Raw genomic sequence first — 139126 nt, 5'->3', positions numbered from 1 at the left:
TGGTAGAGCTGCCCAAGGTCCATGTGATTACCTCTGTTCCCATGGGGGTCAAACATTGCTTCTTCAAAGCCTGTGAATTTGCGCAGGGAATCTATACTTTGAACAGTCCTGCTGTCCTCACCCTGATGATCAAGGGGAATGTCCTCTCTATGTCGAATCATGATCTTCTTCCATGTCAGAACCTTCACTCTGTGAAATGGGAAAAAGTTTAGAAAAATAACAAATGTGGCACCTCCTCAGGCTGGCTCTGACATCAGCTCCTAAAAAAACAACACTCAAGGTACCTGGACCAGAAGTCCTCGCAGGCAGGTTGAGAACCTTCAACACACACAATGCCAGGCTTCCCAGGCATGCTAAATCCTGACAGGCCCAGCTCCTTAGACCACTCCAAGATGTTCTTTCTCTTTGTCTTGTTGTAGATGTGATGACTGTAGATCCACAGTCGAGTAAACACTTCCTGTGGCCGTAAAGAGGCAGATTCTTTCTTAGGAGCCGGTGCTGCTGATAAGCTCCTATTAATGAAGAGCTCCAGATTGTCTTTCACCCAATTCACAGCAGGGAGCACACATACTTCCCCCTGGCAGTTTTCTATGAGGTATGCATTGAGATCTGCGTGTAGCTGTGTCTGATGAGCTCTGCTGAGATTGGCACACCTATAGCAACAATAAACATATTGTAAAAAGTAATTAGAGAGGATTTGAGGCTGGTTTGTACCTGGAAGTTTGAGTGCAAAATCTTATAATGGGGAATCTTTAAGAAGCTAACATTTGCACTATGACAAAGCACAAAACAACTGTAATAGGCTCACTAAAAACATGAACGATGACTCCTAATTCAATATTTTTTACTATTGCTTTGCATTGTGATATATGCACCATCTTATCTCTGCAAAATCTTTTCTCATAAAAATGAACAATGTGAGGGGAGTGGTTTCTGACAGTTAGTGGGCACCTTATTAAAGTGGACAGGGTGAGGAATTACTCATCCTCCTCCAAAGCTGCCACTGTCACCAGTCATCAATAGAGGCTGACACATGTCATCCTTACCCCTTTAGAATTACATTACATAGAAAAGCTCCTTATTGCTTGTCACTTTATGGATTCAATGCGATCCACTGGCTGTGGCCCAGGGGTCACCAGCCCTGGTCCTCTAGAGCTACTGTCCTGTACTGGTTTTCCAGATATCCCTGCCCTACCCACTGCTGATTACCTGGATCAGGTGTGTTCAGCCAATCAGACTGGAACTGGAAGGGCAGGGCTAGTTGGAAGACCAGCAGGACAATTGCTCTGGAGGATCAGGGTTGGGGACCCATGTGAGTGTGACCAATCCCAGGTGACACTGGTCCACCGTAGGGCTGACACACAGACAGATAACCATCCACACCTACGAGCAATTTATAGCGCCCGACTAACGTCACCTGCGTGTGATTGGCCAAACCCAGGCTGATACGTGGGGATCAGGCAAACTCCACACACAGTGGTCCAGTGTCAAAAATTGGCACATTTTAAATGTTTGCGCTTGAATTTGAACGTGTTGTCGATTATATAGGTTTGATAACTTGAAATTGAACACCAAGGGGAGTGTGGCTTACCGGACTGTTATCTCTGGCAACACGCTGGGATATTCAGAAGGATACGCACAGGACAGAATGACACCTGGCTGGGTCGAGCAATCAAAGAAAGACACAAAGTAATAATGTTTTACGACGTATTTCAATCACAGTGACATACTATGACAGTCTTTTCGGTTACCCTCTCCATGCTTGCCGCGTCCAGCTTCTGTTTGATGAGAAACTGGGGCCTGGAGGAAGGAGGGCTGCCAGTCAGTCCTGAACCCTCCACGTAGGCTCTGAGCTCCGCTAGTGCCAGCTGGTCTGTGATCTCCAGCTCCTCCTGGCTGGGAAACATGCTGGTGAGCAGCTCTACCTCCGCAAGCTGAGACTCGGCCCACTCCAAGTAAGACATGCTGATAAACTAAACCTTGACTCGACCTTTAATTCTGCTAGTTACACATAGACAGCTTTATGTGACAGGTCTCGTCGGACCTATAAAAATAATGGTGTTCTAGCAATTCGCCCGGTTTAACACCTGGACAACTTCACTAGTCATTACACTAGTAGGCTACCCTAGTTAGAAATTGAAGTTTGTTTCTACTCGGACTGTTTCAAGAGACGCACACAGGAAAGGCACTACCGAGCAGTAAAAACAGTAGCACCATCCAGTTTTGGACCCTCTGTTTGTCTGCATGTGACAGATGTTTGTCTTTTTTTTTTTTTTTTGCCAAAATCAGCGGTGTGGTTTTTGCGAATTTGAAAAAAATCTTTCCTATCCCAGGTTTTTACGTTTTACGGCTGCAGTCGGTAAACCGAGTTAAATATGTCCCGAGTAGAGATTCAATCCAGACAAAATAAGGGAAACTGAAAGGTGTGAAGGTTTTAGGCTCCGTTTGTCACCGTAAGTTGACGAATCCATGAGGATGGTAATGGAGATTAACGTGGAATTACTTGATGTTCTCTGTCACTCTGTCTACTGGCAATAATTTCATTAGAAGCAGCTGTGTGATCTATGAGCCAAAGCTGGCTGCTGTGTCTGATTTCTATTATTTGTGCTTAGGTGAAAATGGGGAAGAAAAGGGGCAAGGACAAGACCACCAGAGAGGACAATGACATCGACTTGACAGGTCAAACATATATATAAAGTTTGTCACATGACAAACTCTGGAAAGCCTAGGTTGCGTTTCTTTCATTGTGTTTTATTACTGTTTTGTCTTCATAGGCCCATCTTGCAGGCATATTAAAAAGGGAACAGACCAAACTTTATTAAAGAAACTTCATGGGAATTCTGATTGGATGAATTGCCAAGATTGTAAGCATGAAGAAAATAAAGAAAATATCAGCACTACCCTGCTAGAAGACTCTGAAAACCATCAGGAGACAGCAGCTGTATGGATGTGCTTAAAATGTGGCCATAGAGTGAGTATATTCATTTCAATTTTGACAGCATTTAAAGTGATTTTTTTTTTTTGCTTAATGATGATGGGTTGTTTTTCTACAAGGGATGCGGGCGAAATTCAGAGAATAAACATGCCATCAAACATTATGAGACTCCTCGTTCAGATCCACATTGCCTGGTGGTCAGTTTGGATAGCTGGAGTGTATGGTAAGTATTTTGCTGTGGTGCGTTAATCCCTCAGCCATATGCTGTGGTAGAAATGAGAAGTGCTTGTTCTTCATTTAATGTGTTGTCAACTCTGCAGGTGTTATATATGTGATGATGAAGTGCAGTACTCCGAAACCGGACATTTGGCTCAGCTGGTGGCCAACCTAAAAAAGCAAACGTCTACAGATGCCATAAAGAGACCACAGAAAAGTAAGTACTATTGTTGAATTGTGTTGGCATTGTGAATCTGTGTATTGTTTTTCAATTTAATTAGAATTTATTTATGGACATTACATGGTTCTCTAATGATGTTATGTTTGGTTACTTATGAGTGAAAGAAGAAGACAGCTTGTTGGAAGTCGAGCAGAAGACAGAGACTGAAAAAGTGGATGAAAATGAAGAGAAGGAAAACAAGGACCGCCATAAGAAAAATGTCAAGAAAGAGGGCGTTGGGAAATTACAAAAATCCAGCACAAATGAAGACAAAAGTGGGATTTCAGTTAAGGGGCTGAGCAACCTGGGGAACACGTGTTTCTTTAATGCAGTCATTCAGGTAAGTGTGCACCTTATGGGATGTCAGAATTGAGTTGAAGTGGGAGAAGTTGTGAATTATAGGCTCATGATTAATTGTTGCAATTGTTTTTTCCAGAGTCTCTCTCAAACACAGCTCTTAAGACAGACTCTCAATACAGTCACAGAAGAGAAAGTGCTTAACATTACACCTGCTGCCTCCTCAGACCTGGTGTGTTGCCAATACTCTTTTTTTTTTTTCTTGTAACGATCCACGTAAATACAGTACATAAGTACAGTAATATTTTTTTTAAGATTTGTTATGGTTGCAGGAGCCTATTGTGGTCCAGTTAGAGCAGCCTGGATCCCTGAGTTTGGCTATGTGTCAACTACTCAATGAGATCCAGGAATCCAAAAGGGGTGTTGTGACACCAAGGGAGTTGTTTACCCAAGTTTGTAAAAAGTGAGTGTGAATAAAGAGTAAGTTGGGAATCAGCCTCAAGATGTCCTTATAATGTACTTCATAGTATCTTTGCATTGTCTCATCTCTACACTGCAGGGCTGCCAGATTCAAAGGATTTCAACAGCAGGATAGCCAGGAGCTGCTGCGCTATCTTCTGGATGGAATGCGAGCTGAAGAGATCAAAGTATGCATTCAGTTTAAAACAAATCTCTTTATATAACACAAGGGGCTATATTATTGGTTTTATAGCTGAACAGTTCTGCAGGGATTCATTTGTTGTAAGTCAGCTGTCATGTAGTGTGCACTTTAGATTTCTTATTCAGGCTCATTGGTCCCAAGTCATTCACATTCTAAATCTGGTCACAAACGGAGGATATGTGATCCATTAAATTCAAATAATTCCTACTAAATAGATGTTTATTCTTTTTACTGTCCACGAAAGTTGCTCCAGTAGGCCATTTAACCTAGCTGATGTTTAAGAGTACAATTAGACCACTGAAATAATTGAGATCCTTTGAATTGGCTGTACATTTCATATCAATTACAATTAAAAATTGTGTGTTTTTACAGAGAGTAAGTTCTGGGATCATGGAAGTATTGAAACAATCTAGAAAAAGCACAGATGGAGAGCAACTGAAAACACTGGTTAAAGGTGAGTCACTTGGATACAAATGAAACACATTATAGAATCTTGGTATTAATAGTGATACCTGATAAAGTTGTGATTACAGAGTATGAGAAAAATGGATTTCCAAAAAACTTTGTGGACCAAGTTTTTGGTGGGGAAATGACGAGCACTATAATGTGTCAGCAGTGTAAAACGGTATGTAATGTGGGCAAAAATTCAAACTAACCTGTCAGTATCAGATAAGTTTCAGGCTAAATCACCACTACATTACATTTACAGGTGTCTGTTGTCACAGAAATGTTTTTGGATCTTTCCCTTCCTGTTTCTGAAGAGGTAAGGCCCTTTGGAGTGTCCCCCCCCCCCCTTTTTTTCCTGTTTTTTGCGAGTTACACACATGCCCACTTATACTGATATTGTATAGGCATATAGAAAGAAAAACCTGAAAAAAGGTGTTCAAAGGAGCAGTGAATTGAGCCCGGACGGCAGACACAGCCCTGCTCTCACCAACGGAAATGACATTCCCACTGGGGCTGGTAGTAAATACCAGCAGAAGAAAGCCAAGAAGCAGGCAAAGAAGCAAGCAAAGGTAAATTGAAAATATATACAATACAGTATTTCTTTTGCATTTAATTTGTATTTGATGGATGACGATTAAGCCATTTTTGCTGAATAAACTGGCGTGTATTGTTTCCTTGTTTTTGCCTGCAGCATCAAAAGAGGCAGCAGAAGTTTGAGGGCAGAGTCATTTTAAATGGTCTCAGATCACCAAGCTCCACAGAGGGTGGAGAGATTGATCCTAATGCAGATACAAATAATGGGGAAAATGCAGGCAGCAACACACAAGAAGCAGCCCCACTGAGTGAAGAAAATCCTCCACAAATCATTGCTGCTGAGAAGGAAAAGGAAGATGATGATTCTGTGATTGACTGCGAGTCATCAGCTACATCTTCAGTCAGCAACCGTTTTGCCATCTTATCAGAGGAGCAGCACTCAAAGGGCAGCATCTTAAACAATGACAAACTGCCTGACATGGAAGAGGAAGGAGAAGAGGACACACAGCTGGTGAGTGAAATGGAGAAAGTAAATCTAGATGATGCTTTCATAGAAGACCTTGATGCCATGGAACAAAGCATAGAGATCAAAGATGAGCCACTGGAGGCTAAAGAGTACACTGTAGTAAATCAAGACCCAGAGCTGGCCTTCCACACACTGGCTACCAGGATGCCCCCTGAGAACCAAGAGTGTTCAGTGCAATCTTGCCTGTTTCATTTCACACAAGTAGAAATCCTCACACAGACCAATAGCCTGCTGTGTGTCACCTGCACTAAACAACAACCAAATAAAGGCAAAGCTGCTGGTATGTGGAATTTTTCTTCATAATCATATTTGACCAAATGTTAATATGCATTTCTTCTTGGTGCTGTACACACAGAGCATGTAATTCCCTAAAGCCAATTAAATTGTTTTTTTTTTTCTTAATTAATAAAAATACTTTTCCATTTGCTGATGAATAAAGTTCAGTTTTTATTTGTGCTGTTTTTAGAATCCAAGAAAATCTACACTGATGCCTTGAAGCAAATGCTCATCTCCTCTCCCCCACCAGTGCTGACTCTCCATCTGAAGAGATTTCAACAGGTGAGCAATTGTCAGCAATTTTTTTTTTTTTTTTTTTCTTCTTCTTTTTTATACCTTCAATACAGTTGACTGTCAGTCAGGTTGTTTTTAGTCACATAATTGTGAACCAGATTTTGAAGAGCATAATATTGTTGTTTTGGGTTGACCATTTTTTGGCACTAGAAATGCATTCTTCCTGTTATACTGAAACAACTTGTTTTTTGATTTGTAGAATGGATACAGTATTTGTAAGGTGAACAGACATGTCCAGTTCCCACTCATACTGGATCTAGCTCCGTTTTGTACTGTTAGATGCAAGGTAAATATCAGAATCATTTATTACACACAAAAGACTTAAGCTCACTTTAAATGTTCGTTTTATTCAGTCACACATATTATAATTAGTCAACACATAAACTGCAACAAAACAGTACTCAATCCATTGTGACTGAAAAGGCTCAGGCAGAAGCATGTGGGCCTGTTTTATTCCAATCTCAATACATGCAAAATTTTGTTTCCTGACAGAATGTGGCAGAGGCAGATTCTCAGATTTTGTACAGTTTGTATGGTATCGTGGAGCACAGTGGAACAATGAGGTCGGGCCATTACACAGCCTACGTAAAAGTACAACCTGAGTACCCTAAATCCTCATCCAACGGACTTTCGGCAGAAGGTAGGTATACGCAGGTATGAGAAACAATAGAAATAACTCTTACTTTTTAAATATCCCCACTAATTAATCACTTCTCTTCAGGAGATGCAGAGCCAAGAGGATCCTGGTTCCATATCAGTGACACAAACGTTCAGCCTGTGAGTGAGAGCAAAGTCCAGAGTTGCCAAGCCTACCTCCTCTTCTATGAAAGGATCCTTTAAGTAAACAAGGCCTCACTACTCAGGAAACTCAAACAAGCCAACCAACCAGCTGCTGCTTTGAGCTCCACATTATGACTGATAAACATTTGACCAACTTTGGCCTGTTTAGTCAGTGACTCAGGCTGGGCTTGTAAGGAAGTGATATCGATTATACTAGATGGACCTTTCACAGTGCTGATATTTTCATTACAGTGTGGTGTTGTAGCGCTGTGATATTGAACGGTATGTTTCACCAGAGAATATGGCCAGGTGTGAAATGAAAGTCAATATGGAGTGGGTTTGTCAATCAGTATGGCAATATGAATAAAAGCAGGGAAGGGGATAATTAGTTGAATGTTTTTATATGTGTATTTTTATCAATGAAAAGCTTCAAAATGACACGTTTGTACTGTCTTGTGTTGGCATGCTGACTATTGAACTGAGCATGCGCCGTAAGCACCATCAGCTTTTCCTGGGTGTCACATGACGTGAGGGAAGTCTGACTCCGAATGGCCACGACCGTCTTTAACCAAATTTTACCAATGGCAGTGTTATCCAGCTGACATGGCAGGTCAGTGAACATTTGCCTTTTAAAAATATGTACGAAATTACCTTTTTGGTTTTTGTGTTTTGTTTTTTTTTTTTCCGAATTACAAGATGAGGTGTTCGCTCGTTTTAGTTAGCTAACGGTTTGGCCTTAGTGTGACGCTTCTCCTTTTGGACAAGGTTACTGATCATTACCGTAATATTTTTAGTGGAAATGTTCTCTTGGTGCTGATAACATCTTTAATGAATAATTGTGGACAATTTTGTTATGCCTGTCCAGCAGGCCCACTTGGTGAACTTGGCTAAACATGAGTCAGCATTTTAAACTTGCTGCTCAAGTTAAAAGACTGAAATTAAATCCTGCAGTAAATGAAGTTATCTCACTGATTATCTGCTAACTGAGATCCCAGTCTGCGTAATTTTCTGACTTTAGCAAGTACACTGAAGCATGTTGTCACTAGTAATTAAACGTTGCTAATGATTGTAATAACATTGTGATATAACTACTTGAATTGTATTCATTTAGCTAACTTGTGTACAGTTTGAGTGTCACAGGTTAATTTCAGTCTTTTGACATTTGTGCTGCCCATCACTTAAGGGGCTAAGGTATGACATTACATTACAGAAAGGTTTTGGTGAAAAAACATATTTGCAGTGTTTTATAAAATCGTTAAACTCTCTTTTCAGATATATATTTGAGGTTTATCATTTCAGATTTATTTGAAATATTCCTCCAGACGTCAAGAGATCATTCTTGAAATGAAAGTGTACACTGCGCCCTCTGTTAAAGAGATAATCCAGTAGGGCTGCAATGAATTCATTGGTTCATCTTTAGGTCTGTAAAACATCAGCATATTGTTAAAAATGGCCACCACAAGTCCAGGGTGGCTTCATCATCATGAGTATTCTTTCAGTGAACAGTCTTAAAATATGCAGTTTTCTAAATGTGTTGTCACCGAGCGAAGAAAACCAGGTAGTATTCATACAGTCTTGTGAACCAGTTATCAACAGTGCTTGCAGATTTTTTTTTTTTTTTTTTTACTACAAAATCTACACTGTGGTCTATTTTGAGAGATAGTGTGATCATCATCATCATTTTTTTGACCCTCCCTGCTCTCTCCGGCCCAGGTTGAGCATATACAAACCATGTCACTCCAAGCTCCTCGTATGTCAGTGTTCACCTTTCAGTCTGCAGTGCACAGTGCCCATGTTCTCCAGTGTCTGAATGAGCAGAGGCAGCGGGATGTCCTGTGTGATGTGACGGTGGTGGTGGAAAACGAGAGTTTTCGGGCCCACTGCTCTGTGTTGGCGTCCTGCAGTGAATACTTTAACAGTAGGGTTACTGGTATCACCAGACAAAACCCCATCATCACGTTGCCTGATGAGGTCAGTATGCTGCTGTTCAGCTGAAGGATTTTGGGAAAAAATTGAAACTGCACATTTTTAGGTCTGTGCATTGATGTGTTGTTGGTTATAGTTTATGAATGTGTTGAATTCAGTTGCTCTGATTCAAACGATTGGTCAGGTTTTGTAGAGCAGGAGCAGACATAACTTGATCCCAAATGTTAAATTACGCTTAACAGCCTGCAATATCTGTACCTGTAGGTTACACAACAACCACCAAAAAGTTTCTGAACAGGACTACAATCATTTATCATATGGCTGAAGTTTTTTTGCACCAGTTACCAGAAAACAAACACATATAGCAAACACTGCTGTATTTGTTGTGAGATGTCACTGTTGATACAGTATATGGCCCTTGCATCGTGACTCTTGCACATGCGTTCTTTATTATGTGTGCATATATCAGCCCTGTACAGAATAATATATCATTTAATTTCTGATAGCACCATATGTTTGCTTGTTTCCTTGATGCTCAAGGTTATGTTGTGTAAAGGCTGTAGCTGTTTTTTAAAAAATTTAAATAAATGGATAGTCTCTTCTACTTTTCATTGTATTATTATTATTAGTAGTAGTAGTAGTAGTAGTAGTATTTTTAGGGTTTTATTTATTTAGTTTGAATAAGCTTAAGTTGTAATATGGCTTAACTATATTTGTATGTCTTCCCCGCCCCACAGGTGACTGTGGAGGGGTTTGAACCTTTGCTTCAATTTGCGTACACATCAAAGCTGCTCTTCACCAAAGAAAACATTCACGCCATTCACAACAGTGCTGAGTTTTTAGGATTTCACAACTTGGAGTCAGCATGCTTTGATTTCCTCATCCCAAAGTTTTCTGAAGGCAAAAGAACCTCAGAGAAGGTCAGGCACAGAGTCTGCTGTCAGAACCGGGATCCCAGTGGCAGTTTTAGCTCCAGCATAGAGAATAGCCAACCAAAATTATTTGAGTCACACAGCTCATTGCCTTTAGCAGATGATGAACAAACCGACTTCCCATCACCTTGTCCTCAGAGTGTGCAGGCTCAGGTGAACAGCGGGGAAGAACACTTCTGTTTGGAGAATTGTGGGCCACAAATGGCTCCCTTATCTCTGGAGTTAACAGAAAATGGTGTGTGCCCTATGTTGTCTTTGCCATGCCCTGACTCTGCTAAAGCAGATCACCCCTCTCAGTTTTGTGACGGAGACATTTTAGAAATAGATGTGTGCAATCAAAGTGACTTGAGTTTGGCAGATTGTAGCTTACCCTGTGAGCTGTCAACCCCAGGGGATGGAAATCAAACAGAGCTCACTGAGCTAGCAGGTAGAGATGTTAAACAAACTGTTGAGACTCTTGGTGCTGAAACCAACTGTAACCCCAGTTCTCAACCACTCAACACATCAGGAAGAGATGCCTGCATTGAGTTATTACAGCAGAGTGAGGCTGGCCTTGAACAGAGAATGGCAGGTGATCTCTCAGGCCAGACACTGACTACTTTAAGCCACGAGGAGGGATTTGACAAGAGGAGCAGCGTGGAGAGGGAGGTGGCTGAACATTTGGCAAAGGGATTTTGGTCTGACCTATGCCCATCTCAGAATCAACCCCTCCCCCTGGACCATACAGACCAAACCAATCTGACAAAAGCATCAGACTTTCATTGGCTGAAACAACTGGACCTGAGTTCCAGTGCAGGAGACTGCCCCTTCCTCAGGGACCTTGGGACTGGTGACGACCCAACTCCACACAATGACAGCCTGTCCCATTCAGAGAAGAGCTCCTACATGTCCTCCTCATTCAACTCTGGGGATGACTCAGACCTGGACACAGATGGAGATACAGAGGCCAACAATAAAAGAGCAGCAGAGGTCATTGTAATACTTGGTTATTCATAGGGGTGTAACAATGAGTCCAGGCTCTAAATTCTGTTTGTACATGATTCAGGGCTTATGGTTTGATACATTCATGATATCCAGTAATTAACACAGTAAAAGCAAATGTCACAGTTGTAATGTGGTCTGTAAGAGTTGTGAACATCTGGGTCTACCATGAGCTCCAACCATGTGTAGTTTGCATAACTCTCCGCAGTTTTAACAGCTTCTTTCACTTTTACATTCACATCCTCATATATGACAGGAACTACTGATTTGCTGAAGTGTGTGCAGGAGTCAATTTGATATTTGAGCATCAGAGTGTTTTTGAAATCCTTTATCCTCAACCACTGAAAACTGCCTCCTGTCATTAAAAATACAATGCATTGTGTTATCTCTTGTACACTGAGGAGCCAGGAGTGGCAGCCAAATATCTCAAGATTTGGTAGGCGTTAGCTAATTGAATTTTACCTATGATGCTTATGTAAAAGTTGTAAGCATGTTAGTGGCGTTAGCCGCCCAGAATGCCATAGTGCATCGACTGTAAAGTGTTACAGTCCAGTCCAGAACTGTGGCTAAATCAAAATGCTGCCCAATAGCTGATTAATTTCAGGTCAGTCAAGAAAACACATCTGGCCTTTGGTATTGCACTATCTTGCAGTAGCAGAAGTCATTTGCATGATCATTTTTTTCTGCTGTCATAATAAAGTTTACTTGATATCGCAATCCATTTTTTCTGATGCCGCAAAGATCATGGAGCATTGTTACACCCGTAGTTACTGACAGGTGACAGTATTAAATGAAGTAATTATAACTCCAAAACCCTGTACTCGACAGATTCAGCTCCCATTCCCAGTGGAGCAGATCTCAGTGCTCAGCCGTAGTGCCTTCCAGCAGCTTCTCAGACACCAACAGCTGACTCAGGATCAGTTGGAGTTTGTCCATGATGTTCGTCGACGCAGCAAAAACCGTGTGGCTGCACAGCGCTGTCGAAAGCGGAAACTAGAGGGCATACACCAGCTAGAATGTGAAATCAAAAAATTAGTAAGTTGCCTTTAAAGTGGTTGTTATAAATATCTTATCAAATATTAAACTACTGAATGTACTTGCAACTAGTACTGTATGTACGACAGCCTTGATTAGTTTGGCAGCGTGGCAGTGACTGTTTCATAGTTTGAGGTTAGATATAAATTAGATCCTGGGCCACAGATGCAATAACCCAGGCATTAGCAATGAGGAGGATTCATGGTAGTTAGTCTGCTTTATTGTTATTCTCTCTACAGAAAAGTGAGAAAGAGCAGCTGCTGCAGGAGCGAGGTGTGCTGGAGAAAAACCTGGAGGAGACGCGACAAAATCTGTTTGGGTTATGTAAAAGTGTCAGCATTGAGTCTGGATCTGATCAGGACCACTTGCAGCCTCTTGCCAAGTTCTCAGCACCAGACTTTCCCATTTCCTCACATAGCCTTGTGGGTAAAGATGAAGAGTCCCAGATCACTATTGAAATGGTAAGTTGTTCTTCAGAATGTGACCCAAGTAGGCAACCTGCTGTAGGCAAACTGCTCTCTGTGTGCCAGCCTTCTGTACCAGAGACTGGCATGCAGACTGAGGAGGCAGGCTCTCCACAGGGCTGCCCTGTTCCTGCATCCCTGCTCAATGCCTGCCTGGACATGAACAACAGCTTTTAATTGGACTCAAATTCCACTTGTTACTTCTAACTCTACAGGACACACAGCAGGGGGGACTTTGTGCATATACTGTAATGCCCTTTTGGATTAGACAAGCCTTTCACTGTATTTTACTGGATGATGTTTTGTCTAATACTTACCCAAAGTAACTTGTAAAAATGTCAGATTTCCTTTGTTGCATTCACTGTAGTAAACACAGAAACAGAATTGGTGCAGACAATTTTCAGGTAATTCCCTAATGTTTCCGTTTCCATAAGGATTCATCTTAAAATGAAGTTAATTTTTCTCAGGGAATTTCATAACCTGACTGTGTATTGATTGCTAAACTGTTTCTTGCACACCCACCACACTCTCCTCTAGGACACAGACTCACAGTTTTGATAACAAAATATTACTTTCGTTTTACACTAACTAGTCGATCATTATTACCTTGACTTGTACTGTATTATTCCATCAGAATGCTGTTTCTTTGATTGAATATGCACAGCACTAACAAAATCTTTTACAGTCAATTTTAAAGAATTGTTGCAACATCAGCATTATTTCAATGTCAATACAGTTTGAATTAACTGTTGGCTTATGATATTTGGGCAATGCTTCTAATGTTACAGGAATATAAGAAATAGTCATGTTATAATGTGCCTTATGCAGTAGTATAGTGTGAATATAGAAAGATAAAGGCATTCTTTGAATATTGTATGAAGCACTATTGCACATTAACCAGAGCTCATTTTGATGGTATTCTTACATTTAATGCTGACTGCATCTTTAGTATTTTTAGTAAATGTTTTCACAGATTACAGGTTTAAATAAACATCTTTTTGTTACCATTCAGTGTTTCCCTTCAACTTGCAGTAAAATCAGAATATTTTCCACTTTATTGATGTGCACTACTCCAGTTTGTCCAGCAGATGGAAGTACAACTCTATTTACGTTTAGTTCTGTTAATTCATAATTAATTGGCTAGAATATTAAAACAGTATGATCTGCTCCTTTTGCAATTTCTCTGTAAAAGACTGAGATTTCATTTTGAGAGAAACTTGAGAAGTATTGTAAATTTTGATCCATACCCTTCAGTGAAAAAAAAAAAATCACCTCAAGTAACATAGTATTACTGATGTTAGACAATCAACATTTGTGGATATGACAATCAATAGACCGTAAAAATAAAAAGTTGACATCCAGAAAGAACGTTGTTTCGGGATTGCTTGCTAATATTAACAAAATGACTGTCATGCAAAAGTCAAACGTTTATTGCACATAAGAGTGATTAAGCAAAACCTCCAGCATTACATGATACTGAAATTATCATCTGAAACTGAATCGCTGTCTGTATATTTCAGTTCTAAAGAGAATTATTGGGCCGACTACAGATGAGAGTAAATAAGGGTTGAAATGAAAATTCAGATGAGAGTGATAACCAAAGCTATGAAAAGAGTGAAGACGCCCAGAGGTTTTGCAGACAGGAAATTGGGAAAAGTATTGTATGACAGGCATCCCTTTAATTCAGGAGTGAAAACTGTTGAAAGACTCATCATGCTGTATTTGCAAGGATAAAGCTCTGCCAAACTAGTGAAATCAGCTGTCATACAGTAGAAGTAAAATTAATTCTGACTAGCTAGGGACTTAGTCTTAAACCATAAATACTTAGGACTGACATTTAAACAAACCTGTCTTTGAAGCCATCCATGTTGCTTTAATTTTAGCGAGGGACCCCATGGAATTGACTTGTTTATGCAAGAATGAACACATTCATGTTTAGCAGACTGAAGAATGGGCACAAGGGAGAAGTTTTTCAGTCATGATTGAACTTAAACCACACATAGCAAACACTGCCACATACAGGAAAGTAAATTAAGCCACACAAGGCAAGGTCACCTCTGGAAAAGAGATTACTAACCTTAATGGGATTTTTACTTAGTAAAATGAATTGAATGGATTTCCCCACACATAACAGAAAGAAGAAACCCCTTAAACAGCTCTACATTTGCAAGTCCACATGTTGCTGCACTTAGTTTTGGCACCAATAGATGGTGAATGATTAACTTGCTATCAAGTTCAACGGTAACAGTAACATATTGTCATTTAGGAAATGTAGCTCTCTCTTGTTTTGGCATTTCTGTGCAAACCACATTAAAGATCTGGTTGAAAAATCTGGTTTTTAAAGTGCCCATAGTCAGACTGCCCCAGGCAATATGGCAGTGGGTGAAGGGCATCTTAGAAGCCCCCATGCAGCATCTATGTGTATTTATCCATGGGTCTGAAGAGTGCTTTCCCTGTTTTGTGTCCCTTGAAACTACAACTGTAGCACTTGGGTATAATGAAAGATAAAGCAACCTCATTGTGGTTTTCTCAGAACACAGTTCTCAAAGTTAAAGTGATAGTTGCACTGGTAACCCTCCACACATTTTGGCATATAAAAGTACAACTCTAAACTTGACAAGCAGTGTTGTTTTGAAAAGTCAAATATATATATATATTTATGTGTGTGTGTGTGTGTGTATAAATATATATATATATATACTTATATATATTATATATTATAAAAATCCGCTGTTATTGGTTGTCCAAACTGGAGTCACCTTGAAATGTCAAAGCACTCCCAAGTATTAAGAATTGGGCCTATCTTTGAATTCCTCCTGCAAAAATTAGAAATTTTCTCCAGTGTTTGTCCCTTTTCTGCACAGTTTAAATTTTAGAGCATTGTAGCACAAAAAGTACGATTATCCTCTTTTGCAAGATACACAGAACGAGAGACTTGATTTGAGGAGAAAGCAGCTGTGTGGCATGGCAAGGTCAGAGGCTCATAATCCGCGGCCTCATTCATGCGAGATTAAAAACCTGCTCTGAGTTCTGATTAAGAACGCAGGGTTAGAAGATTAAAGACCAGCAAACAAAATGAAAGCAGTTTAAGCCCAATCCTGGAATTCATCAGAATACCAAAACCTTAAACTGTCATTACAACGTGAGATTAATGCAAAGCTCTCTTGAACTCTGTATCTATCTTGATATATCTTCTGTATCAGAGTCTACATTTCTTTTTCCCCATAAAAATCTGGTGATGATCTCCCACCTTGTTCTATATGATTTCTCTACACATCTCTCTTTGGAGAAATTTTTCCCTCACTGAAATATATTTTGTATATAATTACTAGTGCATTTCTTTTTTTTTTTTTTAAATTTTGACACATAAGACATTATTTCATTTTCATAAAGGGCTCATGTATGTCCCCTTTTCCTACTTTTTACAATGATTGCATTCATTATCTTCTGACAGACAGATTCCACAATAGTTAGGTAACATGGATTAAGAAACGGGATGAGGCGGGAAAAGGGATTAGAAATGACAACATCTGGAAGTTAGCTTGCAAATAGGGTGAACATATATGCTGATAAACTTGACAAACACCATTCTATGTGGCCTACTTGCTAACGTTGACTTCAGTGTCACACATACAAATGTTACCTCGTAGGTCGTGTTAAACAAGCAGCAACATTGTGAAATAGATTACCAGATTGTGATTGCTAAAACAACTTTTTATATCCACTTTCACTGACAAACATGACATTGAAAACACACACAATCCTGGAACATCAGAACAAATGTATACCAAAACCCTTGATATATTGGTCTTTGTCTCAGTAAACACCAGACTGTATGGTGATATGCCAGTTAGCTTTCCAAATCCTTCCTTCTGCAAAAATGCAATTTATGTAAAATTAAGTTTGTAATGACATTAACATAGCAGGAGTGCATGTGCATATACTACTGAAATTCTCTAACAGGTAAAAATTGTAGCAAAAGACACACTTCTTATAGAATATATCCTTGTTAATGTACTGTATCCTGATTACATGCTGCCATCACTATGAACCTTATTTTGGGGGGTAAAGAAGGGGGCTGTATCCTATTGACAGGATTATATGAATGAGGACCATAACACTGTAATCTCTCAGAGAAATGAGAGAAACCAGGGGAGATGCCAGAGCTAGCTAGCACCCTGGTCTGCAACCATCAGATTAACAAACAGCTGGTTGTCCAGTGACAGATTACATTCACACTTGTTTTCTTTTCTTAACAGTCCTCACTGTATTTCATTTATAACACCAGCAGCACAAGGAAACGTGTCAAAGAAACCATACTGTAACCAACTATATATGACTGTTTCACCAGACATGGGGAAGTTGTCAGAATTTATCAGTGTTAAGAACCAAATAGAAAAGTAAAAACGATGTCTGCAATTCTGCTAAGTACATTGGTTTTTAATTAACTTTACTGTTGTGAGAGTTAGACTTAGCAGTGAGTCATTTTTCAGCTTAGCAGTGCAGAAAGAATCCACAGGGTTTAAGGGAAGCCATCATCCTTTGAACAAAGTTACTGTACATCCAGTGTACAGGCTCTGGATCTACAAAAATCATTGAATTGTCATGAAAAATTTGGGCTTTCACTTCCAAATTGTGATTAATTTGAAGCAACAATGACCTGTATAATGAAGGAAATATTATTGTGTCTCAAAAATTATCCATCCACCCTTCCCTTAGCTACTGTACTCTGTTTACTGGAGCCAATCAGCTGATACTGGGATAGAGGACGAGTACACCTTGCACATTCATACTCATACTGACCCTACAGGTAGTTTATGTCCACTTACCCTAACCTGCATGTCTTTGGACTGTGGGAGGAAGCTGAAGTAAATATGCAGGAAATATGCAGGCACAGGGATAACATGCAACTCATCACCGAAAGGCCCCAGATGGGTGGCAATTTCCAACCCTAAACCTTCTTCTTATGATGCAATGCTAACCACTGCAACATTGTGCTGTCATCCCACCAATCATCTGGATAATAAAGATAATCACCTTTTCCAGTTGCTGATAAATTTACAGTAGGCATTCATGATGTGTCAGTGGACAAACATATCTTTAAAAAAACATGATTATGAATTGAGGTAATGACTGTTGTTCATGAATCCCAGTCAACTGTCTTTGTTCATAGACATCATTTTTCAAACTTGAAATTCTGTCATATCAGGCTGGCTGTGACACAAGTGATGTAATGCAGAGAAAAATCAAGCAAAGCTCAGTACACATTTTTTTAAAAAGAATTTCTATACATCTGCAGGATTTTCTCTGTGACCAGGCCCATGCATTTTAAAAGCAGAAGAGTACAATATGTGTTTATAACCCACTCCCCTAATGAGGATGTTATTTCCTAGAGGTCTAATCATAGTAAAAAATGAGAAGGGTCATTCAGCGATGCTAAAAACCTTTGCTGAACCTATTGCATATGTCATCAGCCAGCATGATAACGAAAGTGACCACCCACTTTAACATTGAATCTAGAGGCCATCTCTTCATATTGTAACTGATCTGGGATTGGTTGCTTTACTTTCTGTATGTTGGTTAACCACTTTAACTGATGCTTTTAAAAGCTTTCCTGAGTACACTGCTATACATCAATGGTAAATGAATGTGGACAAAGTGATTAGCAATTACATAATAATCAGTTGATTGAAAATATTTTAAAATGTGACCATATGGATGGTAAAAGTAAGATCTTCTTATACACTATTGTATGGGGCAGAAAGGATAACGTGTTCTGTGACAATGTGAGCGAAGTGTCCCTTGAAAACTGTTCCCCCGAAGGTCCAGACGAGATGTTTAAAAGGAAACTTAAATCACCATAATCAAATATGCAGAATCAGAAAGCCACTATTTTAAAGACGTATTAGTTTTTCCAGACCTTGGATACCATTAATGTAACCCAAATGTTTCGTGGGTAAAATCAAGAAGCTAGTGATAACATTACCATCCATTAACTGAAAAGAAATGGAGCAATTAAAAACAAACCAACCCAAAATAATAGGATTAAGGATGTAATGTTCTCACATAACTTTAGTCATTCTGAAACATTTCCAAAATGAGAAAACTTATACAGTACATGCATGTCCACATGCTTAATACGATACAAAAAAAAAGAAGTTTTCTGTAAGTTTCACCTTACAGTATTGACATTAATCAACTTGATGATTAAAATCGTTAGGGAGCATTCATTCATAAGCAAACTGGAAACAACCAGCGCTGAATAAATCAAAAGATTTTTGAAAGATATGAGTACATACATACAAAAGTGGTAAGAAACTCTGTGTTAAAAAGTTATGTATTGATTGTAACAATGCAGTTCAACACATTCAGACTTCAAATTTTTGTTGGCCTGGTGAATACTGTAGCCTTCCAAAGACAACAATGACAACACAAATGTGTAGCAGGTTCACAACAGTCTTAGATCAAATCCCCCAGTTAATACTTGTTGTGCCATTCACACTGACTGACACTCACCTCTTCAATGTCCAAGTTTTTTCTGGATTTGTAAATAAATTCCCCAATTGCTACAAAAACAGAGAGGACCAGTCCAGCTGCCAGCACAATAAAGATTCCCCCTATGTTCTCCACACCCAGGGCACTGGCCTCTTTGCTGTCCTCCTCTGGGCATCCGTTCCCCCTCCACCATTTCTCTTTCATCATGTGTAGCTTTCCTTCCTCCTGAAGCTGCAAGATGGCAATAGTGACCTTGTCTCTGTAAGGAGAGCCTAGAATGGGGAATGCCAGCAGGAACAAAAACCATTATTACTGTCTTCACCAGTGTTTGTTGTTTTGTAGCAGGTAGGTTGGTTATTGTGCTTGTTACGTTTCTCTTACCAATTGGGGTTCCAACACCATAGCCCTTTGAATCTATCAAGCCTCCAATCTGTGTGAGGTTGCAGTTGCGCTGGCTGATGTATTCGATGCTGGTCGACTCCATCAGAAGAGCATAATCAGTGGTGAGGACCCTCTGAATCCCCTCCTCGTTGTTTTTCACCAGGGCTGTGTTTTTCCTGCTACTCATGAATGCCCACATCTTCTCATATGTTGAGATCTTAGATTTCTGTTGAACCAAAATTAAGATTTATAGGAATTTGAAGTGATGTGTCTTGATGGTGAGCACAGTAAACCAAACACAGAGGTTTGGTTAATAGTGACACATAGTCAACCACTGATGTTTACTGAAGTTCATTCAGTTTTTTCAATGCTTTCATATAAACTGGTTACTGTGCTACAGGCAGAAGGTCATGTTACTGTAATGACTCAAGGGTAAAACTTTTCAGGCTAAATAAAATCAGGAGCCCTCCACCAATCATTGTAGAGATACTTTCCCATCTAGTACAATGGAAAGAAGGTTACCTTAAAAAAGGTCATGGTGGAGCCATCTCTTACAGCACCATACTCTATTTTGGTTTGCTTGGCCAAGTCATCTGCAGAGTCAATTGGTGAGTCCATCCTCTCCACGGTGAGGAATGCAGCCAGGTTGGCAGTGTATGAGGAGATTATGATCAATGTGAAGAACCACCATATTCCACCAACAATTCTTGTAGAAAGGGCTTTAGGCATTAGCTCAGATCCTGTAAGATAACAACACAAGGTATGACTTCTACAAACAAACACATTAACAGATGATGATAAATTCAATATGCAAAAGTGACGTATTTGATTTAATTCCACAGAAACCATTGCATGTAGGGAGATGATGCTTTAAAGTGCTAAATAGATTCTTCTGCTAGCTATAACGACAACATAAAAACAGTAAGTATACCTTGCTGCATAAGTGCTCCAACTCCAAACCAGACACTGTTTATTAAAGTGAAGTTGTTTTCAACCACATCTGAGTCTGGGTTGCAGGGATGAGGGTTGTACCACTCATAGGGAGTGAACCTGAAGGTGAATAAATTAGACAGTTGACAGTTAATTAAAAACATGGATGACTTGATGATGACAAGGGCTGAAGGAACAACTTAGATTTATTTCTTCCTACTTGTATTTAGCCTATTTTTTCAGCCTTTGTTAATAATATAATGAAAACAAGGAAAAGTCATTTTCACTCAATTTAGACCAACTGAGCATAAAATTAATGGATGACTACTCATAAACTGCTTTTTGCTGCTGAGTTAAATAAATACTATAACACGTATTTATAGCAAAGCATTTAACGTGTCTGATCCATATGATTTTGTTTCACTTTTTCCCATGTAGTGGTTTACCTGGCAATGACAAACAGCACACAGCTGACACCAAGGCATGCCAGCAACACATACATCCAGATATCAGGAGACAGTGGGTTGAGGAAGGAGAACACTCCTGGATTGGTTCCATTGGGTTTGTGATAGAGGATGCTGATCCCCAGTGTCATGAATGGCTTAGAGAAATCTATTACCTTTTCTCTCACATATGTGATAGTGAGAGGGGCCACAGCAAGGTCAGCCACCTGATATGGAGCAAAAGAGTCATAATCAGAGGCAGATAATACTGCTGATCACTTAGATATTCTCTCACTTATAATACTGATTGACACTTACATGGTCAATGAGTTCTCTCACCATGCCGTTCCACTCCCCTTTGTCATTCTGAGCTCCATATTTGCCATCGGACACCAGCTTTACCTCATAGGAGAAGCCCAAAATGTTGGAGAGCTCTTTGAGCAGGTCCAGGCAGTAACCCTCAAAGCGGTCATTTCCATACAGAGGCTTATCAGATTTTTTGTACATGACATATGGATTTTCCTGGAACCAGACACAGTATAGACTTCATCACCTTTGCTAAGCCATGCCTGGCCTAAAGCTGCTTCATAATAATTTTCCTCCATTCATACCAAAATAGTAGTGACAATGAGTGTCCTGTTGGCCATTGAGTCAGTGACATTTGTGGGTGAGTCCTTGTTGCTTTCTGTTAAGTTAAGGCCTGTTTGGGAGTTCCACACACCAATCTGTAAAGAATTATATATTCAAATAATCACACTGACTGGAAGTCAAAGATCCTTTGTCCCCTAAGTTGTCTTCACATGATCAAGGTAAATAATTCAAAGGAAAAACAAACAACAAGAACAAGGAGGCCAAAATACAACAGAGGAACAAACAAGGATGAGAGTGAGGGAGGGAAAAAGGAAAGAAACACAAAATGCAATATCTTATAAAACTATGATCAAATCCAGTGCAAAATAGTTCAATATGTATTCCCCAAGAGAACCTATAATGTATTTATATGACTAGGGAAGACATCACGGAGAGCAGGTAGAGGAAATTTGGTAAACAGTGTCAATTTTCCTTTAGCCTGTTGGGGCAGCTAAAGTACAGACCTTTTTCCACACTTTATTCAGGCGGTTGTTGCTCGTGATTGTCTTGCAGAAATAACAAATAACAAAGAGAAAGCATTTAAATCACAGGAGCCTAAACTGAAGGAAAAGTGCAACAATGATGGCGAATAAAGAACTCCTGTTGTTATAGCTGTCATTTTGTTTTTATTTCAGTCTTTCCTTGTGACTGTCTTAACACAAGTTCAACTTCTTAGTACTGAGGAGATCTGTAATTAACACATAAAGAAGCCTGCTAATGACCTGCCAAAATTAGGAGCAGCACTGTCAATGCGATTAAAGATCTACCAACATCTGAGCTGTATATGACAGCTACAACTACATGCAAGAGTTCAATGTCAAAACTGTTCAGAAAGTTCCTTTTTTGAAGTATAATTATGACACCATATTTCAAGATTTCTGTATTTTGCAGTGAATCATAATGCATATTATGAGTCAAGACTTAAACTGAAACTTTACAAAAAAAAGGGAAAGTTACAGCTTTTTTTGTCTATATTCTGCTTTGTTCAGCTCCTTTTTAATGTCTACAGTAATAGCCTGTACTGACAGTAGAGACACGGGTCAGAAAGTTCACCTTCTCCAAGCCGTCCTCTTTTAGGCTGATGACATCTAAATCAAATTCCTTCCGCAGGCCGTCTGTCTTGTTTATAAATATTTGTCCAGTCAAGCCGTTCCATTGTGCCTGTGGTGAAAAGAGGGCAGAAAACAAAAAACAATGAATCTTTCAGTTTTATTGTCAAATAGTTCAGCAAAATGAAAACAAATGTAAAAAATGAATAATTGATGAGTTGGCCATTAAGCAGAGAACATTAACAAAGGCTAACTGCATCTTAATGGACATTTTAGCATTGTCTCTATCCTCTGAGCATGTAGCATGGTGGACGGTGATGTAAATGGAGCAGGCAGGCATGGCCTCTGTTTGAGAGCAGAGCAGCGGGTGGGCAACACAGCTCGGAGATATTTGAATGCAGCTGATAATGAAGTGAGCTCAGTTGAATAACAGTCAGGTTCAATTTCTATTACAGAGGGTTTAGAGAAATGAGCTGCATCTTATTTCATTTATGCTGTCAGAGAACACTGCAGTGGAACACTGCACTTACAGTTTGTTTTTATTGGAAGATGACATATCTATGAATGAGGTGTACATTTGTCTTTATGCATCAACTCTTCTTCTTCCTTCTAATTACTCACTGATAAGGTTTTAGTTGTGGAAACAAAACCTTACTGCATACATTTGCATTCATCATTAAAGACAATGTTACTTACGACAATCTAGTGTAAACCAGTTATTCCTACTGCAAAAACATGGCTGGCTTCATTTAGAATGAGGCCGTTTTCACTGAAACTGATCACAATGTTACAGCTATTGTAAATAACTCTAACAGTAATGAACTGTGTGTTTGAAAAGGTGTCTTCTAGAAATTATTGGCACTATTGCTGAAGAACCAAGTGCCAAGGACCATGTGGTACTGGCAGAGGCTCTAGGTCAAGTAACAACAAAAGTCCTTGAATGAGGACCCCCTTGAAAACGAGATGATTCATCTCAAGGGGTTTATCACAATTATAAAATAAATGTAGAAATGCAGAAATAGATTTTAAGGTAAGAGAAATGGTTTTACTAGGTTTTAGGGTAAATTGTCACTGGAAATTAACTTCTACTAAATAGCCACAGCTCAATATCTAACATCAAGTTAGTGTCCATGCACAAATGCAATATTCAAGAAAAAAAAGAGACATCACAAAAAATGTTGTGCATTGCATAATGTTTCTGATGTCCCTTTTTAATGAAATAGTCTATAGGTAGTATTCAGTAAACTTGCTTTGTCATTAGACAGCCTTACAGGCATATCACACACATCTACTACTTGACCCTTAAGTCCAGACTAAATAATCACCCATCAAAAGTGTCTCTCTCTCTGACTATGTCTTTATGTTTGTACTGTGCATATAGTGATAATAGAAAGGATAAGAATGAGATTCCAACACAGAACCTCAATGAACATCATTAAACAAGATAAAGAGCAAGAAATGGTGTGGAAAATTAATGTGTTTTCCCTTCCACCTTCAAGCATCTCCATTTAAAAAAAACATGGCGCCTAAACCTCAACTATGAGCTCTTCCAGCAAAACTTAACTTTTAGTACTAAATATGTGACAGAGCACTGCAGAGAAATGTATCTTTTACCAGCAGTGCAAAGTGTATTATAAACTAGTCCACTGTAATAAAACCAATGCTTAAGAAACAAGATATAGAATGTCATGTTTATTGCATATAAGACACAATTCACTGTTAATCAAAAGTTAACAAGAAGCTCAGTGTGTATATGTAAAAATGCTGACCACAAATCTAATTACAGGCAATATTTGGTGCGATGCTGCTCTCTGGGAGTCCTTCAATATTATGTCCCCACTCACATTTAAAAAGCTCATTTATCAGAGAAGCATCTAATCAGAGAGTGCAGTATAACAAGAGAGTCTATTAAATTCAAATGAATACATCTGAGAAAGTCCACTTTCCACAATCAAACTGGGATAATTACCACTAGACAAACAGCAGGTTTTTCAAACTATCACTGTTTGCTTTGAAGTGCTTCGGTCTCATTGTGCACCTTTCTCATCTGCTGTTAGATCAGTTGGTTATGTACAAATTAAGGCTTTTTTTATTTCCAACAAGCTAAGAGCCACATTATATACATACTATGGCATCTTCCAAACCTAAACAGGCTCTAGATTGAAATTTTAAACTAATATTTTAAAATTAGTAGTAAAATTTGTTTATCTTTCATTGTTTAAAATTCTCTTTTGTATTTTATGCAGTTTGGATTAAACATTCATCTACAAAGTTGCCAATGAACAGCTCTTTATCAGCAGCCATTTGACAACCCACTAATCTAACAAACCTCCAACATGCAGAACATGACGTCAATCTCTGTCTCCTGAGAAAAATTATTTTGAATGTGATCACCACACATGTTCACCACATCTGATCTTCTAACTCTATTGTTTCTGCTCCTGCACCCAAGGAAATGAAATAGAGGCAGCAGGCTGTGAAACGGATGGATGGATGGACAAAGATGGGGCGGATTGTCACATATTCATAAAGCAAACTCACATCTTTGAGCATGTTCATGAAGCGTGATCCAAAGCGCCAGGGTTTGTGTCTGTGGCACTGAAGGGAGCTGACAGTTATCTGGGAGGCGCGTTGCAAGGCAGCAGCCACCATGTAGACGGCATCGTACATCAGAGCTGCTTCAGTCTAAAAGAGAAACATGGCTGTTACAATCCCTCACAAATCAAATGCTCTTCCTGTGTCATATCAGGACTATTGATGTATAACACTGCGTGGCTTCTCAATACAGACCCAAAAAATAGAACACTACTTTTTCAAATACATCAACAACAAACAGACAGGCAGCCGCAATCAACCAAAGTACCTCACTGATTGTACACAATCAGTAAGCAACATGGTGGATTGATGTATTCTGACTTAAGGGTGGGTGATGACTACATGTTAATACATTTACACAGAAAATCTCTCTCTGATTAAGTCTGCGTTTTGAGAATGACCTTATTTGATATTTGAGCACCGTATAACCAGAAAAAATGTCACATTTAATTTGGGTTTGAGTTACCTTATTACCTCACTGTAAGATGTTTTTGGAACAAAATTATGTTTATTCCTTTCTTTTTCAGCAAGGGTAAAGAACTATGAAAACTTAATGACTATAATCAAATCGTCTGAGCTTGTCACATACACATTGTTCTTGATCAAATCAAAAGGAAAACAAGGAAGTTAGAAATCAGGCAGAATCAGAATCAGACTGATTTCTGTGAGCTGTAACCAGCTTTTCTTGGCTGTTCATATATCTTCTACTGCAGGTGTCACCACCCTGGTCCTTGAGAGCTACTGTCCTGCTGGTTTTCCAATTATCCCTGGCCTTCTATTTTTTGATTGCCTGAACACATCTAATCCAGGTAATCAGCAGTGGGTAGGACAGGGATATCTGGAAAGTAAGCAGGCCCTTGAGGACCACGGTTGGTGACCTCTGTTCTAGTGTCTAGCTTTATACAGAATAAATGGCTTTTCTGTTGAATATGTTGCTTACAGTATGTAATCACCTAGGAAGATGAAAAAAAAACTCACTGTCATCATCCCCTCCATCATTCCAGTCTCCGCTTTGGAGGGAGCCTGCAGTCTCTCCATGGCCCACCTCTCTACCACTGAGGCCACCTGAGGGCTGTCTATATTGAGCAGTCTGAACCCTGTCATGTTGACCCCACTGTAGCGGTATGGCTCCAGGTCAAGGGCAAACAGGTCCTACAGAGGAACAGCATCATCACCATCACTGCAGAATCAAAGGCATTTTTGATGTTTTAAAAGATGCACAAGAAGGTGTTTTACTCAGGAAGGATAAAGGGACACTTGCCTAAAACAGTGGAACAATATACAGTTTAAATACCACAGAATTATGCCAAGGGCCCTGAAAACATCCAGCAATCTTATTATAAAACAAACCACAGATACCTGAGTTTGTCTGCATAATTCTAACACCGTACCCTAGGTGGATACACACATATGAACCTGTGTAGAATAAAAGGATCCTGCATATAAATTTGATTTTTCAGCCAGTATCAAATTTCCCTTTGAAAGTCAGTGTCTTTCATGCCTTTCATTCTTCATGTGTTCTTTAAGAGTAGATAACTGTACCAAGGTCTCGGGGGGAGGTTTTAAAGACCTTTTCTTTTTTCAAATCAATCACAATTTCACATTTTACATAAAAAAACGGCTTTGCATTTTCATTTTACATTTCTTACCAATGTAGTGAAGAAGAAGTGGTAATATTCAGTCATCATCCCCATGGACATGATCTAAACAGGATGAAAGGACTGGTTCAGTAATTCACACCAGAGTTTTTTCTGTCTCTTGCTCTTCTTCCCCTGATATTATCCAGTCACATTTATGTCAATACCATTGAACGCTCTCAAATCCACTTTCTGAATTGTCTCATTTGTCTCTCATGTTTTGCAAGTATTCAAGCAAATATGTGTCACAATTTGTTCATGTTAGCATAGTGTTTCCAATTAATCCTCTGTGCAGCTTTTGGTTCTAGATGTGTATGTCTAGCTCAGGCTCTTCTTCGATTTGGAAATGAACACAGGATTTCTGAGGCAGATAGAATTTGTCTAATCATACACATAGTGAATATTAAACTAAAAGCACAAGCATAAAAATTGCAAAGGGAGTATTCTCCATTGGAAAATACAAATTGGATGTCTGACAAAACATTGCATTGTACGTGTGAACTTATGAACTAAACCCTGAGGACAATGGTGTGTGCCCAGTGCAGACTACCGGCTGGTAAATGTTTGTGCTATTCACCTGCTTGAGAACATCAACTGATGTTTGGTAAGAGCAGTCAAAAATGACGTTGAACTCTTTCCCTTTTTTCATCTCTTTTAGCAGAGGACGGGCGTCTTTACTTCCTGTTGGCAGCTGACGGATCTTGATTTTGATGCTGTATCTGGATGGAGCTTTGATCAACTCTTGCAAGCGAATCAGTCCTTAAATTAAGGAGGAATTAGACATTTAGACTCAATAGTCACATATTTATAGTAAACCCATGCTCTGTAAGTATTTAGATATAAAATATTAAAATTAAAAGTGGGTCCAAGAAAAATACATGTTCCTTCCTTCCTCTGCTGTCTGGTGCAGTTTGGAGACTGGGTATTTGCATAGGTTGTGATGTTTGTGTCTAAATTATTTATTGCTAAGATGGAATTGTTGATGTTGATGTTGATGATGACGATCATGATGATGATGAGGATGATGATGTGAGCGCAGCAGTTGTTGAGAAACCAGGTTATCTTACTGTAACTACACAACAGAAGTTGTATTTTATTGGATGATTGTTGTAGCTTTTCTTTGACCTTTAGGCTAAACACATATCTACAGTATCATTAGTCACATCCTGCTGTTTTATGTCTGTATGCAGTTGCATTTGAATGTTACATCTTATTATTTATTGTTTTACCTCATTATTTATTGCAAGCCACAGTACATGAGTAGGAAACCAGCAAATGTATGTATTACTCTATAATCTATGGTGTGACAGCTGTCACTATAGGTTCCAGTAGGTGAGTACAACTCTACTGAGCTATAACTATAGTCTGCAGGTAAGCCCAAACAGGCTATTGAATAGCATGACAACATTCCCACTGTGTGACACAATACAGTGAACGTTATCATTTATTGTATGAAATGGCTGCAACATTTTTTTCATGTTACTTTTCCTATGAATATATTAGTCATGTTTGTGGATACTGAAAACTGCTTCTCGCTGACCCCAGTGTAACATCAGATTGTTTGTTTTGTCTGAACAACAGTCAAGTCTGACAAATGGCAATTAATCAGTTGTTGAGGATTGTCTCCTCCTTTACTAGCTCTGTGGTTAATCAGTCAATCAAGTGTTACAGCATTTCATTAGTAGAACACCAGTAAAGCTGTGTGCTCATTCTTATTATTGTGGGTAAGTGTAGGTGGGAATGTGAGTGTGACTCGTCTCTTTCTATGTGTCAGCCCTGTGATCTGTCCAGGGGTGTACCCCACCACCCAGCCAAGTCGGCTTGGATTGGCACCAACCTCCCCTGTGGATAAGCAGTATGAGGATGTTGTATTAGATTGTTTTAGTCTAGACTAAGGGTAGGATTTATTATAGAGCTGTTGTGTTAGACTGTATCAGCGTAGACTGGGCTACTTCATAAACTGGCAACATAGTACACAATATGCAAACAAACATACACGTCATTATGTTTATACATTTAGTCATATGACTATGTTTGAAAAACGTCAGACAGTAAAGCTGTCCTTCCTGTTGTGTTTTAGTTTCAGCACACACACTGCCAATGTTTTTATAGTTTACTGCTGTTTTGATAACTGAATTTCTCTCTGGGATTTACACGATATATGTTCTGTCCTCTTGACTCACCAGTGGCATCCTCATAGACCACAGTGACTGTCTTCCACTTGTAGAACTGCACTATGTCCAACACAGCTCGGCTTATGGAGGCATACTCAGGGTAGAGGTTGATGTAGAAGCTGTCTTTGTTGTCCACTGAGGGGTGTTTCCAGCGTGTCTGGATGTGAGGGACTTCCAGAGCATTACAAATAGACTGGACCGCACTGACAGATGAGCTATGAGAGGGGCCAAAAACAGCCCCAACACCTAATGCCAACTGGTCACAGGCTGTAGTAATGTAATGAAAACAGACAGTAGAGAGAGAAAAAACCAAATGATCAAAAGAAGAGACACAACATCTCTCAGTGCAAAGTGCTTTCAGAATTAATTGACATGATCTTACCTCTTCTTGAGGCCTCAAAGCTGTCAAACAAGTTTATTCTCTGGATGTCATAGGTCAATGTGGTGTTTGGCATTAAGGTCCGGTTCCTGTTTATGTTGGTTACAGCAAATTTAAAGGCCAGTTCTTCAACACTAATGGGCTCATTCTCAAGTGTTTCAAAGATGCCCCCTGTAGGAAGAAAAGAAACAGTGTGGTGAAAGTATTAGGTAACACAAATTATTGAGTCTAATCACTTCACACAGCAATTTTTTTGAAGTTTGTAAGTTGCCATAATTGAATTCTCACAGTTACATAATGTGGACCTATTTTACCTGCACTTCTATCACATAATGTTTCTAAAGGATCTAGTTGAGATGACAGAAGTTAATCTCATTCAGAGATCAGCTTGACTTTCACAAACTTCACCCTATTTACATGACCTAAATTTCCTAAGCTAACACAGTAGCCTCTAAAACATGTGGGATGATATAGACATATACTTCATTATAGGACAGATCCACAGCTAATACATCCTGAGAGCTAACATATCCAGTATTTACATTGCGATGGTAAACATTTAAACATCCCATCTCATCTGTTTGCTCAGCTTTTCACTTTAAACCTGTAATCTACTCCAGCTCCAGATGAACAGCTGCATTCATTCACCTTTCACAGTCACATCTGGAATCTTTTTCAATTTACTGTTTATCACAACAGTCAGCAGATCACATGTAATTTACTATAAAAGGGGTAAGGGCTAAAAGACTCAAGGTTTTGACACTTTTTTTTGTTGTTGTCTGCCTTGATTGCTAGATTGATGTGACCAAAGAATATTTTTAGTATCACATTTGCTGGTCATTTTGTGCTAATTTAACATTGCAGTACATTGCAAGAATTGCAGCAGCTTTAAAAGAGCCATTAAAATTACAATGAAAATGTTAGAAGTGTCATTGTTATATATCCGCTTCATTGTCCCTGCACTGGAAGAGACAAAAGAAAGACCGGGGTCAGAACATTTTTTAAATGTCTCAAAAATGCCCACCACATTATTCAGTTTAGGAGAAAGACAGAGAAACTAGGCCAAGGACTTTCTTAATAAACTTGTAAGTCTGGCTGCACACTAGATGATTTCCAAATCTTATGCAGTTTTTAAAATGTGGTAAATCATATACCTAAGGACACTTTAAGGACAACCAAGTATTAACATAAACGTCTGAGCACACACTGGATGATTCGACTGCATCATGCTATTTGTAGCAGTTATTTCCTAGATGCAATCTCACAGAAACCTGTGTGATCAAACATGGATTTGTGACCCATGTCTTTCCCTTGTTGGCTCTATTGTGGTGGGTCTTGCATGAGACATTATGAAGGCATTTGTGTTTTGCCCATATTTCTACAAGCCGGTCTTCGTTTTCTGTATTCTATTTCGCTCTGGTTGTGTGGTTTGTGAGTTGTAAAAGTGCATAACATCCAGTTGGTGATGCTTCCCTGCCTGCTGGATCTCATTGGCTATTGAGGGTATTCTGTCACAGGAAGCCAAATCTTCAACTCAGTGATGAATAGTAAAATAATTGCATTGACACCACACACTTGAGGATTACTTTAACAAATACTTGGTTGTGAAAGGCCTTGAGGCAAACCAAGCCCAAAGTCTGACATAAAATTGTCTAGTGTGTAACCAGCCTGAGATGGAAACCATCTTGTAACACAGAAGTGTCTGTTGACTTTTCTGCCTTAAGTAGGTGCCATCTGACAAAAGTATTTCACACATCCCCTGCTGTAGGGCAAAGTTATAAACACTGACCAGTGCATTCCAAATGAGCTGAGACCACAACTGTAAAATTTAATTTCAAGATAAATTTCTCTTTTATACACAATCACTTTTTGGCTGTATATGTGCCAGAGCCACAGGCGGGGCGGGGGGTTGTTTCTGTGTTGAGGAGATCATTTTGAAAACCATCCAACTGTTAATCCGAGTGTAACATGCCACATTCAGCAATATGGCCAGGGGCAACTGCTCCATACAGTGTTTTACATCGCAGTTACATAAGGCACAGCATGAGAAAGGAGGAAGTCCAGAAAAATGCTGGGTTATCACTGGATTCTCATCACATACATAAAATTACAGGCAGAGTTGTCTGAAATTCAGTTTTCCTGTCCCTGCTGAAAATGATTTTTCTAATTGTTGATTTCAATTTCATTAAATCTTTTAAATGTAAATCATTTAAAACATCTCAGTCTTCAGAAACAGTATTTCTGAAATCCTATGTTTAAAAAAGTCAAATCTTCTTGCACTGTGATTCACATGTACAATGCAAAGTCAGTTCTGAAGAGTTGGAATAATGCGCTTTGTTCCAAAACTAATGTGAAATAAACAGGTTTCTGGTTTTTGAGCCACTTTCACTATTTATCCTATAACAGGACTAAAAGAAGCTAATGACTGATAATATTAGCCATGGACTAAAATCATAATGGTGCAATTTTGAAGCTGTAGTAATTTTCAAATGACCTCACTTCAACACAAGCTACAGATGGCAGTAGGTCACTGCACCCTCTAACAGTCTTTGAAGGATTGCCTGTGAAATTGTGATTGATTTGGAAGAAGAAAGGGCCTTTAAAACCTCCCCCCGAGACCTTGATTGTGAATGACCTTTTTCTTTGGTGTCGCATAGCCTCAAACCCCAAACTGAGAGAGCCTTGTCTGGTCACTAAAAGCATGCTTGAAAGTGCCAATCCTAATTATGGTTACCAAGCCTCAGTGAGCAGCTGCTGGGACCTGTTAGTCCTTAATTCTCTCCCTTGGAATATGGACATATTCTCAGACAAAAATACAGTAACCCTCTCCCAAATTTGCCAAGGAAATATATTCTATCACTGCAACTTTGATGTGACTTTTTCCTTCAAGGTGTTTTTTTTTTTTTTATTTAAATGTGAAAATAAACATGAGCTCTGACCAGCCGGTCTTGATGTTTGTTTACTTCAAGTGCAGAGGCTGCAGCAAATGTCAAATGCCTTATTAAAGATTCAACAACAAAATAATCCAAGTGGCATCACTGCATCATTTCCAATCAGTAGTTGTTTTCCTATTTTAACAGGGCTGTGTGAAGTAGATGCCCCCCTTTGTACAAGAGGCAAAAATAGCTGATGCTATTTAGATTTTCAGATTTACATGTTTTTGTAGTTGACCTCTAATCACATGCATAATCATACTTCCATTCAATACGAGAGTTTGAAATGCAACCAGATGTACCGTATATGTTTCAGATAATACAACTTAATAAATAATGAGCAATGAATAAAACATAATTTAAGAAGCTCCATATTACTCTGTCAAATAACATAAAGTTGTCCTCTAAATGCAGCATTTATTAGTAGCTTTTAACAATATATTGATACACTATTTCAGTTCAGTTCATTTAATTTACTGCATCTTCCAATAAGGAAGGAATAATAATCCCATTGATCCTAAAATAGGTTTATCTAAAGAGAAACAGACATATTAGCAGCTGTCAGACAGTGGGAACATCCAGTCACATCTCAATAGGAGCACTGTATTGACAGACATGTACAACTTCTATTGTCAGCAAAGGTAAAGCTCTAGGCTATTGCGCTATTCTTTTATTCATTTCCTCTTTGAATTTTGCTAGAAAGGCCCATCACAGTGAAAGGAGCACATTATCTTTCCTAATTTCCACCTGAGATAAGGTCTTAAATGTTCAATGTTTAAAGTGCAGTGACTCAAGGGGCTCGGTGTGGTGGCTCTTTGTAAGCAGCATGAGAAGCGCTGGTCCATTTTGGCAAAACACCACTGGAAATATTTATGTTGTTTAAAGTAGCTAAACTCTTATTAAGAACATCTTCAACAACCATTATTATACCTGAGTTGGTTATACGTTGTATCAGGGAATGACTGATCCATCTGTTACTTTGGTTATTGTGCAACAGAGGACTAAGGTCTGCTATAATCACTCAGTTATTATCATACCCATGAACGCCATCAACAATCCAGACATCTGGAGTGAAGCGCCAACAGTACCCACTTCATTTTTGGAAATGTGTGTTCAGATTGGCTCATGATGTTTCAAACTGAGGCAGGAAATCAAACTCTTATCTCCACTGACATTTTCAAATAAAAGACCTCACAAAACATTATGCACATATCACCAGGAAAATAATTAAATTTGTCTCTAAGCAAGGCTCTAACAATTATGGTCCAATGAGTCAACATTGACTTCCAGTGCTGTAGCCTGTTTAATGGCTTTCTTTGCTTTCCAAGCTGTCATTTTTAAATTGAACAAACACTACTTGATTTGTCTAAGATACCTAGAAATTAGCCAGCATTGATTGCAGCTTAGTACAATCTTTCATCTCTATATTTGTTTGATGGAACCATTCGTCACCACTGAAGATCCACACAGGCACAAATATTCAGGTCATAAGATCCTCAGTGCTATAAATTGGAGCCTGGTTGATATTTGAGTGTAAAGAATCCAATTTATTATCTGATATTCATTGTGTTACACAAATATATAACAAAAACATTTCTGTGAATCCCTTAAATTTGGTAGAATTGTGATCAAAATATGAACTGAGCTGGGCTACTTTACAGTTAAATAAACTTCTGGTTTGTGATTGACAAACAATTTTCTGAAATGCAATTTCTGGTTATATCATAAATGGATATCTTTGAGGAAAATTGATACTGTGTGGCTTCAGCAATATGATGCTATCGCCTGTAAACAAAACAGCCTAAACACAAGCCCTGCTGCTGTCCAACTCCGCTCTGTGAATCTTGAATTCTGCACTTCAGCATTTCCTGAAGTAAAACAAACCAGCGCTGTAAAGGGGATCTGTTTTCAATACTGATACAGATAAAATAAGCATCTCTCACTTTCTGTTTGCAGATGACACATGAATCAATGCACACACTCAATAGGCTATTAGCAAGTAAATGAACAAATGGACAAGAATGACAGAGCTGCCTTGGATAATTAATATTTCAGTAATTATATGTTTGAAGCAAAAGGTGCAGGTGAAACTTGTTAGAGCATAAATTGCAGAGCGTTTTTGAGTCACTTTACTGTGTATTGTAAATACCCAGGACACAGGACTCTCTATATTTAGTCTGCATTAAATAAATAAATGTTACTGAAGCTCTGAACTACCACAACTTTATGATTAATGCAATTTACAGGAGAGGGCAAATGAAAATTCTTGCTATAACTACCAGTAATTACTTTCCAATATGATTTTCAGGATCACTGATCTTCCATCTCATCTTTATTAGTCCAGACAATGCTGTGGGGTGATGCATGCTAGGAGGTCACAAGATTCTGCTCATGCTGCAGGCAAATGCTGATAAACCCTCACATTTCTGTTCCTCCCATCATCCAAGAAAAATAAGTGTTCAGGTTTAGACAGCTGGGTGGACCATTTTTAATCCATGAGGTCAAAGTTAGAGGTTAACATTAAGAAACCAATCCCTAGATCCTGATGCTAATCGGTGATTTTGTGATTCTTTGCAATTATCACATGAAGAAAACACTTTTAAAGCAGAGGGACACAATGACGTAGTGTTTTTCTTTCTCCCCTCTCCCCATCCTGGGCCAGTTCCCAGTGAGATCCCTCACCCCCACCTCAACAACACCACCAACACCACTCCAACCTGGGCCCATGCCACTGTGAATGAATGAGGAGGTCCTAACCAGTCTACTATCTTCGTTTGATGTAGCACAGAGGGTTCTCTGTTTATTGGATATCTGCTTGCATCCTACCACCAAAACATTTAGGGAGATGGATTACATCAAATGATATTTCACTGGCCAATAGTAGCTAATCACACAGTTCACATGAGGTGAATCAGAGATAAACACATCAGATATCCCAATTTATAAAGTAAGCAAGCAAGAGGAAACAGGAATTTAACAGAAAAGTGGAGTGGAGGCAAAGCCACAAGCTGTTGCCTCTGTGCTTTTTGCAATGATAAGATTTGGTTGCTGCCTAAGTACCATATTTGGAGAAGAGACTTTGTCCATAAAGCAGATTAGTGTTAGTTGTTTAAGGGCTTGGAGGAGAAGATTTACCATTATTACCAACCACAGTGTAAAGAGTGGGAGCCAGTCACAAGCTGATGCCAACACGTGCCAAGACAGAGCAATGTTAATTGAACCAAGCCACACACCATATGGGAAAGATTATGATGTGTGGGTCATGAGGGGAATGACAAAGACCACATGACCTCAGACAGTGACTATCGATTGAGAGAGTTCAACAATAGAGAGCAGAGATTGGGACCATTGGAACAGAGAGGTGGCACCAGCCTGTTAGCCTGTAATGTTATGCAACACCAGAGGTCTGATTGTTAGTCTTTTGAAGCAGAGCAAATTAAAAAAAAAAAAAAAGTTACATAAGAAATCAAAGCAGATAGTTGGAGCAAGAGCCCTTTTTGTCTAAGAAGTGTAAAGTGAAGTTAACAGCAGAGTTCTTGTCTACTCCCAGAGGCTCTACAGACAACAGTGGACTCTGATCCACACGCACAGATGTCACTGGCCATCAGCATGCATATGCACCCAGAGTCCAAATAACTTTTGAGGCTCTTAGGTAAAAGAGAAGTCAAATATAAAGGTGTCTCAAAGACAACTGAGGCTTCATTGTTTAGATTTGCATCCATTTCATATTCTTCTGTGCCAAAAATGTCATCATGCTAACAATGCACACTCAGTATGCTTCAGTAGGTCAATTTAATCATTGTCTCTGTCCTGCACTGTCAACATGGAGGAACAGAGAGAAAAATTCACTCTCTCTTGGCCAACCAAAGTGGATTAACATGATGTTGATGAAAAACAATAGAATTGTTTCATGTAATCAGAAAGCATTATGTTTTATATGACAAATTAAAACACAATCACATGATGAAATGTATAACTTTACTGTAGAAACATCATAACAACATTAAAAAAAAAATCTCATACGTCCATTTAAAACCTTGCATTTTATGTAAGCTCAGTTGAATAACATGGGCACTGAACATTCCTTAGGGATGAGAGAGAATACTGATGATATGATGATAAAATAACAGGACTGCAGTAGTGAAGCAACAACAGAGCACTTAAAAAAAAACAAATGTTCAGAGTAGCATAGAGACAGTATGACTTGCTATAGGAATTAAATTTAATTATATGTTTTGGTTTGGTGCCAGTAGTTAAAGGTTATCCTGCAACTGCTGACTTATACATATGGCAACTGAGCTCCATGATTCCTGTCAGTGGCATGACCTGCATGACATCCATATCTCGTGTCTAAAATGACTAAAAAATTGTCATCTTTAGAAAGAACTGAAACTACGTGCGGGGTTAAATATGTCTTACATGAAAATAAAAAGTTTTTTTTTAATTTAAATTACACGTACAGTATGTTATTAATCCCAATAGGAAGTGAGCTTCAATCCAGTAATGCAATCATAATATCAAAATAGGTGGTGAGTGTATATTGGCAGTCAGACAGCAAAAAAAAAAAAAAGAAAGAATCTTATGACTTACCAATTCTCAGGACTTGCTGCGAAGTGAGCCAAAACTCTGCCATGAAGTACAGCAGTGAAAATAACAGTCCCTTCCTTTTCGCCATGGTCCTCCCTCCTTATTCGAATTTAACATTGATGTCAGTTTTTCTGCCCGTGGTAATTCATGCTGATAATAAGCCAGTCCTTGTGTCCATAATAAAAAGAAAGTGGCTTCCGACCCACATCCATCCTTCACGCATTGTGATGAGTAAAATCAACACCAAACATACACACTCCACTTGTAGTTGTCTGATCAGAAAAACTCCAGTTTTCCCATTCTATGATCCTTAATGTGCAGGTAGTTTCTGCTCCCCATATTCAGTGCCCAGACATCCCTCTCACCATGGTTTTTCCCGGTGCACACTTGAATTGTAGGCTGCAGCTGAGGAGGACAGTGTCCTGAGCTCCTGTAGTCAAGCTTGCAAGAAGAGCAAACTGCACTTCTGTTTACAACTTTCAAAATAAAATAGGCAACCACGTGGCAAAAAGTAAGAATAACCTACTAACTATAGTGTTTGTTGATAATTTCCCAATATTATTTCGCTATTGCAATGACTTCTGATTAGCATTTGTTCTAGTCCCAGGTTTGTTTTTAAATCTCATTTTGAGTACAAGCAACCTTTTCCACGTATAAAACTTTGTTTTTTACTTACGATTGTGACTGTTACATCTCTGCATTTCTAGTCATTATTCTATTTACATTTACTGGTTTCTATTTTACCCCTGACTTAAGTGCTTTTATTGCGTACTCCACCTGGCCTCCTTTCCGGCCTAACCCTCACTGTCTTTGGCTGACTTGACCCAGGCGAGCATCCCTCCCTTGGAGGCGCTCAATTGAGGGCACGGCCAAGCCGCTGATCCGTAAACATGGATACGTCCTGAAGATTAACTTCAAATCTCACAACATTCGACCTCGACAACATCTTTGCTTTGGTACACCGAGGAATGATTAAATCTTTGCTCCAGTCCTAATGGAAATGCAAATCTAATCTTCAAACTGGTTGGTGACGCTCCCGTGAAGATTAACTACCTCAAACTGTTTATCTGACACAGTCACATATAAAACAAATGTCCATGTCACCCTAACCCACTTCGTATATTCTGAAGTTTGAAAGTTCCCTTTTTGCAGCTGCACTGATCGGCACCTGATGGTGATGAGGATGACATGGAAGAAGCGCTGGGGGTGTTTGATAGTTTACTTGGCAGTGTAATCTCACCCCTATTTAAACTCACAGAAATTAGCAATTCGAATGACTGATTTTAATAATGCGCTCACTCCACCACGTATATGATGTGTCTGTATAGTCTGTGGCTTAAATGCGGTTTCTCTAATTGAAGTTTCTGCTAATGAAATGAAGCAGAAAGAAAGCATTATTCCTCGGACACCTGCAGTGTCAGTAGAGAAACTGATGTCTGTGCATTGTCATTGTGTTCTCTGGCGTCATCTAGTGTCGAAAAATAATATTGTCTAGGATTGCTTTTGTTTATTCAAAGCATATTTATCTTTTCAAACCTACTTCAATAGCTTTTAAACTGTCCCTATGAAGACCTTTCCAATCAGTTAATATATAGTGATTAAAACTGATCGCTATCACACCAAGAAAATACTTTAAAACAAGGTTTTTATTACTAAGCATTACTAAGTGTATAGTTTGCTAATACAGACTATAACAAATAACAAATATACTTGACTGTATATAGCTTTGCTAAGTATGTTGATTTCTCTTTCATGTGACTGTAAAACCAGATAGTAAAAAAGACATGAAAAAAACAGGCTGAATGATGTACCACAACAAATTTAAAAATAAAATGACCAGATGTTACAAGGATGTGAAAATTTGGGTTGAAACTCTATTTTGGGGAAATGGGTCCATATCAGGGAATTATTAAAAAAGTACAGTGACATTTTTATTTACACTAAAAACAACAGTTATGTTCAGCATGATCACATAATCCATATATGTTTGCACAATAGTAATGATAAAGTATATTTATAAGTATAAAACGTTCTACTTGCTATTTAGTCTTGGCATTATGATAATCCTAATACAAGCAGACATCATTTACCGTCATTTACTTGCCAGATTACATTAGCTTGATGACAGAGTATAAAAGCATAGTGTGTGTAAAGTTTTTTCAGCTACAGAAACCCACTCACAATTGTGCTTTATATGTATACACCATTACTGCTGCCCTTGCCTGACTTTTGAATTCTTGATTCTTTATATTGTATGAAAAGAGGAGTGTGTGGAACTGGATGAAAACTGGAAAGGGTTGTGGAGTTATCCGTATTTGTCAGTAAATATGGCGTGGTGTTCTGGCTCATGTACAATGAGTTCTCTGGTGTGTACAGGCTTCCAACGTCATTAGCATTCTGCATAGAGGAATGGTAAGTCATGCTACCTTGATGCAACAGTGGTGCATTCACAGGCAGACTCAGATTATAAACAACAGGAGGGTTGATTAATGCTCCATCATGTGTCATTAATCGAGGGGCATTTTGGAGTGCCAGAGCTTGTTGTCCAACAGAGCCACTGTTCTGCAGAGAAGGCTGGTATGCAGTCGATCGGAGACTAGAAACCCTGGAGATGGGATATGTCAGTGGACAACCGTGCAAATTGGCTGGGTAGTAGACATCAAATGAGCCTTTGTCTGACGGCAAATGGCGGCAAACAAACAACATAGCAGAGGCAAAAAGTAAGGCGCCGCTCACCCAGCCAATGTAGAGAGCTTCTCCCAGTTCCCTCCTCTGAGCATCAATCAGCAAAGGATTGTAAAAATCTCTAATGATGATATGGCCTGTCCATGATACAGGGATAAAGACACAGATGCATGCCATAAGCTGCAAACCACCTGCAACCATCAGGATTACTGTCTTTACCCGGTGACCACCTTGAAAACAGGAACTACACCGCATTCCTGCCAGACCCACAAGGAACCCCAGCCCTGACAAGGCCAGAGAACAGCACATAAGACCCCTGGCTGCTTGTAATTCAGGTGGCAGGATCAGCAATGAGTCATACACCTTACACTGCATCCTGATGTTGGCTTGTCTGTAGCAGTTCATCCACAAGCCCTCCCAGAGAGTTTCCATCACAATTATGTTTGGTCCAATGAAAGCTGTCACCTTCCACATAGGCATGCCGGTAGTAACTGCTGCCCCCGTCAGCCCGATCAGGCCAACACACAATGCGGCTATCTCAGAAACACCGTGAACCATCGTGCAGTGTACAAGAGTCTGGTTGCGTCCAATTTAGAAACAATGAAAGCTCAGCTAGTATGCTGTAAGAGATGGTTTGTTATGGGAAAATGCTTTGCCGCCACCTGGTTGGCCGACATTGATAGGGGTAAAGACGATCTCTACTTGTTTGGTGTTTATGGTTGCCCTGGCTCTACTGCTGTGTCTGGGCGGACAACTTCTCCAGCAGTAAACACTAACAGGACAATACCGGAAAAAGTTCACAGTGTCAGAAAGTTTGGTCTCTTGTTACGTTTTTATTCCCCATAGTTAAATGAGATAAAAACTAAGAAGCAAACAAATATACAATGTAGTAAATAAGCTCCTGCACTGCTCCTGTTGTCCACAGGAGAGCAGAGATCACTTTCAAGGTGAGAAGGAGAAAGTGAGCTTACATCACACAGTTCAAATTGATTGTTGAGTCTAAGGTATATATTTTTATAAATCACAAGTCAACATAACATACAACATGTTGATATATATTCCACATTTGTGTAATTTCAGGGCTGGTTAGTAGGCATGACATGTCATGTGTATTGCTGTTTAGTGTAACCTTAAGCAACAACAAATATACCACTAAATACTTCCAGTATGATACAGCAATGACATATTGCATCCAATGTGATTTGGAGATTCTATAACTCAAATTGCAATGCAATTGAAATACAATTTACCTTTAAGCTCAAAGTGAAATGAGGTGACCTGGTAATTTCACATATAATGTTTTATACTGAACAGAAATATAAATGTTCTCTTATTGTTCAAACATATGTTGCTAGAAACAACCAAGAAATCAACTACACAAGAAGTAGAAACAAAGGTTTCTGTTTCCGTACACAACATGACTGTTAAATTCTTGATCTCACATGATCATTATGTCAGGTGGACTGAACAACACCAAACATTCTCTCAGGTTAATTTGCCTGTGAGTCTACATCTTTAACAAACAGTCTCAACCCTGCATGTCATGTTTACTCAACCCATAAGTTAATTTCCAAGTACTCCAGGGAGGGAACATAAAAACTCACAGTTGTGGTTAAATGGGCATATACACAACATTTTGAGTTTCAGACACCTGTGCCATCCTCACACACCCACTCACCACCAGTATGGCTTTTATTCTTCTAATCATAGCACACCTGCTTTGGTTTTGCCATTTTGCTACAAGTGTGCCACTCTATAAAACTAGCTGAAGCTGGTAAATTTTGAGGATTCAATAAAGCCTTTGTACATGACGGTGTTTTTTGTTTGGATTTTTTTGCTTTTTGTTTTTGTGTTCAGGGGTGCAGGGTTAATATAAGTAATGCTAGAGGTTGAAAGATATTAGGTTACACAGCTCAGTTGTGCCGTTTTAGCAGTAAACACAGAATTGTGCCACATTACTCGGAGATAAAGGTGGAATAAATTGTTACATTCAACATACACATACAAAAATTTTACCCTAGTATACAAAAATTAATAATAATGTTATACAACACGCATAAAAGTAATGTATTGGTTTACATAGGTATGTTGTGATGTCATAGCTTGATATCAAGTAACCAGTAACTAGTGCTCTTTAACAAGATCTTTAACAAGCTAATATTAAGTACTTGGGTTCTAAATGTATAAACAACGTATCAAATATAGGATTTAAAATGGACATATGAATCAGACTGGTTTGTATTCACAGTAAATGTATTCATTGAAATGTATATTTTTAAACCTCTAATACAGTTATTTGATGTGTCCATAGTTCCAAGAAAATCCACATCAAAAAGGAAATTTTTTTGACCATGATTGTTCATCATTACCTCAGTCAGTGTTCAGAGATAAGCTACGCTGCTGCGTACGGAGGGGTGTCTGGAGTAGTAGCTGTAGTTAGATGATGGGTGCCTTGACAGCACTGGTTGAGCTTGGGGAAGTAGCACCAGCTGCTGAGGCTGTAGAGGCTGTGGAGGATACGGCATGTAGGTACTGGGCCTGGAGTATATGTACCTTTCTGAACCTTTGCCTTCAGACTGAAAATTGCAAAAAGCAAGTATGCATCCTCCAGCCAACAAGAAAGCGGAGGCCACCCAGCCAATGTACAGAGCCTCTCCAAGCTCCCTGCGCTGGGCGTCGATCAACAAAGGGTTGTAGAAATCCCTGATGATGGCATGTCCTGTCCATGACACAGGAATAATAACACAAAGGCAAGCCATTATGACCAGGCTTCCTGCAATGATGAGGACCATACGCTTAGCTCTGTTGTTTCCGATACATGATGTGCACTGCATCCCCATCAAACTAATCAGCAGACCAAGGCCAGCCAGTGCCAGGGCGCAGCACATGAGCCCTCTTGCTGCTTGGAGGTCAGGGGTTAGGGCCAGAAGAGAGTCATACACCTTACACTGCATCCTGATGTTGGCCTGCTGAAAGCAATTCATCCATAGACCCTCGTAGCGAGTTTCAAACACAATGATGTTTTCTCCAATGAAGGCTGTCACTCGCCACATCGGCATCCCAGTGCTGGCCGCCGCTCCTATCAGCCCAATCACAGTCAACACCAGACCAACTATCTCGAGTGCTGAGTTGGCCATCCTGTTTAACTCTTACTCTTACAAGGACATATGTACTACACAGTCCAGACACAGTGCGACTGTAATAGGAAGCAGTAGCATGGAGTGGCTTTGCATCCCAGTGGAGGAGGAGGAGCAGGATGATATTAACTGCACTGTCTCCTCCCTGTTGACAGAACAGTAGAATGGGAGGGGTGGGAATAACAAGCTGTTGCTAAGAAACAGAATCCCCCAGGACTTTTTTTCTTTGTACACCTAACCTGGCAGCTTGCTCTAAGCTGCCATTTTGTTTATTCATAAGTTTCAATTTACATTCTCGGATCCCACTTTACGAGGAAGCTTAAAAGAAAAAGGGTATTTATTAACAAGGAAGAAATTTTAAACACTCACCAAGTCTGATATAAATAAGTTATGTTATTAAAATAGTAAAATAGGTGTAACAGCTACAGGTTCATAAGCATAATCAGGTCTGGGGCTTAATCTGGTCTCTGTCTAATTTGAACTAAAATTATAGAGGATACAAGGAGTGTAACTTAATTAATGATAAGTCTAAAGACACACAATATTAGCAAAACGTTTTTCAGAGTTCTTTTGGATTTAGGTTTTTTAGGCCTCTAGTGTCAATGTCAGTATTGGATTTCATGTCTGGATTTCTTGTGTGTCTCTTGTATCTTAGAAAAAGCGCAGCAGGTCTTTCATTGTTGATAGAACTGAGTTAACCATCTGGTTTTACCAGTTTAGGCACATTTCCTCTGACAATAGAAACAACAGTAGGTGGTTTTGAAATCCAGGCAATCAAAAAAAAAAAAAAGCTTTTGCAGGAAGTGAGACAATTGCCTCAGCAATAATTTATCCTTAAATCTTGACCAGATTTGTCACGTAATCACGAAACAGAAATAAAAACAAAAGTCTGTTTTTCCCCTCGACATATCCCTTTATTAGAAACTCAGGTGACCTTACATTAAGGTCAGCATTTAGAAAATGTATGTACATTAACAACAAAATCTCAACAGCAAACATAAATCATCAGGAGGTATTTTATTTCGAAAATACCTAGTGCATAATTTGTTCTCAAAGAGCATATCAACAGAGGCTGTTAAGACAGACATCAACACATAAACTAACACAGACTAAAAATTCTGAATGAGTGACCTAAGAGTGTGAGATAAGCATATGAATATAAACAAATAATACAGTGATTCAGTACAGTTAATGATCAGTTCAGTTCCAGGATGAATTTCAATCTCCTCTGAAAAAATAATGAAACTTTTGCCATTTCCAGTGACAACCTTTGGTCATATTTGGCAATAGACTCTCCTCTTTAAAATATGCCAAATCTTGGCGAGTCTGAAATTTTAATTATTTGATTTCTCTCACTAGTACTGACTTGGTGCATATACCACAGATCCTGGTGGGGGTACAGAGTAAGCAGGCTGGTAGGTGTAGGCTGGCTGGTATTGGTATGCAGGTTGATAGATATTTGCCCCTCTGTTGTACACAATCCTCTCTTCTGGGTCCTGAGTGTGGGGAGCATGACGGCACAGCAGGATCACTCCAGCACTGAAAAGCAAGGCTGCAGTCACCCAGCCAATGTAAAGAGCCTCCCCAAGCTCATTACGCTGGGCATCGATCAGCAGAGGGTTGTAGAAATCCCGGATGATGACATGGGCAGTCCAGGACACTGGGATCAGGGTAGTGACACAGGCCATGAGAAACAGACAGCCTCCAGCTACAAGAACAACATGCTTGGTGCGTGCCCGATGGTCCACCACTTTGGTACACTTCATCCCCACTGCTGAAACGATGAGGGCAAACACAGCCAGCGCAACTGAGCTGCACATTAGACCCCTAGATGCCTGGAGCTCTGGGGGTAGAAACAGCAGTGAATCATAAACCTTGCACTGCATCCTGATGTTGGCTTGTCTGTAGCAGTTCATCCACAAACCCTCCCAGCGGGTCTCCATGACAATGATGTTTGCCTCGATGAAGGCTGTTACTTTCCACATCGGCAGGCCTGTCACACATGCCACTCCGATCAGTCCAACAAAACCAATGATGAGGGCCACTACCTCACAACAGATGGCGTTACGACGTTTCCTCTTTTCGATTCTCTTTTTTTCTTCATAAACGGAGTCTTGATAATCCGAATAGGCCTTGGCTTGCTTCTCGTCATAGTAAGAGCCTGCGTAAGATTGAGGTGGCTTGGTGTAGCCACTGTAAGTAGTGTAGGTGGCCATAGCGGCTATGACACCAACAGCCAAAGGTGAATCTTTTAACTGCACTCCCACAGTTCAAGAAACAATTCTGAGTAGAAGAGCAAGTCAAGGAACTTATACACTCGCAAGAAATGCTAATGATGCAACCCTACTGGTTTAGCTGCTTTACAGCCATCAGATAGTTGAGGCCACACCACAGTGCTGCTTGCAAATGTAAATACAACTGCCTACTAATACAACTACTACTACTAACAAACATTTGGTCTAGTGATTAAAAACACTGAACACATGTAAAATAAAGTCACAGCTGATCAAAGTGTGTTTCCTTCATTTTAAAGTTTGACCAGGAGACATTTAAACACATTTTTAATGCTATACAGAAGAATTGAAGAGGACAAATAATAAAGTAGAACTTAAGAAATGCAGAACATTTCATTATCATTACTGGTTGAAACTTAGGCTAAAAATGAACCAATTAAATGTGTGGCCTATTCATGTATAAGTTAAAAACAATTCAATTTGGACAGTATTAGGTGAAACATAAAAACTGCAGTTTTTCATGTGGATTAATTTATGTATGTGGTGACCACACATGTGTGTAGGTTACAAATTTGTGGTCTCTCAGACTGAAAGCTGATAAGATGGTCACAGTTTCAAACTGTCTCCTTCTTCCATTTATGTCACCTGAGCTGATTAACTTGAGAGGGATTGGTTTTGTGTTGTCAATTTGCCAGCAGTTCCTACAATGTCACTGCAAAAATGAAGTGATCCTGTTCTTTTAAACAGAGAGAAGTGGTTTTGTAAATAGTTGCTGCATGGGTTGACTGTGTTTTTACTATTTTGCTGCATTTACTTTAATTGGGACAATAATAAAACGAATAGTAGGAGAGGGATCTGGGATCAATCAAACAGGCAAATTAATATAGATATGTAATATAATCAAAGCTTTATTGAACTGTCTCTTGATTAGGCTGCTCTGAATAATTGGTCATGACAAATCACCAGTAGGATCCAGAACAATTGAGCATTTAAGTGACAGAATCTACACAATAAACACAATTCAAAAACTTCTGTTGTTAAATACATTAAATTGACAGTGGATATGTACATACAGTAACAAACATCACTGCAGTGCTTTACAGTGGTGAAGGGTTTGGGCAAGCAATGCAATGCTGATGAGAATCATTTATAGTGCAATAAAAATACAAAGTACATTAATCATTCAAACGGTAACATTGATTAAAGTGTGCACATATGTTTCTAATGTTAGAAACATGTAAAGTGGATTATGCACAGCGCAGGCAGTACAATACAGTTGTTTACAGTTGTTAGAGTTTCTTATACGTATTCTTGATGCTTATGAAGGCTGGATGGCGTCCTCTCTAGGTAAACACTGCCTTCTTTCTGTACATCTCTGTCTGCCATAAGGTGCATGTCAATGCTGGGCTGTTTCTCCTTTGACATACGTTTGTTGCAGCTGTATAGAAGGATGATCCCAGTGATCAGCAAAATTGCAGCGGTGCCCCAGCCAACAAAGAGTGCCGCCCCCAGTTCCTTTTTCTCAGAATCCACCACCTCTGGGTTATAGAAATTTCTGATGACAGTATGGCCCACCCAGCTGACAGGGATAAGTGTGGTCAAGCAGGACAGCAGATACATCACTCCACCTATAGCAAGGATGATGTTCTTTTCCTTTGTGTTGTCACCACAACAGTTGCTCTTTTGAGTGCCACATATTGTGATGAGCATTGAGATGAGGACCAGAACTATGGAGACACACATGAGCCCCCTAGCTGCCTGCAACTCTGGTGAGAGAATGAGCAATGAGTCGTACACCTTGCACTGTATCCTGATGTTAATCTGTCTGTAGCAGTTCATCCACAGGCCCTCCCAGAGTTCTTCCATGACAATGAGATTGGCACCGATGAAGGCAGAGACCCTCCACATGGGCATGGCAGTGGCAGCTATTGTCCCAGACAGACCGATGAAGCCCAGGACCAGGGCTAAGACCTCCAGCTTTGCTCTCATGGTTCAGAGGAGAGTGTGTTTTCGTCTCTTGTCTGTCAAATAATGTAGACTGTCCAACCACTCAGTTTTACAGAGCGTTAAATATGTGATCATATCTTTCCTGCAATGCTGTCATACTGGTTTGTATTGACATGACCATGATTGTTAACCATACTTGAGGTGCAACTCCATAAAACTACTCTGCATTTGTCTTTAATTTGTTTTCTGAAAACCAAACAAGTGTTAGACATTGCTCGTCATGCATGACAAACATCCATGAATAGAGTATGACTATTCACTAGGAAAAACACTGCAAGATCTGTTTTGGAAACTTTTGAAGTTTACATGGTCATCTGTAATACATGTGATGTTGCAAAATATTCAGCTGTTTACATTTTATAAATAGCACATTGCAAAGGAAACGTGATGTGATAAAGTCAGATGGAAAAACAAGGACAGTATCAAAACATTAGATATATAATTTCTTTTTTTTTTAATCAGTCAGCACTACTGGACTGGAATACATTACTGGCTCACTGTTTTCTTGCCGACACACAAGCAACATTTATCACACATGCCACCCAGATTTTCACAACCTAACCATTAATTCTGTCTGTATGATGAGGCTGGTGTATGTATCAAGTAACATTTAAGCAGCGCAATATGATGTGGCCATTGTATTGTATAATATGTTTTTTAGAAAACAGTTTGTAATAGATGTGGAAGCTCATACGTTGATTTATTGTAAGGATCATTAAAGAATTGACATAGTGTTCCTCATTTAAGTAAAATATAAATACATTTCCACTTTGGCTGTAGGAGCTAATTGGAGGTAACATCACTCCTCAGTCATTCTGCAGGTAGGGGGGTTTCATTTGCTTTAACTAAGAGTAAACATTCTTTAAATATGACTTCAGGACACGCTGTAATTGCAGCTGGGTAGGAAGCATTCCAAAACAATGAGAGATTTCCAAAACCTTAGCAAGAGCCACTCCTTTATTCAGACCTTAGTTAGTATAGAAGAGATAACACCCTGTTGAAGTAGGAGAGACAGAAAGGGAGAGAGCAGGAGAGGTCAAAAAACAGGAACAGAAACTGAAAAGCCTGTTGAACAGGTTTTCTGACTGATACTCTCACCACATCCTCTTGCTTTAAAGGTAAACAGAAATGCTCATACTATATGGATGTTCTTTGGCCTCCATATTCAAGGTGGCAATTCAATATTCACTTCAGTTTGATAATTGTAGAATAAAGATAAATTAGTTGCATTTCATGTTGCCATGAATTTTTTGTCTCATTACTCACATCTGCAGGTGAAACAGCATCTCAGTAGGTTGCATTTTCAAATTGTCACCGCCCTTTTGGTGTCAAAATTCAAATGGAAATGCAAGCTGATAGTCGTCTCATCAAGGCGTGTCCCATCAGCATCTGGCAAGCCCCACCCCCACTCTGCCTGTAACTGGGTAAGCCAAACCGAAAGTAAATGATTAAAAACAATTATCATTAATCAAAATAATGAAAACTGGAATTAGTACTGAGTTGCCACTTTGTATATTGAATTGTCAGTTCTATAGAATTACACATCAAATTGTCAATTGCAAAAATAATCCAAAAAATAAATGAAGGGACCAAAAAACTTCGATAGATATTAAAGTTGTATGGTCAAATGGCTCAAACTTGTAATGTGAAGTAATTTCTACAGATATTTGACCTCTAAGATGCTAGTGTTGCAGGACTGGATTTTGATGAAAGCTCAATTTGATTAAAAATATGATGTGTGTATTGAACACAGTAAGGTACAGGTTTGTGTTGGTGTAGTAGAACATTAGGCTATGTCTGCCACCTGCTGTACATCCTGTAAATATGACTGCACTAGCTACAATAAGACTGATAAAATATTTTGCAAATATTTAAAAGTAACTCACATTTGCTTCTCTGGCCTATAACTTCTAATTCAATGTTCATATTTAGATTTGACATTTACAAATAATGTTTACACAAATAGAATGAGAATCCCATAAATTAAGCTTGTGCCATTTTATCCATCCATCAGAAATCTTTTCCTCTTCCTGAAGTAGCACCTGATCTTTTGCGGTGAGGGTGGTGATGGACAGGAGCCTGACAGGATGTCTACAGAGCTCAGAGACATGACAGAGGAGAACTATACGCGGGGTGGGGGGGGGGACACCATAGACTCAGCTTCTTAGGCTGAGTTCCACTTGCTGATAGAGGACTCGGTCATCTGTTTTACTAGTAATATGAATGCAGGATGTTCATAGGAATTTGTTGTAGTAGACAAGCAAAACTTCCAGTTGGCTTTTAATAGAAAGAGTACAAGTTATGTTTTGTTCTTATTTAGTTCTTGGTCCTTGTCATGAATACTTAGGCTACTTCATATTAATATAAAAAAAATGTACAAGCACTTATTTTTTGTTCTTGTTCATAATGTAGTGAGCCCTGGTCATAGCACCTGCTTTATGCAGCAGAAAAGCATCTCTCTTCCTAATCAACTCTTCGTCTAAAAGTGCAGTACCATTAAAAAGAGGTGGAGACAATATAAAAGGAGCACTTTAAAACACACAGTAGCCTTTCATTAAATACCATTCTGTTGAAGCTCAGAATTTTATGTTCATGTTGAAAGTGAAGGCAGCACAGTGGCTGAGTGGTTAGCACTGTTGCCTCACAGCTTTTCTGTGTGGAGTCTGCATGTTCTCCCTGTCCTTGTGTGGGTTTTCTCCAGGTACTCTGGTTTCCTCCCACAGTCCAAAAACATGTATGTCAGGTTGATTGGTGACTCTAAATTGCCCATAGGAGTGAGTGTGAGTGTGTGAGGTTGTTTGTCTCTATGTGGCCCTGTGATGGACTGGTGACCTGTCCAGGGTGGACCCCTGCCTTTCACCCAAAGAAAATGGATGGATGGATGTTGAAAGTGACAGATCTCGATTTAAGTCAATGACCATTTTTAAGGTCATATTTTGTAGATTTGCGGAGCAGACAGCCCAGTTATTTGCTGAGTGTGTATCTGTGAGCACTGTTCAGCTTAGCTAGTGCAGTTTTGCTATTGTCATCCAGATTTCTCCTTGTCACATTATTTTGTGCCTGTAGCTGACATTTCAGCTCGCAAATTATGATGACATTTTCTAGACACAGGAAAAGTGGAAATCACAAGTAGACCCTCATGCAGACTCACTAAAATATACAGCAGTTGCTTAACAGAGTTGTTTTAGAGCAATAAACATAGTCTAATCCACAGAATTAGACTATGAAAGAATAAATATTGTCTCATCCTCATTTTCTTATTCCATTTAAACTTCTTCTTTTAAACATTTCTTGAGTGGTTATTTTGAGCAAATTCGTATTTTTCCTATATCACAAAATGATTTTGCAGTGAGGATGTCTGCAGAGTAGCAGAGAATGAACTAGGCTGTTGACAGACCAAAAAAGCACTACACATATAGGTTTTGACTTGTACGTAGGAAACAACTGTATTTATTATGATACCAATACTTTTGTCTATATACACACAGTAATAAAAATGTAGTCTTAGTAGCGCAATGGGTTGTTTACAAGTGACTTCTTTCACTGTTCAGGCATACGGCACATCTTTCCCCTTGATTGCTTGAGCAATTTTGGATTTTCTTTGTGACAAAAATGATTATTTGTGGCATATTAAGTTACATGTAAATAAATAAAATAAAAATCACTGCTTTCTAATCCACAATCAGTAAAAACAATCTGTTTAAACACACAAGACCCTTTTAAAGTAGCTGATGTGCAGCGGAGTGGTAAGAATGTCTGCAATGTTGTGTTTTTTGATTTACAGAAGAGGATTAGGGTTAATATAAAAATGTATTTGAGATCTGACTTATTTTCTTAGAATTCTCATTTTACTGTAAAGTCAATTCTGGGAAAAAGGTCAGAATTTGGAAGGACAGAGTTTTAATAACATTTTGTGTTGGCCCCAATCCTCTTCTGTACTGAATGGCAGTACTGAGGAGCAAAAGAACAATTCAACAAATGGTTTCACAGTAAACAAAACAACACATGAAACAGCAAATGCAAATTCAAGTAAAACAGGATTATGTTAACATATTAAAATCCCCCAGCCTCTTATATAGGGGCTATTACATAACTTTACTGTTAAATGTAACAAGAGAGCAAACAAAACTTTCCAGGCTAAAAAGATAGATTTAAGTCTGTAAAACAAGAGATCAATTAATATACATAAGCAATAAATTTGTTCCTAAAACGTATCAGTGTATAGTATGTGAAAATGTACAAGTACAGTAAGCTATGCAAGACAAACTGTCCTTGGCAATTATTTATTCTATTTCTTCAAGGACAAATAATATACAGCCCTTAACTATGACAGTATCTCTGAGTCACACAGAAAAAACAAATGTTCTCATAATACCCTAATTTGGCAACAGCAGGCAGGACTACAGAATGCTGCCCAAATGTGCAAACCATGCCAATCAAAGCAACTGATAGGATTTCATGATTGTACCATTAATTCATGTCTCACTCTTTTGAGTTGGGATAAAGCTCCCTCCTTCTGAATTCTTATATTGCTTCACCAATGGTCTTACCTGTACAGAAAGCATTCAGGTAAGGTAAGGTAAGGATATATCTTCTATTAGCTGTGCGATGTATGTCAATGCCCATGCACTTTCTGTGAAGGCTGATATTTATGGAGCCCATGTAAAGCTGTTGTCACATGTCCTCTTCAATTTTATGTGCTGCAGTCTGCGGTCAAACCTGATTGCTCCCTTCGTACCCAAATCTCACCTTTCTCCTTTTCCTTTTGATCCTCAACATTGTCATCAGTCTCGGTGCTTTGTTTCTCCGTGTCGGACAGCTTCACGTCATCAGGTGTCTCCCTGATTTTTGGGGACTTGAGGCTCTCACTTTCTTCTATTTCTTCACCCACTAAGGACAGAGCCATGACAGGAGCCTCCAGGTCAGCTTCAGTGGATGGTGCTCTTGGTGTTTGGCAGAACTCCTCATCGTCATCACTTAGGATGTCTGTCTCCTTCATCTCCTCCGGGTCCTCATATTCTTCTAGGTCGAATTGTTCTTCCACCCAGCGGTCTGTGTCCCCTGCTAAGTCAGACTGCTGCTGCTCTGGCTCGTGCTCCTGCTGCAGCTGGTTGGAGTTGGCGTGGGGTGGTGAAGCGAGGTTCTGTTCAGGCTCACCATCAAAAACAATGTCGGTGTCAATTGTGAAGCGGTTGCGCACAAGCTTCCTCCTACCAAGAGTCCTGGTAGGGGCAGATGCTGCAAACAAGACAAGAGATCAAAAACATATAAAACTCTAAAAATCTTATATTAACCCTTTAAGGACATTACTTTGGATTTTTGTAACATGATATTTATTACATATTTATATATTATATATTTATTTTTAGGACAAGATCAATAAAATCTTCTTGCGCTGAAACATACAAATTATTTCAAAAATGATAATATTACATGTTTTGGTTGACAGCAAATGTCCGTCTAAATGTTAATTAAAGCTATAAAAATGGTTCAAATAAAAACTAAGAAGCACAGGTGAAACCTTTTTTTTTGTTTGCACTATACCAAAGCATCACATCTGTGTCAGATGAGAAGGAACAAATTCAGAACTGGGCCAGTTAGCTCTGTAGAGTCAATGAAGCCACAGACTGACATTTACAGTACCTGCTCTATTTATGGCTGGACGGGCTCCCTTTAGAGCACACAGTCGCTTTCCTCCAAAGGGCACATATTGCTGGTTGAGGGGCAAACTCTCGGTTTTTAGGAGCTGCCGGCGGTGCTTTTCCCTCAAAATGGAATGGACTGTCTTCAGAAAATCTTTTCTGGTCTCTGGAGAACTGGGGGAGATACAAGGGTATGTTATAAGTTTGTCACTTGTAGGTAGTAGCAGATGTAATTGTATTAGAGACCCACGAGGTTTAATTGTCATTGCAATCCAATGTCCTATAGACGAGTTCCTCACCTACAGCAAAGCTGAAATGTTCTCTCTGGCCTTCCCTCAGACTCTGACTTTGTGTGGACAATTTCACACACAGCAGAACTCTCGCCATCTGAAGGAGAAATTAAAACTTGTGTGTGAGTACAGAGCACTCTGGAAATATTTTCTGAAATGTTTGTTTGATTTGGGACAATACACCATCAGTAGTTTATTTATTGAGTCACTTACCTGCACTGGCCAAGGATCTGACTTGAAGGGCATCTGTTGGAATCATGTGACGGAATCGGAAAGGGTCTTTTTCATCTGAAGATAAAGAAGTTCGATGGGATCCACCCTACAATCAAAGAAGCCTTCTTTATGCCCCCTACAAAACTGCTTGTGGAATGAATGAGATGCACCTAGACCGCATGAGATTCAAGGCTGCTTTTACAAGTCAGGGCTAGTTATGAGAATTTGAATATATGGAAAATAAATGAAATGAATCTACATTGCTGAAACAAAATATGTTTTAAAAAGGTTTGGGTATTGCTGATGGAATGTTGCTTGTATGGAAACGTACCATTTTCTTTTTTGGCTTGGACCCATCCTTGCAAATGAATACTACTGCTGTTTTGAACACTAAACAGCAATGGAGAGAAAAAAAACATGTATCAGTAAAAACTTTAAACGAGGCAGCTTTATTTATATACCCCAAACTTTACATAAGTTGTCAAATCAAGAATGTGCAGTTTGTTGCAGTAAAAAGTCATGTTTACTTAATATAGGCTGAAAATAAACCTAAATAATGATATAATCACAGAAGACACTCATGTTTGACCTACCAAATGTAGTCAACTGGGGCTCTTTCTTCCATTTTCCTAAGGAGGCAGGGGGGTTGATCCATGTCACACTGTTATGAAGAAGCAGGTCACCCATGGACAGATCAGCAACCTGGCAAAAACAGCAACAGACCAACAGTCACTCCACATGTGTACTTTAGTTGTGAGAACAAACAACATCAGTTTTGTTAAACATACCTCTTTCTTTTCACCGCTCTGCTCAGTGATTAGCTGATCAAACACTGCTCCAAACTCCTCATGGATCTTCTGCATCTCATTAATGTGGCTGGCAACTTTATTCATGGCTTTCATGGCAACTGCAAAGAACAATTGAATTGTTGTAAACATAAATTACACAGGGCTCCTCCTGTGTAAATGATTTAATCTTCTCAGTCAGCCATGTGAAGTGAGTTTTACCATCCAAATGGTAGTGCTCCTCACTGTCTGGATCTGTGAGAGAGTAAAGCTCCTTCAGGAGGAGGGGATACTTCAGCACCCTCTGAATGGGTTTGATTAGGTACGACTCCAGGGTGGAAGAGTGCTGTTGCTTGGGGTTACGCTGATCCAGGAAGGCCTTGAAATCAGAGTCCGTTTTGGCTGGAATGAACAATAAAAAAAACACCGACGTCACCTCAGCCAGACAACTTATTATTATTATTAATATTATTTGTCCTTTGCATAGTTGATGTGTCTAAATGCACACTGTTCTATTTAGTAGTTGTTTAGACAAGTAGTTTTGTTTACAAAGTTTCTCTACAAAGTTTGCACTTTAATTTATTTTCAAAATGGGATTTAATTGTTTGGCCTGTTGCCCAGTGTATTGTCTTATAAGCATGTTGATCTTGTGCAAACCCAGACCCAGTTAGTATTTATTACAGTCTCACATTAATCCCTACAGCCAAGTAAAACAAAAAAATACTAATCCATTTTAAGCTTTTTGTAGAGAAGACAAGAGCAGAGAACCACAAGTGGGCAGAAGAAAAATCTGTTTATTGCTTTTAAACAGCTTCATCAAATAACAGCTTACCACACTCATTGTGGCCAAAAACTAGTTGACTCATTGAATGTAAATGCAGCAAACAAAGCCATCCACTTCAGTGTTAAATGGAGTGGGTACACTAGCTAGAGAACAGACTGTCCAGTACTGCTCATCATATATAGCATACAATATTGCTTGGTTTTTTTTTTGTTGTTGTTGTTGTTTTTTTGCCTGGGAGTCACCAGCTTCAAAGTATGCAGAGGTCAAATGGACAACTGTGTGCCTGGCAGTTAAGCACTGCAGATTTATTGAGCCTTGCAGGATATGGCAGATGATTGATGGATAAATACATCCACACCTTTGAGCCAAGCAGTAATGTTGAATCAAGTTCACATGCACTCACCCTTTACGAGGACCTTAGGGACTTTGGTGTGGCTGGCGCAGAAAGCACTGTAGATTTTAAAACGATCTGCATAGTACAGGAAAGAGCCTCCCAGGGAGAAAAGAATTTTCTGTGAAAAAGGGTGAGAGGTTACACAGCCAGTAGTTGAAGAAGTTAAGGGTGTTTTAAATGCATGTTTGCACCAGAGTCAGATTCCTTGTGTGCCCAACATATTTGGCAATAAACCTGATTCTGATTCTAAAATTTCATATGTGAAAAAAGAGCATTATACCTTAAACTGGTCTACTCTTTCCAGCTTCTCCAGATCTGGAACCAGCCTGGTTCCGTCTTCCAGAGTCTTGAGAAACTCAACCTGGAACTCCACCATTTCTGGTAAGTTCCCAAAAAGTACATCCAGCTGGAGGAAAAGGGCATTTGAGTCGAAATTACTTCTCTGTATTACAGTGTCCTGTAATATTTCTGTATTTATGTGGTACACCCTATACTAATGCTTTGCTACAGTTAGAGCACGGAAATGCTGAAAAGGTAATGCAACCAAATACAGTTTAATTATTACATGTAAGTGTGTGTAAAACATCTCTGTACTGTGCCAACCTCCCCCTCTCTCATCACACACCGCTCTTGTCCTTGTACATGGCTACTCTTCACATGATTATATAACCCACTTTTCTTAGAACATTTCAACAGTGCTGGCATTTAAAAGCCTACTACCCCTCAAAGGCTCACAGGGAACATTTACCTCATCCTGAGTGAGAAAGGTCTCTTTCTGCAGTGGAGTTAAATATCTCCCAATGAGGCAGTTGAGATCCTGCAAGACAAGAGAGAATGCCATTTCATTCAAGGTTACCCAAACAGTCATGCAGAATACAGACATGACAAATACGCAGCTTTACACAGCCATCCCTCATAACAAAACTATGATTAAAACGCAGGAATAGCCAATTCTGATCCCCACTAACACTAAGTGCACATTGCCAAATAAAATGCATGCCTGTTTGATATTGAAAAATAACCAGAGTCAACCAAATTGTCTTCTTTAAAGTTTGTGCATTACACTAGCAATCATGGATAATGTGATTTCTGGAATATGTATGTAGGTAATGTGGTATAACCTTTTTTGATAGCCTTGACATCATCCTATTTTACACCCTCTAACCCAGTTATTCTGCTGAGCTACATTTATACTGGGGCAGAAAAAGAATAGACAATGTGCAGGTAAGGGCACAGCTGCGTTCCCTTAGTATCCCCTGGGATAAAAAGATAAAAATAGATTGTGCATGTATAATAGGTAATACATAGGGCTAATGCAGATAGAAATATCGATGGATGGACAGGGGGAACACATGCACGGTCACACACACCATCTGCCTCTCACAAATAAGATGAGCGATACTGACTTTGACATAGGTTCTTTCAGTTTCCACGAGTTCACAGATGACTTTGCGAAGCTTGTCGGCATCAGACAGCTGCCGGGGAGTTGCAGGAGGTGGGAAGGGTGAGTCCGGACTTGGAGATGAGGACACACACTCAGAGGGATTCATGTCATGAAGACTGCGGCAAAAAGCAGCGACCTGCTCCGTACTCTGCAAAAATTAAAAAATAAAAAACAGAGAGAGGCAGAAAAAAAAAATGTGAATAAATTATTTTAGTCCAGCCTGAAGTCACAGAGGTAGTTATCCAAACATCATTCAATCGGCACCAGAGGTAGCACCTAAGATATTAACTCGCGCATGTCCACCTACACTACCTAATTTCCACCTACTGATGTGCATGGATTCATGACTGTGCTGAGAGTGAGGCTGCAGAAAGGCAGCTCTAAAAAATTAATTTGGTCTATTTTCAGTCTGTCATAACAATGACTCTCCACCTCCCTCTCTTTCACTCACATCCCTCTTTTCCTTGGTGTTTTCCTCCTGCTGATGGATCAGTGGAATAATGATTAATCTCTTTTAGACAATCAAAATATACACACAACAGTGTCTGTCCACATAGAGTATAGGTTGCCGTGGAGACCAGCCCTGATGTGCATTAGACTATCATTTGACAAAAATAGACCCCACTCAGCAACAGTCTGCATAGCTGAACTAATACCATTACTTTGTTCGCAACAGGCTGCAGAGTATGTATCATCTGTGTTAAAGCAGACAATACAGAAAGATTAACTGAGAAAGTGATTGGGAACAAACAGTTACAGCTACATATTACTACCTACATATTGACACCACTTACAGACCTACAGAGCTTACATTACAGAGCTGAGCGGCCTCTAGTTGGTAATATAAGGTTTTTAATAGACAGACACAATGTATCATGTCACACCTACAAGCTGCAGATGGAACATTATCATCCTCAAATAAAAATAATCTTAAGGTCTGAGCAACTAGTCTGCCAGACTACTCATCTATGGGCATCAAAAAGTTTTCTCAGTAAATTCACAAAATTGCATACATTATTTGTGAAGTGCAAAATAGTTTTTCAAAATTTACAATAACTAGATTATAGAAACAAGCACAGATTAGCTGCCTTATGTCCATCATTCCATAAATTTCGATGAAAAACTAAATGCAAAAACAAAAATGCACAAAACAGGAGAAGAATGTGTTATCCTACAACAGTCACACATCTTCCCATGTGGTTTTGCAAATGACAGTAGTTATCAGCATTGTTATCTAATCAGACGCATTCATGTGTGAGGCACGACCGCCATTAGTCTCTCTTGACAACGTTCCCAAAATAATCAGGCAGCTCCCAGAACAACAGATGAACTGGGAATTGCAATTATGAGAGGAAATGTAATATTGTAAATACATTTACATACACCAATGCGCTTTAGCCTGCAGTAAATGTGCTGTTGCAACAAACATTATGTGATCTTTTGCTGATTGAGTGGTTCTTAATAGGTATAAGTGAATGGTGTTAAATGCATATAAGTAATCATTAGATCCAAATGGTTTTGAGAATAAAGTGGCTTGACTGGCAGATGTCAATAATGAAAATATCCTTTGTTAATACATTTACTGTTAATGCTGGATCTAGTACATTTTCTATGCACAAATAAATTAAGCATGAGATCCTGTCAAAGAAAGACTAACATCTGCTCCAATTGTACCCATAAAAATGTGCCTCATCAAGTTTTATTTAACTTGTGTGTATTCATTCCTGTAGTACTTTATGCTGATGTGATGAGATATGCTATATTCAACCCAAAAGAATGTTCAAGTATGAAAGTAGTTAAAAAACATGCAGCATCAAAAATCACACATCGAGTTTACAACCCATTTAGTTAGCTGAGTCCATCTAGTTTTACTGAGCACAGTGAGACAGTGACACCCAAGTCATAGTCTTCACGGGCTAGGCTAATTAACACCATGACAGCTTTGAGTGCAGAGACAGTAATGACATGGCAGAGAGAAGAGAAAGAACAGAAGAGGGCGGAGGATCAAAGCTTTTTAAAAAAAAAAAAAAAAAAAAAAAAAAAAAAAATCACATGAAAAGAACAATATGTAGATAAGGAGGCTGTCATGAACAACATTATGAGATGCCAAAGATGAGCATTTCCCCTAATGAATTGTAAGAAAGATTAAAAACGGTTTAAAGCAAGAAAGCACTGATGATGGAGTAGGGAGAAGATTGCATGTCTGACTTCTGAATCTGAGAAAAGCCTGAGATCCAGCCCAAGGTGTCATAAGAGAAAATTGTCCTGATAGTCATGTCAGTGTCTCTCTGACTATTGCAAAGTCACGTAAACTTCTAGTCACCTTGGGTCTGATATGTAGACACTCAGCTCCAGCATACAGTGTTTTATTTTGGCATCCAGTGGAGCACTCCACTGATTATGGGGTAATTCTGCGACACAATGGTGACTCACAGCTTCCTGCTTTCTGTCTGTAGCAGCCAAGAGGTGATAAACAAACGCTGTGAAACAAACGTGTTTTACTCACAGGAATCAAAAAACAGCAGCTCACCATCTGTCACATCAGCATCCAGTCACTAGACAGGTAAAGAAAAGGGATACAAAGAGGCAAGCTCACCAGTTGAAGCATGTCATAGACCGAGTCTGTGGAACGCTTGCTGTGCTTACTCCACTTCAGGACAGACATAGCAGGGTGCAGGTGGACAGTCAGCAACAATTAAAGTGTCACAGAAATAAAGACTTCAGGCTTTGTAAGGAGTCAGGTCTACACTACATCTCTCCAACACATTTCTCAGCCCTTTTGTCTTTCTTCTGTTTTTTCTTTTAAGAGAAGGTGCTGTGGTGCTTGTGGTGAAGCATGAGTGAAGCTGCTCTGCCTCCTCATCTCCGCCCACCAGTGCATAGAGCCCTTCTTTTTGCCTTCAGAGTGTGCTGTAGTTCTGTCACAGATATTCTGTTTTCTCTCTCCCTCTCTCTCTTCTCTACAGGCTGGGTAAACACAGGCACACAGTGTGAGTGTGAAGATCTGGCCAACTCCAGCAGGACTGTAAATGAGTCTTAATAATCCTCCATAATGGGAACAGAGCAAAGGAGCAAGAGGGAAGGAGACTCCTCCTCAAGGTTGCAGTGGAGCAGGATTGGCTGGGTTAGCCACACTGCAGTAGAATATTAATACAGAAATGAATAAGAGAGAATAATGGGGGAAAGAAAGCTACAAAGTAGGATGAACATAGGAACATAGGTTTTGCAGGAAGAAAAGGAAGAGTATGAAATGTTTAGGCATGCCAAAAAGTATGTAAGTAACATATCAAAAGAGGAATAAGTTCCCAGTGAACTTCACAAGTCCAGAAAATGCACTTGTTCAGATCACCACTAAAGAGAACAAAGAAAATACCCCTCCACATATTATCACACTTCTTGTCCACTTCTGAGGAGATTTCAGGACCGTCTGTTCGTCTCTCTAAGTAATTCCCTACTTCTCCCAGAATGCCTGCCAACCACCTCCTGCTAAAAAGCATATATTTGTATTTCAAGACATGTAGAGCAAAGTGGAATTGTGACTGAACAAATGCCTTGCTACTGCATGCCCTGCTTGAGCCTTGTGGAGAAATTAGTATCACGTCTTTATGTGATAAAGGTCTCAAGTGGTTGGTGAAAACACCAAATGATGAGTCTGGAAGAGTCTAGTGCTAAATCCAGACAGCTAAACAATGTGACCAGCTAAACACATCCCAGAACAAGAGGCCCAGAAACGGAGGCCAGTAATGATATGGTGAACAACACATTCTTGTCAGTTGCAATGACAAGGGGTTTTCCTTGTGTTTCAAATCACAAAATCGAACATTTATATTTAGATTGGGTTTTTGTCAAATGCCGAGTCTCATTTACTTTAATTGTAAGAACATCCTAGGAGGGTTCATTTTACAGCCACTACACCAACAAGTATTTAAGTCATACACAATCATACCCACATATAAAAGAAGAGCATCAAGGAGTGGATATGATACGATATTATTGTTTTTATTATACAGCTAAATAACTAGACTACATTTGTTGATTAATTGCTGCTTATTAAATGAGTAGCTAAATCAGTGCATTAAAAGGAGAACAAATAAAACATGGGACTTTTCCAAAATTTAGGGGAAATGACAGTCAAGTGTTTGATCAATTCATCTCAAAGAAGCTCAATTGCACAATAGGTTGCAGAAATAAGATGCCACTGCTTTTATCTCATATTTATTATTTTCAGTGGAAGAATAGTTTGTCATTTTGTTAGCCAAAGCACTTCAGCAGGTGGGTCTGAGATTTTTTATTTACTCATCTTGCCAATCCTGCCTTGTGCTTTCTTCTGTATATTCACTTAGAGTTAAAATGAATTTACCACCATTCACCACCTCACCCTAAACACCACAAATAATCAAGCAATTAGAATGTAAACTTCCAAGAACCATCTATTCCTTGGCTGTTAAGGAGTCTGTAATGCTTCATTCAATGGTGTGGGCATATGTTCAAATTGAGCACTCTTTAATTTCATTGCATCTGAAGTTACAAAATTCAGTTAAAAATGTTTTTTATGAAGCGAAAAAACTCAAAATCAATTTGTTTTGAGAAGCATGGGGTGACCACCTGGATAACATAAACATGGACACCGCACTGTTTTGCTAAACAAGATAAAATGAGCCAGTCACAGATGGTGCCTCAAACTGTGGTGAAGCAAACTGTTCTTACATGCTGGACATGAAACAAGCAGGGGGGCAGCAGATCATATGAAAGACAGCTGTCGGATGGTCTCTGTAGTGACACGAAATCAAACCACATAGGCAAATAGGGAAATTGTGCATTTACCTTTCTAGACTCATCAAAATCACCGAAGATCTCAGAATCATCATCTAGGCTGTCTCCTGAGCTCTCCAGCAACAGCCCCAATCCATCATCCAGGATCTCCTCTGCAACAAACAAGACAGTCATATATGAAGCTTTGGAAACACTTATTTTGAGATGAAGCATGGAGATTATGTACTGCTCTTGCCTTAAGACCTTTATTTAAGACAACCTCATCTGGTGTGGCTGCAACACATGACTGAGAGCCTCCTCTCCTCCCTAATTAAGACCCTGTAGATTCACTACATTTGTTTGTTTACCAGTAAGCAACTCCCTAAAGCAGGTTTTAAATCATCCACACATATAATGCCATCAGACAGCCACATTTCCTTTAATTAATCTTTTAAAAGTCACTTGCACTACTTGAGTTAGTTAATAAATGGAGATATCTTTCTCCTTTTTGAGAACCTCAATCACCACCAACTGCCATCCTTCATACACACAAGTAACAACTTAAACACTCTGCCTGGTGCTTGACTAAGTACCATAGTATTGGGGACATTATAAATTTGTTTTTATATTCATCATGCTCATTATTGCTGGACCGTATTTAATGTTGTTAATTCTCCCCAAAAAACAAATAATTTCTGGCTAGAAAACTCTTCTTGGCAGACTGCCAAGCTGACGTGTTATTAGACTTGACTCTGTAAAGCCATCTTCATGGACAAATGGTTAGACTGGGTAGGTGTAATTCTGATTAACAGACATTAGACAACATTAATAATTTCCCACTTCACCTTGACTCTGGGAAAAGATGTCGGTGTAGAGATCTTCCTCAGCGTCCGAGCGCCGTGGTGGCAAGTAGCAAAGCTGACGGCGGTCCACAGAAGGCAGGGTGTTGACTGTCAAAGCCAGTGATGCTTGAGAGAACGCCGCCTTCATGTCAGAGAAGTTCAGACTGCGAGAGTCTTTTCCGTTCAGCTGCAGTATTTCATCCCCTGCGTTTAGACCTGAAGAGCAGGAATTCCATCAGCTTTGATTCACTTTACCTGCCTTTCATATATCCATGCACAAGAAAGTATGCTACACTTCCCCTAATATGAAGTGATGACACACCTATTCTGAAAGTCGATAAAGTGACCAATAAATTCCAAATGAAGGCATTGGGTTAACATTATCATAACGAAGGCAAAAAAAAAAACGCTATAATTTACAGTGTTAGGACCATTATCTTTTCTTTGACTCTCACAACCATCTGCATGAGCCCATTTCTCCATGCCACTTCTCTATGTCACTGCTGTGCACCATCACTGTATGTGTTCCACTTGCACTATGACCTACTCCAGCATGATATTTTGACATTACTCAGGAGTACCACTGTGAAGCCACTGTGCTGAGGTCTTGTATTCAGCACTGTCCTTCACAAAGACCAGTAAGAGGCAGTGTGGTTATGATTATAGTAATCAACGCTCCTGAAAAGCGCTGTGCTCTCTGCAACCTTCCCTGTCTGTTGAACAAGCTAATACACTAATGCATTTCAAAAGAGAAACAGTAAAAACATCTATTGACCTTTGAAAGGCAAATGTTCCTTTTTCAAAACATTTTATAAACGAATGGAAAAGCAGCTAATGCACCCCAGATTCTTTTCTTCTCTAGCTGTAACTCATCAGGTGAGCATTTGAGTCTCTGAAGTGAGTTCATTCTATGGAAATAAAGGGTAATGAACCTTTGGCAAAGGCTAAGCCACCCGCCTTCACATCAGTGATGTAGAGCTGCTGTACTCCATCCTCCTCCACCACTGAAATAGAGAAACCTGGAGAAGAGAAGGTGGTGGGAGACAGCCAAGAAGAGGAGGAGAGAGAGAAAGAGAGAAGGGGGACTCTTATATAAAACACATCAGAGGGACTTGTGCACTACAAGTGGTCTGGGAAAAAACAGGATTTATATATATATATATATATATATATATATATATATATATATATAACGAGAGCAATTAAATATCACACCAAAAGCAACTGTACCCTACATGAAATCTTACACACTGACCTGGTTATACCATTTTAACTGAAAGCAAAATCATCATCATCAGTCTAAAACTAACTGCACAGGATTATTTAAAGGGGTCCTACCGTAACCAATCATGCAGGATTCATCTCTGTCAAATTGGATTACTTTTGTTATTTTGGAACAGAGCTCAATTTCTTTGTAAAGCTGTGAAAAAGAAAAAAGAAGTTCAATAAATTATAAAACAGTGCCTTACTATATTCATATCCTGGTGGGTGCACAGAAAGAACGTGTTAATTTTCTGTATTTGTAGATCAGATCTAGCGCAGACATTGTGCAGGAATGGACTATGAAGTGTCAAGATTAGATGATGCAAATGCATAAGTCACTACAATAACACCCTATATAATAACAGATGTACAGTGGGTACGGAAAGTATTCAGACCCCTTTAAATTTTTCACTCTTTGTGTCATTGCAGCCATTTGCCAAAATCAAAAAAGTTCATTTTATTTCTCATTAATGTACACTCAGCACCCCATCTTGACAGAAAAAAAACCAGAAATGTAGAAATTTTTGCAAATTTATTAAAAAAGAAAAACTGAAATATCACATGGTCATAAGTATTCAGACCCTGTGCTCAGTATTGAGTAGAAGCACCCTTTTGAGCTAGTACAGCCATGAGTCTTCTTGGGAATGATGCAACAAGTTTTTCACACCTGGATTTGGGGATCCTCTGCCATTCTTCCATGCAGATCCTCTCCAGTTCTGTCAGGTTGGATGGTGAACGTTGGTGGACAACCATTTTCAGATCCCTCCAGAGATGCTCAATTGGGTTTAGGTCAGGGCTCTGGCTGGGCCAGTCAAGAACGGTCACAGAGTTGTTCTGAAGCCACTCCTTTGTTATTTTAGCTGTGTGCTTAGGGTCATTGTCCTGTTGAAAGGTGAACCTTCGGCCCAGTCTGAGGTCCTGAGCACTCTGGAAGAGGTTTTCTTCCAGGATATCTCTGTACTTGGCCACATTCATCTTTCCTTCAATTGCAACCAGTCGTCCTGTCCCTGCAGCTGAAAAATGCCCCCACAACATGATGCTCCCACCACCATGTTTCACTGTAGGGATTGTATTGGGCAGGTGATGAGCAGTGCCTGGTTTTCTCCACACATACCGCTTAGAATTAACGCCAAAAAGTTCAATCTTGGTCTCATCAGACCAGACAATCTTATTTCTCATAGTCTGGGAGTCCTTCGTGTGTTTTTTGGCAAACTCTATGCAGGCTTTCATGTGTCTTGCACTGAAGAGAGGCTTCCGTTGGGCCACTCTGCCATAAAGCCCAGACTGGTGGAGGGCTGCAGTGATAGTTGACTTTGTGGAACTTTCTCCCATCTCCCTACTGCATCTCTGGAGCTCAGCCACAGTGATCTTTGGGTTCTTCTTTACCTCTCTCACCAAGACTCTTCTCCCACGATTGCTCAGTTTGGCTGGACGGCCAGGTCTAGGAAGAGTTCTGGTCGTCCCAAACTTTTTCCATTTGAGGATTATGGAGGCCACTGTGCTCTTAGGAACCTTGAGTGCTGCAGAAATTCTTTTGTAACCTTGGCCAGATCTGTGCCTTGCCACAATTCTGTCTCTGAGCTCCTTGGGCAGTTCCTTCAACCTCATGATTCTCATTTGCTCTGACATGCACTGTGAGCTGTAAGGTCTTATATAGACAGGTGTGTGCCTTTCCTAATCAAGTCCAATCAGTTTAATTAAACACAGCTGGACTCCAATGAAGGAGCAGAACCATCTCAAGGAGGATCAGAAGAAATGGACAGCATGTGAGTTAAATATGAGTGTCACTGCAAAGGGTCTGAATACTTATGACCATGTGATATTTCAGTTTTTCTTTTTTAATAAATTTGCAAAAATTTCTACATTTCTGGTTTTTTTCTGTCAAGATGGGGTGCTGAGTGTACATTAATGAGAAATAAAATGAACTTTTTTGATTTTGGCAAATGGCTGCAATGACACAAAGAGTGAAAAATTTAAAGGGGTCTGAATACTTTCCGTACCCACTGTATGCAGAACATGAAATTGTAAGTAATTTCCAGCATTTCCTTAAATGTGTTTATTGATGTTTATTCATCTATAAAAGTATGGGAAAAATGGAGGAATAAGATTGTGCTCAAGAGGGTAGTTACATACCAAGTCACACACATCCTCCTCTGGTTTGGGAATGTAGAATTGTACTTGGTTTTCAATAAAGAATCTAAGCCGCAAGTAGTGCTTGGTGGGATCGAGCTGGTGAGCCTGCAGTATAAGGGCAAAGAGAAAAAGGATTTTTACCCAGTATCATAATAATGAGATATTTCATTCTTCCCAACAAAGTCAGACAATTTTTTATCATCTTTCCATCTTTGTCTAGTTCAATAGGCATTACTACAGACCAGACAGTGGCTTTCATTTTACATTTTCACTGCTTGTGTCTTTAGGCACATATGTATTTATCATACCAACATCCCTGGAGTGAAACATCAACTGTTGGTTAAAAAAGGCCATTTGATCCTGGGCGCTGTTACCTTGCAGATGGTTTCCAGAACACACAATGCAGACTCCCCCGGCTGGATGATGGCTAGCACTGGCTGATCATTTGGCAGACACACCCAGGAAGGTGTGAGGTGGTCAGGGACCCAGATGTCACTATCTGTGCTGGGCCGTGGAAGGTTTTTCATTGTTCCCTCCTCACTTTTCTTGAGAAACATCAAAAGACTCATTCAACCTGATACTTTCAAATTAAAATGAATAATTACTATGTAAATCCAGCATTTTACTGCAAAGCTCGACTTGATTAAAAATGGCAATAATTTCCCTCTCACATGTACATCCCATCTAAATGGCTGCTCTCAGCACACCCATAGAGCAGTTGCAATACATTTTCAGGGACCGTAGTACACTACTGTACATTTGCTTAAAAGGAATTAAAGAAAATTTATACCATCCAAAGTGGCTATTACAGCTGTAGCCTCTGGGCATCTGCTTTGCTGCTCGCTCAGGATACAGAGAGCTAATATTTCATTAACGTTAGTGTTGGCTAAAGAGTTAGCTGATAAACATGTGTTTGACCTACACCTCACTATCAAACAAATGCAAACACAGAATGAATAATTCCTCCTTACTGTGTGTTCCTTTGCAGGATCACCATATATGCCATCTACAGGCTTTTTCACTGACTTTTCACCATCAGCAAAGACCTGCAGGGGAAAAGAAGATCAAACGGTCATAATTTAAGCAGAATTGTGGAAGATACATCTATGAGGACATGGCAATAAGAATTTGCGTGTTAAAAATTTGTTTCATTGAAATGCTTTGATGCTTAGCAAAAAACTGCTTATCTGAGGAGGGAAGGTTGATACCTGGTTGATAGAGGGATGGGCTTTTGTCTTTTTCTTTGAGGTAGTGTCCAGACCCCAGAGAGAGGAGAACCTGCTCCTGCGCTTGCTGCAAGAACGAGACATGGCCTGTGTTCGCCGTCTCACCCCAGTCTCTGTGCGAGCTGCCACCTGCAAAAACATTACAGCTCAGTCAAACACACCACAACACTGTCATATCACATTTTGCAAAAAATGTGTGGCAACCATTAACGACTTTATAAATACAGTCCAGTCTATTAACATCATATGAACCCAGGTTAAGTGTTACTATAAAAAAGAAATGCCAAAAAAGTGGACATAAGAACAAAACTATTACCGAACTATGACTAAATAATATAATATTTAAAGTGATGCAGTACTTGTTCTTACAAACATGTCTGGTTTAAAAAAAAAAAGTCACATGTGGCTTACTGTGAAAAATGTTCTGCATTCAGATATAGAGCTGTCTATTTCACATACGAGCACAGGGCTCATGTATATTTTCACCCAACCCAGCATTTCTTAGCCACTCATCTCTGAAATATGCTGAATTAAAATGGGAATTCTATCCTGGGGACACATTCTGTCTTTTGGATCTGTGAACTTTTCTTATCCTTTGCTGGATATATCACTAGTACAGGTATTCATTAAACTGAACAAAATAAAAAAGAATATGTATCTGCCGGTTATCATGCAGCTCAAACTCCCACCTGTTCCACTGAGCTGCATGGTGAGGGTAGAAAGTTCCACATGAGCTTCAAATACGTTGCTAAAAATCAATTTTTTTCTAGAACCAGTGCTTTTAGCTGTGAACTCCATAACCTCAGTGCAGCAGTGGGAAATCAAAACCTCCTAAACAGGTGCCCTGCATGAGACCCAGACTCCAAAATAGCAGTCAACATGGAAAACATGGTTTGACATATTTCAGTGTCTGGATTCAATAGAGTTGCCAGGTGTACTTGTGATGCCAACATATATTTTCAAAGATAAAGTATTTTGCTAACAGTGCTCTGAGTGGAAAAGGTCTCAGGTTTCATTCCTCCAATTTTTGTTGGGGGAACATACATGAGCAAGACATTATTCTCTTAAATATTCAAAGTCATGTGTGAAGACTCTTGCTAAAGGCATAAAAATATAAATGTATGCAAACTTGATGTTATACACAAATGTCTGATGACATTACCAGGTTGAAAAGGGCATTTGATAAACATCAAGAAACAAAACATGATATTTACCAGTGCATGGAAGGACGAGACAGAGAATATACCCAGTCGGCCCATTGCTAGCTTGGTGGGGCGAGAGGCGAAGGCCAGGAGGCGTTTAGGGTTAGGCAGCTCTCCTCCCTGCAGACTGGCCAGGTAGCACCTGAAGCGGAACAGATCCATGTGAAATTGCTCCAGATTTTGCTCCCACAGGAAGATCTGTGAAGGATATAAGAATACACCTAATTAATTCCTCATCATTGATAACTTCAGACCAGGATTAAGATCATCTCCTCTCTCCCCCAGAAGCTCCTTTGCCACTTTGCTCAATGTTTTGCCAGTCTATGCTCCCTGTGTCTAATGGCTTAGTGTTAACTGGGGCAGCAGAGCAGGACATTGTGATTATTCACTCGGCTGTCCCCTCCCAGTCACGGTACTGCACTGGTGTTTGGAAGAGGTGTCCAACACCATGGTGGAGGGACTCAGTATCATTGCCAAGTAGCCCAGAGATGAGAAAGAAACAATACTGCACATTCCACTGGCAGACAGAGGCTGGGAGCATTTCAGCTTTCTAAGGAGCAGGCCTATATCCATTCATCTCTGCACAATGTGAAACCTGACACTGCCAAACAGAACTGTTCCAACAAGGCACTACCAAACTGACCAAACAAAGGCCATTTCATCTCCCTTCTCTCTAAACAGACCTATTAAAGACAAGATGTGCTTTGAAATCAACTGACAGTATGGCAGGCTATAAAATTATGCCAATTGCATGTCATGTTAAAAAAAAAAAAAAGGCAATCTGGCGGTCAGTAGGGGTGTAGCATCAGCAGCCCCTAGCAGATGATACATCATGAGCTGTTACTTATTCTCCTCATACTTCTTCCTTCTTCTTTGTCATCACCTGTTTATTGCATTAGAACAACTTAGGGATACTGATACTGAAATACCCACTTACAAGTAATACTTGCAATTATACAACAGTGTTGATGCAATACTAAGTGAGTTTGGATGCTACATCTTTAAATCTGCAAGTGACAAAGCTTGTCCATGATCCTTTATCAATTCTACCTCTCTGGGTAAGTTGCTTATCAAACATGAATAACATGTATAACATGTAAATGAATAACATGTAAATACTTTGCTCATTAGAAGGAATTTTCTTTTAATGATATTCCTGTTAGAACTGACTGAATATATAGACACTTTCAGTCAGGATAGTATTTCTCACACAACTGTCTAACGTGGGAAATCACATGAAATCTGAAGTGCTGAAAGTTGTATGAAACCTACTTGATCAATGATCGTCTTCCTCTTTTTTGAGTCAGTGACAGCAGACAGTTGCATGTCACCCATTTTCTTCATTTTCTCATCCATGTCTATTTTCTGTTCCAGCTTCTTGATCTCAGCACGAAGCAGTCGCACCGTGTCCTCTCTGTGGTGCTGGCGGGCAACAGCGGTGGCACATGCTGAGTGGATGGCTGTGATCCAGTTCTCTAGCTCTGTCTGGCTGCATGTCTGCGTGGGGACAAACAACGAAAGGTCAGAGATTAAACAACGCACATCTCCTTGGTTGCCAAGGATTGACTGCTAATTATAGTAACAAATAAGAATTTTAAAAAATAAAAAGAAACATACAGTACTTGTATGTCAAAGTAATTTTTGCCCAAGAGAGTATTTGCGTTTTTTAAAAATATTATTGTACCTGAAACAGAAAAGCATCTCCCAGGGAATTGCTGAGACAGAACACAAAGTCCTTTTTCGGGTGTTCTGGTACAGCCTGGACAATGCTATTCTCTACCCAGATGGCATGCTTGGGAATACTGTTGTTGTCAATACCTGAACGGCCATCAGTCTCATAGAAGAACAGAGTGCAACCTGGAAAACCAAAACAATCCATTTACTTGACAACACAGTCACCTGCTGGCCTGAGTCTCTGGGAAAGTATAATATTGCCATGAAGCCAGATTTGCTCAAGCAATTTAATTCTGCTCTCCAGTGGCCAACATTAAGAAGTGCAGCATGGCTGATTTATCAGTGAGGGAGGTATTATGATTAATAGAACAGTGATTTTATTCCAAAGCCAGTTGGCAAAATATTTGATAATGAGATTTGTATCATGCTACAATTAACAGCTCGTTTCTTGAGCTCAGCTGAAGTAGATTAGAATATAAGTATTTCTGCATAAGAAATATCATGTCAGCAAAATACTAAACATCATCAAAAGTATGCCATGTGAGATGTATTGACATTGAGATTATGGAATGAAGTGTAAATGTTCTGGACACATTAAAGGGAAAACAAACCTTTTAGGGAAACCCAGTAACTCTTCCACTTGCGCCTCGTGGCTGACTCTACTTTCTTACTCTTCTTATGAACGAGGAAGTTCTTGACAGCAAGCCTGCCAGCTTTTCGTACCATCCCCTGGCTGAGCAATGGGTCAGACTGGTAGGCGGAGCTCATAGTGCTCTGCTCATCGCTCAGGGCAGACCCCGCCTCCTCCAAGCTTTCTGTCTGGCAGGAGCTCATCTCAAGTTCCTGACGAAAGTTCTCATACACGCCCTGTACACAGTCGCTGGCCCCGCCACCACTGCTGCCGCTGTCGCTGCCGGCGAACACGCTCCTGCCATGTGTCGAGCACATGGAGAAGGAGGCTGACATGGTCTTGTAACGTCGGGACTGGTGCTCTGCCTCTGCTGTCACCCCATCAATGCCACTGTCCTCATACTCGCTGCACTCCGCAGCTGTGACATCCTGTGTCGTGGCAGAAGCACAAGACAGGTGAGATGGCATGGTATCCACAGGTTTGTCATAATTGAGGAGACAGATAGTCAACAACTTCTACCCTGACTTGACAACAAAGGCTGTCTTTATAGAGCCATTCTTGTAAAGCAAACATGATGCAAAACTGTTACACAGAGACCCAATGAGAGTTCTTAAGTTGCTTAATCCTGAGATTTTGCTCAAAATGAATTACTCACAGCAAAGCATTTGGGAATGTGTGAGCATAGCCCACCCTCCCTGTGGCACCACAGGGTCTGCCCTCTCCTACCCACATGGTCAAAGGCTCCTGGGACATGAAGGGGGTAACACTGAGCTTGGTATCACCATCTGGTCACATGACCCAACCATGCACTCCAGAGCTCCATTCACCAGGGCTGATGGTGCCCCAGAGTGACAGGGCCACCATGCACGTTTTACTGTTGCACTCTTCCACGAGGCTCTCCTCAAGGCTCTTCTCATTATCATAACAAAGGACAGAGGCATTTCAAACAGGGTTGTTCTGTAAAACAACCCCCAACGCCCCCATGATCATCACAGTCTCCTCTCCAAAGAAAAACAACAGTTTCATCAGGAGATGACATATTCCTCCTTTGAAAGAAGCTTTCTTTTTACACTTCATCTGTTTCAGGTGTCTTATTAATAATGACACCTGACTACATTAAGATTCTGCACAGCTTTTCACATTGTGTCCAAGGACCACAAAAGACACAGTTTCAACAGTTCAGGACCCTGACATTCACTAACTTAAGAGGATCACACGGACATGAATACACTGTTTACAATACCATTGCTATGGAAAGTTAATTGTTCTGTTTTCTATGAATAGTGACCTTTTAAATGACATTATTTGAACTAAATTAGCAGCATAAAAGATCAGCACAATGTGAAATTGTTCTACAGCTTACCTGTATAGTCTGTGCCCGCCTGCCCTGCATGCTAGCACACATGGCAGCTTGGTGGCTGCTCAGGCCTTCTGACAGGCAGTGGGAACGCCGGCAGGGTAGGGTGTATGCACCATAGGTGTTCCCATCCTCCTCTGATGGGGACAGCATCTTATCATCCTCACCCTCTCTGATAGCCCTGTTGGCATTGTGCCACTTAGCATAGCGGCCATGGGGTTGCCTACAGGCAGGGCTTTTCTGGCTAAACAGCTCATCCAGGGAGTTCGCCCTGTCAGTGGAGTCTGTTGGGCTGGACTGCACGTGGCCTTTGTAGTCAGCAAAGTCACTGCCCTTGGCCATGTCTATGATCTCCTCTGTGCTGGTCAGGTGCTCTTGGCTGAGGTCAGACAGAGAGAACTCTAGGCTGTCATCTCGCCACATGTCTGCAGATTTCGACCTCTTCTTCTTGAAGCTGACGGTCTCCTTTGAACAATCCCTGGTTTTCTGGAGATATGTTACCTCACCCATGTACTCATCTTCATGCTGCACCTCCTCTGCAGTAGGACCAGGTAGGGTTATCGTATTCATGTGCACTGAAGGATTGGCCAGGTCATTGTGGAAGGACACAGGCCGCAGATTCATGGCAACACGATCCACCCAAATAGGACTTCCAAAATCTGGGAGGATATTTGTCTCATTGAAGGGCTCCAGGCCATTGTCAGCTAGGGATTGTGGGATGCTGGGCGTGCTACTTGAGCGGGTGCTCGTCTCAGAGTTCCTGTGCTCTATCTTCCCTGATGAAGCATGTCGAGAGCGTCTGGACTGCTTGTTAGAAATGCGAAGAGACTGAGACATGTGCTTACGTGACAAATAGCCACGTTCATTACTGTAGAGGGCATGGACCCCATTCTGGCTCTCGACATTTCCCATGGTTCACAGGCTGAATGGAAGGAGATATACCATTTAAATAATATTGAAAAGACATTAAACCAATACAGAAACATAAATCATTTATACCTAATGTCTGCAATATCAAATTAATGAATGACTGAATTGCGTTTGAATGTTAGCCTACCTGAAAGATTGTAATGATTTTTTTGGCATCTTGTCACTGGATCTTCAGACAGTTTGGTCCTTCAGCTGTTGGTAACATCCACAAAGTTCTGAAAACAGAGACAATCATCATCAACATCATTATAATATTTTGCTGTGCGTGTTTTAACTGGCCGTTCTGTTTAATCAAAGCAAGTTTTAGCAATAATTAACCGCAACCTCTCTGATACTGAGGAAAATAATCTTAGTGTCCAATCACAGACAAAACTGTATAATGGAAAACGTCATATCTCTTCATGTTTCATTATTTTGTTTCACTGGAGCTGTACTTTAACGGTTTTTGTACTATTGTAAATTAAAGGAACTTGTACAAGGACACAAATCTGTCCTGAAAAAAATCAAAACTTTCCCATAAAGCAACCCTCAGGCTGATCAGAAAAAGAAGTAGAGGAGTTGAAATAAGAAAGGCAGAAGATCGAATGTAACTAAACTAATGATTAATTGTACTGCCTCGTCATCACTCACTATGCTCACCCCCCACTCCCTTCACAAACAAAAACAGTTCTGTCAAGTCAGCTAGATAAACATCATCCTTAGTTTGACCGAGGAAGTGATGCACTCAGGACCTTTCAACACGCACAGGAGCCGTGTGAAGTGGAGGGGATATAATGACAATATGAGCACTGTGGCAGCCTGAGTGAACATGAGTTATTTAGAGCTGAAGTGAACCATCCACGTAGCATTGTTTATTGCGTGTTTTCAGGAACTACCTCTAGCATTAGAGAGGACTGGGAGCGGGAGGGAGGTGTCCTTAAGTTTTTGCTATAATGCACATTTGGACTGTATCTACCTGCCTTTAGGCCGGACAGCCTGCCCTTAAAAGGTCCTGCTCCATGCCTGGGACCATCAGCAGATGGAACAGAAGAATATTTAACTGTGGCTGTTCCTGCTAATGTGTGCTCCCCTTCTTTCAGGACAGACCCTTTGGGGGTGCAGCAGTTTTTTGCATGTTTAGCTGACACTGATGTGTGGGAGCCCAACCCTCTGCTGCTGCATGCACTCAGGCTTACTGTGAAAGGGGGTGTTACATAAACTGGAGCTGACCCTGTTTTTCTACCTTATGTTGCTCCCTTTCCCCTCTCCATTCTGCTCACTCATCACCCCTTGCTGATACTGCAGTGCACAATGTTTGATGTTGATAGAAGTCCATTTATTTTTCACATAATGCTGTGGTTTACTGCCTCTTTCGCTCAATCCTGTTTGGTAGAGGCAAAGAGCAGAGGTGGGGACAGAACTATGAAATGCCACTAGACTCATTACAGGAAATGAAATTCAATGAGAGACAAACATGCTTACAATATGCAAACACACACATTACACCAAGGACTACTTTGAGCTTAGCATGTTTTAGTCCTGACTAATCCTCTCATAAAACTATAAATACAGAAAATTAAAGCTTTACATGAACATTTTTGGGAATATTTATGGATTTATTTCTGCTACGTGTTGCTGTGCTGGATTTGCTAAACTTCTCTGGTTTTAATGTTAAAATTATGTGAAATTGGCTACAAATTAATTAGACTACTTCAAGCAGAGAGGGGCTTAAGTAGCACAAGATGCAGTTTCTTTAGTCAACACAATTAGGGCAACCCACTGTGCAGTGACCTTGGAATTTACAGAACAACCTCGTCTGTCCAGGCCTGGAGATGTGTGAGCCAGCTGGTCATCCAATACACTGCAATGAACAGAAATGTTTAAAAAATGAAAATAGTTGATTTATTCTGCAACAGTGTCGCGGTGCAGCAAAGCCTCCTTTTACTATAACACTACATTCACTGTCCTTCACAGAATCAAAGTATACTAAACTCAATCTGATATAGTAAAGTATAACTGAGGATAGTAAACCTACATTCAAATAAAATTCAACTTAAATGAGAGCAAAGAGAAATGAGTGGTCCAATATGGGCAAGTCTACTCAGCCAACATTAACATTCACATGGCCAGCAGATCTAAATTTTAGACTGAAGTAAGAGCTTGTTACCATTAAATCATTAGCTTGGATTTGTAAAAATGAGAATTGGTCCCTTTATAAGTAAAATGGTTTTACTACAAGGGGACTCAGCAAACTACTTTTGCTTATTTCAAAAAGATCCCACTCAAGACAATGATTTCCGAAGATTTTAGTACAAAGAACAGATACTAAAGAGGCTGACTTGGAGAATAAAAATATACAAATGAATAAACACATGTTCCAAGTTCTGAAATATAGGAATTTTATATTTTACTACCTTTTAGTGAGCAGAATATCTTGCTACAGTTCACAGATTCAGCTCTTTATAAATGAGGATGAAATGCTAATGTTGGAAAAGATGTTCTAGAGTACCAAACCCCCAGAGCTCCCAGTGAGTTCTAGAAATACCTGCAAACACACATTACAAAGGTCTGTGTCCTGCATCATGTTCAAATAAATGGGAATCAACAACTAGACTGGAAAATGCTGCCCATAATTCGGCAGTGTGACAGAGTGAGGACCCAAGTAAGTGGGTCACCTCTCATTTTCAGTGTACTGCAAAAAAAAAAAAAAAAAAAAAAAGGACAGCAGAACGCACGCTTCATCTGTTACTAGCCCTTAATGAAATACATAACCACAGGAGATTTTAGACACCCACAGTTATAAAAGAAGAGAAGTAGTTCTGTGACTCAAGATTAGCAACTCAAAGACTTCAGGGGAAAGCACAAAAAATTCACAACAGCTAACAACACTTGTAAATAGTCAGTCCATGAAAAGCATCAACCAGCTTCTAATCTGATGGGCAAATGTCCAATAAAATAAATAAATCCTCATTTTGTAGTCCAGGACGTGTTACACTATAAATGGTAAATTTCCCAAAGTATTATTATTTTAAACCTTACTTTTCTCTTCTTTCATCAGCTTCTATTTCATCCCTTCAGGTGAAATTCCTATTTTTATTCAGAATTTGGCAGTTATGTATCCAACGCATCAGCTATTAGATGTAGCCTTGAAACACTGTTAGTTGCAGCTGGAGACAGGTAAATATTTCTTCAGTTCTCATGTTATAAATTGGAATTGGAAAATGTAGATTAAACCTGAAGCAGTTTTAGCTTTGGTTTTGTCCCTACTGGACAAAGTCTGGATTTATGATGAGAAAGACTTCACAGAACAATATCTAAATCTTAATGTGAGGATGGCAGTTTTGGAACATAAATGCCACACATACTGATTTATCCCAGAACTACTCTATTTCAGAACAACATGGATAATATTTGAAGCCGTTTTGGAGGAGCCGTGACATTCTTTCATCAACAAAATATGTGACAGTTAGATTTAAGGTCCTTTCATGAGTAAATACCACTTAAAGGCAGTTTATATTTGACAAATACTTGGGCCTGTTGGAACAGGAACTGTACCTAACCCCCACCTGCTCATCTTTAGATCCCTACGGACAAAAATGTCAAGTTGCTTGCACCATGTGAGGAAATGAATATTCTGGTTCTAGGTATAACTTACTGACATGTGAAACACCTGGTCACACATTCCTATTCTCATATGCTTCATGTAAAAAACCTACAATATTCTAATACACCAGACAAATCTAAAGGTAACAGAACTCCTCACAGAAAATGTGACATAGGAGAAAAACAAATGGAGTTTAAAGATGATACAGTCTTGATTTTGACTTAATGTGTTTCAGTGGCTCTCGCAAACCCAATTCTTTTATTTAACCTAACTCTACTGGTGAAAGGAAAAATGCATTGGGCCAACTAGTTACAAGCTCCAACACAAAACCCTGTAATCTGAACTCTCTACTCTAGAGATAATAACACAGGTAGCTGTATGGAGGAGTAGCGGTTGGGATGTGGGGGGCTTTCCACTGACACACTGCCTCTCAAGACAGCTCACATTTACCCATTGATACACAGTCATATGCTTATACGTGCAAATGGAAGTACTGAACAGCAATGATCTCATGACACATTTTCTGCTCCCAAGTGTGCTTAGTTGTGTTTAACACTCTGTTAGACCAGAGGCAAATTTAGCATGAGCAAAACTTGCATCCTCTTTCAAACGTTTCACACTGGTGAGAAACAGCCATATCACAGAAAAATGTACTTGGGACACTAATCAACAACACAAGTACTCCCTCCAGTCTTCACTTAGTAGCCTAATTGAAAACTATAATACACTTATACTTATGCCAAAAGCATATTTTCTGACTTGGATCTATACCCTAGGAACCCCAAAAAGGAAAAAGCTGGAAACGGGGCCTTTTCATGATAATGAAAGTACCTTGATTTGTCTTGGAATAGCTTAGTCGAGCCACCCAACCAGGACTTACAGAGCTTAATCACAATTCAGCTGCAGAAAATACAAAGACTGGAAAAGCTGAGCGGGCAAAGTAATCATAGCTGGACTTAATATCTGCTGTTTTGCCAACATTTGCCAAAACTGGCCATAACAATTGCACTGACCTAGCAGCAGGTGAAGTATCATACAAAAGAAACTTTAAAATGACTATATTAATGTGAGAACAAAGACACTGATATGCTGAGCCACCCTGTATTTTATTTTTTTTATATTGCTTCCAAATTGATTATACGTTTCAGAGGACAGCAACAAATGCTCTGGCTGTGTGACCTGTCTGGCCCCATCATGAGAGGCTCAGGTGGTCATGTGTTATGGGACTTTGTTAATGTAGGACAGCAGCCTCTAGATGGATGCCAGCACATATCAGGCAGAATAATGACCGACAGCACAGCTGGTGCGAGACCTGGCAAGACAGCAGCAACCACTGAAAAATGTAAAAACTCTAGGTAGATTGGAAATTTCACTCTGAATTTTGAGTACAAAAGGTAGATTAATATACAAACTGGTGCTTTTACTCAGTGAGTGCTGCACTTTAGGCTAAGTAGAGGTCATTGTTTTGTGACCACTGATACAGTAAGGGGTCAGAGTTTAGTGAGTTAGTACCCCAATTTACATTACTTAAACCAACAAGGGAATTATTTTGAGTTAATCTAAGTAGCCAGTTGGTTTGTGCATCCCAAAATGATTAAAATACTGACTTACTGTGCACTTGCAAAGAGACAGTTGTCCTGTTTGCCCTCAAACCATCTTCTAATGAACAGTTCAGTTAAAAGCCTAACAAATATAACCTTACATGCCAAAACCAATTTTTCTGCACAATAATCCAAACTTAATACGCACCGGTTTCTAAACATGTTACATTTCCCGATTGTGCAAAAGTTGCAAATAAACACCCTAGAAATGTACAATTAAAAGTGAAATATTTTTTTGCAAAGAATCTGCAGGCAGTGATTTTGGAGCCTGTTGTTGAGCAGCAGCTGGTGTTGTTTTGCCGGTGGCACCTTTGTCCCTGCCAGTATTTTCTCTGCAGCACCAGTGTGTACAGAGGTCACTGCTTCTGCTGCGTTTTAAGCTGTATGGAGTTTGTGTACAATGCAAGTTGCTGTTTCAGTTAATAAATCTTTTGTCCATACTATAAATTTAAGAATAATTTGCACGCCTACATATGGTTACTGATTAAATTAAACTTGTTAGAGTTTATTTTTGTTACGATTGCTGGTTATTATCCACTGGATGTAATGGGAAATGTATGAAATTAGCATTAGCAAAAGATAAAATCTCACGGTTAGATGTAATCCATTTTCTGGACCTGTCCACCACTGTGTGGTGTTATTTTGTCCCAGAGTACTTGCATCTTTTATCATTAATGCCAACAATTGACTAGTCCAGAAGGTCACAACCATACTACTAGACAACATCCTGCTTACGGCTCTTTAGCTCCTCATTGACAACCTTTGAAGTCCTTAAATAGATGGTAATTGGAGGTATACATGAGCCACAGACCACTGTTGAGACAAAGGGGGTGCATACAGATTGTAGTTTGGGGATTCCTTTGACTACAGTTCCGTGGGGGAAGGGAAGAGTGGTTTTTAATCTGGTTTAGGGAGCAGGGGGACTTCTGTCAAATCTACTAAATGCTACTTGAAATTATTAGAGCAGTAAAAAAAAAAAAAAAACATCTCTGCATGTTCTTGGTTTTATCAGAGTAAAATGCTTTAACAATTATTTACTTAAATTATTACTTACTCAGATTAAAGGACAACTGACAACACTTTTGCAACCGAGGCTCCAATTTATCCTCATTAGCGTGTCACATAAATGTAAGCCCCCCTTATCGCCTCTAATGATTCTGGATTTGCCAGAGTAAAACAGTCCTTCTGTAGAGTGGTTGCCCTTTTCTTCTGTCATCTTCCTTAAATTTCACTTCTCATAACAGCTACAGTGCAATTTCCATTTGCAGAAATTATGTAGGATACTGTATTAGAGCATCAGTAATTATTTTAACCCTTCTGGTAGCCTTTGTACCTGTTTGACTACTGTTAAATATATGATATACCTCAATATTCAGTAAAGATGATTTTAAAAATTTGTTAAAAGGTCACAGTCATAAGTTATTAGATATTGAAAAAAATAGTTCACTGTCAAACAGTAGCAGCAGGATCAAACAAGGATTTACGAACAGTATTTAAATGTTTTTCCTCTGGGAAGAACAAAAAAAGTGATCTGTGAAATGAAAAAGACAATAGCTGCTGTGACAAAATTACAACCACAATCACCATAGACTTTAAAAAGTTGACCTTCTCATTGCCTGTAACTGTCACTGTCATTGAAAAGGTCTCCCTGGCTACATGGAGAATCAACACTAGTCAGCTTTTAAATGCTTCACATTCCAGACTTGCAATTTGCTCCTCCAAACACACCCAACAATTTTCCCCTCACACAAGGAGCAAATGTGCTTGACAGTTTTATGATTACAGATTTGTGATCAACAATATCAGTAATAGGACCCACTCGTTACCAAAATATTATCTGGTGTTTTTTTTTTTTTTTTAGGGGTGCCTGTTGCAATTACATCTTCTGCAACTGCCATGGGATATCGGCTTTCTCAATAGAGAAACATACAAAAGTGATCTAGAACAGTGCATTAGAAAAACTGCACTGAAACCTTGGGATAATATTTTGCAATAAGGAAATTTCATGTCAGTAAAAGATGAAAGATTTCACCTGTGCTAAAGTATTCTATATTTTATAAATCTAAAACTGTATTACTCAGCCTTGGTCAGCAAATCTCCACTGAGCGCAGCTAGACTTGCAATCTTTATGTTATATAAAATTGTAATTTAATCAAACATCCTGTTCTTATTTACTAAACCAGCAAAACCACAGAAACAGCAATGAGTGGATCTTGATGCTTTCAGGCCAGACACCAACACACTGCTGGGGTGAGCCATTCACTATGGCAGCTGACTTGTCTGCCTGAATGTCCCTTTGCTAGCAGCAGAATGAATACAATATCAAGGACAGAGAGGAGCAGCCATCCTGCATTGGAAATGTGTTTTCTAATCCGGTTCACTCAGGATCTTCTTCCACAGAGGCAGTCATTTGCTTCCAGGTCAGTGACTGGGAATACCAAGCATGGCTTTAGTTTGAGTGTATTCTTTTTACTTAGCACTGCTATTACAGACACAGAATCTAAAACCTACTTTTATATATATATATATATATATATATATATATATATATATATATATATATATATATTTCAAGGTCTAATGTCATCATTCTGAGTCCAACAATAATGACTTAGCCTGGAAGTTTCCAAATAAAGTTCTCAGTAATCAAGTGTGGCCTGTTTTGTTCTTACATCAGTTACTCACAATATGTCTACCATTTACTTGTGTTAAGGGGACTTGAGCTAAATGTGGACTGAGCCCATGGAGAAGTCATCCCTGAACACGACCCCAGCCACAGCACCCTTGGAGCTCCCAGCTCCCTGCTCTGTTGCATTGTGCACTGAAGCAGACCTAAGCTGAATCCTGTCACACAAGACTAAACAAACCTACGTAAAAAATGTGTCTGCTTCCTCCAAGTAGTCCTGATCAAAGTTTCAAGTACAGCCATTTATTGCCCTGTAGTAAAATGCCCCTTAGAAAGTCAGAGTCTAGTACCTTCACCAATTTTGACAGTAAATTCCAGGTTTGTGCAATGCTATCAAAGCAAGACCTTATGTCTACAAAGAAAAGGCACTCTTTACTAAGGTGATGTAGGACCACTACATTAAATTCAATATTATCATATTGTACTATTAGATGTAGTACTTATAGCTGCAAAACATGTTAGTCCTGTATAAACACCAATTAAATTATCTATACTGATCCAAGAATGTATATGGTGACAACTAACCATGTTTTTTGGACAGTCACCTTTATATGATCTCAGTATAAGAATATTATAGGAACTTCTATAAGACAAATATAAAACTAAATTTTGAAAAACATTTCCACATTTGTTCTGGGAAAACAAGCATTTAGTGAACAGAAACAAATGTGCATGCACTTAAAGCAAAACAACTTCAACACATAATTTGTAACACAAATAAAGATCACTAATGTAATACAGATCTGCTGGCTTTTACACTTCCCAGTATAATAATTCCCCTTGGAAAGCTGCAGTACCAGTACACAGAAGAAAATTCATATGCGTAAAAGCCAGAACAAAAATACAGCAACATGTAGTGGTACCAAACAGAGCGACTAGAAAAATCACATTATTGGGATCCATGTGGTGTTGTGCTGATTTCTGCCCCATATACAGTCTAACTTTTATAATAAGCTAAGTATCTGAAAAACCACCTGATCTCAAATGAGCTCTGGCTTGCAGATCCACAATATAACCTTTGTTCCACTGCACAATGTGGCTTTCAATTAAGTGAAGCTTATGACACAAGACCATGCAAACCAATCTGTGATTACAACTATTTCCCTTCCAGGTCAAATTTATATTGAGGACAAGGCTCTACTGGTGTGTGTTTTTTTTATATAATACTTTTAAAAGATTTCAGGGTTTGTGTTTTTCTTCCAGTCATGACATGCGGCATTGTTAAGACTTACAAGTCTGAAAGCTGGAGCCTGACCTCCTGTCCTGCTGAGCCCTGAACGGTCGATACATTTCCATAACTATGACACCAGATGACCACTTCTCACCCCCTCCCCACCCCAGGAGTCACACAACAGGCTTTCAAACACAAAGCTGGGATTTTAAATGAACTCACACATCATGAAGTCCTCCAGCCCCCCTCCAGGATACGCTCTGGGGATTCTCCTTGACTTTGACCATCTCTCACATTTGCAATTCATCATCTCTCTTTCTTAGCATCACAACCTTGCCACCACCACCACAGCTTTGTCATTACAACAACACATACACAAGCTGTATTATTTGCATCTGGAAGTGAATAGAAAGCAATACAATGGCTCACTGCCTGCATTTACAGGTAGCCGTGCCATACACATGAGTGCTACAGGTACAAACACAATGTGGAAACTCCTCCCTAAACACAGGCTGTGAAAACCCCAGGACACAAAAATACATTAAATTATAGGATGAGACCATGAGAATGCAAACACTGATGGAAACTAATGAGAATACACCATCCAGAGATAATAAATCCTGAAAACACAAAGCCCAAAAGGCACAACCTGATTTACAAAAGCTTTGGTAGCGTACAACAATTTTAACTACTCCAGAATACAATGAAACCTATGCTTACAGGCCATGCATAGTGTTATTTAGCACCTCTTTTGCAAAGTGGGAGGTTTGAGGTTAGAGAGCCATTTGTCTCTTCTGTCTGCCAACACGCAAACAAACACATAATGTTGCAGAGAGATGAAAACATACAGCAGCCAATACAATGCCTTACCTTACTGTGTACTACTAGGAAGTGTCACTTCTGCCTCCTGCCCCACAACAGCCAAGAGAAATCCCATTCATCAGTAAAGGGAACATTTCAAGCTTCATAGGTGGAGATTATTCTTAGTTCTCCTTCAGGTCCACAGCAGACTGACTCCTATATGCAAGGATGAGTTGAAGAACTGAGACAGAGAGAGGGAGTGACTGTTTGTAAATACCCACCCCCCCTCCCTCCTGCTGCTGCTGACTTTTCAATCCCTCCCTTCTTCCTTCGTTCTATAAATCCATCCCCCTGAACTACAAACAGCAGGAATGTGCGTTCCCTCCCTCGTCTCCTGTGTAACTGCCCCTTTACTCAAATATGAGAGCATTAAGTTGACACTAAATGTGGCAGGGTTTTAATTTGTACAAAAAACAAACATGATCATCAACTCAACCTTCAGAGCCAGATGTAAGGCTGCATTTGTCAGCCTGGCTCTGTAGATGCTTCAATATAAACCACCTTGTTTAGCTGTAAAAAAGATGTTGCTTTTATTTCTTTCCCCTATAGGTTAAAGAGGGAGAATTGTAATAACAGAATCCTACAAAAAAAAACAAAACAAATGTTCTTTGCCTCAGAGGCAATGAGGGCTGAATGGTCGCAGTCTTAATGTGTTGCAGTGCATAATTTGGAACATTCAGTGACAGCCCAAAATGGACTTGTGAATGAGAGAAAGGCTGGACCTGCTGTTGTCATAGCACCAGTGATGTCATGTGGATATCACGTCAGCAACAACAGCAGTGCCCGATTCATTTTGAGGCAATGGAATCGACAGGGGGAACAGGGAGAGAGGAAGGGAAGGATGAACGTTCAGGTGCAGCCTGCATCATGATCTCCAGTAGCAGTTTTGAATGCACACAAAACAGTAAAACTGCCTCAAGCTAGTCGAGGGAGGAGACACCCCAGCGACCACAAAGGAGCTTAAACTGTCTGGTAGGAGTCCAGAGGCTGGGGGAGTCAATTGCCTGTCTAGACTTTGTGATGACTATGACCAAAACAAACCTGTGCACTGTGGTCAGGCTGGCATTCTCTCATGTAACGTCATCTCCCGCCAAGGTTGTGACCCTCATATTAAAGTAAATCACTGGGGTTTAATAGTAAAGACAGGAATGTCCGATGCAACCAGTCATAACATGCATTGTTATCAACTTTCTGAGCTTGATTTCAAAGCTAAAACGAAACATATTGATGTGTTTTGACAGTAGTACCACACACCTAACTATTAGCCTACTGTACTCTCATAGGTGTTTAATTTAAAAGTTAAATAAACATAAGTTTATGTTACACGAGAGACTAGCTTATCTGCTTGAACTAGGCAGCAGTGAAATAAATGCATCTATCAGTGATGTGACCTAATGCTGAATCTACATCTGCGCTCACCACAGGCATTTCAGAAATGCAGATTGCTTTAATGGAGTTCAGCTAAACAAAATACTCTGCTTTCTCATCACCAACACAAGCCTATTAAATGCAGTGCTATCCACACTCAACTTACAAGCTGATTGAATTGGACATCCAATACATTGACAAGTTATTCAATACCACTGGAGCAATTTGGCAGGTGAGACTATGGTTACAGATCCACAGCAACCCTTCAGACTGCTGATGCTGTCCAGGTGTCACAACCAACTGCAATCACTGCCAATCACCTTCAGCCACAGGGAACCAAGAAAAAAATAAAACAGCTGAAGGCACACTAATGACAGATCCATTTGCCTGCAAAAACTGAATATGGTCTACCTCAAAGATTTTTGTAAAGAGTAATACTGTTTGCATTTGATTTAGATTCACAGTGGCTTTAGAAAAAAAACAAACAAAGCCAACAAATGTTTGCATGCTTGAATCTCTTCAACTGGATTGCAGATTTCTTTTGCAGGAATTTAAAAGCTTAATGGTAGAAGAAAAAATGTGTTTTAGTAATTATCTGAAAATGAAATACATATTTTTGAGCAACAATTTGCTTAAGCTGGCTCAAGTTAGTTAGGAAGCCTGAATTTCCACATTTCTTTTCCCTGACATGAAGTCGAGTTTCACCTATTTCCCCTTTGCACATGTCCTAGCACCACAAAGCTTCACAGCAGGGGTAGTGTTAGACAGGTGATGAGCAATGCTTTGGCAGAAATAGTCTCATCTGAAAAAGGTGACTGGTTTCGTCACCAAAACATAACTGAATACTTGATGAATATTTTGTTTGCATGCATACATACACAAAGCTATTTTCAATTTAGGACAGTATGTAGCTCTGCAGAGAGAGAGTGCAATATTTATGCAAAAATTCATTCATTCATTCACATTACACCATGAAAATGCCACGAAACAAGTCCAGTATGATCAAGCCACAGTTGTCTACCAGGAACAAAGTCAAGATGCTGTCTCGTCTCACGACAATTAAACAATCAGCATACAGTGAATGGGTGTTACCCACAAATATACATCCAGATGTAAATTCAACAGCATTATTGTCTGTTGAGTCAAACTTTTTTCTCACTACTCTTTACAGTAGTAGTTTTATTATTGCAGTATTTGATTCTGCATAAGGTTGTTTTGTCAATCTACAACACTGAAAAGAACACCCAAAAAAAGTTCACGTGTTTTACTTGGTCTCCTCCATCACAACAACCCCTGTCCCCGCCGGTGTCCCTCTGATGGAACAAATCATCTATTGTACTGAAAAGAACACCATGTACAAGAGATATCTAAAGAGAAAAATGCAACTGTTATGCAAGAACATGAAAGCAGTAACCCTAGCCCGGGTAGAGATCATTAGCAGAGGATCCAGTGGTCTCCAGCAGTGAGTTGACTCTCAAGAGTCGACATCAAAGACGCAGATATAGGATGGGAAATAATTTACACTGCAGAGAAAAAGCTGGGATTGACTAGTCAGGACTGGACCTATACAGCATAGGTGGCTCTCCAATATTAGTTGTTAAAAGATGCTTGGAGCATATTAAAATGCACTAGACTGCAATTAACACACTGCTGGATAGGGTTACTTATATACTAAGCACAAAGCACAAATACTTTTTTTTAAAATAGCTTAGTTTTTAGACATTATTGTTAAATGCCCAACACAATTTTTAAGAGCCTCCGATGATGCCTTCAAATTTTGTTTTTGTTTTACTCATATTCAAAAAGCCAACAGTATTCAACTTACAATGCTCACATCCTGACAACCATATGCAAATCCATTTTACCTGTATAGATCAATTTAAACAAATGATCATGAAACAAATGATAGTTACTTTACTGTCAACCTCGCCATATTTTACCAGTAGTTTCTATCCTTCAATATGCAGTTAAGTTCTACGTTATGCTAAAATAGTCACCTAAAGGTGTCACAATGGTTCTACTTAATGTAACCTTGATATCTTATAAACTTTCACTTTTCCACCACCCTACAAAGCACATTCACACTACAATCACCCTTGATAAAACAAAAAGTGCCCTGAGAACTTCATGTTCATCACTGACGGCACAGTAAAGTTATCCTTACTCCAGCTTCCCCAAGGTGACTCATAGCCTCAACAGTTCAGTACACTTAGTATCTATTATTTATTCTAACCCACAGGGCTCTATCAGCCATGTGAAGTCAGTGATCATCACCATGTGCAATTCTGACAGCCGGTCATATGTTCCTGCTCACAGCTCAGAAAGAGGAGAAGGAACTGAGCTTTGATGAAGGTCTTTAATGCTCATCTGTCATGTTTCTCCAAACCACATGACTATTGTGGAGAGCAAGTACCAGAATGCTACTGAATACCATCCACTAGTCTGCATGTACACACGCTGACCTCTTGCTTTGAAATAATAAACGACTGTCAAGGGAAGTGAATCTTTTCAGAAATAATTTTTCTGAGGCTACCACAGCCTCAAAGAAGACTTTGAAGCGTGAATCAATACTTGACAGTGCAGGCAAGTCGACTTAATTTGTGGGGTGCAGTGCCGTTTGATGAGAATGTTAATTTAGGCTTATAATATTACATGAAGATCATATAAAATGCTTCTGAAGAGTTTACTACTATATGTTGGATTTAAATTGTGAAAGTACTTTGGTTTGGCTCTTGCTTCCTAAGGTTAGTGGGACAACCAGACCTTTGCTCACATTATATCAAATCGTACTAAGCTAACCAGATGCTTTTTCAGACTATGTCATCAGCACATCAGGAATTCATCATTTGACCTCACTTTACCAGATGCTACAAATTCCAGTCTTCTGTATGTAGTAATAAATCACAAAAACATGCAGGGTATTTTAAAAGCCTTAAATCAAAGGTTAAGTCAATCACCTGATTAGCAGAACATGGTCCAGGACAAAATGACACTACACTCTTAGATATGTACAGGGTGGATGACTGTGAAGAATAATGGGATTTCTCTTTTCAACTGTCCAAAGATGGTGGAGGATAGACAGCAGCACATCAGTAATTCTCTCTAATGGAGACAGATGCCCTGTCAGGAGCAACAAGGGAAGACCGATCTCATCTGAAACTCATTACAACATGTAAGTAAACAGAAGGAGAAAGGAAAGCACGGTTGTCCTTCCTTGATCAGGTAGACCAGGAAAACAAAAAAAAGACGGCTTGATTTAGAAAAAAAAAAAAACTCTTAAGGTGATTATCTGATATATATGTTGTAGACATAAATAAGGGATGCTGTAAGACAAATAGATACTGCTAAAACATGGTATTTGTGTTGCTCTGATGCAATAAACCTGTTGTGTGAAGAGAAAAGGCACATCATTTACAAAGCTGGACAAATCAGCATATGCAAACTGCAACAAGAGAGTGAACAGGACTACTGACAACCTGCAATATTACTGATACACAATGTGGCTGCTCCATTACAGGAATTGTGTAAGAAAATGTCATTTTCATGTTTAAAGTGTTTAACAGACTGTGACTGAAGATATAACTATACAACTGTAGTACAGGAAGACAATGAGAATTCAATTCCCACATTTAAGAAACTGGAAACAACAAATCTTTTGACATTTAATTCCTAAAACGTTTAAGAATTACTGATGAAATTGCTATGAACTAATCCATTTATCAACTAATTGTTCCGGGACTAAAATTTTGAAGTTAACCTTCTATGCATGGACTCTCCTTTTACTGAACAGAGCTTCTATTCAACTAAAACAAATATGAAATGAGACTAACAGCACTCAAGCTCAGTTTTCAAATATTTAAATCACTTTGCCTCCAGTATTCATTTAAGTGAAGAATAGATGTGGTCATTTCATTATTAAAACCTGACAAGCAGAATAATGGCTATTAAGATGGTATTTTCCTACCACATCTGGAGATATGCGTGCATGGCACTGAGGGTTTAGCTCAGCTCAGAATTCTCTTTGTAACACAGACAATCAGCCGCTGAGCAGATTGACAGTTTCCAGCTTTGTGGTTACAGTCCAACTTCTGTACTTAAAATTTCCACAATACATCCTCTTCTTATTAGCTGCTTTTTTTAAACTCATGGTTTGACTGTCAGCCAGCAAACTGTTGAACACAGATCTATCATAATGTAAAACACACATTACGTCATTAAGAATACATTATGAATAGAAAAATTGATTTTACAAAATTCACTTTAAGTAATACAGTAGTTAGTACCATGTTTGTATGAATGGCCTGTGTCTTGTCACACAAGGCAAAACACTAGGCTATCTTCAGTATTTACTCTGCAAATAAATGAAGAGTTATGTGGAAGTGGGATGCTAATGAATAATTCACAAAGAACACTGATGAGGGTTAAACTATGTGCATTTCAAGAAATCAACTGTTTGGTAGTGCATTTCTGTACACGCATGAGGAACAAAGTCATGGATTGTACAAAAAGCCAACAAATTACCATATGAATGTGTAGACATTCTTTCATGTGTAGCTGCGACAGTCGCCACACTGCCTTGAGTTGGTCTAACATTTGAGCTCTTTGAGTTAAAGAGTGTGGACACAAGCCAGAGGGGGTAGCAAAACTAGTTACAGCCCGACCACACAAAGACAGACGGACAGCACAGAGGGTGAGGTCTCTGTGCTGACATGTCACACAGGTGGGCTCAGGTTACAACCCTGGGGACGCATCACTAAACACTGAAGCCATTTGACTAGCTGCTGCACAGCAAGGTGGTTCTCTTCCCATGGTTCTCCAACACACACAAAGTATTCAGGCGGTTTTAGGGGCAATTCAGAAGTTTTGTCACACTAATAAGAACACCTTCCACAGGTTGAGTTTTGACTTGTGGTCCATTGCTGAAACAAAGTCACAATATAACAAACAAAATGTGTAAGATCAAACACAGAGTCTGAAACTTGGATTTATTTGGAAATGTTTTGGTGGACATGACTTAAACCCAAAAACGAAATGCATAAAAGATGCAAAGTGTTGCATCATGTACAGGTGAGAATTTAATGAAGTCCAAATTTAATTGACCAAAAAAGACATGAGACAGTAATGTGTTGCTGCAACAGATGAAACTGCCTGCATCAGGAAGGTGTGTCATTATGAATGAGGAGGCTGATATCTGATGCACTCTGAACATGCCATTATGCTGCAGGAGGACTGAGATTTCTGTGAATGTTTAAAAACATTTTTTGTGGTGACGTCTTGTCAACATTGGAATCCATTGGAACCAAAGACATAAATCACACAAATACATAATGATGAAAGAAAAAAAAACAATGACAGAAAATCAAAACCATGTCCTATGTATTGGGAACTAGCACTGTGGTATTTGAGAGCAGTCTTCACTTTTCTTTCACTTGTCTTGGGCTGTTGCCTGCTGGGGCTTGGACTTACTTAACTGGATGTTTTTTTTAACTCCAACTAGTTTATCCACTTTTGTATGTTTTCTTTGGTTTAATTATACAGATTGAACACACTGAGCATATGGACAGACAGTGGGTTGTGCTGCAGGTGTGGTTTATAAGATTTTTAAGGTTTTCTCCCATTTTTCCTTGTGGGAAAGGAAGTAAACTACAAACTTCTCAGTGCTACCTTTCAAAGGATGACATCACTTTACTTTGTGCCACAACTGTGGTTTTTATCATTGCTCTGATACATTTCACTGCAGGTTGTCATGTTACTCCTGCAGTTGTTAATATTTGCTGTAGAAGTTCAGATGTATTTTCTATTATCTTTTCTCTGCTGTCCAAATCGGTTTAACAGATGAGTCTGCCATGGCTTGTTTGTGGACCAGTGAGGACCCACCATAAATACAAGCTGCTGACTGAGGAGAAAAACTGCAGCCTAGCCTCCCAGTAGAAAATCTTTTGCAGAAAATCTATATTTCTCACTTGGCAGCACAAACTACAGAAAACACAGTGACAGCACTAGTGTCTAATAGAAAAATAATCGGCCATAGGCCTCCAGTCATCTTTACAAACAGGAAAATAACATTGATCCAGCTTATTAATGGTGACTTTCAAAGGACTGAATAAAACAGTTTAATGTAAAATGAATGATTAAAAATGATTCAAATCCACCACAGAGCAACAACACATCACCAGTTCATAGCCAGCTTTTGGACAGCACAGCAACAGTGGCTTGGATGTGACAGGAAGACAACATCTGAGGCTTAGCACCTATAGTGACGCTGCAACAAACTTGACACCTTAAGGTCACAGGAGTGAAACAGCTGCACAAATAAGCTGCCTCCTTTGGGTTGAGTCACCTGCGCACTAGCGAGGTGTGAACACAGCTGGATCATCAGTACTTACAATGCCACCGGTCCCATGAAATGACTCTGCTCCATGCAACAATTTACCGCACTGAAGCCATACGCGACCTCTCCTTCCCCAAATTGTAGAAATAACAGACGTCCAGACACATCCATAACATTACGCCGTGCGTGTTTTCCTGCACGTCTCGTTAACGCAACACCCTGCTGCTAATAGAAGGTAAGACGTGTCCGTGAATGCGCATTCAACTACTGGGATGGAAACGGCAACGTCTGGACATACATGTTAACCTCGCTGTGTGCCCGCCGTCATTCAGGCTGCATGACTGGTTTAACCTCACATCACGGATGTCTCACTGCGTGAATCGACAGCAGATGCCCGTGTGCAGAAATACAGCTGCTGGGCCTCGTTCCTGGGACCACACCGACGCCTCGGTACGGCCGCGTCTGTCACCGCTGATAAACTTGTATGATTGAGTGACGCGGTCATGCGTGCGCACGGCGCTAGGACCACGCGGAAACATGATCGAACATCGAGACAGTTTCTCCTTCTCATGATCAGGACAGCGTGATTCCCTGTCTGCTCACATACCTGCCACCGCCGCCGCTGGGATCCGGCCGCTTCAGTCCTGACACAGAAATCTTCATATTTCACACTCCCGTGATGCCCATCCGCGGTGCTGGATCCTGCCTCCTCTCCAAGGTCTGCGTCCACGGCCCATGCGTGTTGTTTTCACACCGCTGTGAGGGGCGGAGCCCACGGCCCTTGGAGACGGCGTGCAAGTGGATCGTGAGAATGCCACTTATATATTCTCAGAGCCAATGAGCTGCGGTTTACCTCAAATCAGCAATGGACGAATGCGTGAAAAACATAGTGGCCACACAGTGTTTAGTTTTATCATCATGTGAGTACATATAAAACACACATAAAAATCAGCTTTTAAATACTAACTCATTATAAATGCCTATTGGTGCAGTCTGTGCATCTCAGGCACACATAGGTGCCTTTTCATCAATGTGAGCAAATAAACGTGACAGATTGAATTCAAGCAATCAAAAGAAACAAAAGTCATGAATTGGGTATGAGAATATGCAGACATGGTTTAGGCAGCTGTGTTATGAAGATCACAAAACTAAAACCTGGGACATTGATTACTTTTGTTCCCATTTTCAATATTGGACAGGTAGGAAAATGGCACATTACTATTTCTGAACAACTGTATGTTCCAGAGAAGATTTAACCTTCATGCTAAATCATGTCATAAAAATACAGTCATTTCTCATGCAGGACAATTGATGAACCTAATTTGGTTTTCTTATAAAGACATTCAAAATAAATGTCAGTTTGATCAATACAAATAAACACCTGATGAAATGACAGTGCCTGTATTTAATATTCACTGCACATAATCCTACAAGTTGGGGCCTTAATGTACAACAGAGGTTGGTTATGGTAACAGGGTTCACTCCACCCTCTACTGGCATGACATGAAATCTGCTTTAAACAAAATCCAACACCTCTGGTGAAAACTTAAATGTCAGTGTGGTACAAAGCTGTTTTACTAAAAACAAAATACCATAATGGTATGAATTATAAATTTTGACAGTCTTTGTCCATACACTGGTGAAGGAATAAGCTCAAAAATACAGATTTTGCATTTTTAAACCTCTAATTATAAGGACAAGAGACTTGAGAAACTACATAACTTCAAATTTACAAAAAGTTAGCAAACAACAAAAAGCATGTACAGTATTTACAGCAGTTTCTCCTCTCTGGTCACCTTCAGGGTGTGCATTCAAAACACTCTGCCTTGTTTAAAAAAAAAAGGCTCTGGTTCTATAAAATAAACTCTGAATATAAGTTCATATACCCCCAAATTGTTTACACCTGTCCTTCATGAAGCAGAGGTCCTGATATTTTTTAATGACTGTTGTGGTGGTTTAGCATCCCTCCCTCAGGTCCAAGCCAATGTCTACCACCTGCCTCTGTGGAATGGTGGATACCCGAATCCTGGTCTTCCATTTCGAAAGTGCCCCCCATCCCTGTCATCCATGACCTCTGGTCTCATAGGAGGATGTCGATGGAAAGGAGGGCCACGGGAAGGCAAGGGTATGGGCATTCGGAACCTGTCTGGTGGAAACATAGGTCCTCCAGGCATCAGTTGAGGGGGTATGTGTGGCATGTTTGGAGGTGACAGGAACTGAGGTAAATGAGGATTCGGCATGCTGGGTAGAGGCTGCAGAGGTGGCATAGTTGGTCTGGCATCATGCATCACTGCTGTGCCTGGCAGGTTCATCACTGGTGCTACGAGAGAACCCAGCTGGTTGTCGCTGCTCACATCTGATGGTGTGCCTTTGTGTCCTTTAGAATCCACAGTGGTCTCCTCTAAACATTTTACACTTCCCGCTGCAAAAGAAGACATGGCAAGATCTTATTGATCAAAATCAAGTAGTGATAGCACAAAAAACAGACCAAAGTTTATTGAGAATGACATCAAGCTAAGAACAGAGACAACACTGCAGCACAGAAGTTACTTTTAACCAAACCAACAATGCCCACATCTCACCTTCACATGATGGGTGAACAATTCACAATATTTTGTTATTCATAAATGTCTCACCTGGTGCCAGCTTTGTAGAATCAAACTCGGCAGGCAGGAAAGAGGCTCCCCCTGAAGGCATAGCTGTAGGGGACAGCATGATAGGGCCAGGAAAAGCAGGTGGACTCCCAATAGATGCTGCCTGTTGAACTGGTGGCACCTGGAAAACACACAGAGTGGAATAACAATTAAAATACCAATAAAAAAAAAAAAAAGACATGTTGCAGCAATCACATCTAGATTAACATCTACCTCCACACCATGAATCAGCTTCTTTGTTGCATCTCATTATATTTTTCGTCAGGAGAAAGAAAATCTTGATTAGTATCTTTAAGTATTTCTGAAAGTTTTTATTGGAATCCAAAGTCACTACGATATACTAACATATTTCAAATCTAAGCAACTTCAAATCACACAGGCACACAAAAACACACACTCCAGTTGGAGGTGGGGTGACAGAACACAGAGCAAATGTGCAGCTCAGCCTAATTTAAAGACAAATTTATTTAGATTTACCAGAATATGCTTTTAAAAGGCTGGACGGAGTTAATCATATATTTTGCCAGAACACAGAATAATGAGGTGATGTAAGTCACTAAATGCAGGATGTTTTATTACAACAAAAAAATATTTCAGTCAGAATGTTTGCTTGGGACATGCTGAATTGTACCTATTCAATTAAGTATGAATGATGCTGAAATAAAGCTGTTGAAAGTATATGGAGGACAAGATGCTCAGGCTATGGACAATAGCTTTATCATTCAAGTTATCTTATATTGAAATTAGCTTCAGGTCTAAAAATGGGGCACTTTTGATTGCTACTTACCCTTTACATTTATTGAAAGCAGTTTTGACCAAACATCACCAGCAACACTATAATTTTAAAACAAGCTATTCAGTCCAATGCTGTCCTATTTGCAGGAAATACCGAGAGTCTTTTTACAGCGTGCAAATGTGTGTTTATAAGACAGAGGGTATAACAACGTTTGGCAAACAGGATTTGCAGTAGCTGTGTTTAGAACTGCTTTAATTCGTGCACATCACAACCTTAAATACTATTAAACAATACAACCACACACACACACACACACGAATACGCAATGAATTATTTCTGAAGAACAATGTTCATATATGCCTATAACTAAAAGGCAAATCATCACCCTCACAAGCAGAAGTATTAACTATGATAGTAGTAAAGCATAAAGTAGTCATTTTCCTCCCAGGCATTGTAGCTGACATAATTATATCAAGTTTATTCAACTATCTGACAGCTGCTCTGCGAAGAAAACACCATTTGTCATGGACATTGTTAATATATAAATAACCCTTTACAATAACAGTGTCAGACAAATAAAGGTCATACTGTAGTTATGATTTCAAACTTTGTCAAAGTTTGTAATGAGATTACAGTGAAATCATGAAACATTTGAAATATTAACTGAATTGATCGGTTGTCAAAAGTCTGTAAAATAAAAACAAGCAACAATCACATGCTATGCCATTTACTACATTCTCAGGTTAGTTTCTACAATTAGTGAAACAACACATTTTTAAACTGTAAGACAGATGACACATTAACTTTACTCAAACTGCTCATTATATTTAATATAATTTCCCCTATTGGTAATGTGTTCGTCAAATCTATAGTCCTAGACTCACTCACAGAAATGACATATCTCTCTAAGAATGCATGATAACTGCAGCTAACTGAGGACATAAAATGAAAACGCATTGCCTACCACATGCTGCAAAGCCACCGTCTCACGTTTCTGCTTTGACATGCTGTTTTTTGTGCCAAAGCTGGCTGTAGGCATTGGGGGTAGAGCAAGTTCACCTATGAATCTCGTTACCGACATGGAATGCAATATGCAGTGAGCCTTCAAAGTGTGACAGACAGACCTCCTGGTTCAAAACAACAGGACACTAATAACCCAAAATACCCCTACTGGTTCATATGATAAAAAAAAAAAAAAAAAAAGGGTAACAACACATTTGTCCCTTCTCTTCAAGTCAAACTCTCCTTAAATGATACGCACCTATTCCAGCTAACACAAATCATGTGTTGTGAGAAAAAAAAAAAAAAAAATCCTTGTGAAGATGAGTCAAAAATTGATCTCTAATCACATTGGTTTTCACAATGTTACAGCTTTGGAAAGCTTCCCCTATCAATATTAGAAATGATCTCTATGACAAACAAGTTGAAGCTATATTGGGTGAAATATTTAGATCATTTCTTGTATCGCTTGAAAGAAATCAATCTTCTCAACTCTGTTAATCTCTGTAATCTAACAAGTACAAAAAAAGTGTGAGTACAACAATAAAGTGCCACAAAGTAAATATATTTATTGATATTTTGATGTTGGCCTCACTTCATAGCAATAAATAAAGTTATACTCAAATAATTCACTACCATATTCATATTTGTCTATCTTGACTGAAATTCCTAGTTTGATAGATGTGAAACATTCAAATTATATCTGCCTCGGTTGTACTCCATCAGTAGAAAATGCTTAACGTTTTTTTTTGGGGGGGGGGGTTCCCTGCAGGCTAAAACCTCTTAGAAATCTTTTGCAGTTTCATAATGACCTCACTTCAAGATGTGAAAGGTTATAATATTCATTCTGTAAAACAAAATGACAAATTCAAAAGGTCCATTTTATAAAGAATGAGCCTTTCATTACCTTATCACCACTCCACAGCATCACCTGAGAGTGGGAGTCCAAATATCCAAAAAACATTTCTGCAGTACTCACCTTTGTGAGGCATCATGAGTCAGATGTGATTCCATACATGGATATAGCACTGCTGCATTACTTGATGTAACTGAAGAATTCTCCTCCTCCTTTAAAAAGTCATTTCACTTGAACACAACTGAAAGGAGAAGACTGCTCAGATTTTATATTATATTCCATGTCAGTGATGGCACTATCTTGCCCTAACACCAGCATGTGAAAATGCTCAGTCAGATCTGTAATGTTGACAAAATGTAAAACAAAGAGCTTTTCAGGGCATAAATCATATATAAAAACACAAACACACTGAATTTCTCATCACTGCATCTGCTGTCTCTAGTTCACATTCACGAATACTGTATTGGTGCTCTACGAACAGGCTCCAGAAGGGAAAAAAAGGCTTTTGTGCAAACCTACATCTCAAGACAAACTGATACATATGTACTGTTACAGTACTCAGTTACTTGTTTTAGGCCACTTCCCATTCATTTACGTTTTTCTCTATTATAAAACTGAAAAAAGGAGAAGTGGGACAGGTTTAATTAGAAGCAGGCATTCTGAAATACTTTCATTATGTAAACTTTGCATAAGTGATACCAGTATGTGGCAAGGGTGTTTATTGTGTGCTAAATGAAAAAGTGAAACCGTTTAACCTTGTCCACATCATTCCAGTAGTTAACTTTTTTATGCTGTTTCCACTTCACTGTGCCAGTGTACCTGTAGGAGCAACCGTGACAGCTGCACAGGACTTGTAAGGAAAAAAACAAAAAAAAGACACTTTCTAGGACACTAAAGTGAGTTTTCCACAGTGGTTCGAGTCCCTGGGAAACGGCATTTTTGAAATGTTTTTGTTTTTTTTTGACTCACCATATGGAGACGACAGATGTGCATGTGTTTTGTAATAAAGTTTGGTTATCTGTGGGAACCAAACTTGAACAAAGGAATACAAAACACTGTGGGTCAAATGTAAAAAACTGTCGGAAATTTTCTAACCTTCCAACAAAATGCTGTGTTCATGTAATTATGGGCTTTAATGTCAGACCTCATCTTCAAACATCACCAAAATATTAAAGCCAGGGTGCCAGGAGTGATATTTGGCATTATACACAAGATTAGGCAACAAAGGAAGTGATGTATGCATGATTAGAGACCATCCCTTTGTGCTGGTACTGAGACACAGATTTCTGATATCTCTATACATTTTTACAAAGCTCAGACCTGTGAACTCAGGTGGGGTGAAAAGGCAAATCCAAAACTGCATTTAACTGGCAAATTGGAACATTACAAACATTTTGTATGAAATATGGGCAAAGATTTCTGCTGTTCATTTTGCTGTTTTGAGCTATTACGGGTATGTCGCAAGAGATTAAAAAAAAGTGGCACCAGCCTGGTCAACCCCACTGTGTTGAGCAGACGTTGCATGAAAACCTCAACAGCATGTTCATGACTTCCAGTATTGCTTAGCCATTTGGGTCTTTGTTGCTACTTTTTCTTCCTCTACCTCTTCTCCTCTCTGCTGTACTTGAAGATGGATGATAGTAAAACCCTGTCCTTGTAGTACAACATATACTGGCATGCCACATTAGTTGACCTGTCATTTGACACTGGTACCACAAACCAGTCATGCCAAACAATCAGAAGAGCCTGTCAAGGTACAGTAGCCGAGATGTGCCGATCAATGAAGCCGATCTGATTCTTAAGAGGACAGGAGTACTGATGTTGAAAAGGGCAGTGGTGTGACCTGACACATTATGTGTGGCAAGACATAATTGCTGTCACAAAAAAAACAAACAAACAATAGATGTGGTTCTTTTATTGCTTTTCAAACAATGGGACTGTCTAAACAGCGTCGCTGGGCAACACAAAACTAAATTTACCTGTCTTCAGGGCTCAATTTATTTGGACAAGATGTTACAGGCAGCAATAAAACTGAAAGTGAAAGGGTTTAAGTTTGTATCCAAAGATGCTAAAGTAATTCTGGAGTAGGTTTATCCACGGTCTGTGTAAGCAGAACAAACATTTATATGCACATACGTTTTATCTAAAATGGCTACTTTGCCTAAAGGTTATGTGCTTGTAGCAGTAAATGTGATTAGCTTGTGAAAAGTAACTTCTCAAAAAAACATGTCTTGTAAAATTTTTTTTAAATTATTCAGGACTGCTGCCATAGGATTTTTTTTAGTGATTTGAAAGTAGTGCTACAGAAGATTGGACGAAGCAGATTTTTCTTAAATTCCATAAGGCATAAACTTAGAAGAAATGTCAATTTCACTTTCCTCCAAAGGAAAATGAGTTTCTTCCCTACACTGCCAGATCCAAAAGGAAAACGCCAACATCAAGATCAGTGAAACTGCCTCAACCTTCTTAAATTATACTTCAGAAAAAGGCTCATGTACAAATTAATTTGGATATGGTGGCTGCCTTGATGCAACCTTAACAAACAACTGTTTTCAAAGCAACAAAAGGTTTAGTGTTTAATCAAGATGAATCTTTCCTTATTGAACTTTTCCTTACCTGTCCAATTTATATTATTTGGCAAAGTGACCATGCAATGGCTAAATTGAACATACTAAGTTCAGTGTGCAGTTCACTGGTTTCATGTTGTATGTCATTGTTCGCAGATATCCCGGACAAACGGCATACAACAGTCATGGGCCCTGACAACTACAAACATTAAAATTCCCCTTTGCATCAATGCTGAGACTCCACACATTCAAAATCAGGTGTGATTACACTACTAAATATCTTTACAAAATTGTAATTATCACAATAATTAGTCCAAGTCCCATGCCAAATGTGGCATTATGACAAAAACACTTAAAAATAGCAACAATGATTAACCCCTGCATCATTAAGAGATTCTAGCTAAGTTTAGCACCAAAAACATCTCATTTTATGAAATATCAATATTGAGCTGGCAGACAGCTAAATAGACACCCTTATTTTGTTATTAGCATTTGGTTACTATTTTCAAGTGGGAATTTGAAATTATTCAATGTGAATGAAAACTGGCAGCATCTTTCCAAGAATGCCACTATATAAAAACTTCAAATCCATAGTGGCATCAGTGTGATGAAAAAGTGCATTGTATTTTAAGATTTTTTTCCCCAAAAATAGCAGAAAGCCAGACCATTATACTCTAAACTGGTAAACTACTGATTTACTGTAAAGCCTAACAAATTAATCCAGGGTACAGATGATATATTATTTAATAAATAACCAAATTTATTTTGAAATTACCATAAATAATAGGAATGAGGTAAGCATAAAGTGTAGACCTGAGAATTGTTGATACCTAACAGGAATGAGGTCTAAGCAGTTTTATTGTTTGATCATTGGTGCATTGAGTACCTAGTTTATAAAAAAAAAAAAAAACAACACAGGTAACTAAAACTAAACCCTGCTGTATGTGCCGCATAAATGGACAGTATGAAATAAATGAAAACAATTTGGACCCACCTACTTAAGTATTTTATAGCAGATGTGATTTTAATTCTAAATTGCCATCCATCTCTTCATGAACAATATGCCAGGCCTTATGTTGTCCAGTTAACCTAACCATGTCCAACAAATTCAGAAATCCTATCTCCAGTCCAGTTTATTAACAGTGTGCTGGTCTTGTGCAACATTAAGTATATGTTGCTAGCAGTGCTGTCAGCTTACCTTGTCTCCCACTTTGACACTCTTCCTCCCAGTCGGACCATTAAGTCCCACCAGCAACAGTCAGATACTCTCAACCTCATGATGTGCGCAACCTTTGTGAGACGAGGTGCTCGGTTTAACAGGCTTACTAAGCACGGTACGTGGCAGACGGTCCAGTCGAAGATTGTTTTCTTAAAGCTAAGTTAGAGACCATTTATTTAGCATATGCTCATGGGAGAACTGATTTTTTTTTTTTTTTTTTAAATGTTCGGAAATTTTAATAAATTTTTGATTAAAAACCTTTGGCATCACACTGGATTATTACCTGTACTGTCAAATACTATTTTTCACATTTATATTGTTGAGTTATTGCAAGGTCATACTCATGAGTTCAGTTCACACTCACTGCAACTGAAACAGAATCTTATCAACCAGAAGCTGATTCATGATTTTCACATTTACATTTTTGTTGTCAAACACTGGCAAATAGTTAGGAAAAGTAATTTTTTTTTTTTTTTTTAAGAAGCAAAACATTTCATATCATAGTACAGATAACTTTAACAAACCCTGAGACTTTGGATGATAGAACGTACTTAAACAGAGAATCAACATCATTGCTCGTCTCTACACATACCACAGTAATTAATGTTTTTTTATAATCCCCACTTTATTTGAATAAGTTTACTGCACATACAAGGTTACTGAGGGAAAATTCAAATATATCGCAAAGTAACAGGAGCAAAGTATGAATAAGCAATGCTGAATCCTACGATTTTATGATCAGCAAAGGAGCTTATCTGAATAGTGGCAAAGCGGACAAAAATCACCAAATTAGATCCATCTGCTTATTTGGTGACTTGAACATGCAAAGAAAGATGTGTGTCATGTCCACAACCACAGAGTAAATTAATTCAAACACAGAAAAGAAAATTCTCTTCTCATAAAAACAGTTTAATCAAATACTCCAAAATACTACCATGTGATATCCATTGCACACACTTTGACCAAAAATATTTTCTAAATGCACAAGTTAAAGGCTGGCTGACCTATTGGGAGACCACCACATCATAAGTGCTGAGGTCAGTGTTCACTACAGTGAGATGAACTAAGTGCTATAAGATTGCATACATGTCACTGTACTCTAACATTTTGCAGTCTGAGTATCAAAGTGAACAATTAAAAATTTACTGTGCAGTCTCTGTAGGGTTGGTTGAAAGATTAAACACATTCTTGATTTCCTGAATATTTATGTCATTACCAAAGTAAGTACTTTTATATTTGTGGTTCATCAGGATTCAAGGGACCAAATGTGACACAAATGATCAATTTGCTTATCAGAGCACAACTTTTCAAGAAATAGGACATGGATTTATGTTCCATTTAAAGGATCTATCATTCACTGCTATAATTCTGTCCTTCTTGAAAGCCCACAAACATCGGTACATATTCCTAAACCCAAACGGTAAATGTGCATCTCTCCTTTGACACCAATTCAGTCATTGTTGCTGACTGACCTTGAGATCAGCAGTCTATTTTTAGTTTGTCTAGTGGAAGTAAAAGTGTGGATGCCATAAGTACTGACACAGCCCACGAGCAACGGCATCACTACTGAGTAAGCCTTAAAGTTCTTATGCAGACACTTGGTCCTTTGACTGTAGTTTGTCAAGCATGTTTAAGCCATGGCTGAAACAGAAAATCATCACCTATTTTCTTTTAAACCTCTTTGACACAGTGAGTGTCATTTTAAATGAGAGGTGGTTTAACCCTAGGGAATCCACTATTAACATAGCAGAAACATGAGTAACATTACTATTATTGCTTAAGTCTTAGCACAGGTTAAACCCCAAAATACAGTATAAGAGATATTTCACTGTTGACTGGAACTTGTATCCAAACACACTTTTTTTAATAGACATTTGTCAGGAATCTATGACCCTGTGATTTCTAATATTCCTGATTGGATTTAGAAGATTTCACAAGTTCTTTAAATTTAAATATATAATGGTTTGTCATTTTTTTAAATTGAAGAGAAGACGGTGGTTCAGATGAGCTCCATTACTGATATGCAACAATAATTTATTTCCCTTACTGCCACCACATGAAAGATTGTGAAGAAAGCGTCCAACACCAAGGTCATTAAACCAATAAAACAAGAGCACTTGTAATATTAAAGTCTGTGTTAGCATTACCTGAATGTGAGCAGTGATGGTTCCATCTGCTGGTAGACTTTCCAATACTCCATTTACAGCTGCCTGCTTATTGAGGTCCTTAGCATTATTCCACTCTGTAAGGAAAATTCAATGACAACATAAGGAAAACTGCCTGAGCAGGTGAATCTTGGCCATGCTAAAGCAATAAATAACCATACCTGGATTTAGTGTCTCCATGTCCAGCATTCCCCCTTCTCGATAGCTCTCCAACTCCTCACATTTCACTTTGCTCCATGGAATGTAGGTAACTCCCTGCTCCACATCCCAGAACTTTTTATGTGCTGATTTTATACCTTTGTTCAAAGCCCAAGCAATCTAGGCAAGAATGATATGAGGTATATTCATCAAGTTACCAAAGACTGCTAAAACAAGTTATGAAGAGTGAACATATAAATGGAAATGATCATCATCTGTGTATGAGAACATGTACCTTTACTGGTTTCTGATTGACCTTGTATGACCCCCTACTGAGTTTTTTCAAAGCTGTATAGGCATCTTGCCTGTGAACCATAACAATATAGGCACAACCCCTTGGAGGAATCATCTGCACAAGAAAGTAAAGGTAATAGTGTAATATAAGACAACATTAAAAGTACCTTTATGAAAGAATAGTCAAAACTTACACTGATGGACTCAATCTGGCCAAACTCTTCCAAAAGGGACATCACATCAGATTGCTGGGTTTTCTTGTCTAGTTGTCCAACCCAAAGTGTAGTGCTGCAAACTAGAAGCAAAAGGAGATTAAAATCAGTAAGGAAGAATATATTGTTTCAGTTTTATTATCTGTTAAACCAAAAATGCTTTACACTCATTTTTTACCTTACTGGTTTATTTTGATATGAATAGTTTACATTGGAATTTATAGATGGGCTGTAATGGTTAATCATTGTCCCTGTGACACCAGAACACATGAAATGGTTCTCAAATCTAGTTGTTACGCTCATGTTAATTTACTTTTCTTATTTTTTAACTTTTTATCTTAGAAAATGACTCTGTAGTTAATTGCACTTTATATGAACAAGTCTGCCTACACATGGATTCATGAAGGGAAAAAAATGAATTGAAAACAATATTTAAAATTACTTTTGATCTTCCTTATATCTATAGTTCAATAATGGATAGAGATAAAGAAAAATTTGGCTACTAAAGTCAAGATGTGCCACACCAGCTATATGTCCAAACCTCGCTGGTAGGCATGCCAAAGTTTATCTGAAACCAGTATAAAACCTGTCCAGTCTGTGTTAGTACGCATTTTGCAAAGTTACTGTCTTTGAGCTAACCAATCTACCTCTGGGAATTTGTTGGTTCTCCTGGTTAGGAGGAGTTCTAAATATACAGATTTTTTTCATGGACAAGAAAAACTTGCCATCAGTTTCATTCTGTGCACAGATATTATTGCACATTGAATGTTTGTTCTGTTAGTGTTGATAACCTGATAACCTATTTAATGAAACACTTTCTAAACTATCACTATATCAATTCTAGGTTTAATCTCTGCACAGTGATTTCTTGTTCTTTATGGGCTGAAATATACATCAATACTAATATATCTTCATCAAATATTGACCAATAAGTACTGAGCAATTTATCAGTTTAGCTTTAATTTAAATAAAATGCCATACTGTAATACACATTTATTATTATTCTTCTGATGCACAAAGAAACACTATCCTTTAAATAAACCAAGTGAGAATTAACACAGGTTGCACTTATCCAAATCAGGCAAGTCACTCGAAATTAAAAAAAAAACGTACATTTGTATAAAGGATATGAAGACTTTGCTTTGGATTCTGGTAGCTCTGACTAGCACTGAAACTAAACTCCTTATTACTCAAAGGATAATAATCAAACTAAGTGGTAACAGCAGTTGTTTGTTGCACTGCAATGTTTCTAGATGTCATTTGGACTTTTGAAATTACAGCACTTCTGTTCTACAGGATTCAACAAGAAAGATAACGTAGTGGTAACTTGCACGTAGTAGTGATTGTATAGCAACTGTATATGTACTGTAACGCATACCACTGAGTGTCTGGCTCTTTATGCTGGGTAGACCTTTCTGTCTGCGCTCTCTGTCCTTCTCTCTTTCACTCCCATCCTGAGAACGAGAGCGAGATCTCCAGCACCTTTCCCTAGAGTGAGAACGTCGATGCCTTGACCTTCTTGAATGGGATGAAGATCTTGATCTTCTCCTGGGAGAGCTGAAACACAAAAGATGCAGCTGAACATGATGTCACCAAGTAATGCTATCCCTGTGAGGAAAGTTATCTTTTTCACAGTTTCCTAAGTAAGAAAGAACAGCATGAACAGAGTTCTGGGAATTCATAACAACAGCTGAGTGCGTCAGTGCCTGCCCCGCACATACTTTTCCATGCTTTCTGATGCGATATGCTTCTTTTCACTGTCTACTGGAACAAGTAAGTCTTCACAAATATAGCAGTGGCTAATTGTAACATGTTCCCCCATAAATAAAACAGGACAAACTTAATATTTGAAAACATTCAGCTGAAATAAACAGTACTTCAGTTATCTGGGACAATTAGGGCCTCTTACCTGGATCCAGATTTGGATCTTGAGTTCCTGGCATAGCCTCTGTGTCTGTCCTCTCGTCTCATTGTTGAGTCTTCTCTTGAATTTCCCTATTACAAAATGACAATTACGTTTCCCAAATTAATGAGCAGAAAATTCCAAGTTCCAGCTTCAAATTTTCACATTATGAAACTCAAATTCAAATGTAACACAACACAAAAAAACAAAAACTCTTGCTAATTAAGGTAGTCATGAAGCTGCTTTGCTGTATTAAGAAGAAAAACTAACTTATGAAAAAAAAAACAAACCAAAAAAAACAAAAAAGCAAATACTGGAAGTTGAAAGTCCTCTCCCCCACAGGAGAGACATTTAGCGTGTAAAGTAGAACTAAATTAGGTTTGAAATTGTACCTGCAATTGTGAATAAGTGTCATTTATGGAATGGTATCCATCTGGTACCATATGATGTTCACCACGACTCATTCCTCCACCGTGCTGAGAGATGACAGCCAAAGAAGAAAGGTCAAACAGAAACCACAGCACATTTTAACTGATGTTTGCAGCTCCAGAAATTTGATCCTCCATAATCAAAACACTTAAAACTGAAGTATTCACCATTTTATATTTTTGACTTGATGGCTCATAGAAAAAAGATTAAACAGAAACTTATTTTGTAGGAAACCATAATATATTAGTAATTAGAAAGTAGCTATGTCACAGAGTTAGTTATTATATAATGCAGTTATGACTGGATACCTCTATACCACTAGCCTGCCCCATCACATGTGGATGAACATTCCCTGTGCTGGGCATCTGGACCCCAGGAAACAGGTTAAACACATTTTCGGGAATACCTCTGTCATGACAAAATGCACAAGAAAAGCAGTGTTGTTAATAACATTAACAATATTGCATTAATTTTGGTTGTTTGTTCAGTCACGGGGCTTTCCTTTAATTTAACTTAATGTGTTTAGTTTCTCATTTACTTTTTAATGCAGTGACAGTGACAAATCAGTGAAATGGGCCTATTAATACTATCTGATGGTTCCATTAGTTTAATGAACATTCTGAATATGTAAAGTCTAAGAACGGCTTATTACAGTGTACTTCGCACAAGAGATGTAAATTATGACACAAAATTCAATTACCTAGTTAGAAGTTTCATTTCCATCTAATCAATCTCTTTTGAAAAATCTACAATCAATACAGAAAAGTTTAACTAATGAGCATAAGAAGATTCCTACTGCACTGAAAATTCCAGTCAGTTTCATTTGAACTGGAGGCTTCGAATTTCAACATAACATTTTTAAGTTCAATACAAGTCTGCTTTTGAGACAAAGAATAAATAGCAGTGCTCCTATTTGAATTAAAGTGTTATTATCCATGCACTTTTATAAAAAAAGCAGGACATATATTTGATGGGACTCACTGTGACTGGGCACTTCCATCTTTAACAGTTATATCCTCAGGTTCATCATCATAGTCAAATCGGTCAAGGAGTTTCTAAAGAATAAAGAAATAACAGTTAAGTGAATGTGAAAAATAATTTATATATTGCATGCACACAGCACATGAGTGATACTGCGTATTACCTCAGCTAAAGAGCTTTTCTTTTCTGTGTGTGTACTGTACAGATTGAGCTGGGCTACAGGCATCTGGGGTGGGTTTGGTGTGTTGCTTACAGCGGCACCTGCAAGAGTTTTATCTGCGTGCTGGAAGTTCTGAAGCATCCTCTGCAGCTGAAAAAGGGAGTGGGAGAAAGTCATATTGAATTAAAACAAGCTTTACCTGCTATGATTTAGCAAAAAGTTTACAATATCAATAGAAACCTTGGAGCAGTTAGATCATTGTCCTGCTTACCTCCTGACCATGGGAAGACTGAAACAGCTGGGCCACAGCAGCTAAGGCATCAGGATTTGGTAGTTGGGGCACAGCAGGTACAACTGAGGCACCAGTGAGAGAAAGGTGCACCACTGCTTTAGGGTCAGCAAGAACTGTTCAGATACAAGAAAAGCATTGACATTTCTGCATGTCTGCATGCAATTATGCACGCAATATTAGTTTACATTTTTGGTAAGTTATTATTATTATTGCTTATAATATTAACACCTTGTTTACTTGTCTTATTGTTCTCACTTTTAAAACCCATTTCTGCTGCAGCTGTGTGAATGTACCTGTTGTAGGACTAATTAAGATTTATGTTATGCATCAGGTTTGTTTTTCAGTTAAACGTAACCTTTTCAATGACTGAAGGAGCCGAATGCTTTATGGTTTACAGATTTAAATTGTGATTTCTATAGTGGTACAAACATTTAAAAATTGCTCAAATTGAGTTATAATCATTTATCTACCTTTCAGTGCAGGGGGAGGTACAATGGCTCCATTAGCCATATCCATGAGAGGTTGAATGATGTCCATGTCAAACACACCATTCTTTTGCCATAGATTCAGGACACGAACAATTTTGTTCTAATAAAGAAAAAAAAAAAAAAAAGAAAAAAGCAATGCCATTTTTGGAATAAATGCCTTTACCATTCATTGTAATTATACAAAACATAAGCATACATATAGAGTACCTTATCATCCTCTGGGCAGTGGTAAAGATTTTGGAAGGTATCTGTGAAGTTCTTCAAAAATCTGGGCCCAAATACATCCTTGTCAACACCAAACTGATGGCGTGACTGTCGAACAATGGAATCAACTACATATAAACCAGGGACCTTTAATTCTGGTTTGCACTAATGGAAACAAACAAACAAAAGAAAAAAAACACAAATTATTCTTACTGTCTTATGTGTACTCAAATATTTAATATACTGTACAGTAGGGGTATGCCTAATCTTATTGTCCAAGATATGCAAGTACAATTCCTCTTTTTCTTTTTTTTACTAAATTATCTGGCATGTGTTTTGGATCACAATTTGTTTGCACAGCTGTCAAGACTATATGCTCTCATGAGTTGTACCAAAGATATTGTTGAATAGTACTATTATATCATCATTATCACAATTACACAATTAAATATGATGATGTACTTTTCGTCTACACAGTCCAGCCTTAGTGTACAGTAAGAGGCTCTATGGTACATACCTTCTTGATGAACTTTTCAACAATCTGGACAACATGTTTGTAAAGCTAATAAGAGAGAAACATGAGTGTCAGTCACAACATATGCAATACTTTGATTGTGCAGAACAACTATAGAGGTCTGAAACAACAATGAAAATCTATGATGACCAAAATTTCCTTTACTATGTTTCTGATATTTGTAAAATAAGCATCATATTGGCAACAAATGAATAACCTGGCATTGTTTAATCAGTTGTCAGGCTTTTATCTGAAATTAAATAAATGTTAATTATATTCAGGTTCTTTAAAATATTTAAAAATTTCAATCACATGTTGAGTTTATTGACACTTTAAAAAAGCACTCAAGAGAGAGAACAGGTTTAGAAGACTTAAAGGCTTATTCAAAATCATTTTCTTCTATAGCCTGGAATGATAAAAAAAAGACTCTGTGCAGACTCTAACATAATGCCATTAAGAATAAAGCATTCAGGCACTACCTCATAAATAGAAATAAGAAATAAAAAAAATAAAAACAGCAAAATGTCTAAAAACTCTTCCAACTACTAGCACAGCATACAGTGAGACTTATGCTCAGTACATCCAAACACATATCTTCTCACTCAAACAATAATAAACACTCATCTTCCCATATTCCAATATATATTTACAGTGTGGCAATAGTCAACAGAAAGGCTTGGTCTCTACTGCCCAGTTGTTGCTCATTCACATGACTGCACTTTGAGTATCTATATATCAAGCTACATATCAATTGAAATCACAAAAAAAATCCTTTACCTCCCAGTACAAAGTACAAACATTTGCATGCTACAAACTACAGCCCAACCGACATATATATCGTTTTGCCATATCGGCTGATAAAGGTTCAAAGGTTTGAACACACAATTTGAAATGCCATTGCATGTGCAAGTGTATCCAAACTTTTGACTGGTACTGTATACTGAATACAGTATAAACAGAATATATATACATAAACGCATTTTAAATGCACATTTGAAAAATGTGCATATTGGCGGCATATTCGTCGATACCAATATATCTGCGATAGGCTCAATAATATCGGCTGATATATCGATATTGGATTTTTTTTTTTTTTTTTTTCTACTTCATAATATCATATCGGCCTCAAAAAACCCATATTGGTTGGGCTCTACTACAAACCACACTATCAGAAGTGAGTAGTTGTGACAAGTAATGAAAAGTCCCATTCTCTGTTTATTTACTGTTTATTACAAAATACATAGTGGCTTGAATCATAAGTCATAATGGTCTGGGTATAAAAACTGAATTTTACTGTAAAACACCTTCATTAAAAAGTCTGCGATCACCATAAACACTGAATTAATATGACAAAACAGAAAGCATTCACTTTACCTTGATTGCTTTGATGGCTGATTTTGTTACAGACATCATCTTAGCACGGGATATTGGAGGCTTCATGTCAATCATGGAGAACAACTGATTTCAAACAAAACAATTACATCAGTTAATGTTTAAGAAAAATATAGCTATATACCACTAAACTAAACCACAGCAGCATTTAACCAGATCTTATATAAAATTATTAAGACATGTTTAAATAAAAGTTCCACATGCACATGTGATAAATTACTGTCTTTTTGTTAGTTTTTTTTTTTCATAAACATAAACATGCATAGACTAGACTACTCGGCATATACAGATTATCCCGATTCCACAAAACCTTGTTGTTTGTATTTTTTAGTTCCTAAAGTTTCAGATTTATTTATTTAAACCTGGCAGTATGTGTTATATACTTAGGCTGGTATATCTCTATAATCATATTCAAGCATCTATGGTTGTTAACAGTAGATGGTAACTCACCGACAATGCTTATTGATTACCTCAAGCTTATAAACATACATATCCAGATGGGTAAACCAATTCTGGGCTTTTCAGTAGCATAGACCTCAAAAACATTTCTACATGAATGTTCAAGAAACAGGAATCATATGAATATCACCAGTGTTGATATAACCGTGACCAGCAGACTAAAGATTGTCAAACATTATCAAAATCCTGGTTCATACACAGAGGTTGTGTGCAAATGTTGAAATGCACCACTCCCAGTCCAAAGGCATGATGTCCAAATACACACAGACAGGCTTTCCAATAGATAGCGAACAATTAAATAACATGCATTTATCAAGAGCTATGTCTGACTGACGCAGTTTAGTGCAATATATTTTTGTTTGTTTTTTGATAACTGAAGGAAAGCTCAGAAGTAGCTACGTTAACTAACATTAACGCCAGCTTCATTTATAACACCGACAGCATGACACAAAACGTTGTGTTCATTAACGCTAATTCCACGGGCCTGCGGTAAGTGCCAAGTGCAACGACGTTGTGTTGTCCTGAACATTTCTACCGAGAGTTCACCTTGAACTCGGTAAGTTAACAGATAGTCAGGCAGAGAAACACCAGGCCTCGTGAGATGACCGACTCGACCAAAGACCAAAGCTAAAGCAATTAATCCACGTTTTAACGTTATTTTAACAGACTGCCTTCGAGCGAACTGACGTCTCCTGCAAAACCCAGCAGGGTAATATGAATACAGTGGCTGTTCCCTGTCAGATAAAGTAGCTAGCTTAACGAGCAACCAACGAACATTAGCTAGCGTTAACGTTAGCTTTCACGTTTAGCGCTCGGCTAAAACACAAGAAAACTTTACCTCCGTGTTGAATGCGTTTACTGCTTCCATACTGATTTGTTAAGGTCGAAACCAGCCTACGAGGGTTTATTTCTCCGTTACTCTAACCACTCATAATCCTGAGATTCCTGCTAGCATAAAGACTAACAACATTTAGCTAAATTCTCAGTTTTGGTTCTGATGTGATGCGGTCACATTGCTAATAGCCTATGCTATGCTATGGTATAAATCGTCACTAGCTTCGCAGTTCCACCCCTTGCACGTCTGCGCGTCACTAGCGTGTGACGTTATGAAGTAATTGTTGCGTTCATGACTGTGGGAAAAGACCAACTTGTAATTGGCGATAGATTCCCGAGAGAGGCGTAGTCAGCTGCCAGTACAGTCCGGTTGTCAATTTCCATTGGCTAAATGTTGTATAGCCCGATGGCAAGGGGGATGAAAGATCTCGTGTTATTCCGTCATGCAGTTATGTGTTGTCCCCTTTTAAGAAGTCAATCAGTTCATGACAGAGGTGGTGCCCAAAGTAAATATCCAGCGCTCAACGAGCCAAGTAAGAAAAACATCAACAATAAAAAATCTAACATGTCAGGCGTCATGAACTGAAGAACTGCACAACCCACCGCTGTTTACAGCCTCAAACTATTTTTCGTTTGTTTTGTTGGGAAATTGTCCAAATCACAGTTTGCAACAGTGTCTTATAGCCCAACAACTGCGGAAAATAATATAACAATATAACATTTAAATTAAGCCGTATTTATTCTGAAGTCTGCAATACATAAGACGTTGCTTAATTAAGCATCTTCATAACTGGGAAAGAATTTACACAGCAGCCATGAAACCATATGAGCAGCCATTAATCAACCCTGCCTATTAAATGAAAACAAAGCAGTGGGACATGTTACATATTCTTATTAGCAATGTAATCCTAACCAATGCAACCACAAGGGGGCACAATCAGTGGAAGTTGAAAAAGGAAGAGTTGTGTGGCTTTCAGGGAGGAGCTGAAACAGGCTCTGGGAGGTCAGGAGGTTCTTCCAGATGACTGGACAGCTACAGCTAAAGTGATCAGGGAGACAGGTAGGAGGGTACTTGGTGTGTCATCTGGAAAGAGGAAAGCAGATAAGGAGACTTGGTGGTGGAATGAGGAAGTTCAGGAGTGTATTAAGAGGAAAATGTTAGCTATGAAGAAGTGGGACACAGAGAGGACAGAAGAGAACAGACAGGAGTACAGGGAGATGCAGCGTAAAGTGAAGGTAGAGGTGGCAAAGGCCAAACAAAGAGCGTATGAGGATTTGTATGACAGGTTGGACACTAAGGAGGGAGAGGTGGATTTGTACAGGTTGGCGAGGCAGAGAGACAGAGACGGGAAGGATGTGCAGCAGGTTAGGGTGATCAAGGACAGGGATGGAAATGTGTTGACATGTGTCACAAGTGTGATAGAAAGATGGAAGGAATACTTTGAAGAGTTGATGAATGAGGAAAATGTTAGAGAGCACAGAGTAGAAGAGGTGACTGTTGTGGAGCAGGAAGTAGCAAAGATCAGTAAGGATGAAGTGAGGAAGGTGTTGAAGAGGAAGAACAGTGGAAAGGCAGTTGGTCCTGACAACATACCTGTGGAGGTATGGAAGTGTTTAGGAGAGGTGGCAGTAGAGTTTTTGACTGGGCTACTTAACAAGATCTTGGAGAGTGAGAGGATGCCTGAGGAATGGAGGAGAAGTGTACTGGTGTCCATCTTTAAGAACAAGGGAGACGTGCAGAGTTGTGGAAACTACAGAGGAATAAAGCTGATGAGTCACACAATGAAGTTATGGGAAAGAGTAGTGGAGGCTAGGCTGAGGTCAGAAGTGAGCATTTGTGAGCAGCAGTATGGTTTCATGCCAAGAAAGAGAACCACAGATGCAATATTTGCTTTGAGGATGCTGATGGAGAAGTACAGAGAAGGCCAGAAGGAGCTGCATTGTGTCTTTGTAGATTTGGAAAAAGCGTATGACAGGGTGCCGAGAGAGGAGCTGTGGTTTTGTATGAGGAAGTCTGGAGTGGCAGGGAAGTATGTTCGAGTGGTGCAGGACATGTATGAGAGCTGTAAGACAGTGGTGAGGTGTGCTGTTGGGGTGACAGAGGAGTTCAAGGTGGAGGTGGGACTGCACTAAGGATCGGCTTTGAACCCCTTCTTGTTTGCTGTGGTGATGGACAGGCTGACAGATGCGGTTAGACAGGAATCTCCGTGGACCATGATGTTTGCAGATGACATTGTCATCTGTAGTGAGAGCAGGGAGCAGGTGGAGGAAAATCTAGAGAGGTGGAGGTTTGCTCTGGAAAGGAGAGGAATGAAGGTTAGCCGCAGTAAAACAGAGTACATGTGTGTAAATGAGAGGAACTCAAGTAGAACGGTGAGGTTACAGGGAGTAGAGGTGAAGAAGGTGGAGGATTTTAAGTACCTAGGGTCAACAGTCCAGAGCAACGGAGAGTGTGGAAAAGAAGTGAAGAGACGTGTGCAAGCAGGTTGGAACGGGTGGAGGAAAGTGTCAGGTGTGATGTGTGACAAAAGAGTGTCAGCAAGAATGAAAGGAAAGGTGGACAAGACAGTGGTGAGACCAGCAATGTTGTCTGATTTAGAGACAGTAGCACTGAGAAAAAGACAGGAGGCAGAGCTGGAGGTAGCAGAGCTGAAGATGTTGAGGTTCTCTCTGGGAGTGACGAGGATGGACAGGATCAGGACTGAGGACATCAGAGGGACAGCTCATGTTAGATGTTTTGGAGAAAAAGCCAGGGAAGCCAGATTGAGATGGTTTGGACATGTTCAGAGGAGGGACAGTGAATACATTAGTAAAAGGATGCTGAGGTTAGAGCTGCCAGGAAGGAGGCCTAGAGGAAGACCAAAGAGGAGGTTCTTGGATGTAGTGAAGGAGGACATGAGGATAGTTGGTGTGGGTGAGGAGGATACAGAGGATAGGGTTAAATGGAGGCAGATCATTCGCTGTGGCGACCCCTGAAGGGAGCAGCCGAAAGGAGAAGAGGAACCAACCAACCTTGAGTCAGTCAATTTTTTTGTTTTTTGTAAAGTGCCTTGAGATAATTGTATTGTGATTTGGCGCTATACAAATAAAATTGAATTGAATTGAATTTCCCTGAAAGTTTCCCTCCTGAATGACTATCGTGCTTATACAGCCAAACCTGCACAGCGCATGCGTCTGCTAAAATACAGAGGACTGAGAGGAGGAAACACAGCTGGAGTTGAGCAGAAAAACATCCGTGGGTAATCATTGCAAAGATCTTTTTACAGTCTTGCTGAAATGCATGACTAACTTTCTACAGGCGTTGAACTTTGACTTTGTTTTCCATCATTTTCTCTACCAACGTTTTGGGATGAGACTGCATTGCTTCTCTCCCAAAATAAGATGATGGCTGTAATGGAGAACTCTACCAGCACTGTTCCATATGAATGGGAATATTATTATGATTACCTTGATCCTCTGATTGTGGATGAGAGCAAGCTTAAATACAATAAATGTAAGTATCATGTCTAATTGTTTGTATTTGGCTTCTTCTACACAAAAGATATCACAATGTCCCTCTTCCCTTTCAGATTCTATTGTTATAATATTATGGATAATCCTAGCTGCTTTTGTGGGATTCCTCTTTCTCACATTGTATTTAATGTCTTGCAGTGGAAATTTGCCAAGGTAAGTGTGACGCATATATATATATATATATATACACACACACACACACCTTTACATACATATATACTAAATTTGGCTAAAGGCACACAAGTCTACTTTAAGTAAAAACTGTATTGTCATGATTGCAGGAATCCCAGGTCCAAAATCAAAGGAAGGCACAGAATATCAACTGAGTGACCTGAGACTCAGTCTGAACTATGGCGCTTTTTGAATCAGAGGTGATGGACACATTCAAAATCAGAATGATGAACATGTAGCTATGGAAACAGATTAGAGGTTTAATAGCGATGTGTGTACAAATTTTTAATAACATTTTAAAAAATGTCTTCAGTATTTTTACATAAAACAAATCAGCAAAGTGTAAATATACAAACTCTTGTAAACAGGTCTAATTCAAACAACACAGCAGTGTTCAGATGTCACATTTAACTCTTCATAGTAAGGATGTCAACACAGATGGCTCTGATGGCGGATTGAGTTGGCAATGACTCTTTCTGTCTTTTATGCTTGCCTCTGGTCACCAAATTGACATGAGACAGAAAGAGCTCTGCTGATGTGGCTCCACTCCACAGCTCATGAATGTACAATGACATCAGACATAGCCCCGCTTCTAGAAAGGATAAAACAAGAGGTTTAAATGATTTATACTAAACCTGTCATCTTCCTGAAAGACAAAGTGTCATTTGGCTTTCCAGATAATGTCACTACATGTCAGTCTTAATCTACAGTTGAAAATGTGTTACAGATCTTTATGATTTGTACTTTGAATAGCTTTTAAATAATAATACTGCAAATGCGATATAAAAGGGATAATACAATTAAACTGATTTCTACTAATGTGATTAAGTAAACTCAATTGACTGAACTGTTTTGTAGGAGTAGCACTTCACAAATGCTTGGTATTTGATGGGAAGTACAATAAATGTTGCAAAGCATAATGTCTTCATTCACTTTCACATTTCAGCTAAATGTTTTTTAAATGTTTTAATAGCATAATAAGTCATAGGACACAAATGGCAAAAAAAAAAAAAGAAAAAAAAGTGTGTCTCATTAGCAGTAACCAGATCACCTTTTCTGTATTGTGAAATTTACTTGTCAGCTAACACTTGCTTTGGACTAAAGGTTGTCTTTTGTACACTTAGTCACAACCAGGCTGCAATTCATGTTAAGCTAAGAAAAAGACTAGAATGCAAGTCAGAGTGTTAAAAAGTGGCTTATGGAGTGAGATTGTTTCAAGTCCCACAGGATCTTCTAGGTACTGAAAATTAGGTTGATTAGCTTTAATATCATATACCACTTAATGGCTTCATGACCAAACTGAATTTGTTTGTCTTTGTTGAAGTATCTAGAAGCTGAGTCATGGCAACTTGACTTATTGCAGAGTATTTGCTGAAGGCTAGGGAACTACTGTTCTATATATCTCTGTGATGCCACTATGTCAATAAAACAGTGATCCTTTAGTAGTATGGAGGGAAAATATGAGTTTTCAATTGAGTGACTTGTTTTTGCAGCACTGATAAGATACTCTTTTATATGCACTTGAGTATGCAAGAGTCTGTAAATAAAGTGGCAGGCTCTTACCGCTTTTAGATGGATCATGTGTGGCTTTTGGCAGGCAGGCAGAGATAACTGTTTGATGCAGCTCTGGAAGGTGGCTTTTGGTCTCTAGCAAGGATATCATAATGTTGGTGAATTGCTGGAGGGTTTCCACTCTTGATGAAATGCTAGGCTGACACTGAGCTTCAAAGGCCTGATGGTACAGTTGAAGGAGATCTGCTTTTACGCAAGGATCGAGCAACACAACATCTACAATTTCCTTGTGCTTTATCACAGCCTTTTCAACCCAGTGCATGAATTCTTTTGTTCTGTTTACATCATATGAGTCCTCCACCAAGCACCTCAGAGACCACTTGGTAAGCAGGTGTGCAGTATCACAAGCCAACTGACTGGGATCCAATTTGTCTCTTGACTGAACTGACTGGGATTCAGAGACATGAAACACAGGTTCCCAGTGAATAAAGATACTTCTGAGGTAAAATTTACACTCCGCCAAGAGACGCTCTTCTTGTTTCGCATCCTCTGTATCCTCTGCCAGAGTTTCTTTTTGTGTGCGGGCCTGGAAAAAGGAGCCTTTACTTCGGGCCTTATCCTTCCTCATCCCTGAAAAGTACAAAACTATGTTTATACCATTATAGATATGAAGAATTATTTGCATACTGTGAAACAGAACAGACTCTAAATTCTCTAGAGAAAAAATCCTAAATAATACAATCAAACATTTTAAGCCTCATTCCTATTGATTTCCTCACAGAGGGGAGAATATGATATCAGCAGAAGAGCAACAAGTCTTGACCACTTAATAATTGGAATTAGTGCTGTTGCAATATACTCTTTCAGTGCCAGCTATATAACTGGCTTGGCCTCATTGCAGGCCCAGAGAGTACTATTAAATTTTAATAATATTTTGAGGAATTAATGTCTGTCTTTTTGGTCATTATCTTCTTTTCTACCACATGTTAACAGTATTTTGTCCACCTATTTGAAAGGAAAGATAACCGTAACAACATTTGCATAAGCTTATTGGTGTGACAGAATTTGTTAAAGGATACACTTAATGGCACTCACCCAGCATTGCCTTGGCCACTTTGTGCTTTTCAGACAAGGCTTGTATATGAGTAAGGAGAGCTGTGTTGTGGGACATGGAGGCCCAGCAGAGGAGCAAAGAGAGGGCTTCGGTACATGACAGTGGCTGTGGGTGGAGTGTGAAGCGGCCAGCCTGTTTATTTTCATTGAGAGCTGTCTCCCGATGCTTTAGTGCAGAGCAAAAACTCTGCAGAAACAGTCTGAGCTGACTGGGCTTCAAACCCAACCTGACAAGAGGTCAAACAAACAGTGACATCCTTGACCAGCAGAGGATTAACATTTATTACGTGTGGTGTTGCTTCATGTCTCAACTTTTGTCAACTTTTGATTTCAATGTTTGATCAAGTGTCTTGAAACATAAATTAATCTGCTCTTACACTTTCACGGCTGAATGTATCAGATAGTTGTGGTGGTTTACCTGAGGTGTCTGCTAATAGTTAATGCCACACACAGGAATTCATTGATGAGTGGCAAAGGTAGACATTTCACTGAGCTCTGAGGTTTCTCTTCTGTTGAAGAGGTGGTCTTGGCTCCATTGCCTTGATGCTTTTCCTTCTGCCCAAGGTTAGTAAACCACAGCACATGGAGCAGATCTATAATAGCACTCAGCAGCTGTTGGTCTAGATTCCTAATGAGAGGAATAAGAACAGCCTTCTGTAGAAGATTTTAAACTGATGAAGAGCTTGTTTTAGTAATACAAATAATCATGTCAATATAAAGATCCTAAATCATTACTGGACCCTTTGCTTAAGCTTACCTTTTTTCAACCACCTGTATTATCCATGTTAAGACACCACAGCTCTTGGTGAGGTTATTAGCTGCTTTGGGCACACGGGCAGCCTGACACAACACTCTGATGATCTGTGCCTAGTGGAGAGATACATGTGAAATGTATGCACATTAGACATTTCCTTATGAAGTGCACTTCAGGGCACCAGTTCATGCTTGATTGCAGACCATTTTCTGTTTTTTTTTTTTTTGTTTTTTTTAATCCTTTGGCGCAATTAGTTTAAGACTGTCAGCTGTCTTGACTGCTGACATGTTAAATTATTCCAATTCATTGGGTGTACCTGGGAGTGTTCATCACACAAGGGGCTGCTGCTGAAGCCTAAAAGGATCTGAAAGATGCCTTGTTGGTCACACAATTCATAGCAGTGTCCATCATTTATCCCCTCCTCCAGCACACTCAGAATCCACTCACGTTCCACCTTGTGCTGCAGAAAAAACAGACCGTCAGTCATACTGTCGTGGCTGTCCTCCCTTCAGAGAAACATGTAACACCAAGATAAAGTAGAGAACAACAAACAGATGAAGGCTGAATATTGTTGACACAAGGACAGTTTATTTGGACAGTCATTTGTCCACAGTAAGATTCCCTTATCGTGATTATTAATGTGCAGAACAAGAAAACAAAAACAGTTTTTCCACAGTTTAACTTACCTCCAAGTCAAAGCCATAAAATAGCTTGAAGAACTCAGGGACACGTCTGAAGTCTAAACTCTGATGAGACAGCAGAAACCTGTTTAATACCACATACATGTGGTCCTCTGGGAGATCAGAAAAAACAGAAGAACAGTTCAATGACCCTGGGGGCAGTATAAAATAGACCATATAGAAAGAAGAAAGAAAAAATGCAATAAATAAAATAAACAAAAATATAAAAATGTTTACTTTGAAATAATTTAGAGATTCAGTTTCAAAAATCTTAAAGAAGTCTTACAAAAATCATTAAGAAAATACCCATGGATCTACTGAAAGTGATCTGGGACTAACATGAATTTTTGGGGTTACACACCAGGTTTCAGCATCTGCTGAGCCACTTTGGTGATGTAAGTGGTCAGGACAAATGGAAGTCTCTGATTCTGCTTTCGAATTCCATTCTTCACCGTGTCCATCAAATAGAGCAGCTGTTTGACAAGAACAAGCTATTCAGTGTTTTTGAGGCAATTTCCATACATATACCAGTAATACTCATACACCGCTTTTCCAACAATTTACCTGTCTCTTCTCTCGAAACCGAGCACCTTCTAAGTGTTGGTAGAAGCAGCTCAGCACATGATACGCTGCTGCTCTCACCTGTGGATCATAGCTACTTAGAGCCATTACTGTTACTCCAAGAGCATGACTGGATACAAACTTGAGGCAGTCAATCACACACTCTGTCAGGAAGAGGATGAGGAAGGCACAGATATAAGCACTGTATAACCTACAATGATGACTGAGAGTGATGACAACAGCACTCAAATATAATCACCTGGCCGCAGTATGGCACTGAATAGAGGCAAAAGAAAACAGGGATCATACAATTTCCCTAGGTCCTTCACAGCATTATTACTGCTCAGCACTTCATTACAATTCTGTAAGAGAGAAAATAAAACAATATAGAAAAAAGTTCACCCAAAAAACAAAAACATTCATTCAAAGAGATTCATTCAAATAAATGCAAAACAACACTTGAAAGGCTCTGTTCCAGTTACTTGGGAAAATAGGCTATAATAGTAGGCTATAAACTTATAATGTAGTTATGGAAAATTAATAACAACCTGTGGGATGATTCTGTGGTGCTGGGGAAAGTGTGCAATAGTTTGCAGCATCCTGTCAGGTTTCAGTAGAGCCAGCAGCTCATCTGAGCTCGCCTGCTTCCACAGAGAAGACCCCAGACTTTTCCTGGTCTTGTGGTGCTCCACTGCTGCTGGGCCCCACAGGAAGGATCTACAGTTCGAAAAATCCATGCTGAGTGTTTGCAACAAAAAGTACAACAATTGTTACAATTGTAAAATAAAAAACAAATGCAACTTACTGAAACTTCAGAAGACTGACATGGTTTCGTTCATATTCTTGAAGAAGCTGTAACAGTTTTTGATCTGAAAAATAAAATAAGACATGACATTAAAGGAGAACACACACACACGCACGCACACACGCACGCACACACACAATACCTGTTGTATTCAGTGTAGCGCCATATGCTCCCAGAAGTACAACAAAGTGGTCAATGTTACAGACTGTTGGGCATTTCTTCACCAGACAGAGAAGAAGGGACACTAATCCTTCTGAAATGACAGCAAAATAAGTGTGTTTAAGTCCAATGATAAAATAAAACTTTCAGTTTCAGGTTTGTTATCTAAACTTTTTCATGTGCAAAACCTTTAGCCTGAAATCTGCTCGGCTCTTCATCAGGTTCCAACATTGTAGGCAAGAAAAGAGAATGGCTACTGCTCATCATGTGAAGGGTGGATAAAGGTATCAGATCCTTCTGGACTTCACCACCACTGTACATCAGATCCAACAGGCCTCTCAAGGTGTGCAGGAAGTGGTGGTCTCTGTAACGATATCTACAGAAGAATGTCTCATTAAAATATGTGATGTGTTACTCTTGTTCAAAGATCTACCAGAAATAACAAATAAGCAAACAAACTTACTTGAGTCCATTCTTGACGAAGCCATTCCATTCAGATGCAGTTATGTCTTCAGCAGATGTCTGTGAAAAGATGTTAAATGATGAAATGCTGAACACACATTCCTGCACAGTATGCCTGAAATAGTTAACTCACTAGGAGTTGCTGCAGTCTTTCCAGGATGCTCTGCTCCTGCTCTGAAGGTGAAGTTGCCTGATCTTTAGAGCGACTGTAAGAGGCAATGAGACACTTGAGGGCAGCAGTTATGACAGACTTCCTCCAGGTTTCTTGTTCCTCTGGGCAATCAATCAGTTTCTCAGTGATAACAGGTACTAGTTGCCATCTGGAAGAGGAAAAAACATTAAGCTAATAATTTGTGACACTGGTAAATTCAAATTTTTAATTAGGAGTAAATTAATACCTTTCAAAACTGTCCACTTTTTGAAGAGCATTGGGAAGAGTATTAACCAAATCCCTGATGTCTGTGATGTTTGCAGAAAGCTTGATCAGACTGGCTAGCGTCACAGGAAGCTGTGCCCTGGAGTCTTCTGTCAGGGTTCCGAGAACACACTGGGACAATTTGGTAAGCAATCCCTGTTTCAAGGCTTGTAAAACCTCTTTTTGCACTGTAACAAACGCGCAAAATGAGAATGTCTAAATTAATATACAAGTGACTATGAAACAAAAAGAGTGACCTTTCAAAAAAGAGTGAACTTTTTTGTACAAACCATCTTTGGGTCTGGCTGGATCCTCTCTACTTGCCATCTGTAAGTAGGTACTTATCAGTGGGAGAAACGTTTCTATTTGGGCTAAGATTGTCTGCCTGTTTGCTGGCTGTAGACACCACATTTCAAAGCAGAGGCGGTGGGTAGAGGAATTCTGCAGCAGCAGGCAGCCGATTCCCTGAGTGTCTGGGCGAGGCCAATGGAGACAGTGCAGCAGCACATCTGTGTGGAGAAGCTTAGCACTGCCTGGCTCACTGGACAGAGTCTGGAGCAGGAAGGCCTCCAGTGCTGGGTTGGAGCATGACAAAAGCAGGGTGCCCAGGCCATGGAAGTGTGCCTGGGTGAGAAAGATGTTGTGGTCCTGGGGCTTAGATTTATATTCTGTGAGGATCTGCAGTGCAGCATGGCCATAGACACTAAGCTGAGCTTGTGTGGCCTCCCTGCCAGGTAATATAAGGCTCTCACAAGGGAGCAGCAGCAACTTGGAGACCACTTCCCTCACATTACAGGAGTCCATATAGCTGTGCAGAGACAGGAGGGCCTGAAAAGGTCTGGACTGTTTCTTTACAACCTGGGAGCACTTCTCCATCAGTTCCTTGAGCACAGCTTTTTCTATACCTGTCATGTAGCTTTCAAGAAATTCCAGATGACCCATATCACAAAGTGTGGGGGCACTGGTCTTCAGCAGGGCCAGAATGTCATCGCTCAGCTGAGCACACAAGTGCTTTAGTCTAACAGGGTTCAGGGTTTGAGGAGGCAAAGTATCAAGCTCCAGAGCCAGAAACCACTGCTCCAAACATGGATGCTTGAAGATGGAGCGAAGAGTTGAAACAAGAATCTAAAAACAGAAGGAGTGATATTAGAGATAATAAATCTTAACAACTGTAGAAATTAACTTTACGTTGTTGGTCATAGCTAAAAAAAACGTTAAATCAAAGTGACTGCCAAGTTTTTGCCAACCTTCTCTTTGTTGGCTTCTACTGTGGGTGACTGCCTGAGTTCCAGGAAGAGGTCTGATCCATCTTCTGAGTTTTCTGCTGGTGGCTCAGACTCTGTGGTCTCCTGAAAGCCCTGAAGCTTTGTCACCAAATCCTGGAGTATTCCCATGAAGGTCTTCAGCAGGACACTTCCTATGTCTTTGGAGAACTGTGCAGGAGGACATAATGTAATTGTATATTTTCAAACTTGTAGGGGTCTCAGCAATAAGCTTGTTTTGTACTCCTACCGTGCCAAACTTTTCCACTGTTGATTTGATGTAGAGTAAAATCTGCTTGATTACTACTGGAAAATCAGTCAGCAACATTGAAGCTAGAAATCCTTCCATATTCTCCCTGAAAGTGCCTTTAAGTAAAGCGCTCGGCCCTTGGCTATAAGCATCTTTCATCAGTGCAGTTAATGAAACAGGTGCTGGCAGTTCTTTTGAATGGCATTCAAAGGACTTAAACTGCAAAAAAACAGAACTGTTATTTTCTATACAAAATAAATTACAGGTGGTCATACTTATAGTTAAATAATCTCTTAGTTGCACCAAAAACTGACCGGTTCATCCTGGCACTGTTGTGGCAGCCATTTGGAATAATACTGATGAAAGTGTATAATGGAGGGATGAGGAGAAGCCGAGTGTTCGGAGGACACAAGCTCTTTATCATACTGCATCAGAGCCAGACAGAGAGGCAGCGGCTCTCTCTGACAATGTAGCACATCAGAGAGCACAGCAGACAAGTACTCATATACAACTCCTGAGGGAAGAAAGAACACACATGGTTGGCAACATACAGCATACAACATTTAACTTTGAAAAACTGAAAAACTTTTTTGAAGTTTATAAAGTACAGGATTCATTACAGTGTAAAGTTGCACTTTTAATGCATTTTTTTTTTTTAAATTATCAAACTGAAACAGAAATGTTTTAGATGTGCATCATCTCTACACCTGTTTTTACTAATTTGCAGTCTATGTATGCATTTTCTATGTATGCAACTTTACAACTAACAGCTTGACAACTCAAGACATGTTCTGCTCCAAACAAGTGGTTCTATTAACCACATTTGATTTAATGTTTAATGCTTTACCCTTGTCTGCTGACAGTTTGTTCCTGGCCTCCAGAGCAGCAGGTACCAACACACTGAAGGGAAACGTTTGGATAATGAGGTCTTCACTTAGAGATGGTCCAAACTCCTCCATCTCACCATTGTTACCCTCCATAATAACATCCAGCATGTCTAAGACATCTACAACACATTTTCAAATTTCACAGACATTCTTTTGGCTGAATCCAATCCAATCTGCTTGGATACAATCTTTAAACAGTTACCATCTATGTGTGAGACTGGGATACTGGCAGCGTCACCCTCCTGGCTATTCAGGTTAGCCTGAAGAAAGGCTGCGTCCTGCACCAGGCTGGCAACCTTATCTGTGTATGTGTAGGAACTGCACAATAGTTTCACCAACACCTAGACCAAGAGAGCAGGAGTTTATGTTCATTTATAAATTCTATGTTTCTCAAAATAAGTTTCTTATTTTGTTTAACCAACACCATAACATGTTACATAGATGGACTCACCCTCTCCAAGAACTGAATTACAGTCTCTTGTTGGTTTGGCTCTATTCTGGCCAGCTGGTTGAGCCAGAGCTCAAGCTCAGTCCAGGTGTACTCAAACACACCAGTGTCCTTTAGCACCTGAAAACAAGGCACGTAATACAAACAGATAATCTTTTATCTAACATTGAGTTTAAGCAATACAGTTATGAGACGTGTTAATCCATCCATCATCTATACCGCCTTATTCCTATTTCAGGTCACAAGATCTGCTGGAGCCTATCCCAGCTCTCTTTGGGTGAAAGGCAGGGGTACACCCTAGACAGGTCACCAGTCCATCACAGGGCCACGTATGGACGAACAACCACACACACTCACTCTTTTACCCGTCATAAATACTAGGAGATGAACTTGTGTTACAATATACAAAGTGTTGTTCTGTTACATTTCATCTGTCTTTCTAATGTACAGAAAAAAGAATCCATTTACACTCTGATTTCCCAGGTGGACTACAGTGGTGTAAAACAGGGTGTAAAGACCTATCTAGACTCATAGTTGTTTGGTTTGAAGACCTAAATTGACTTGAAATATCCAAATACCTATACCAGGAGGAAAAGAAGAAAGTTTCTTACTTTAAGAATCAGCATCTGTGTGGAGGTTTTTAAGTGGGTACTGCTGGTACTGACAAACATCATGAGAAGCAGATAAAGTACTGACTTCTCTCCAGATAATGACTCTGTATCTGCAACATCCTGAAAAGAAAAGCAATACAGATCACATTAGAAACAATGCTGATAAAAGCCAACACTTTCTAAACCACACTCATAGAGAATGACATGGTATCCATAAAATAAGACTAACAGTGTATTTTGTTTTCACCTGTATGCGGAACCAGGAGAACTTGCTTGCAGGAAGATCTAAGGCCAGCTGCAGTATGTGATACTGCAAAACTGGGGGTACTTCTTCCCTTATTCCTTTCTCTGACATAATACCTAGAAATATAAAACAATTATTCTGTTTTAAAATCTATTGTTAAAAAAACATGTCAATAATACTTAAAGTATCCACTTAAAGAACGTACTTTTCAAGAGCTTGCTGAAGTCAAACTTGCACTGGTTAACCAGATGTGGCACCACTTTCTGGTAAAGACATATGACCTGAAGAATCAGAGCCTTGAGCAGAATGACCTCAGCTGCCTCAACTGTTCAAGAGAAAATACATGAGACAGTGAATAACAAATGCTTTTCTCCTTTGTGTTACATAACTGATTAGAATAACAGTATGCATGTACTGTAAAATATATTACCAGGCATGTCTTTTTTGTTATCTGCCTGATCAGCAGCCCTTTCAGCTTTGGTCTTGTTTTCTTGACCACTGCCCTTGTCCTTCCTGCTAAGTAACTGCCATGTCGATACAATGCTCATCATGTCAGGTAAAATCTGAAACAAAAGTTGGAGTCTTGATTCTTGAATGATGAATCTTTATTATTTGTGAGTATTAAGACAGATCTTTCCTGAGCTTACCTTACTGAGTGTCTCTCTGTACTGCTGCACCAACTCCTCCATCATGTCATGGGTGTACACATCTGAGTTGTGCCACACAGATTTATCCAAAAGGTACTCTATATTCTTGTTGGCTCTCTTCAGGATGAAATTCATCATGGAGAAAGTTGTGAACTGCACTGCTGTGTTGGCAAGCTGTCAGATACAAGAGAAGAACTAAGCATTTTCAAATTACTTTTCAGTGGTTACTAAACAAATTCATTTATCACTTACATTGAGGCCTTGTGTGAAAAAAGCTTTGTTACAGACAGGAGGAACTGATGTCACTGTAATCACGGAGAGCAACCGAGGAAGAGGAATGACCTCCAGGGTTCGGAAGATTGTCGAAAACTCTGGTTGTGCCTCATAGATCTAACGCAAAATTGCAAAAAAGACCATTAATATATTTTTAAAAATAGACAAACAAGGTATTAGCTCTCAAGATAAACAAATAAACCAGCAATAATTACCCTTCTAAGTAACTTAACATTGTCCTGCCAAGCACTTTTGAGGCGGGGAGTGTATGAATACTGAGTCTCTTTGAAGTATCTGGCCAGAATATCAGGGCTAGCTTTAAGCACATTTACCACCAAGTCCGCCACTAGTTCATCATCTGTAGCCTGCTTCAGCCCCACCAGGAACTGAAGTAAGACAATGTTACCAGCTCTGCAAAAAATGTAAAACCCTATTGTCACCATGAGAGGTTTAAGTAAAACTGTTTAATTAGAAATTTCTTAAAAGATCACTTACCTGCCAGCTGTCCCAAAGCTGGCATCATGAAAACTGATGCCATGTTTACGAGAGCAACACAGGTCAATAAGGAAACTGTGAACAAGTTCCCGAACAACTGATATTCCAGCATGCTCTGAATTCTCCTCCATCTTACAAAAAATAAAGAAAGAAACGCTTGAGCCACAGCTTAGATAGCAAATATGACTCACAGAGCTTTCATGTCGACAAACACAAGACTCAAAGCAAATAACCTACTCTGTTGTCATCAGTGGTTGCATCCACAGTCCCATTCCATTTATACAGAGATGCAATGTTGGCCAATACAGCAGGTGTGAAAAAACGCACTTTCTGTGTTTTACTTATGGCCTTGTTCAGCACAACCTGCAGAGAAACAAACAGTAAATATAAATATCAAATCCATAAATTCATGTTTTAACTGCGAAGTGTGAAGTGTTCAGTACTTACTCTAGTCTTCAGTGTGGACAAAATCAGACTGACTATGGACAACCTGTCCTCCTTCACTCCTGTACTAAGGATCTCTGGCAGGAGCTCTGACACACCAAATTGACATGTCAAAGATACAGGAACAACATTTCATTGTGTGAACTGTAATCCATATCTGCTTATTACCTTTGCTTTCTAATATCTGTCCAACTGTAGCATTATCTCCAGACACCAAAAAGGACAGAACAAACTGGATAAAAGTCATGCGGACATCAGGTCTTCCCTGAAAAATGTAGAGAAGAACGTAAACATATACATATACAACTCCAATACAAGCTGAAAACTGAAAGAAGCAAATGATGCATCACACCCTCTTATCCTTTCTCTTCACCAGTCCAGACAAAGCTTTATTGATGTGAATGTGACTTAAAACCTCTCTAGCTGCTTCTGGACCCTGAGACACCAAGGCAGACAGGAGACTGATGCACTGACGTACAAATCTGCTCACAAGGGAGAACAAAAACACTTCAGGCAAATTTGAAATTATGCTGAGGACTGAGGTTCCAGTACTGAGGAAAAAAGACCAACCTGTGATTCTGTGAATGGAAAGATCCTTGCAGAAGTTTCATGTGGCTAGAAACCATCTTTTTCACAATAGCATTGCCAACCATATTGAAGTGAGACAGGTCACTGGCTGTCCTTAGAAGAATCATCTCCAAGCTCTCAAAAATCAGCATCATCTGGACAGAAGCAAGATTGGGATAAAGCTTTACTTGTCTAAAAACAGGAAACCAGTCAGTCCCATTCCCTCAGAAAGTACTTCAGCTTACCTCACTCTCTAGATGCTTTTCTCCCTCTAGCAATTTGAAGATCTCTGCACACTCCATAGAGATTTTAATATACCCTTCAACTACATCATACAGGTCAGAGCAAGGCAGCTTCTTGGCAGTGGATATGAATGCCCCCAGTGCTGCATTGGATAAAACAGAAAGCTGAACCAAAGCCAAGCAGATCACAGTAGACACTGCAGGAAATAACGTGGATGGCGGCTGAATGAAGACACAAGTTACTATTAAGACTTACTGTAACACCAGTAAGATGCGAGTAACAATAATAAAACGTACATAACGTTATATGCACTCACCTTTCATGGCTGTGGTGGGTTCTTTTAGCATGGCTTTAAATACAGTCCCGTTAAACTCCGGGACCTTTTCTTTTTTCACCGGAGTATTTGGCTCTGACGAGTCTTCGCCGCGGCGCTTTTTACTCATTTTAACGCGAAGGAAAACAGATGTTGGTGACTTATAGTGTTTTATAGTGTACCTTAAAGTGTACCGTCTGTAACACTGACCCACGTTGCAGTGTAAACAAAAATGTATCCAAAATTTCGTCCGGTTGGAAACGTTGACTGCTGAATTTAAGTTCCGTTGTTCAAAGGAAAAGTGTCGTTCCTGCACAAACAAATGTACAGTAAATATTTATTCAATAACCACCTGATATGATTTATGAAGACCCACTAACCTTTCTCGAACAGTAATTGAATATAGATTTAAAGACGATGAACAATACGTGTGCTATTATAAATAATTCTCTGCGTTAGCCTATTCTTGACAAAAAACGTTTGATTCTCATGTGCATGTTAATCAATTTAACATTTTAAATGTGTAATGCTTGATAGTCCTTTATGCTTGATCATAAAAAGTCTTCACATAACATTTCATATGGCAATCTCTCACAGTCACATTCTTGCCTTTACTTGTTATTCAACAACTGTATTTCAGTTTGTAAATTTTTGAAGAAAAATATTAAAATCTCATTTTTTGTACCCCAGTTTTCAACATGACTTGTTTTAGTGTACAGCATAATCATTTTGGGAGAACACATTTTGCTGACACCATGTTCTCATAGTTGTGGTTTAGCTCTGTAGCCTATTTAAAGAGTATGTGGTTTTCAGTCAGAGTGGATTCTTTTCTCAGTTTGGCCATTCCTTCAACAAAATTTTGCAGGCACTGTCGAACTACATCTCAAGTTAATAAGAGTCTAGTGCTGTTTAGTAAAGCATTTGAATAGACTAGATTTTCTGAAATAATAAACATGCCATGGATATCTTTAGATTGTAGTCTTGCCATCTGTTCTAATATTTTTTAGGTGGTCATGGAGAAGGGAAAAAGAAGCAGTTCATCTGACACTCAAAGAACAGTACATTTTCAGAATGTAGTCCGCATATGTCTGAGTGGCCCAACTACATTTCCAAAGCCCAGATTTCTGCTGTCAGTGATTGATGAGAAATACTACAGTTATTATTATTTAATGCCATGAATTTGAATCATGCTGTTGTTTCCCACACAAAATGAGCGGCAGCACAAAATGTGTGCAACTTGTGTTCTGTAGAATAATTCTTTTAGTTATCATTTCATTACATGACCACCAGGGGTCACCTTTGCCTGGTTTGAGAAATGTTACCAATTTACAGTGTACATTTTGTACTTTAAACTGAGTTGGAGGAAGAGTGGCATCCATCAGCTGTCCACACTATAATAGGCTTAGTTAATCACATACTATCCAGTCAAGAGACATCTGAATCAGTTTTGGAGGCTGGTTTAACATGTATGTATGTACACAATTAGGTTGGCAGGCAGTCTATTGTTGTTTGGGATGTTATAAGATACTGGTGGTCTGATTACCGCTGTTCATGTCAGGTCGTTCACAGCTGAACAGAATACTTATTGAATGCATGCCTGACGCATAGCAAAACAGACTAAAGTATGCTTTAAATTATGGTGTGGGGAAACTAAATGTTGCTACAAAATATACAGAAAGAACTAAAATGAAAAATGAGCAACATATGTAATGTCTGAAAACTGAAATCATTCCTGCATAGCCAAAATTAGATGACATGATCCCAGTAAATCATCTGGCTTGACAGTTAAGCCTGATGAAAATCAATGGATTTTCATCAGAATGGAATCCATCATTTACTTACAGTTGTTTTCACAATTGCTGCTAATACTATCCCTGTAACTGTTTTTATACACAGAGAGATGTATTTAAGTAAAATATATCATATTTGCCATGTGTCTTGACTTGAGAACTGCGGAAGCCGAAAATGCTGCAGTAATCTAGAGTGCTGCCCATTCTTTTGCATTGGAAATAAGGAACGTTCTGGCACCTGCTGTCTTTATGTGATGCCTGACTGAGTAATAACTATGAAGTCAAGATAAATACTTCATTTTTTAGGAAATTTACTTTTTGGTCACATTTCAGGAATTTGGTGACTCTAGGTTTCACATTCCGGCTTTATTACCTTCTGATGATAGACAGCACTCAGGAATAATTTTAGTGGGTAGGGTACGGTACTCAAAATCAAAAGCATGTAAAATTATTTTGTAGGATTTTTGTTGGTGTCTCCATCTTTGTTTTGGGCTTTTTAGCACAACTTTTTATCTCAGAGACTTCTTATTTCCACCATGTTCCTTTTTGAGACTTGGACCTTGCCTTGTTAAGAGAAACCATAACTCTTTAGTTGACCAAGTTTTGCTGACATATAAACAAATGCACCACTCTGATGCCTACATTGAACTGTAATTTGCTGCCAAGGCCTAGCAGAAAGAGGTCTACATTCAAAGCTAATAAAGAGCAAGCTATGTTCGCGAGTTAGGAAATATCAGTTTCTTTTATATCCTCTAAACTGCTGTGTATTTGAACCGCAAGTCACAGTCTTTAATGCGCATAAAAAAATACTGCTGTACTGCCTCATCAGGACCAGTGGGACCAAGCTATGAGATGAGAGAGGAAGCAGGAGCGGCACAGCTATGTGAAGTCTTTTCCGGTCCATAAATGCCATGTTTATTTTTGAAGTTCTGGCCTGGTGTGCACCACTTCCTAAAATACCACCTCTGTGAAACAAAATAGTGGGTGTGCAATGCCTGTCACAACTCTGACAGGAATGGTCATGCCTTTATAGTCTTGGGATATAGGCGCAGGATGTGCATCAGTTCAAAGACACTTCAGCCATGTGTAGCTCAGGCACAGCTCATGTCAGCACAAGGGCAAACTTCTTCCTTTTTTACAGAAGAAAATGGTTATTTATGGCATTAGTCTCTTCCATGCCACAATGTGCTATACCACTCAGCACTGGTGATGGAAAAAGCATTTCAGGTTAGAAATTGAGCAGAGCATAATTTGCTAAATACATTAACAAGAATATTTTCATGACTTATTTTTTAAGTTTTATTACAAAGTTTCAGGGATTTCCATTTTTTTCACATAAAAATGCACTTAAAGATTATACACTTTTCTTTTTTTCAGTAAACAATAAATCACAAGGTTATATACTTATGTGTTTACTTCCTCTGTTACGATGCCAGTAGCGCAACTGGGTCTGGATAGAGATGCTGGGTTGTTTCCAAAGAGTCCTTTTCCACAGCTGAAGTCACTTTACCATCCCTGTTTTCACCACAGTGCACCACAGGCCCTTCTGTGAGGTTGCGGTGCTTCCGCTGTGTGCCTCTTAGAGCCTCTCAGGCCCTCCTCACGATAACACTACAGCCAACGCTGTTGAAGGATCAAAGATCACCCCACGCCTAACAAACAGCTAGACACTTGGCCTATCAGAAACATCTGGGAGTGCTTTTTTGCAGCTGTTGTGCATGCCCACACCCCTGAAACAATCAGTACTCAGGCCAGATGTAGAGATCATCTCACGTAAGGTACATATGTTTCTGTTCCTCAGAGTCACTCACCACAAGAAAATGTAGGATGCTTTCTGTAGTCCTATTAAATTTAGACTGTTTGTGCTGCACCCAGATTGGGTTTGGTGCCTTGGGATATGCCACCAGCCTGTGGGTTGTCACTATTTGGCAAGCTGATTGAAAACAGTGCTGCTTGCAAAATACTTACGGAAAACAGAACAAAACATAGTTTTTTTTCCAAATGGGTAAGTGTGAGCCACTAAATATCACCTATTCTCACCCTACTGATGATATATAGGCAAGAAAGTTGCCGAGTATTTTCATGCATTTTAGATAATAAAAACCTGTCCTGCAGTTCTACAAATATGCTTTCTAAATCTGGTGTTTGTTGATGTAATTTTAAGTTTACCTCAGGATACCATATAACATCCCATAACCTCTCAGTGTCAAATCCCAGCAGCTGTTCAAATGTTTACAGCACCAAATATTTTTGTGCAACACACAAACACTACACTACAGATTTTAATGCAGTTCAGCAGAGGTAATCATCATTACATAATTCATTATTTTATTATCGAATAAAAGTTTTTCTACTCTAATGTGCTACACTGTTGTTTGAAGAGGTTTTTTAGCCAAAGAATATCTAGGAAGAGGTAAACATTGAACATAAAAATGCAAGTGCCTTTCTTTCTCTGTTGAGTCTTGCCCATGATAGATTAAAATCCACTGTGGACATTTGAAATTAATAATACATTAACATGAAAACGACTATAGAGTGATTACAGAGCTGACATATTAATGCAGTGGATATTATGTTAATACCAGACCTGAGATGGTCTGGAGAGAGTCTTCCGTTCCTGCAGACTCCCTGTGGTGATTAGAAAAACACTTTGGTAGATATTACACCCTGTTGTTCTTTCCCTCTGCTGTCTCTGCCTGTTCCTTCTCTCTATACACCATTAAAACAAGATCTTTGGCCCAGGCTTACTGGGCATGACATCGGAAGCAAGGTTTAGTGAGGTACCCTCACTCTGAACCCCTTCTCCCCCATTCTCATGAGATTGTTTTGTTCTGTACATCAAAGGAGGTCTTCTGTTTGTATTGGCTTTTACTTTCTGTATATCTCTTCCTTCATTTTTCCCCTGCAGTGTAAGCGTGATGAGTTTGAGCCTTCTTGTAGGACTTGTGGATCGCGATAACATCAGTGCCCTTGATATGCATTTGTTTTTACTCTCAAATTTAGATCATTCTCTTTTGTCCCATGTCTGCACTACTTTTGGTGTCTCTCTGTCATCAATCTGGTCTCCAGCTGCCTGGTGGTCTTCAAATATACTTAATGTGGAACCATGTGTGTGCCCAAAGGACACTAAACCTTAGAGTATGGTTACCTGTGGAGTCCTGTCTTCATTATTCTTGAGGTCCTTGTCCCACACATATAAACAGTAGAATGGTGTAGGTCAGTGTGAGCAGGTAAACAAGGAGAGTTAATCAAGTTTTCTTGTAGATCAGTCAGCAGATAAACAAGCTCTTCCTGACAGTTATAAATCTCTCTGATGCTTTTCTGTGGGAGCATGATGTTTTAATTAATAACCAATTTAATTTAGCAGAGGTCACAAAGGAAATTATCCTTTGAATGTGAACCATTTATTCCTCTGGAGTTGTTTTTTCTTTCCATGGTAATTACAATTTCACTTGAAGTATGAGGTTAAATTTCTCCACTGATAAAGTCTAGCTAGTTTCCACAATAGCCCCATTTTCAGATTTTAATATTTTAAATATTTTGATCCACTTGCTTTATTCTGACAACCAACTATGAATATAAAATGTGTGGGCAAGGACTCTGGCACCTTGGTATGGGATTTTTTTATACAAGCCAGCTGAGTGTCTCTCTTACTTGGCAGGTGCTTTGGGGTGAACCAACAGGGAAGAAATCACAGAAGACCCAGGAGACATTGACAAGATTTCACATTTTAAGCAGCTCAGTAGCAGGGCATGCCTGTAATGAGACACAGGTAGTTGGTGAGAAAATAATGTTTTGGCTCTCTTTAGTGACTTATATTTTTATTGTATTTTATTGTTGGCTGGACTCCAGTTTTCTGTGTCTGTAATGAAGTTTGGTCCATCTGATCACATTTTTATCAGTGGATCATTGAGATCTCCTATCTGACTTGCATATTGTGTGACTGCAGAAGTGCTGTGTAAAACAAGGCATGTGTTTGAATGAGTTCAAAGCTGAGCTCCAAATTTAATTTCACATCTAGTGGGTTTTTTGTTTTGGTTCTCATGCTAAATGTTGATTTGGAAAAAAAAGTACTCTGAAGGGGTTTCAGCCTTGCAAACATTGGTTCTACACTGAAAACTGGTCAATGGCCTTTCTTGAAATTCAGAAGTCAGAGTCTGTCTCTCATTTTTCATCCTGAGGTTCACCCACCCAAATATATAAAAATATATTTATATATTTTTTTCCATAAAAGTATAACTGTATTTTTACTGTGTATAAGGATTCATGTATACCACCGTCTTATACCACCCTACCAAAACATTTTGCCACCCCCCTTGCCCTACGCCCCATGCAAAAATGTCTAGATTTGCCACTTTCATACAGTTAATTTATCTCTTATGACAACCGTACCATTTGTTGATTGTTTGGCTGCAGGGGTTGGCTCTAGGTTACTGAACTGATGAGTCAGAATAAATTAAGTTTGTGTGCTTCTGGAGGAGAAAACCTAAGCAAATCATCAGAAGGTAAAAATGGGATGTGGTTATTTACCATATCTGTGGTTATAAAACAATTTCTTTCACCATTGAAGTGATTAAACTGGTATATCGATCTATAATTTAGAATGTGAAATGTTGCTTGTGTATTTTTAGTTGTGGCTTCAACAGCTGGTTTAAAGAGTGCTACTGATTATAGTGTTTGTGCAAACCAAAGCACATATGGCTTTGACAATACCATAGCATCTGTCTTCACAAACATCTGTGCATGACTAATGCTGAAACATGACATACTGATGTAGAATCTTCCCATGGGCCATTTATATATTAGATTTAGTGTCCATTCCCTATATACTCCAGCCCTGTTCTCAAGTGTGCTTGGGATTTCTGTGGCTTTAGTATTTAGCTTTGTTCAGAATCTCCTGACAAACATTTATTATGTTTCCCAAGATAGGCTTATTTTACACAACAGGGTGCGTAGCATGCTATAGAAGTTTTTATGTGGGTGATTTATAGTCATAGATCATAACTGACCAGTTGTCCAGACTTTAGAAAATGGATGTGCATGGCCACAGCTGTGTGTTATTGCCCTTTGATGTAACTATAATCTCAAGATTCTCACAGTATGAATATGAGGTAAGAGACCAACATTCAGCAGATGAGCTTACCTAAATATAATTCTTTGTAATTTGAAGGTGTTGCCTCAAGGTGTTGTCCTCAGGGAGAAACACAATGGAGACTCTGAATTCCATGGAGATTACCTTGTTTTAAAGGGCATTTATCAAGCAGTCACATTAATCCCTCAATAGCATCAAGGAGTCAGACAAGATGCCTATGATGTCTTTTTCACAGAACTAAATCTCGTTCAGTAAATATTGAGATTTTATGGATGTGTTAGTTTCTAATGTCCTCAGACAGAACACAAGGAGACTTTCTATTATCAAAGTTAACCTAAATATAATTTTTTGTTCAGCTATTTTGGAGACAAAATATGACAATATGATATTGTCAACACAGGCTGTGGCATTCTACATGAAGTCTAAGAAACAGTTTCTGCATATATCTTAAAGTTTTTACCTGCCTGTTTTTATATATATAGGAATATATTTTTAGATATACTGAGAATTAACCTTGTGTGATATACACATGCCTTTATTGTGTTCATATTATTTGATTTGTGAATTGCGCTCCATAGTTTTGTATTAGGATTATTACAAATGAAATTCAGTGAACATGTGCGCATTTGAGACTTATGGAATTTCTATTACTGAAAATTTATTATGTCCAAAGGATGAGCAGGCATACAGTAAGTGTAGTGGACCATAAAGTCGGTTGTCAACCGTAGCAGGCTGGAAAGAGTTTAGAAGGTCCTGAGGATAAATATGGACCTGCAGGCCAAGTGGACTTGAAAAGCTTCTGTTGCCTTCCATCGTCACTTCAATCATCACATTGGGGGCTGCTGAGAGGTGGCCCTTATCTAACTGTCTCCATAACACATATTTCCAGTGCACAGTTCCTGGCACTGTTACTGTTACTGGAAACACTTGATCTCTTAGTGGAGATTCCTGTTGCAATTCTGTTTATAGCTAAATGATGATAATAGCATATCCCTCTGTGCACCTAACTGTGAATCTATCTATAATAACACTGTTTTGCCTCAGTATTAAACTGTGCAAGAAAAAAAAATCAGCTATTAATACAAAAAAGAAAAATTGAGTATGAAGCTTCAAAACACAATTGTACGATTCAAGAAAGGACCAGTTAAATGTATATGGTTAAGTCAATTGATGCCTTATACATTTCAGGGGATGTTGAAAGAGAACTCACAATAACCACTGCAATGAAGTCTGTTTTTTCAATTGTAATCCAGTAAAATGATTACATTTACAGCTTCTGCCATGCTGCTGATGAGTTTTTTCTTTCATTTAGAAGCATGTAATAAAGATAGGAAAATTATAAATGTCTGGTTTTATGTTTTGAATTGGTTTATGCATGGAATTTAAAAAGCTGTTTTGTATTTGCATTGCCATAAGGAACAGTTTACCTTTTTCTAACTATTCAGCTCTGTTTCTTGTTACATAAATGTTTGTTCATGAACACCATGTGGATCATGTCATCCTTGGGCAAATTGTTGGTGAAGTTGGAAGCCTTGAGGGTTGGTGCCTTTCGTCCAAATATATAACTGGCAAAAATATTCTTTGTACTTATGTTCCTTTTTTGAAAGCAATACAACAGTATAAAACAAAATCTGCTGTTATCTTTAACAAGAAAACCTGCTCAAACCTTCGATGCAATAATAGCATTGTGCAGAGAAACCTTGGCAACTGGTAATTTATGTGGGGCATAATGAGACTGACACTTCTTCTGGCCACCATATGCGTTAAGTCTGCCTCCCCATATGGGTGCGATTAAAAGATGTTAACTACACATGGCCATTCAGGATTTAGTTTTTTTCCAATTAACTCAACTGGGGTCATGTGGAATACTTTTTACACATCATATTTACTTTTCAGTATTGATTGTCTATGTTTATGTTTTGATTTTTCTTGACAAGCGTAAAGGAAACTGCAATAAAAAGACTTTTGCTCCCACTGCCATAACACAGGAATATCATTTATTGGTGATAGGAGGGTGTGGGGCATTGATGCTTCCTGTGGAACCAACCAAAGCTTCATTGTGTGCCAAAGAAAATGATTACAGCAACTGGTTCGTGGCAGGAAATATAGTTGCCATGGTTATGTATTATTTCAGTTTATCCTGACACACCATCTGAATAACCCTTTGAATGAGCACCCTTTTTTAGAGATGTTTGTTGTTATCTGATAGTGTGGATGCAGTGTGCAGTTGTAACAGAATAAGACTGCCTTGGTTAAGAGATGAAGGAATTTGCACAGCTTTGTGCTGACCCTGATTGTGATTATTCTCTTCAATGCCAAGGCTTATTGCTGTATGGTGGGTTTCAAAATCACGGGCCAAGTAAAGTCAAGCGTTTCTAAACTTTTTCAAGTGACAGCATTGTGAAGTGGAGTAATGGGATTAGAGGCTTTTTTCCCTCAAAGAAACATCTGCTTGAACAATTTAATTGTTTTCAGAATTCCAGGGCATCCCTCTCAATGCTATGCATTCCTTTCCCCTACAATATAATGCATTCCTGGAGAATAAAGGTGATCTCCATCAGAATTAGTTAGACTGCTTACAATGTCTAAGGAATTTCATCCTGCAGCACAACGACAGGTTGGACTGTGTGATTGATAGTGTATTTTAAAAAGCAGTGAACAGCCCAAAATACTTGGTTTTGCTGAAGTGGGTATCATTGGTATAAGCCAGACTGCTGTTAACCGATCATGAGCTAGAGGTCGATGTGATGCTGCATGGTACTTAGAGACAACGGAATTTGAAGGACTGTTGTACATGTTTACTGTAAATACAAATACTTTGGTTTAGAATAATGGACTCTGTGTATATTCTGTTGAATAACCAAAGTACCATGGTTTCATTTCCAAATCGCATTAGATCTGCATCTTTCAACAAGAGAAATCCTTTTGTTGACATGCTTTTTATTCTCATGGTCCTTAGGTCTTTTAGCAGACTTCAGATTCACTCCTCAGGTTTCAATAAGAATTCTTTGCTGCGTGGCTTAAGGGAAAATGTCAGTTTTATTGATTTTCTTCTCAATTTAAATATTTTACTCCTCCTTTACAAATGTCAAAAAGATCACATGGAGATTTATTCTCATTAACTGTAACTGTTGTATGATCCTAGTTAGTCCATTCAATCAGACATTTTTGTTGAGAACCAGGACAATAGGGAAGACTGTGTGACTGTGTTCAACATTAAAATGATGTTTGTTCTAGGTTGGTTATGACATATCTTGTCTTCCAGTATTAAAATACACATTTACGTCAAAGATTCTTGTTTGCTTTAAGTTAAATGTGTTTTTCTTAATCTTTTGATAATCTAAACAGGATGTAAAGGCCTTCATGTTTGACCAGTTCAACACAGGAATTAAAAAGATACATAAACAAACGTGCCCAGAACTACAGGGTGGAGAGCCTGTAGCTGTTTTGCACTAGCAATAAATTATTTAAAGGTGGATTTTTTTTCCTTTATTACTCAGTAGATGAACAGATTTGGCCTGTCTACACACAATATATGGGAGAAAAACAAAGTTGCAAGCAGCTTACTGGCTTTGTGGTCAGAGAAGTCATGACAAACATAATATTGTTGTGGTTAGTCAGACTTTTTTTTAGCCTTTTTAATCCATACATGCAAGCTCTTGATTAGCGGAGTCCTGCTTAGTATTTATATAATCACACACAGTCACACCTGGGACTTGCTGAGCATGACCACAGCTTTCTTTAAAAACTTTTTCGATTTTTCTCTGAGCACTAAATGTCGAGACAGAGCATGATCTTACCACTATTGTGCTTTGTCTTCTTGATGACATTGTGCAATAAAACACTGCAAGTTCCACGCCTTTTACTCTAATTTGCAGACAAAACACTTTAAATCTACCACATTATCATTTATCGCCATACAAGCTGCAGAAACTGTGTTTCCAGATGTAACACCAAAAATCGTCAGCCAAATTTGAATAGTCACAATAAACTAGAAAGTGTTTTCTTTCCAATGATACCAGGCTCATCAATGTAACCCTTAAAATGTAAGGACAACAGCTTGTTTAATTTGGGTATGCAAAAGGAGGGTAGGTAACTGTTTAAGACTGTCTGTTTTTCAGTATAAACTCAATTTAGATCACAAATATCACATCATTGTTTATGAGTCTTTGTATAAGGTTCAGTCTGGAGTATCACAAAGAAATGTGGCTTCTTTACATGAAAGATTTACGGTTGCAATTTCTCCAGTCAGGAAGCAGAAGCAACACTAAACAGGATCTATAAAACAGTGATTAACCAGAAGATGACAAAAACTGGTACTCTTTCTGAACAAAATGAAAACCACATGTGTACTCAATATCTAATATCCTTTGGACATGATCCCACAGTATAAAGGATACAGACATACAACATACACCATAGATACACAGAGAAAGCTTTAACACAATGCAATTTAAAATAGTCTAGAATTTGATCATAAACAAAGCTGGGAGTTGGGGGCTGGGGTGTGTAGTGTAAAATATGTTCAGACTTTGTCTAGCTCTCATCTTTTAAAGGTAACATTCAACCATTCAACAAGCTCATATTTCCTCAAATGCACAGCAATCTGGAAGTAATGGTCCACCAGTGCTTCTGGTTAGTGTTAGTGTGCCTCAATAAAAGTCTACATTATATCTCTGCTCAAACCCACCCCACCCCATCCCCCCAGCCCACCTCGAAACCATGCTGTCCATTGCTTTTTAATCAAAATGCCGCTGAAGTACAGCAGCAATGTGTAATCAATGTCCATACTGACCTCGGACCTACACAATATTTTGACTTAAGAAACAGAAAAACAGGAAAAAATGCGAGCGTGTTGACAAATTAAATTGATCTTTGGGAAACATTATCTTTTTAACAATTTTATGGAGCCTATAGTCATGAAATATCTAAAATAACAGATGAAAAAGAAGAAAAATATTCTTTTTGTCCTCAAGTTTAGTCCTCTTTGGTGTGTATTTTATTTCCTTAATAAAGATAACTTCTTAACCAAATATTTCCACTGTATGCTGTAACTCAGCACAGTAGGATGAGATCACACTCTGTTTTGGTAACTTTGTTTTCCAAGTCTTGATAAAATTCAGATTTGCATTTGAACATGGTATAAAAAGCAAAAACATTTTTTGTTACCTAGGGCACAGTTGCAAATGCAAATAATGAAAACCTTGTGAGTGTAACAAATACAACACAGATTTTAGTGATCTGTGGCTCAAATGCTGTACATGAGCAAAACAGAAATTACATATAAAAGATCATAAGAAAATTATCGAGTATCGAGTACATCATAACGCAAAGACTTACAAGTTAGGAAGATATAGGAACAGCTGAATCCCATTCAGCTTCCCACTGTATTGATTACACATGGCAGCTCAATAATTGTGGACTTCACCAACAATGGTGGAAAGCTAAATTCATGTTTTTGAGAAAGCAGGCATACCTACTTATTACACTGTGTGTATCAGGTTGGATGTGCTTTTGTTCTGGATGATATGAATTCCTCTGGTAAAGCAGCCTGTCAAACACTTAACTTTAATCCTGATTAAACTTGATCTGTTTATTATTTCTTCCATAGACTTTCAGCAAAACTAAAGGAGCCAAGCTCTGTGGTTTCCCCTTTAATCCATGGTCAAATGTCACTAAAATAGCCATCACAGAAAAATTACTATGACCACAATCTTGTGATGTGGACAGCATCTAACCTCAAAGTAGAATGGCAGATTTATCCACTATTACAGCGCCATGTTTTCTTTAGGGTCTCCTATGATTCACAGGGGAAGTCAAGAAGCTCTCAAACAACTAGCATGAAGCACAATGGATTGTGCATTGGGCAGTCATAGAAGAATATATGAATATATGAATAATTCTTCTAAAAGTGTGAGGTAACCTTTGGTAAAATG

The 139126-nt window shown here is 39.1% G+C and overlaps 11 protein-coding genes across 17 annotated transcripts in view; 2 read left to right on the top strand and 9 right to left on the bottom strand.

Annotated features, from left to right (window-relative positions):
- The window catches only part of rwdd2b (RWD domain containing 2B), a 3340-nt gene extending 1209 nt beyond the window's left edge, over positions 1-2131 (bottom strand). Inside the window, exons 1-4 of the mRNA XM_026319537.1 lie at positions 1752-2131; positions 1592-1659; positions 285-653; positions 1-189 (exon numbers count right to left, since the gene is read on the bottom strand). The exon at positions 1-189 is cut by the window's left edge and continues 1209 nt beyond it. Coding sequence (XP_026175322.1) covers positions 1-189; positions 285-653; positions 1592-1659; positions 1752-1964 — 839 coding nt within the window. The 5' untranslated portion in view covers positions 1965-2131. The remainder of the gene's footprint in view (positions 190-284; positions 654-1591; positions 1660-1751) is intronic.
- Positions 2132-2267: 136 nt separating this feature from the next.
- On the top strand, positions 2268-7624 carry usp16 (ubiquitin specific peptidase 16). 3 transcript variants are annotated; one of them, XM_026319511.1, is made up of 18 exons: positions 2268-2453; positions 2613-2679; positions 2775-2971; positions 3055-3158; positions 3256-3368; positions 3497-3711; positions 3808-3900; positions 4001-4131; positions 4228-4315; positions 4702-4783; positions 4863-4954; positions 5039-5092; positions 5181-5345; positions 5468-6116; positions 6303-6394; positions 6606-6692; positions 6899-7046; positions 7128-7624. In XM_026319511.1, the coding sequence occupies exons 2-18, from the start codon at positions 2619-2621 to the stop codon at positions 7244-7246; spliced, it is 2490 nt and encodes an 829-aa protein (XP_026175296.1). In that variant the 5' UTR covers positions 2268-2453; positions 2613-2618; the 3' UTR covers positions 7247-7624. The 3 variants fall into 3 exon arrangements, with proteins under 3 accessions (XP_026175296.1, XP_026175285.1, XP_026175276.1); XM_026319500.1 differs by having other exon boundaries at positions 3491-3711; XM_026319491.1 differs by having other exon boundaries at positions 3488-3711.
- Positions 7625-7690: 66 nt separating this feature from the next.
- Positions 7691-13535, top strand: LOC113137676 (transcription regulator protein BACH1-like). Its single transcript, XM_026319524.1, has 5 exons — positions 7691-7796; positions 8900-9157; positions 9850-11013; positions 11854-12060; positions 12300-13535. The coding sequence occupies exons 2-5, from the start codon at positions 8918-8920 to the stop codon at positions 12699-12701; spliced, it is 2013 nt and encodes a 670-aa protein (XP_026175309.1). The 5' UTR covers positions 7691-7796; positions 8900-8917; the 3' UTR covers positions 12702-13535.
- Positions 13536-18925: 5390 nt separating this feature from the next.
- LOC113125494 (glutamate receptor ionotropic, kainate 1) lies at positions 18926-36845 on the bottom strand. 2 transcript variants are annotated; one of them, XM_026298988.1, is made up of 16 exons: positions 36761-36845; positions 29241-29408; positions 28868-29125; positions 27262-27443; positions 26697-26750; positions 26026-26199; positions 24994-25137; positions 22457-22564; positions 21868-21909; positions 21385-21498; positions 21092-21295; positions 20777-21000; positions 20332-20450; positions 19923-20140; positions 19401-19626; positions 18926-19291 (listed from the first exon to the last, which is right to left on the bottom strand). In XM_026298988.1, exons 1-16 carry the CDS (start codon positions 36843-36845, stop codon positions 19002-19004), a joined length of 2610 nt encoding a protein of 869 aa, XP_026154773.1. In that variant the 3' UTR covers positions 18926-19001. The 2 variants fall into 2 exon arrangements, with proteins under 2 accessions (XP_026154773.1, XP_026154774.1); XM_026298989.1 differs by lacking the exon at positions 21868-21909.
- Positions 36846-38947: 2102 nt separating this feature from the next.
- On the bottom strand, positions 38948-40000 carry LOC113134854 (claudin-8-like). Its single transcript, XM_026314400.1, has one exon. It carries the CDS (start codon positions 39998-40000, stop codon positions 38948-38950), a length of 1053 nt encoding a protein of 350 aa, XP_026170185.1.
- A 435-nt stretch (positions 40001-40435) lies between these two features.
- Positions 40436-42662, bottom strand: cldn8.1 (claudin 8.1). The gene has a single exon (XM_026313209.1). It carries the CDS (start codon positions 42577-42579, stop codon positions 41824-41826), a length of 756 nt encoding a protein of 251 aa, XP_026168994.1. The 5' UTR covers positions 42580-42662; the 3' UTR covers positions 40436-41823.
- An 824-nt stretch (positions 42663-43486) lies between these two features.
- LOC113122171 (claudin-8-like) lies at positions 43487-44890 on the bottom strand. The gene has a single exon (XM_026293274.1). It carries the CDS (start codon positions 44793-44795, stop codon positions 43935-43937), a length of 861 nt encoding a protein of 286 aa, XP_026149059.1. The 5' UTR covers positions 44796-44890; the 3' UTR covers positions 43487-43934.
- Positions 44891-45703: 813 nt separating this feature from the next.
- LOC113125026 (claudin-17-like) lies at positions 45704-46978 on the bottom strand. The gene has a single exon (XM_026298283.1). The coding sequence runs from the start codon at positions 46800-46802 to the stop codon at positions 46113-46115; it is 690 nt and encodes a 229-aa protein (XP_026154068.1). The 5' UTR covers positions 46803-46978; the 3' UTR covers positions 45704-46112.
- A 3365-nt stretch (positions 46979-50343) lies between these two features.
- LOC113125669 (T-lymphoma invasion and metastasis-inducing protein 1-like) lies at positions 50344-90725 on the bottom strand. Of its 4 annotated transcripts, none has more exons than XM_026299277.1 (27): positions 90591-90725; positions 72510-72597; positions 71459-72374; positions 70076-70523; positions 69475-69647; positions 69063-69287; positions 67803-67988; positions 66571-66717; positions 66334-66408; positions 65737-65907; positions 65363-65467; positions 63305-63386; positions 62899-62985; positions 61970-62182; positions 61197-61297; positions 56335-56520; positions 55677-55745; positions 55209-55334; positions 54938-55046; positions 53973-54152; positions 53754-53872; positions 53559-53667; positions 53297-53355; positions 52966-53071; positions 52762-52849; positions 52464-52636; positions 50344-52058 (listed from the first exon to the last, which is right to left on the bottom strand). In XM_026299277.1, the coding sequence occupies exons 3-27, from the start codon at positions 72362-72364 to the stop codon at positions 51514-51516; spliced, it is 4788 nt and encodes a 1595-aa protein (XP_026155062.1). In that variant the 5' UTR covers positions 72365-72374; positions 72510-72597; positions 90591-90725; the 3' UTR covers positions 50344-51513. The 4 variants fall into 4 exon arrangements, with proteins under 4 accessions (XP_026155062.1, XP_026155063.1, XP_026155061.1 ...); XM_026299278.1 differs by lacking the exon at positions 90591-90725 and adding an exon at positions 90282-90571; XM_026299276.1 differs by lacking the exon at positions 90591-90725 and adding an exon at positions 82294-82452.
- A 235-nt stretch (positions 90726-90960) lies between these two features.
- On the bottom strand, positions 90961-109513 carry LOC113121937 (SR-related and CTD-associated factor 4-like). Its single transcript, XM_026292833.1, has 18 exons — positions 109484-109513; positions 108169-108252; positions 106798-106842; positions 106284-106445; positions 106059-106176; positions 105568-105701; positions 105300-105446; positions 105137-105210; positions 104464-104563; positions 104119-104202; positions 103733-103818; positions 103202-103380; positions 101806-101906; positions 101613-101726; positions 101341-101497; positions 101162-101256; positions 92620-92758; positions 90961-92405 (listed from the first exon to the last, which is right to left on the bottom strand). Exons 1-18 carry the CDS (start codon positions 109511-109513, stop codon positions 91972-91974), a joined length of 2283 nt encoding a protein of 760 aa, XP_026148618.1. The 3' UTR covers positions 90961-91971.
- Positions 109514-113403: 3890 nt separating this feature from the next.
- Positions 113404-126536, bottom strand: urb1 (URB1 ribosome biogenesis homolog). Its single transcript, XM_026297303.1, has 39 exons — positions 126312-126536; positions 125998-126137; positions 125756-125907; positions 125538-125667; positions 125354-125450; positions 125189-125274; positions 124979-125104; positions 124742-124872; positions 124462-124657; positions 124226-124363; positions 123974-124147; positions 123757-123889; positions 123532-123651; positions 123330-123442; positions 123083-123202; positions 122475-122591; positions 122226-122364; positions 121984-122142; positions 121451-121650; positions 121137-121355; positions 120872-121057; positions 119915-120749; positions 119608-119812; positions 119343-119529; positions 119211-119269; positions 118936-119123; positions 118731-118841; positions 118589-118652; positions 118332-118500; positions 118043-118145; positions 117787-117947; positions 117584-117695; positions 117229-117335; positions 116859-117002; positions 116546-116655; positions 116207-116416; positions 115771-116015; positions 114727-115305; positions 113404-113755 (listed from the first exon to the last, which is right to left on the bottom strand). The coding sequence occupies exons 1-39, from the start codon at positions 126436-126438 to the stop codon at positions 113571-113573; spliced, it is 6777 nt and encodes a 2258-aa protein (XP_026153088.1). The 5' UTR covers positions 126439-126536; the 3' UTR covers positions 113404-113570.
- Between the last annotated feature and the right edge of the window lie 12590 nt (positions 126537-139126).

Source organism: Mastacembelus armatus, chromosome 13 (genome assembly GCF_900324485.2).
Source record: "Mastacembelus armatus chromosome 13, fMasArm1.2, whole genome shotgun sequence".
NCBI classification, from domain to species: domain Eukaryota; kingdom Metazoa; phylum Chordata; class Actinopteri; order Synbranchiformes; family Mastacembelidae; genus Mastacembelus; species Mastacembelus armatus.
Note: the sequence above shows the minus strand (reverse complement) of the source record. Positions and strands in the feature narration are given on the sequence as shown.

What these genes read in the sequence shown, in the direction of transcription:
- cldn8.1 (XM_026313209.1), bottom strand. Translation starts at nt 42,579, where the DNA reads ATGGCCAACTCAGCACTCGAGATAGTTGGTCTGGTGTTGACTGTGATT.
- LOC113125026 (XM_026298283.1), bottom strand. Translation starts at nt 46,802, where the DNA reads ATGAGAGCAAAGCTGGAGGTCTTAGCCCTGGTCCTGGGCTTCATCGGT.
- usp16 (XM_026319491.1), top strand. Translation starts at nt 2,619, where the DNA reads ATGGGGAAGAAAAGGGGCAAGGACAAGACCACCAGAGAGGACAATGAC. An exon ending in TTGGATAGCTGGAGTGTATG is followed by an intron (nt 3,159 to 3,255) that starts GTAAGTATTTTG and finishes TCAACTCTGCAG; the next exon opens with GTGTTATATATGTGATGATG. An exon ending in CCCTTCCTGTTTCTGAAGAG is followed by an intron (nt 5,093 to 5,180) that starts GTAAGGCCCTTT and finishes GATATTGTATAG; the next exon opens with GCATATAGAAAGAAAAACCT.
- LOC113122171 (XM_026293274.1), bottom strand. Translation starts at nt 44,795, where the DNA reads ATGGCCACCTACACTACTTACAGTGGCTACACCAAGCCACCTCAATCT.
- LOC113134854 (XM_026314400.1), bottom strand. Translation starts at nt 40,000, where the DNA reads ATGGTTCACGGTGTTTCTGAGATAGCCGCATTGTGTGTTGGCCTGATC.
- LOC113137676 (XM_026319524.1), top strand. Translation starts at nt 8,918, where the DNA reads ATGTCACTCCAAGCTCCTCGTATGTCAGTGTTCACCTTTCAGTCTGCA. An exon ending in ACAATAAAAGAGCAGCAGAG is followed by an intron (nt 11,014 to 11,853) that starts GTCATTGTAATA and finishes TGTACTCGACAG; the next exon opens with ATTCAGCTCCCATTCCCAGT. An exon ending in AATGTGAAATCAAAAAATTA is followed by an intron (nt 12,061 to 12,299) that starts GTAAGTTGCCTT and finishes TTCTCTCTACAG; the next exon opens with AAAAGTGAGAAAGAGCAGCT.
- LOC113125669 (XM_026299277.1), bottom strand. Translation starts at nt 72,364, where the DNA reads ATGGGAAATGTCGAGAGCCAGAATGGGGTCCATGCCCTCTACAGTAAT. An exon ending in TCTCGTCCTTCCATGCACTG is followed by an intron (nt 66,718 to 67,802) that starts GTAAATATCATG and finishes ATGTTTTTGCAG; the next exon opens with GTGGCAGCTCGCACAGAGAC. An exon ending in ACATTTCAGCTTTGCTGTAG is followed by an intron (nt 52,637 to 52,761) that starts GTGAGGAACTCG and finishes TATCTCCCCCAG; the next exon opens with TTCTCCAGAGACCAGAAAAG.
- LOC113125494 (XM_026298988.1), bottom strand. Translation starts at nt 36,845, where the DNA reads ATGGCGAAAAGGAAGGGACTGTTATTTTCACTGCTGTACTTCATGGCA. An exon ending in AAGAGGACGGCTTGGAGAAG is followed by an intron (nt 21,910 to 22,456) that starts GTGAACTTTCTG and finishes TATTTCTGCAAG; the next exon opens with ACAATCACGAGCAACAACCG. An exon ending in TCATTGTCACTACTATTTTG is followed by an intron (nt 21,296 to 21,384) that starts GTATGAATGGAG and finishes GTCTGGTTCCAG; the next exon opens with GAAAATCCATATGTCATGTA.
- LOC113121937 (XM_026292833.1), bottom strand. Translation starts at nt 109,513, where the DNA reads ATGGAAGCAGTAAACGCATTCAACACGGAG. An exon ending in GATGGAAGTGCCCAGTCACA is followed by an intron (nt 104,564 to 105,136) that starts GTGAGTCCCATC and finishes TTGTCATGACAG; the next exon opens with AGGTATTCCCGAAAATGTGT. An exon ending in AAAGAGCCAGACACTCAGTG is followed by an intron (nt 101,907 to 103,201) that starts GTATGCGTTACA and finishes TTTTGCTTCTAG; the next exon opens with TTTGCAGCACTACACTTTGG.
- urb1 (XM_026297303.1), bottom strand. Translation starts at nt 126,438, where the DNA reads ATGAGTAAAAAGCGCCGCGGCGAAGACTCGTCAGAGCCAAATACTCCG. An exon ending in AAAAGCATCTAGAGAGTGAG is followed by an intron (nt 125,908 to 125,997) that starts GTAAGCTGAAGT and finishes GCTTCTGTCCAG; the next exon opens with ATGATGCTGATTTTTGAGAG. An exon ending in TTTATGGCTTTGACTTGGAG is followed by an intron (nt 117,003 to 117,228) that starts GTAAGTTAAACT and finishes TTTTTTCTGCAG; the next exon opens with CACAAGGTGGAACGTGAGTG.